This window comes from Panicum virgatum, chromosome 6K (genome assembly GCF_016808335.1).
Source record: "Panicum virgatum strain AP13 chromosome 6K, P.virgatum_v5, whole genome shotgun sequence".
Taxonomy (NCBI): domain Eukaryota; kingdom Viridiplantae; phylum Streptophyta; class Magnoliopsida; order Poales; family Poaceae; genus Panicum; species Panicum virgatum.
In genome coordinates this window covers 44,569,326-44,679,646 of record NC_053141.1, presented here as the reverse complement: position 1 = coordinate 44,679,646, position 110,321 = coordinate 44,569,326, and the positions used below count along the sequence as shown (strand labels likewise).

At 49.3% G+C, this 110,321-nt stretch overlaps 8 protein-coding genes and 1 pseudogene across 9 annotated transcripts in view; 4 read left to right on the top strand and 5 right to left on the bottom strand.

The window, feature by feature from the left end:
- Positions 1–7,412: 7,412 nt before the first annotated feature.
- LOC120712918 (60S ribosomal protein L32-1-like) lies at positions 7,413–9,641 on the bottom strand. The gene is made up of 4 exons (XM_039998847.1): positions 9,505–9,641; positions 9,307–9,398; positions 7,953–8,134; positions 7,413–7,808 (listed from the first exon to the last, which is right to left on the bottom strand). Exons 2-4 carry the CDS (start codon positions 9,394–9,396, stop codon positions 7,679–7,681), a joined length of 402 nt encoding a protein of 133 aa, XP_039854781.1. The 5' UTR covers positions 9,397–9,398; positions 9,505–9,641; the 3' UTR covers positions 7,413–7,678.
- Positions 9,642–12,084: 2,443 nt separating this feature from the next.
- On the bottom strand, positions 12,085–13,244 carry LOC120712917 (auxin-induced in root cultures protein 12-like). The gene has a single exon (XM_039998846.1). The coding sequence runs from the start codon at positions 13,152–13,154 to the stop codon at positions 12,384–12,386; it is 771 nt and encodes a 256-aa protein (XP_039854780.1). The 5' UTR covers positions 13,155–13,244; the 3' UTR covers positions 12,085–12,383.
- A 22,857-nt stretch (positions 13,245–36,101) lies between these two features.
- LOC120712916 (cytochrome b561 and DOMON domain-containing protein At3g25290-like) lies at positions 36,102–38,730 on the top strand. Its single transcript, XM_039998845.1, has 3 exons — positions 36,102–36,898; positions 37,887–38,141; positions 38,237–38,730. Exons 1-3 carry the CDS (start codon positions 36,278–36,280, stop codon positions 38,534–38,536), a joined length of 1,176 nt encoding a protein of 391 aa, XP_039854779.1. The 5' UTR covers positions 36,102–36,277; the 3' UTR covers positions 38,537–38,730.
- Positions 38,731–41,907: 3,177 nt separating this feature from the next.
- On the bottom strand, positions 41,908–54,370 carry LOC120712915 (type II inositol polyphosphate 5-phosphatase 15-like). Of its 2 annotated transcripts, XM_039998844.1 has the most exons (12): positions 53,379–53,455; positions 52,920–52,977; positions 52,469–52,721; positions 51,582–52,386; positions 45,590–45,714; positions 45,388–45,472; positions 44,775–44,928; positions 44,641–44,678; positions 44,283–44,550; positions 43,995–44,118; positions 43,500–43,863; positions 41,908–42,718 (listed from the first exon to the last, which is right to left on the bottom strand). In XM_039998844.1, the coding sequence occupies exons 2-12, from the start codon at positions 52,969–52,971 to the stop codon at positions 42,344–42,346; spliced, it is 2,643 nt and encodes an 880-aa protein (XP_039854778.1). In that variant the 5' UTR covers positions 52,972–52,977; positions 53,379–53,455; the 3' UTR covers positions 41,908–42,343. The 2 variants fall into 2 exon arrangements, with proteins under 2 accessions (XP_039854778.1, XP_039854777.1); XM_039998843.1 differs by lacking the exon at positions 52,920–52,977 and having other exon boundaries at positions 53,379–54,370.
- Positions 54,371–61,229: 6,859 nt separating this feature from the next.
- Positions 61,230–64,928, top strand: LOC120713547 (annotated as a pseudogene).
- A 3,181-nt stretch (positions 64,929–68,109) lies between these two features.
- LOC120713546 (BTB/POZ and MATH domain-containing protein 2-like) lies at positions 68,110–69,259 on the top strand. The gene has a single exon (XM_039999483.1). It carries the CDS (start codon positions 68,273–68,275, stop codon positions 69,257–69,259), a length of 987 nt encoding a protein of 328 aa, XP_039855417.1. The 5' UTR covers positions 68,110–68,272.
- Positions 69,260–71,763: 2,504 nt separating this feature from the next.
- LOC120713545 (BTB/POZ and MATH domain-containing protein 2-like) lies at positions 71,764–72,959 on the top strand. The gene is made up of 2 exons (XM_039999482.1): positions 71,764–72,192; positions 72,372–72,959. The coding sequence occupies exons 1-2, from the start codon at positions 71,764–71,766 to the stop codon at positions 72,957–72,959; spliced, it is 1,017 nt and encodes a 338-aa protein (XP_039855416.1).
- A 25,295-nt stretch (positions 72,960–98,254) lies between these two features.
- Positions 98,255–100,059, bottom strand: LOC120712914 (berberine bridge enzyme-like Cyn d 4). The gene has a single exon (XM_039998842.1). It carries the CDS (start codon positions 100,026–100,028, stop codon positions 98,451–98,453), a length of 1,578 nt encoding a protein of 525 aa, XP_039854776.1. The 5' UTR covers positions 100,029–100,059; the 3' UTR covers positions 98,255–98,450.
- Positions 100,060–109,689: 9,630 nt separating this feature from the next.
- The window catches only part of LOC120712913 (berberine bridge enzyme-like Cyn d 4), a 2,038-nt gene continuing 1,406 nt past the window's right edge, over positions 109,690–110,321 (bottom strand). The window contains exon 1 of the mRNA XM_039998841.1: positions 109,690–110,321. This exon is cut by the window's right edge and continues 1,406 nt beyond it. Coding sequence (XP_039854775.1) covers positions 109,886–110,321 — 436 coding nt within the window. The 3' untranslated portion in view covers positions 109,690–109,885.

Below are 110,321 nucleotides of genomic sequence, written 5' to 3'. Positions count from 1 at the left end.
CAAACGTAGGCATTATAATTGACAGTGTCATCATGAATTTTCAGGGATTAAGAAATTTGACTTTTTTTAGCCACTACATCTTGCAACAGTTATACGATTTGAATTGGTATCTTTGGAGCGCGACTTTCATTGACGCCAATGATACTAGGAATTTTTCATTTGCGGCGGGATAGCCACCAGTGCTTCTCATAGGATACCGATGGATGATGAGGTGATAATTGTGACCAAGAGAGCAGGTGAAAAAAGAGGAAGTTTTGTAGTGTGAAGCTGACAAGACAATTCACCAAATCTCAATTTTGATTGATACATGGAGCCCATTTGTCGAATTCTTGTGGGTTCCATCCGTGCTTTGCTAGCCCTAGGGAGGCTTGCTTGCACCTTATCCTACTTAGGTCAAGCTCATTCATATGTGGCTTTGTGCTGTACTAGGTGAAAAGGATGCCCCCATCTATTATCTTATTATTTAGCCAACAAACGGAGCCTTCACGTTCGCTCTTAAAGCCTAGAAATTTCCACATTAATCGGAGAAAAATAGAGAAATAAAAATTACCCACCACTGACATTACAATAAAAATTAGCCTAAAATACCTCTGTGCCTGATTAAAAATCACCCACCAATGCCATTATAAAAAATTAAATGTAAAATACCATTTAGCTATGTATCAGTTACAAATATATACTATTAATAAAAACTAAAGCTAACAACAATCAATCAAAATAAAATAAAAATAAGAATAATTATCCGTATAATATTATTAAAGCTCAACAAATCAAATTGTTATTATAGGTAGATCATAGTTGAATTTTTTTTAATCAACAATAAGACATAATTTATGATAATGAACATGATGATGTATGGTAAAAAAATAGTATAACCTTTAAGTAAGGATACAACGACATGTACATTTTTGAATTTTTAATACTAGCCGCGCAAATGCGCGGGCTATACGTCTAGTTTTAAGTAATTCGAGTTCTTTAACAAATGCCCTGTGCCCTTACATGCCTCTTATGCACATTCACAAAAGGAGTGCCCATTGAAAACCCTTGTGCCTAAATCCATAGCTCTAACCAAACCTCTTCTTTCCTTTTGCTTTATGACTCGCCGTTCCAAATTTTCAAATGAAAGTAGCAATCATACGCAAGATTATGTGGACGCATACCGGTAGGCAATAGGGCAACAAGCATTGATGCGCGCTACTCGGAGACCCTAGGCAAATACTAGTCCCTTCTCAAGGATAAGGATTGTTCACTTGAGAAATTGGATGAGCTCTTGGATGCCTAGTGCCTAATTGCTTACCCAAAAACGGCAATGGCGATTACTTCTTCGCGGAGCTGGGCGCGTGGGCCCACGTCCTCTAGAAGATTATCCTCGTGGGATAATCCGAGCTGCCTAACACTTCATCGCCATTTCTGGCTGCTCCTTCTTGCAGAAGAGATCGACGCTCCTGTACTTGCATGGTGTTCAGATTCAGAGAGCCGGCGAGATCACTTCCACAACTGGAACGAGGCAAAGCCGGGGGCCCATGCTTGCTCGGTCGATGCCACTGCTGCCACCACTTCCTTGAGCTCGCAAGCTGAATTCATCCATGGAGCTTCAATGCAAGCTAGCCGGATTTGCAGAGACAGGATGCTGCATTACCAACTTGCCATGAATGCACTTCATCGCTGAAAATGGTGACAGTGTTCCTTCGGCTTCAAAGGTAACTCGTATGAATTGTAATTGACAGACCTGCAAAATATTGTAGATTTGAAGTGAGGTCGTTTGGGATCTTCCTTTTTAAAATTGGCAGAACTGCGCGTTCAAACCAAGTTTAGCTGTAGGTATTTCATACGCGAAACTAGCAGGAATTTGACAACTCACAAGTGGCGTGCATTTGAATATTTGTCCCTCGAGGCATCACATACACATTCCCTTCTTCGTCAACGGGCGCAATGAAGAGGAGCCGGAATAAACATATGGTCTGACAAGTAGAATAATCTGGCTGCCAAGCCAATCAACGGTTTTCTCCAATCAGACCTCGCATTATTCTAGCTAATCCCTGGCCGTATCCCTAAACAATCTCCCCGTTATCTATTCTAATCGTCTCGGGATCGCTGCGACGCTCACATGCACCACGCCGTTAAACAACTCTCGACTCTAGCAGTGTTCTCATCTGCCGCTAGTATTCCGTCAGAAATTCACAAAATGTTTGTGACCGTCAGCATCAAAGAAAAAAAAAACAGGAATGGTCGGCGTCGAACTAGAATTTTTCAGTTTTTTTCAAGGAAAACCCAAAACTCACTACTAATCGATTCTGCAAGATCAGCAATCAATTATGCTAGGCCATTCAGATCTTGAACCTGAAATATTTTTGTAATGCCATCGGCAGATTCATGGAAGCATTATGGCCGGTCCGTGTTTGTACACAACCGTGTGTGGCAAAATTTATACCACCAGCTCATCAGCTTGCAGCAGCCTTGCACCGCCAGCTACTGCACTGCCAAGACCAGAGACTACTTGTGCCTGGCTGCCGACTGCCTTCGCAGCAACTACCCGTCGAAAAAGCTGGACGAGTAGGTGATGAAGTGAATTAGCCTGAATGCGCACACGGTTCTTGACCATAACTCTGGCTCAACGGAGGGGACTTGATGATCTCGCTCATCGTAATCGCCTCTCCGGGACAGTATATTAACCACCATCAAGGCGTACGAATGGACAGATCTTCTAGGAATATAGGGCAATAAAAGAGTAGATTAGGTGGTGGCGACAGTACTCCTACGACATCTAATAAGGGTTACTTTATTACAAGCCGGAAGTACTTGTTTATTCAAGGAGCTATGGGGAGAAACTAAAGGTTGGCCCCTTAGGGGTTTTAAAACTCGTCTTCTTCGTCAGGCTCAATCATTTGGGAAGGAAAGGGGAATCCATGGGCGTCCATCCAAGAAGTGTCTCCGAATTCATTTTTTTTTACAAGCGAGCTACGCAACCCAGCAATGGCGACACAGCATGGTTCCTTCCTACGTGGCAGGCGACGTGTAGACCTTGTCAGTGACTGGAGGGAGGGCCACGCTGGCGCCACGTCGGATGAGCCTGCTTGGGTGTCTCCAGGGGCCGGGTTGCTTTAGGAAGGGTGATTGTTTTGTATAGTTGTTGGATCTGAACTTACAGCATAAGTTTGGTGGATCTGAGCGTATAGAATACAATCAAGGGCTTGTTGCCTCTGCTGCCTCGTAGAGATATTCCCTCGGCTTCCTGGGGTCAATCATTGCTGCTATTTCTAACCTTCCCCGGCGCTTACTTTCCGGTTCTTCTGTCGGGCTCATGAACTGGCCATCATTTCTGCACACACACTGTACACCGTGCTGTTAATTAATCTCGACACATTCCTGTCATCTTCACTCATAACAATCGTCTAAAAATTCTCTACTCGCATAACAAACGCTTCCGGACACCAGTTCTCTCCCAACCCATTTACTCCGTGACACCAATTCTTTCCATGAAAACTTTTTTTTCCTTGAAAACTTCTTGTTGTTGGACCTTGACGCCTCTGCCTTCCAACCACACCTTGCACAGTGATGCTAACTGCGTGCTCTCGCTGTCACAAACCTATTGGTCAATTGTACACAGAATCGGAAGCAAGCACCAGCATCGATCGATCACGAGGCAACACACTTGAACGACGCTACGCTCTGCTCCAGCAGTTAAGCTGCTGCCTTGCCTTGTTCGTCCCCGGCACGACGGCGTGAATGCGCGCGTGCCAGTGCGACGACGACCGGCGGCGATTTTAGGGCGGCGGCTAGGACTAGGAGAAGGAGAAGATGCCGTGGCACGGGGCCGGGGACCCGGCGGTTAGATTCTGATCGATGGCCGGGCTTGACTTTGGCCGCCGAGTCCGTGCGCCGGCCGCGCGCGGATCGTCAGATTCAGATCACCGCCGAGCCGAGACGAATGGCGAGAAGGATTCGTCGCCGCAGACGTCCACTTCGTTCCGGGTCCGGGAAAAGCTCGAGGACGGCCGGCTGGCCCGGCCGGCGTGGGGTAAAGCCGAGGAGCAAAGTTCCCCTGCCTACGTGCTAGAAAGTTACTGCTAGGGAGAAATCGTGCCTCGCCATTCCTTTTCTTTTGGAGGCACACGGGAAGTTACATGTGCGCTGTGACACGACAGGTAAATGCAGCTTTGTTTTTTTTTCTCTCCCTACAACTGCTTAACCGGTTAGCCAAAAGCTGCAAGCTTACGAAAAAGTTAAGGAGAGACGATCAGTTCATTAATACTCTTAATCAGACCACGAGAGCAAGGTTGCCAAGAAAATGTAGCTCTAGCTACTTGCACTGTGAAGGAAAAAAAAAAAGGAGCGAAGGTACTGGTAAATTCAGGTACTAAACGGCAGTGTATTTTTAGCTGGGATGATCGAGCAGTGCTCTGCTACACTTTAAATAACAACTTTACAGGTGAATTCTGCACTTGGTCTCTGTGCAGAATCACAAGTGTGGTTGAGGTGCTCCATGCATGGCCGGACCGAGCTTTGAAGGCGAGAAGCCGGGCCCCAGGAACAGTGCGGAGACTTTGTCGGGGGGATCACAAAGTTAAAGCGGCGGCGATCGAACAAAGGGGGGGAGAGGTAGCTTCGAGTGCTGATCGGGCAGGCACTGTGCGAGACGGGAGCAAAGGATCGGCCGCTTTGTACGAGCGGCGCTGTAGTGTGCGTGGCGGCTTTACAAGTGTACGCTGCGGCGGCCGCGGAAGGCGTCCGATTGGTGGGGGGTGGGGGAAAGGCTCGCCGACCTAACCTGCAACCGACGAGGGGGTCCTTGCCGCGGAACAGTAGCCGGCTGGCGGCGGCCCGGCCGGCGATGTGAGACCCCGGAGGGCGTGGCGGTGTCAGGCCTAGGCCGGTGGGCGGGACACGGAGAGAGAGGGGGGGGGGGGGTGGCGGTGGAGAAGAAGGACGCGGAAGTGTGGAAGCCCATTCCACCCACGCACACCCAGCCCCCGGCACCGGGGAAGAAGGGTCGTGGCCTCGTCATGGCTCATGGCAACCATGGCACGCCGGCGGCGACTCCATCCATCCGAGATCGGCGACTAATCCAAGAGGCCCAGTATGCCGGCCCATAAAACTCAGCTGAGCTTTCAAAAAAAAAACTCAGCTCATGCTTGCAAGTGCTGGGCCGTGAAAAGCACAAACAAAAGTGGCCGGTGATAAAATGACGGAAAGGTAACATATTAGAAATGTTTGTCATTTTTTTTCCTGTAATGGGGCGCTGCTGGGCTCACCCGTGTGACCCCAGTAGACTTGTCACACTAAACCCCCTTCACTCCAGATTTTATGTTTTGGGCATAAATTAGTCAAGCAAATTGGCTTACATGTGTAATCCAGTCCAATTTATTTTGAAATAATTTTTTTTTGTTCCACAAAAACTGTGTATGATGCTCTTACGAAAGAAAGTAATGGTGAGAGTTTCAAACACATATGGAAGGCGAGGATTCCCTATAAAATTAAGATATTCCTGTGGCTAGTAGAGAATAATGCCGTCCTAACGAAGGATAATCTCATCAGAAAACATTGGCTGGGGTCTCCCTCATGCTATTTCTGTCATGTGGATGAATCAATAGATTATCTCTTTTTCCAGTGCCCCATAGCCAAATCAATTTGGGGGATTGTTGGGTTGTGCCTTGGTGCAAGGGACATACCTAGAAATATTAGACAATATAGAAGCTGGATCTCGAAATGGCTCCCAGGAGGGAATGCTTTCTATACCTGTGGCTGTGCAGCTATATGCTGGGCCATTTGGAAGAGCCGGAATAAAGCATGCTTTGACAAGAAAGTAATCAAGAGTCCGGTTGACATCATAATGCATATTGGCTCTTTTTTGAAATATTGGGCAGGGGAGGATCCTTGAGGGGGTGCAAGCACTGCTGGCCTGCGCTCACAAAGTGATGGCACGTCAACCACCAACCTCGACGACCATCAGGATGCTTCCCGCAGCAGAAGACACAACTCCGGAGGATGACGAGTGAAAAAGCTGAAGCAATGGTTCGACAAAGGCGCTAGTGGCGCCTCTGGGGACTTTGAAGAAGGAGATGACCGTTTAGTTTCCTTGTTAGCGCTCGAACGCTTGGGAGGTTATTTCTGTATGCCTGGGAACCCTGGATTAACTACTGTAAGGCTAACCTGAATCAGGCTAGCTGTTACTCTTTTCCCTTCCACTTTCCCTCCTTTCTCCCCTACTCATACTTCTTTGTTCGTCGGTTCTTTTGCCGTTCGGAACTTCTGTATTTCCGTTTGGTTGAATGGAAATGGGGGAATCCTCGTATCGAATTTTTTTTTTAATTGTTCCTTGAATACAAAAATTTATTTCGGAACAAAAAATTATTTCGAAACAAAAGATAGTTATTGGACCTTGTGTGATGATTTGACTTCCAGTCACACGTGCGACTCTTAATATTTGCGTTGTAATGGCCCCATGTGATGGCCCCCTGATTTCCAAATCTGAGCTGTTATGTTAATCTATTTTTTTACTGTGTTCTTCTATTTGAGATGAGATATATTCTTAATTTTGCACTCATAAATCTCTTGAACTGATGCTGGGCAGGTTATTCTTTTCTAATATTAGTTATCATGGATGCCAGGTAGTCTTAGCCCCTGGTTTTTGTCTAATCAATTCAATGAAGTATAAAATATTCACAATTTTCTAGCAGAATGGAGCAAATTAAGCACTCCAGCAGGCAGCACTAGGATGAAAGGGTGCCTTGGTAGGATATGTATGATCCAAATTACGAAGGTAGCAATGAAAACTGCTTGCTGAAACAACTTTCCTTGCCTTAAAACAGGAACATATCCGAATTAGGGGTTAGCTTTAAATAATATTTACTTATTACCCCCTAATTTGGATTGCAATTAATAATTGTGATCCGAAAATTTATATGAAACCCCCTGTTAGGATCTGAAATTTGCCAAAATAGTTCACTGCACCTGGCATCGTCCCCGCTCTCTTCCCCCGTCCGGCGACGTCAAGGGCTGTCTCGCCATCGTGGATAGGCTTGTCCTCTTCCTTGTGGTGAGAAGCAGTGCGGCACAACGCACACGGGAGACGAAGGAGTCATTCCGGAAGATGGCAGTGAGCAGCCTGGCTGGAGGAGGCGCTTACGGTTACGGGTTACTGCGGCTCTAGTATAGTATGCCTCGCCTTCTCGCCACCACCTTTGCCAACATCTGAACTGTACCTCTCAACCTGTCGCATGCCTTGGAACTGTCATAACAATGACATTGTGCTGTCATAAGTAGAGCTGTCTATGCTAGCCGCTTTCTTTACTTGCATATTTTGGAGCATACTGCATACAGATCATATTTTCCGAATTCATGTTATCAAACCTGTCGCTATGTTTCCATGGAAAGCTGGTTCCACTGCAAAAATGTAACCAAACGAGCTCATATTCCTCACGTAAACTGTCATAAGTCAGGATCTTGATAACAGATAGTGCATCGACAGAAACTGCATGCGAAAGACAGGTTTGCAACAACATGCAAATAATTCAGATAGGCATACGGTAACAGCAGAATTTGACAGATTAGAGTCGCTATTGATAGCAAAAAGGTCGGCATAGCAGGTATCCTCGGTAGCAACACGACACGAAACAGAGTAGTTTTCCTACAGCCAAGAAAGGCAAGACCCAACAGTTGTCCTGACGAGCAACCCAGCCTACTCATCCTCCTGGCTGCGGAGCCTGGCGAGCTTGTTGGTGACCACAATATCGAGCTGAGCAGCACGCTCAACAATCTCCTTGCGCTTCTTTGTTGAGACGTTGTGGGCGATCTCGGCGCAGTATGTCCTGTGTGAGAAAAAGAGCATTGCATCAGTAAATGTTGCTGCAAACAGCATAGGATTATATTTCGCAAAAAAAAAAACAGCATAGGATTATACAGGCAAATAGGTCGCAATGAAATCACAACAGTCCTCTTTGGGAAATTCATACCTGTTGTGCATCATGAGCACCTCCAGCTCAGAGACATTGTGCACCACAAACTTCTTGAACTTGTTGGGAAGGTAGTGCCTGGTTGACTTGTCAGAGCCGTACCCAATGTTAGGCATCAAGGTGCATCCCTTGAACTTCCTCCTGACACGGGAGTCAATACCCTTTGGCCTGCGCCAGCTTGGCTGCACAAAAAACAATGACGGGATATTAGTCCTTGCAAACAGGATATGTAGCATAAAGTAAGATCAACAGGGAACGACAAATATAACGACATGGGGTAAATAAATTACACTCAAGAGATATCTTCAAGTAAAATTCAGATGCAGTGACACCGATTACCTAACTATTGGGTGGAGTACTAAGCACATAATGCAGGCAGTAAGACAGTAAGAAACCCAACTTCAAAAGGGCAATAATAATGTTTTTCAAATAGCATAAAGTATCATTTGAGCTGTAGTTAGGAAGGTCAATATACTCTGGTCCATGCAATGATCAAAATTTCCAAAGATTTAAATAGGTCAGAACATCAACCCACTATTTCAATGACATTTAAAATGCAAAATAAGAAATGAGCTAACTGGACAGAACAAATTGTTTATCCAGGACCAATTAAAGGGTTCCCTATTTTTCAGTCTCCAACATGACAACAGTACTCTTGTATTCAATGAAAGATCAATGTTGTTATCTCTAGAGAACTCAATGAAAACAATAAGATATAGTAATTCAGCATTCACAGAAAGCTGTACCTAATGAAGCATTCAAAAGATAACACTTTTGAAGGCTCAAAATGACCAGGAAACAATGGCTTCCCAGTAAGTATCCAGAGGTAAAAAAAACAAATTACGTATCTATGTCAACCCAAAAACGCAAGTAATACTATTCTAGCGCACAGTATCAAACCAATAGGTAAAATTTATCGCAAAAAGGGAAAAACCACTGTCCAGCTCAGACCAATATCGTGCTGCTAGATGAATAGCCGTGGGAGCCCCAAACAGGCAAGTACACTTTGTCAACCAAACAAACAGAACATGCCAGTTTCAAACTTTCCGCACGTTCAATGCTTCTGTTAAGAGCACAGTAGCACTGATTTCTAAACCTAACTAGGAATCTAGAACAAGTATCACCCCTTATTACGCGCTACTTAAATATCAGCAAGGTGGATCTAGGGAGAATCAAACGAGCGCATGTATTCACACGGCAACACATCTATGGGACAAGGAACACATCCATCCATCAGATGCTAAACGAACCGGTAATCTGCTGCCGAGGCAACCCGACCAGGCCGCCAGGAACGCAGCACAGGCTAGAGGGCTCCATTTCAGAGATCAACCAGAAGAGGCTAAAAGCTTCGCACCTTGAGGCACTTGTAGCGGTCGAGGTGGGGCCTCTTGAACTGCTTGACCCGCTTCTTCACGATCTTCTTCGTCAGCAGCGGCACCGCCATCTCTGCTCAAGCAAGCATCAAACAAACATGATATAGCGTGAGGCGAGATCAACGATCGAAGGAACAGGGAAACCAGCGGGGGGATTTTTCGCCGGCGAGGCGCCGCACCTTCGGGTCGGGGAGCGCAGCCGCCAGGTGGGGAAGGAAGGAAGTGAGAGGGCGGCGGAGGCGGGGTTGGGGAGGCGGCGAGGGCGCTCTTATACGGGCTAAAACCCTAGCGCGGAGAGAGTGGTCGGATGGACGGCTGGGATGCGGTCACCCGCAGGCGGACGGTGGGATCGGGTTGGATGGGCTCGTATGGTGTTGGGCTACGGTTTGGTGAAAAATGTCACGGCCCAAATTTGCTATCCTGGTTTTCTGAGTTACTGGGCTGGATCTGCTTTATATTATTGAGCTCCAGCTCCCCTTCGGTTTTGCACGACGCGTAATTAGGCTGGATCCGCACGAAATGGGGGTAGTCACGGCCTTCTATAGGCCCAATTGCAGCCCGCTAGCAGCCCAGTCTGGGTAGATGCAAATCATGCAACCAGGTTTGTTTGTTTTATCCTTTTGCTCCCCCCCCCCCTCTTTTTTTCATATTCCTTCCGGATTTGTTATTTATTTCAAAAAAATATTTCCCTGCCAGTTCATAGCTGAAACCCAGGCTATTTGTTTTCTCTTATTATTTTAGTTTTGATTTTCTTTCCTTTCTCCTTGGGTCACTCTCAGCCACGTTTCAGGACTGTTTAAGATGACTCTGATCCCCGCGTCTCAATTGGCAACAATGTGTTCATGCCACCTTCGTCCTGGGTCCCTCGGGCCCCGGTCCTGTATCCGGATTGACGTCGGCCACGAATGCCACCTGTCAAAACCGCCGCACCGGCCAGACCAAGGCTCGTGCGAGGCTGCAGGCGCAAGGCTGGCGCGCACGTCGCCGCGCGGGCATCCGGACAGTGAGACACAGACGAAGACCGACGACGAACGGACGAAGACGACGCCGGCGCCGACACGCGCGGCGGCGGCATGTGCGCCCCATACCTACGCTGCACGCGCAGCACAGGCGCGGTGTTGTCCTGGGACACTACGGGGCTGTTTGGTTCTCTTCCCAGGCGAGCCTGGCTCGCACCAACTAGCCAGGCTGCCGAGGGTCAGGCTGGGCGCATACAAGGGGTCCATGTGTTGGTTACTTGGATGTGCGTAGCCTGGATGAGTTGAAATGACGTTTGTTTACTTGTACGAGTACACGTAACACAAAAGTGCCAAAATTAATACTAAAATAATAAATATTTTATAATATTATATTATAATAACATTTACTTTATCTTACCAATCCTTAATCTTCTTTGAAACAATTTAACATAATTGATATGCATTAAACATGTGCTAATAATACCATTAGTTTAGCTAATGCCCGCATGGCGTGAGCCTGCATCCCCAGGAACGACCGATTCTCTCGTTTCCCCAGAGCCAAGCTCAGCGGTGCTTTTTGCATCTGGGCAGCCAGGCTCTGACGCGAGGACAGGCAACCAAACAAGTGAATGTTGCATGCGGGGAGCCTGGTCAGCCTTGATGCAGGCTACCAAACAGCCCCTACAGCTTCATCGAACGAGCACGGCGATTTCCGCCGCGCCGGCGGGGACCGACCGGCCGCCGCTCGGCGCGGTCGCGGAGACATTGTTGCTAATCACCGTGTTCGGCAGGCTGGAGCTGGAGTAGTATGAGAGAAAAATACTATTACCTGGTTGGTGGCTAGAGGTTAGAGTTGGAGTAATGTGAGAGAGTTACTTTAATGCTGGAGGCTCAGTCCACCAGCCGAATAGGGTGATTTCCGCCTCCGGCAACTGTGCCAGCCATGTGCCCTGGGGCACCGGGGTTCGGTCTGCCAAGCTAGCTGTAGCAGCTAGGAGCGACGCACCAATGGGTTGCCGCTGGCTGCTGCTCTGCAGGCTCCGCTCGTGAGTCGTGACCCATCTGGGGCAGGGCTCGGCTCCGGCTCCAGCGGAAAAGAGCCCAATCATCTCGGACCTCTCGGTCGACCGCCACCTACCGCGCGGAGCCCCCTGCCGCCGCCCGAGTAGCTGGCTGCCGCCTTTTTCCGCGGGTCGCCCTGCGATTGGCGTCGCCTGTAATCAAGACCACTGGTTTTTCTGCCACTTTGCTTCTTGCTTCCCTTCCATGATTTGGTTTTGTTTGGCTTGGATAACAGATTAACGGAGGGTTGTTCTTCGCATCATACATGGTCTTTATTAGAGTATCAGGGAATATGATGAGCAGAGCAGAGCTGGGAGCTCATCGATTGAGGCAGTGCAGGCAATCATCTTGCGGGAAAACGGGACGGGAGCAGAGTGATCGATCACTCCAACAAAAAAACGCTGACGGATGACGTCTCCGTCCATGGATTCGGTTGACGCATCTACGCTTGCGCTCCACAAGATCGATCTACCGTTCTCCTGAACCACCGGTGAAGTGCTCGCGCCGCCAGCTCAAGGATCCTTGAGTTTGCTGCGAAGCTACCTCCTTTGATCAGATCAGAGGCAAAGCTGCTTGCTGGCCAGAGGTCGCCGTCGACGGTCGACGCACTCTTCTCCCGGGCCGGGCCCCTTAAACACCGCGGGAGATCATGCGCGCGCGCCACGGTTATGAGAAGTTCAGGGCTTCAGGCAAGGCGATTTTTTTACAGAAAAAAAAAAGATCAGGCAAGGCATCGTCCCACCAGAGAGAGATTCAGAAACAGAGGCACAGAGCGCAGTGGCAAGAACTACGTCCATGTGACCGGATGAATGACATGTCTCCACTACAGTAAATCGCTATGATACCTAACAACACCTCAACAACACAAGTACAGCAACCATTTTTATTGCACGGCCAAAAAGAAAGAAAAATAACCCAACAAAAGTAGCGCAGCATTTCCTCTCCCGCCGGAGCCGCCGCCGCCGCCGCCTTCACCCACTGAGGGAGGAGTGATGGCAGGCAGCGTCCACCATCCGGCGTTCCAGCTACCGCCATCATCATACCGTCGCCAAGAGCCCCACCAGCGTCAGCGCGAGGAGCGCCGGCGCTGACACGCGGGCCGTGGACACGGCAGCGTTCGGGGACTTCCCGCCGGACGGCGCCATGGACGACGCCGCGCCGCTGTCGCTGCCGCCGGACGCGGCCGGGCCGCCGGCCTCGGGCGCGGCGGCGGGGGCGCCCGCGGCGGCCTTGCTGCCGGCTAGGACGAGCTTGCCCTTGGCGGCGAGGTTCTCGGCCCCGAAGGCGTGCTTGTCGGGGGCGCCGCCGGTGGCGGAGGACCCGACCTGCCACACCTGGTTCACGGCCTTCATCCCCTTGCGCAGCTGCAGCTTGCCGTACACCCGGATCTTGCCGCCGCTGCCGCCGGCGTCCGCGGCGAGTTCGGTGGCCGGGAACTCGAGCGGGGACGGGGCGCCCAGCGCGTACCCGGAGATGTTGTACGTCTTCACGGTGGGCGCCGCGGACCCGGACCCCTTGAGCGCCACCAGCGCCTGCGCGCCGGCCATGCCCTCGCCGGCCGGGTTAAGCCCCCACGCCACCCACCCGCCGGGCGCGGCGGGCGCCGCCACGAACGCCACGGAGAGCGACGACTTGGACGCGTCGTAGGTCCAGTGCAGCGACGCGCCCAGCTTGGGGAGGTCCTCGCAGGTGGCGTACGTCCGCCCCGCCGGGAACTTCTCGCTCGCGCAGGCGGCGGACGCCAGGCGCGTGGCCGCCGGCGACGCCAGCAGGAGGACCAGGAGCAGCGGCATTGCGGAGGCGGCCATGTGGGGGTTGGGTTGGAGCTCGCTGCCTCGGAGCGCGGGTTGGCCTTGCTGTTCTGAGTGGAGTGGAGCTGTGTGGGAGTGTGAGCTGGGGGAGGATTTATAAAGGGTGGAGTGGGCTTGATTAATAATTATAAAAGTGATCAGGGGGGTTTCAGCATTTGGAGCGTTTCATTTTCATCACGCTAAAAAAATGCTGATGCTTTTGTTGCGTGTGGTAGCCACGAGTTAGAATTTGGAACTGTGCTGACGAAACTAGGATATGGTTTTCAGGTTTTGGTCTGAAAGTAGTATGAATCACTTGTTGTTGGCCCCTTTTGACCGTTTCAAGAATCGAATTGATTTGCGAGATTCGCCCATTACAAACAAGCCCTTCTTTTTTTACCTGCAAGAGCGTGTATTCTAGTAGTGATTTCAAAATATAGGGGTTGTTTGGTTTCGGGGGCTAAATTTTAGTGTATGCCACATCAAATTTTTTTTAATATTTAGAAGTATTAAATAAAAGTTAATTATAAAACTAACTGCATAACCCTATGGCTAAACTGCGAGACGAATCTAATGAGGTATACTAATCTATAATTAGCGGATGGTTACTGTAGTATCACTGTAGCAAATTATGGATTAATTAGGCTTATTAGACTCGTCTCGCAAATTAGCACTCAGCTGTCAAAAAAATTTATAAACAGATTTTATTTAATACTCCAAAATAGTAAGATTCCTTTTGATGTGACATGGACTTAAAAAAAATCCAGGAATCAAACAACACCATAATCGAGTAGATATATATGAAATGGACGCGCATTTTACGAATTTTCGTGATGTGGGTTGGAAGTTGGAACATACTCTAACTTCTATACAGCGTGGAGGGGGAGCCCTGGGAGCACACCGCTGCTCGTGGAGCGACATGTGCTCTGTTCCGCAGGGAGGGATGCCAGACGCGGCCCATGGATTTGCTCCACCGACCTCCCACGGACGCGCCGCCTCGCCTCCGTCTCAGGCACAGGGCCCGCAGAGAGATGCTCGACGTGGCTTGTGGATTTGCCGCGCCCACGTGCCTCGGTCCGCGCCCCGCCGGCGCCTCCGTGCTTCGCGACCACCAGTCGCCGACCGCCTCCGTTCCCTACGCCCGGCCATCCGCCGCCCTTGCCTATGCCTCGCCGCCGTAAAAGTTTACCCTGCTGCTCTGGCGATGCGAACCCGGATCCTCGCCAGGCACGTCGGTCCCTCCCTCTCTCCATCGCCCGGCTGCGCCCCTCTCTCCCTCCCCGCCCAGCCACAGCGATCCGCGCCGCCCTCCGACCCTCGTCGTCTGCTCCTCCTCGCCGCAGGCGGGGGATCTGACCGGCGGCATCCTGGTGGCGGATCTGGTCCGCTCCGCCTCACCGCCGGCGGGGGATCCGACCGGCGGCATCCTGGTGGCAGATCTAGCCCGCTCCGCCCTCCGGCGCCGTCGTCCGCCGAGGTCCCCGCCCCCTTCCCCCTCCTGCTCCATCCTCGTCGCCAGGCCTCCGCCATGGCGGATCCCTGCCGCCCCTTCCCGGGCTCTGTGGAGGAGCATCCCGCGACGTGGGGGACGAGGCGTGGAGGCACGGCGGAGGAGCCACTGGACCGCGGCCCGGCTACGCTAACCCTGGGCACAAAATACCGAGAACAGAATACCGAACCGAAATTACCGAGAACCTAACCGAAATTACCGAAACCGAAATATTCGGTTCCTAGTTTTCAGGAACCGAATTACCGAGGTAAATACCGAAACCAAACCGAGTTTACCGAACTTACATGAAATGTGATAAGTTTCAGTGTTGTTATATTAGTGATTGTACTATTATAGACTACTATATTACGTATTTTGGCACTCACATTTATAGTCATGTGGACTTTTATAAGTATTTATATTTTGCACTATTGTTATCTATGAAATGATGTTAAAATTAGTCTTTGAACCTACTATTACATCCTCTCTATGATCAGTTCGGTAAATACCGAAACCGAACCGAATTTATCGATACCGAATTTTCTCGGTACCAAGTTTTTTTAGGAACCGATCGGTACCAATTTCTGAGGAACAGAATTTGCAATGGTACCGAAGAACCGAACCGATCGGTTCGGTATTTACCGAATGCCCAGGGTGAGGCTGCGCAGGGGAGGGATGGCGGCAGCGGCACAAGGGTGAGAAGGCAGACCGCAACGGAGGGACGGCTGCGACGGCGGGTCTTGCGGATGTTGGGGATTGGACCTTCGGGTCAAGCCCTCACCCTCGGAAATGCTCCCTAACCTGTTTGCAGGGCCACAACGAAATGGAGCTAAGCGCACCCGAAAGTATCGGATGAACGCTGAGAAGCGCAAGCTCGAAGACCATGACCTTCGGTCCGAAGGATATCACCTTCCGAATGCCGAAGGTAACAGATGGCTGCCCTGAAGCGCAAGCGCAAACTCCAGGACCTTCGGCCCGAAGGATTTGGCCTCCACCGCGCCGGAGGTGACGAACGGCTACCTGGAAGCGAAAACTCGAAGATCAAGACCTTCGGGAGAAGAGCCTGCGACCAGGAATGGTTACGACTGGCCGATCGTTGATGGAACCTTCATGACCCAAGCTCCCGAAGGTACCCGAAGGTTATGGTGACCTTCGTCGACCGAAGGCACGTGAGTAAAACGTGAGTATGTAAGAAGGTCGGAGTTGTACACCCTCCAAATGCGTGAGAAGGTCGGATTTGTAAACCTCTCACGTTGTAATTTTACCCCGGAACCGGCCGAGAGTGAGCTGTAAATGAGTTGGGAGGGGGCAATTTAGGAAAACCCGGCCGAGGGCTAGGGGTATAAATAGCCCCCTCTCTCCACAGTGTAAAGGGTTGAATTTTCTGACTACTGTTGGAGAGTTCGACATTTACTTTCATTGCCACCTTTCCTTCTGTTCATGCTCCTTGTTTGGGCATCTACAAAGCAAAGATCCCAACAGCGGCGCCCACCGTTCCAGCACGTAAAACAACCCTCGATGGCCCCAGCGAAGAAGAAAGCCACCGCCGGCACCACAAGCATCTCCACTGAGCCTGGCCGCAACCTCGATGGCCCCCAACCGCAACACGAAGGAGTCAACTCACAAATGGAAGACATCAACAACGAAGCTCCCCCTCACGGAGACCAGTTTGATAACACTGAAAACTCCGAAGCTCATCAACTCACAGAAACTGCACTCAAGCTCAAAGCCCTCGAAATGAAGAAAAAGAATATCGAAGCCCAGCTTGCAACCAAAAAGAGGGCAATGGACCAAGCAAACAAGTTAGCCGAGGCAAGGCACAGGCTAGCAGAGATGGAGGCAGAAGTTGAGAGCTTGCAGAGGGCATACCAAGAAATGCCCGAAGGCTCCTCCCAACAAGAAAACCGCGTCATCCTACAGACAGCCTTCGTTCATAATGAGAACCAAAGGCCACCGCCGGTCAACCTCCCATTTGACCCGACCTCGCCACTCTCAATCGCTCTGCAGCGAACTTCATGGCCGCTCGGCTACAAGCCAACTCAACTTCCCAAGTACAACGCCACAACAGATCCAACTCAGTTCCTCATTGGTCTGCGGCTTGGCCTTTTTCTCGGCCTCCATTCTGTCAAGTGTTTTCTTCTTCTCCGGGCATTGGTTTGTTCTGTGGTCGGAGTCAGATCCATGGAAGTGACAGAAGAATTTTATTGTTGTTGGATCAAATACACTACATGGCCACTACATGGCCACAGACCCAACAACCTTCGTTCGTTGGATCAACAACCATACACTACATGGCCACAGACCCAACAACCTCAACAAATACAGTACACACAGCCTTCGTTCGTTCCACCTCAACCATTCACACAAGCATATCGCCCACCAATGTTTAGCTACAACTACAATCAAAGCTGGCAGCCGCAGCCAAACCCTACAACGCAAAACATCCAACCCACAACCCAAGCTCAACCAACTCAGGAACAGCTACCGCCACCCCCAGCTCTGCCACAAAAACAAGAAAGCCAAACTACAAATAGTCAACCCGCGGCACTGCCATCCTTCGGCATGATCATGCCAATCTCCGGAGGTTCTACCCTGGACTTCGAGAACAAAAGGCAACGCAGGGACTACTTCAGGCAAGTCCATTGCATCGTCTCCGAAGGCCCAACAAAGAGAACTCAGTGGTCACACTCTCCGATCACATTCTCTGAGGAAGATGTCAACCTCATCAGCTACCCACACACAGATGCTCTTGTCATCGAGGCAAACATTCAGGGCTGGAGGATTGGCAAGATACTAGTTGACACTGGCAGTTCTGCAGACATCATCTTCTCCGACACCTTCGATAAGATGGGGATTGACCGAAGCCTGCTTCAACCTTTAGAAATCCCTTTAATGGGATTCGGAGGAAAGAGAGTGAACGCAATCGGCAAACTGTCACTCCCCGTGTCCTTCGGAGACACGGCCAATGCAAGAACAGAGCACATCACCTTCGATGTGGTAGAAATGACGTACCCATACCGCGCAATTTTAGGAAGAGGAACAATCAACAAGTTCGAAGCTGTCGTCCATCAACTATACTTGTGCATGAAAATGCCAGCTCCCGCAGGGGTCATCACTGTTCGCGGAGACCAGCAACTTGCACGGGTCATTGAACGGGGATACACCCCAGGACAGAAAAATGTGCACAACCTTCGGACTGAATCCAAGCCAGTTACAGTCGAAAAGCACCAAGGGGACAGCGAGAAAACAACCTTCGAAGAAGACTGTGAAGTCAAGAAGGTCCCCCTCGATGAACACCTCCCTGACAAAATGGTTACTATCAATGCAACACTAGAGCCTCAAGAGGAGAAAGAACTTCTAGAGTTTCTACGCAAGAACCAAGATGTTTTTGCATGGTCCGCCAACGACCTTCGGGGAGTCAGCAGAGACATCATCGAGCATCGCCTGGACACCAACCCAAACATCAAGCCGAAGAAGCAAAAACTTCGCAAAATGGCAGATGAAAAAGTCACAGCAGTCAAGGCCGAAGTCCAGAGACTGCTAGATGCAAATGTAATTAGAGAGGTCAAGTACCCAACATGGCTGGCAAATACTGTGCCATTCAAAAAGAAGAATGGCAAATGGCGCATGTGCATTGACTTCACAGACATCAATAAAGCCTGTCCGAAGGATGATTTCCCATTGCCAAGGATTGACAGAGTCGTCGATGATGCGGCAAACAGTCAACTCATGTCCCTACTGGACTGTTTCTCCGGATACCATCAGATCTGGATGAGGAAAGAGGACGAAGAAAAAACAAGTTTCATAACTCCCTTCGGCACCTACTGCTTCGTAAGAATGCCCGAAGGACTAAAGAATGCAGGACAATCTTTTTCAAGGATGTCTTCTGTGGTCTTGGAGCATCAACTCAGAGGGAATGTCTTGGCTTACGTTGATGACATTGTTGTAACTAGTTCAGTAAGAAGCAACCATGTGGTAGACCTGGCTGAAACCTTCGCAAGCTTAAGAAAAGCAGGACTGTCCTTGAACCCCAACAAGTGCATTTTTGGAGTGCACAAAGGAAAGGTGCTAGGATGCCTTGTGTCCACCAAAGGCATTGAAGCAAACCCTGACAAAGTAAAAGCTCTGTGGAACGTGGAGGAGCCAAGGTCCATCAGGGACGTACAGAAACTTACTGGGCGGATTGCAGCCCTAAATAGATTCATCCCACGCTCTGCAGACCGAAGCCTACCTTTCTTCAAGGTTCTTTGCAACGCAAACAAATTTGAGTGGGGCCCTGAGCAAAGCAAAGCGCTCAAAAACCACCTGCAGAGCATGGTCAAAATGACCTCACCTGACCCGAAGGATGTGTTGCTCCTATACATCGCAGCATCCTACTCTGCCGTCAGCGCAGCGCTCGTACTCGAGAGAGAGAGCGAAGGAAAAAAGAAGCAACTGCCTGTTTATTTCGTATTCGAAGCTCTCGCGGGCTCGAAGCTCATGTACTCAGAGCTAGAAAAAATCGCATATGCAGTAGTCATGTCTGCCCGGAAGCTTCGACACTATTTCGAAGCTCACAAGATAATCGTGGTAACAGATCAACCCTTGCATGACTTGTTCAAAAACAGAGAGGCCTCAGTCAGAATTGCAAAATAGGCTTCGGAGCTATCAGAGTTCTATATAGACTTCGAAAGAAGAACAGCCATTAAATCACAAGTATTAGCAGATTTCATTGCCGATTGGACATCCCCAACATTCATGGAGGACCCTTCGACTGAAACTTGGATCGTACACTGCAATGGGGCCTGGTGTAACGACGGAGCGGGCATCGCTGCAATCATCGAGTCTCCTTCGGGAGCAAAAACAAGATACGCAGCAGGACTCAACTTTGGCAAATTAGAATCATCAACCAACAACACAACCGAGTACGAAGCCCTGCTCCTGGGACTTCGTAAAATGAAAGCCCTTGGCCACCAAAACTTCATAGTCAAAACAGACTCGAAGGTTGTCAGAGATCACATCGAAAAGGACTCAGAGGCAAGAAAACCAGAGCTTATTGAGTACCTTGATGCAGTTAGATCCATGGAGAAATATTTCAAAGGCTTCGACATCGTTCATATCCCGAGGCACATGAACGACGAGGCAGACAAACTGGCAAAGGCAGCATCAAGAAAAGAATAGTTACCACCAGATGTATTCTTCGAAGAAATCAAAGAACCTTCAGTCAAACCGAAGAAAGAAAAACAAATCTCAGCCATCTCAGCCGAAGATTGGAGAGCACCCATAATGGAGTACCTTCGGGGAAACATTGAGTTGCCAAACGAGAAAGAAGAAAAGAAAATGTTCCAAAGAGCAAGGGGCTACGTCATATCCGAAGGAGAATTATTCAAGTCAGGTGTAACCAACCCATGGTTAAAATGCATCTCAACGACCGAAGGAATCGAGCTCCTCAAGGAAATACACTCCGGGTCTTGCGGATCTCATATTGGCTTCAGACAACTTGTATCCAAAGCCTTCAGGCAAGGATTCTTTTGGCCAACAGCCCTGAAGGATGCTCAGCACATAGTGAAAACATGCCAAGCATGCCAAATGATGGGCCCGAAGTCCACAAAACCTTCGGAACCAATTCAGCTAATACCCCCAACATGGCCTCTTCAAAGATGGGGAATTGATCTAGTGGCCCCCCTACCCACAGCTCAGGGCAATTACAAGTACGCAGCAGTTGCTGTTGAGTACTTTACAAAAAGGATCGAAGCCAAGCCACTAATCAACATCACATCGGAAACAATCAGAAAATTCTTTTGGCAGAACATCGTCTGCAGATTCGGGGTCCCAAGGGAGATCACCGTCGATAACGGAAAACAGTTTGACTCGCAGCTCTTCAGAGAATTTTGTTACAGTCTGGGCACAAAGGTAATCTTTGCTTCGGTGTACCACCCACAATCAAACGGGGCTGTCGAAAGGGCCAACGGAATCATCTTCGGCAGCATCAAGAAGTGTCTGTTTGATCAGAAAAAGGGTAAATGGGCAAATGAACTCCCGAAGGTGATCTGGTCCCACAACACCTCAGAATCAAGAACCACCAAGTTCACCCCATTCAGGCTACTATATGGTGCCGAAGCAATGACACCAGAAGAGCTTAAGAATCGAAGCCTAAGGGTAACTCATCAAATCGAGGGCACACCCTCGGAGGAGAAAGACCTCATAGAGCTAGACATCCTGCAAGCTTCGGAAAATCTAGAAAAACATCAACAAGAAACAACGAAGTGGAGAGACAAGAAAATAGTGAAAAAGGACATCACAGTCGGAGACTGGGTCCTAAAAAGGAAGCCAAATGCCGAAACCTCCGGCAAACTACAACCCAAGTGGGAAGGACCATTCCTTATAATAAAGAGCAACAGGCCAGGATCATTTCACTTGTCCGACGCCGAAGGAAATGAGCTGCAGCATCCGTGGAATGCCGATAGCCTCAAAAAATACTACATTTAAGTTTGTAAAAAGGACGCATCGCGAACCTATAAGCGACTGCGGACCTTCGCATTTAATTTCAGTTATTTCATACAATGCAAACGGGCCGTACTCTTTTCCTCACAAGGGAAAACTCCTCACAGGAGGTGAGGTTTTTGACGAGGCGGACCCAGTGTAAACTATCTAAATACAATGAATTTTCCCCAAACAGTGTCTCTCGCCTAAGCAGCCAAAATGGCAAGCTTCGGCAAGCATCTGCATGCTAAACAAAAAAGTAAGTTAGCAAAGTATGCAAAACCCGCAAACTTTGCATACTTATCAACGCAAACGCACAATAAGTGCAAAAACGACAAGGGGCTTCGACCTATCAAAAGGTCCGAACCAAAAAATCTTCGTCAAAAACACACAATAAGTGCAAAAACGACAAGGGGCTTCGACCTATCAAAAGGTCCGAACCAAAAAACCTTCGTCAAAAACGCACAATAAGTGCAAAAACGCCAAGGGGCTTCGACCTTTCAAAAGGTCCGAACAAAAAAAAACTTCGGCAAAAAAGCACAATAAGTGAAAAAACGCCAAGGGGCTTCGACCTTTCAAAAGGTCCGAACCAAAAAACCTTCGGCAAAAACGCACAATAAGCGCAAAAATGCCAAGGGGCTTCGACCTTTCAAAAGGTCCGAACCAAAAAACCTTCGGCAAAAACGCATAATACCAAAAAACCTTCGGCAAAAACGCATAATAAGTGCAAAAACGACAAGGGGCTTCGACCATTCAAAAGGTCCGAACCAAAAACCTTCGGCAAAAACACAAAATAAGTGCAAAAACAACAAGGGGCTTCGACCTTTCAAGTGGTCTGCAACCAAAAACCTTCGGCACAAGAACACAATAAGCGCAAAAAAAAAACAAAGGGGTTTCGACCTTACAAATGGTCCGAACCAAAAAAACCTTCGGCAAAAAAGCGACTCGAAAGCATCGAAAGAAGGATGCCAGAAAGGGGGGAGACGTTTTCTCTTTCTGAACCCTCGGCATCCATCATTCGACAAACCAGTGAGACAACGCCGCGCAAGAAAGGGGGGAGACGTTTTTCAAAGAACAAAATTTGCGCGCATTGCCTCTTATGGCAGCAACTTATTACCCGAACGAATCACGACCACCAAAAGCACAAACCCCAAACCTACGGAATGGGAACACCAATGAACCAAGTGCGAGAAAGGGGGGAGACGTTTTTCTTAAAAAAAATTCCTCGCACTTAACTCCTCGGGTCCCAACACCACTAACGAAGCCAAAGAATACAGGAAGCATTTTAACCAAGTGTAACAAAGCACCTCGAAGGATGCACACACAAAACCACCTCGAAGGATGCATACAACAAAGCATCTCGAAGGATGCACTTAGCAAAGCACCTCGAAGGATGCACACACGAAAGCATCTCGAAGGATGCACACACAAAAGCATCTCGAAGGATGCACACACCAAAGCATCTCGAAGGATGCACCCACCAAAGCATCTCGAAGGATGCACACAACAAAGCATCTCGAAGGATGCACTTAGCAAAGTAACTCCAAGGATGCACACACAAAAGCATCTCGAAGGATGCATACAACAAAGCATCTCGAAGGATGCACTTATCAAAACACCCCGAAGGATGCGAACGAAGCATCTCAAAGGATGCGCACATCAAAGCATCTCAAAGGATGCGCAGATCAGAGCACCTCGAAGGATACGCAATTCTGAACATCTCGAAGGATGCGCAGATCAAAGCATCTCGAAGGATGCGCAATTCAGAGCACCTCGAAGGATGAGAAATAATCTCGAAGGTTGCATCCAGAAGGACAAATCGAAGGATATGCATAGAAAAGCAACCCGAAAGGCGCAATAATAAGCCTAGAAAGAATATTGTACACTTTGAAAATCTTTGGGAAGGTAGCGTTTAGACAACAAAACGAAAATTACAACGAATCACGACCAGACCAGCATAAGTACTCCGCAACGCTGCATCCAGGATGAGCAAGGCTGAAGGCCACCCAACTCATCATTACCCTAGCATTGTTCGCGTCCTGCATTATGGAAATATTTACAACAAATTCCAAGTCCTCGAAACAAATCCCCACAAGCTAATCTTTAGACCTGTGCCCCGGAAGAACCAGCGGCACCATTCCCCGAAGGAGATCTCCGATCCTTGGACATTCGATTATCCTCCGAAGGATGATCAGGAGACGCCTCCTGCACCAAATAGACAAAACCAATCAAAAAACAAACAAAAGACAGAAAAATTGCTGAAAACAACCCTACCTCAGCAGCTGCGGCCGCCAGGGTCCGAACAGCAACCTTGCCAGAAGTTTCCCAGAAACGCTCAAAAAAAGCAGCCTTCAACTCTTGAATTTTCAACACCTCCACTGCCAAACCTTCGTACGGTACATACTGAAAACCATCCAGTCGGGCAAGATCAACTGCGCCGACACGAAGAAGGTTTCCAACAAGCCCCTCGAAGGAAACAGAGGCCGCGTTGTCATTTGCCACGCTCATCACCTCGCCAAGGCCCTCGAATTCCGACTTCAACCAGTCCAGAAGCAGAAAGAAAACTTGAAGACCTTCGACTGGCTTAGGCAAGGGCAAAGGCTCAGCTCCAAGGGCACAAAGAGCCGTCTTGTACTCTTGGTACACACCTTCGGCCCGTCTGGCAACCTCGGGTATGACCCGCTCGAGTTCCGCCATTCTAGTCTGAACCCATTCCAACTCTGTGATCCTACTCTTAAGGGCAGATTTCTCATTTGCATCCACCTCAACGGTCCTCCGAAGGCTCTCTAGAACCTTCTCGTTATCCAAAGCGGTAGACTCCAGCTTCGAGCACTTAACCTTCAGTTGCTGGTTCTCCTCTCTCAGAGAGAGAACCTCCGCCTCAGCCCGCCACAGTTTATCAGCCAGACTCAATCTCTCGCTGGCGCTTTTCTCCCGAAGATCCGCATCTGCCTTAGCCTTTTGCATTAGCATCCGATTGGCATAGGTAAGCTTCTTACTTAACTCACCAACGATGAAAGCAGCGTCAGAGGTGGACGCTTCAGCCACCGCCGCATTAAATCCTGAATTAAAAACAAAATCACCTTCGGGAACTCTAGAAATTGATAAAGAGACAAAAATAAAACAAGACCACAAACCTTTCTCGGGAGGGGGAGTCCCAGTCGCGCCAGGCCCATGCATCACGGCCAACAGCTGTTGCATCGACGCCGATACAGCTGCAGAAAGCAAAAGTAAAAACCCCTTCGGACGCGGCGAACAAGCTAGGAAGTCAGTGAAGGTCAAGTAGGTGAAACTTACCAGACTCGTCGAAGGCCATCCCCTCCAAAGCCTCCACCTCCTTGTCCGAAGGTGGAGCAGAGGAAACTCCACGAGCCTCCCCACCTCTGAGCGCCACCAGTGTCTCACCCACCAAGACCTCCCCCTCCTCGATGTCCAACGCAAAAAACAGGCTGCGTGACCTTCGGGGCCGGAGCCGAGTCCTTTAGGACATCGGCCGTCGAGGCAGCACCCTTCGGCACGGGCGGCTTCGGAAGATCCGCGGGCTTGGTCCCAGTCTTGACGAGGCTCTGAATCCTCCGGCGTTTCGTCGTACCTTCGGATGAACAATGAAGATTAATCAACGCTTTCGCCACCTCAACCCGACGACCGGAACCGAAAAGCATGGTCCCGTACTCATCGCTAAGATCAAAACGGGATCTAAAAAGCCTCCCTTCGGGAACTACAATCTCCCCGCCCACCGTCCCCATGAGCTCTTCCATAAATGAGGGCGTACCGCTGTCGCCCGAAGAAACCTCCTCATCTTGCGCCTTTCTCTTAGCGCTCTCTGCCCGCACAACCGAAACCTTCGAGCTCGAAGGTTTCCGACCGCGACCGCGCCCCCGCGTACCGGCAGACCCGGAGCTCCCCGCCACCTCCACCTTAACCTTTCCTTTGAACTTCGCCTCAGGAACCTCCGAACCTACGTTCCCAGGCGGCGTCATCCTTGGAATGGCGTTAGCCGGGACCGGCCGAGGCTCGTAATCGACGCCCATCTCAGCTAAGCAATGGTTCAACCGAAGGTTCCCTCCGCACACCTCAACCAAAGAACGGTACTCCTTTTTGTTCCACAGCCCCAAAATCTCCGCAGCCCGACGCTCTAGCTCGTCAACAATAATTTCATCGCTGGCACCTTCGGGCCTTCGAAGCCCAAAAAACGGAGAAGTCACTTCGTACTTCAAACCAACAAAGCGCTTGCGCTCGAACCTCACCGGAGACCAGCCAGTGGCCAAACCTTCGCAGCCAGAAACTCCTCGACAGCATCCCGACCGCCACAAACTTGGCAAGCTGTCATGAAAGCTTCTAGGCACGACTTGAAACCTGGCCCTCGTTTGTTGAAGGCGGGCTGATAAACGTGATCGAACATCTCAATGTCCGAAGCAAGAAGGTACTTCTCCTCGTTAGAACCTTCGGGATCGGGGAAGCCAATCTTCGCGTAAAACCAGTATTCCAACCAGTTCCCTTCCCACTTGTTCTTGTAAGCTGTCGAGAGCATAACCTTCAACAGGCCAGTCCTTTTGTTCGGTTTGCGAGGAACGAAGGTGCAGCAACCGTTCTGAACCTCGCTAAGCTCATCATCGTCATCTACATAGACCTTCCGAGGCTGGCAGTGTAGCTGAAAGAGCCTGCAAAACGCATCCACAGACACCTCCCCTCCGAAGCTACGCACTACCCACAGAAACTTGGACAGTGTAACAATCCCGTTTGGAGTGAAATGGTGTAGCTTCGCATTGAATGGCTCCAAAAGCTTCGGCACAATTGGATCCATCGGAAGTCTAAGTCCCGCTGTAAAAAAATCCTTAAAGACTACAACCTCGCCGGTCTCCGGTACAGGAATCAATTCTGCCCCCGGAGGTCGGCAAACCCCCTCCGCGAAGTAGCCTTTCGTAACGTAGAAGTCTATCATGCTCTGAGATACGACAGATGGCTCGAAAAGCAGAGTCTTACGTTTCTCCGGAGCCATCAGATCCGACATGTCCGCAGAAACAGCCGAAAGGCTTTCGCTGGACTGCTGCTGCTGAGAAGGATGCGAACCACCCGCCTCTCCTTCGGAAGCTGCACCAGAATCTGTACGGAGAACCGCCCTCTTAATAAATGCCATAACTACAAAAGTAAACAAAAAAACAAAGTCAAATTACAAACAAAAACTCAAGCGAACCTTCGATCAACCTCGCTGTCTGTTTAGTACGAGCCATGAGCCGCAGTTACTTACACCGAGGAAAACAAGTAGCTTCGCCACGCACTAGAACCTTCGGACAAAACGCTTTATAGCAAAAAACGACGAAGGATAGCAAAGCTCGAAAGGGCACAGGTTTTACCCCCCCTCCTCCGCTTATATAGACGGTGAAAAGGAACAGTTCCAGTGGTAAAACCGAGGAGACGCCAGCCCAAGCGGCGCAATCAGGCAACGACACGTACACAACAAAAACCAACCGTTGCAGCCGACGGTTCGGGAGACGTTTTTCCTCGGGAGCTTCCCGAAGGTTACGCGCAATCTTCTTCATTAACAAGGGTTCGGACCGTCGGCTTCGGACCTTGCCCTTGAGGGGCTACTGTTGGGGATTGGACCTTCGGGTCAAGCCCTCACCCTCGGAAATGCTCCCTAACCTGTTTGCAGGGCCACAACGAAATGGAGCTAAGCGCACCCGAAAGTATCAGATGAACGCTGAGAAGCGCAAGCTCGAAGACCATGACCTTCGGTCCGAAGGATATCACCTTCCGAATGCCGAAGGTAACGGATGGTTGCCCTGAAGCGCAAGCGCAAACTCCAGGACCTTCGGCCCGAAGGATTTGGCCTCCACCGCGCCGGAGGTGACGAACGGCTACCTGGAAGCGTAAACTCGAAGATCAAGACCTTCGGGAGAAGAGCCTGCGACCAGGAATGGTTACGACTGGCCGATCGTTGATGGAACCTTCATGACCCAAGCTCCCGGAGGTACCCGAAGGTTATGGTGACCTTCGTCGACCGAAGGCACGTGAGTAAAACGTGAGTATGTAAGAAGGTCGGAGTTGTACACCCTCCAAATGCGTGAGAAGGTCGGATTTGTAAACCTCTCACGTTGTAATTTTACCCCGGAACCGGCTGAAAGTGAGCTGTAAATGAGTTGGGAGGGGGCAATTTAGGAAAACCCGGCCGAGGGCTAGGGGTATAAATAGCCCCCTCTCTCGACAGTGTAAAGGGTTGAATTTTCTGACTACTGTTGGAGAGTTCGACATTACTTTCATTGCCACCTTTCCTTCTGTTCATGCTTCCTGTTTGGGCATCTACAAAGCAAAGATCCCAACAGCGGAGACGGGGAGCAGGACTTCGGGGCAGCGGCGGATCCGCAGGGCAATGCGTGGGGGAGGGAGAGAGCGGCGCGAATAACAAAGAGAGAGTTTTTTTTAACTATTTTGTAATGTGGGTGCGGCGTAGCGCGCTACTGTCCTATGTCCTAGTTATTCTACTTTGGTACGTATGCATTGCTCTTGGCAAACTCTTGATTTTTCGTAAAACCAAGATGATTTCGCGTCAAAATTGTGGAGCTGCTCCTTGCCATCAACCGTAGACGACGGATTTCTGAAAATGAAAAATGATGCTAAATGAGCCGCATTTTTTTACTGCTAACAGTATGCCTTAATCCAGAACGTGCCGATGAGGCACACCCGGCCGGGCCACCGCCGCACACGACACGGCGCGACGAGACCAGCGGGAAGAGAGACCCGTGGCGCTAGTCCCGCGGCCGACGAGAACGAGCGCTGGAAAGGCACGGCCGCGCGGCCCCCCGCCCCCCCCCCCCCCCCCCCCCCCCCCCCCCCCCCCCCGCGGCGCGTTAGGAGCGTTGCCAACCCACTGCGACCGGGCGGCCATCCCGGTCAGAAAGTCAGGCTGCTGCTTACTTTGAAGCTCCAGTCCGGAGTCAATTCAACGGCGGATGCTCCAAGCACCATCTTTGGGAGGGACCTGACCAAACTGAACTTCCTTCCCATGGCAAGCTCTCTTGGCGGTCCATGCGTGTCTGTCCGTGTGGTGGACGTCGACGAGTGGAGTGATCCCGACGGCAATGGCGAGAGGAGACGAGCAGAGCTGCCTGCAACTTCTCCACCGGGCTCAGACTTCAGAGAGTTCAGACACAGCGAGGTGTGGACACTGACGACGACGAGCTAAACGCTGAAGTGTCCGCTACTCCATTGATCTTCGGCTTCAATTCCCTGCAACTTCTACAGGTTCGGAGTTCAGACAGGTCACCGGTCCGGCGGGGTGCGAACAGCCGAACACCGACGACGCGCTCAAGGCTGAAGTGTCCGTCACTCCATTAATGTTCAGCTTCGTCAGAGCTGACCGTGGAAGAGATTAGTACTCCGTAGATAGCATTAGCAAATCACCCCCTCCTGCCTTTCCTTTCACTTTTTCGCGAGACGGGTGTTGGATTTCTCATCTCACATGCGTTGCCATTAAACTAGTCCTAGTGCTGGTACTGCTGACAGGTAATGTAACAACGGTTATTGCCTGCCTAATTGGTCCAAGTACATGGCGTCGCCGCTGTTGACTGAAGCCGGGTCGTTTTGGTGTCAGGCAGGCGCCGCACATCCACGCATGTCGATGCTGGGCGCCGTGCGCATTAGATGCGGCGCATGGCGACTGGGCGATGGGCGTTGAAGATTGACCCCCCGTGAATCGCGACGGGATTGGCAGGTGACGAAGGGGGTGACCGTCTGATGATGCAACCTTGGCCCTAGGGCAGCATCATCCGTATGCGAACAAGAAAAATCTAATCTAGGTTTCTTCTGAGTTGGATGAACAGGTCCAGTAGGGCAGTAAGCACCTGCATGTTCAATGTATGATTAAGCTCACATGTTCCGGAATGGAGTAGTAGCGTGGATGCAGGAGATTGGGTCGATTGGAAACATATGCATGTGGGAGCAGATTAATGGCGATGTGCGTGTTCTTTTCCAGTCTGAATGGATCTTGAGAAGATCCAGAAATCAGTTAAAAAAAGCACGCCCTCGACTTCGACCTATCTTTAGTGTTTACCATATACACGAACGCAGCCACACAGCCACACAGGAGTATCCGGACACCGCCATCGGCCTATGGCAGCTCTGAATCTTTCAGCCCGTTTTCATTTGCCCCAAAGACTGAAACCCACACAATCACTCGACACTCCTGTGAGTCGCTTCACTTTGTGGACCTGCAGTGTCGTCCCTTACAAAACACATATAATCCCGAGGTACCCATCTACTCTCTGCAAATTGCACCGGCCGGATGCATTTACAAACATGCAAACGGGCAAGAGAACAAGCTCTCGTTTTGGCAGCAACTGCGCCTCGCTCCGGGCACCATACATCCTGACCTCGAGAAGGGCTAGCACCCCGTGATCGCTGGTGCCACCACCCCCACGCGCTGCCAAATGTTCAGCTCGGCAGTCAGATCAAAGCACCGATAAAAAAATTCCCAGGCGACGCATGCATTGGATGGGGAGGTGTGGCATCAGGCTGCATTTGGATTTGATTATCGCGTGCAAGCATGGTTAGCAGGTTTGCGCAGGCTAAGGGCGAGAGGAAGAGCCAAGCAAAACGGGGCAGGATTGGGCCTGCAGTTAAACAGGCAAAAAGTTCAGAGGTCCCTGTCCTAGTGTCATTGCGGCACTAGTATGTGGTTTAGTGGTGCGAGGACGTTGTGTGCAAGCAACTCGATGATCGAGGTATAGATTATAGTAGCAATTGGGGAATCATGTGATGATGGTCATCTAATCTGAACGCTTTTGGCCATGGCCGTGCCGGCGGGGCAACGCCTTTAGATTTTAGTCTATCCCTGCTCGGCCTTGACAGGGTGTGTAGCTAGAGCGAGTGACCACATCTCCCAATTGGATGTTAGAACAAGTTCTTAGATACAGTGTGGAGCTTATTAGAGTATGTTCGGATTAGGTAACGGCTATGCATACACGCCTAGTGTTATCTTCATGGTTTTGTCTAGCATGTACCAACTCTAGACGCTAGTGGACCGGAGTGATAAGACCCCTGAACTTTACTGTACAAAAATACAAAAATCATGCTCCTGAAAAGAAAGAGGCAGATGAAAAGCACTGCTGCACGGACGGTGCTTTCAGGTGCAAAGCGGCTCATGAGTTATTTTTCCAGATCGTAGGATTCCCATCTTGTTGGGTGGTTGGGTTTCACGTCAGTTGAAGTTCACACCCCTTTTTTGATTCGCCAGCCCGGTGTGATCCCCAGCTTTTAGGCTCCATCAGCATTCAGCAGACACTGAAAATATTAGAGCATGTATTATAGGTGGCGGGGAACGGGTTGAGAGCCTATGTGGCTGAGGAGAGAGAAAGAGGTGGGCGTCTGCCCACGCGCTCGCTCAAGCCGACGAAAAGAGCTTGCTCTTGCTGCTATTGGCTCAGATTGTAGGACCCGCCACTATCATCACATGCATCTCAGCCGGCAGTCGGTGAAATCATAAAACTTGCTCTTATGGTGTTTGCGGTTTGGTAGGACCGCTCTGAAAGCCTAAAGAGGTACTACGCCTCGTTTTTTGTCCAGGTTTCATGGGGTAATGCCTGAAATTATGTTTGGACTTTCCACGATTTGGTAAGCACATTGCACCACGCGTGCAAACCTTCTGAATTCGTAATCAAGTTGTCTGCTTGAATTGAGTATGGTTTTTGTCCTAATCGACTCATCAGAAGACAAGATCAGAAATGGTAGTCGACCAAGTCCATTAGCCGGCTAGCCATATGCATCGCCACTTTATTTTCAGCCGAACAGAAACAGTGAGCGTGGTTGAAGGGCAGTCCAAAAGCTGAATTCCTGTATACTGTTTCCCGGCACCAACCATGACTATCTTCTTCAGGCACGGACACGAAGTCAACAACTGATATATGCACGGAGCATTAAATTTAGTTGAAAAAAAACTAATTACACAGTCCAACTGATTAGCACGAGATGAATCTTTTAAATCTAATTAGTTCATAATTAAACATTAATTGCTAAATAACAATAAAAGTGCTACCGTCTCAAAATCCAAAAAATTTCGCGAACTAAACAAAGCTGACACTTAACCTCACCCCCTAGATTCCATGGACCGAATTGTGAAGTGCCCTTTTCCAACCTGTCCTGGAACGTACGCTGTGCTTGTGCAGTCCGCCCCGTGCGGAATGTGAAACCGGGACCGGAGAGGCCGGCCCTGCCTACTTGCATGACACGAGCGTATCCACCGTTCAACCGTTTTGCCGTTTCAAGCCTGGCTGGTTTGACGAAGGCCCCGTTTGGGAGGGCTTCACGAGCGGCTTCAGGTGAAGTCCTCCCAAATGTTTGTTTTGGGACCGGCTTCACGTGTGAAGCCGATTTTGAAGCCATCAGCGGCTTACACAGGCAAGGTGAAGCCATGAAATCGTGGCTTCACGCGGTTTACACATCAATCTAACAAGTGAAGCTGTTTTGCCAAATATTTTCTAAAACGACTCCAACTCCACCAGAAAAGCCGCTCCATCTGAAGAGTCGGAGCCGGAGCTGTTTTCGAAAAAGCAGCCCTGCCAAACACACCCGAAGTAGGGGCCGTGCTTCAACGCCACCGACGTACACTCCGATTCGCCCGATCAGCGGCGTCGCCGTCGGCCTTGGGAAAAAAAAAGCAAAATTGGGCCTCCATTTCCATGCTGAGAAATCTGGTCAGGTAGGGGCAGAGCATAAAAGGTGGTGCTACAGTAGACTGCGTACGACACGGGTACCGTGTTAAATTAGCGTGGAAACTGAGAATCGGAAAAGGAAAGCACACGAGGCTTCAAGAGGCGGCGGCGGCGGCGGCTCGCCGGAACCACCGGGCCCGTCGTCAAGAGAACTCTGAAGATTTTTAGTAGGAGTACATACTAGAGCTTGACTGCTCGGCCGCGACGCGACACGGGAAGTGAAGTAGCTTGCTTGTCCGTGGACTGCACGATGCGAACGGGAAGGTTCAGCACAGGAAGATCCAGCATCAGGAACGCTTCCCTGTCCGAAATGGGGCCGGACCATGACCGAGCAGAGCGCCGAGTCCCGAGATCCCGACACGAGCGACGCCCACTGGCGATCTGCGCGTAGGCTGGAGTTTCTGAACGTTGATGCCAGTAGCCAATTCTCGGCAAGAGGTCGTTATTTGGGAAATTGGACTTGTATTGCACGCACGGCAGTGACAGTTTTCAGGTTCGGGCAGTTGGTGTCAACGGCGGTTACGTCGGGCTCTCGCGCCTGCTGATCGCCGTAGTAGTAAGTAGTAACCTGATCGATAAGGCGTTGATAGATCGCACGTGGTTTTTCTCGCCCTCATAAACTTTTATCTGCTTCTTATTTTAATAAAAAGATGCGCAATTTTTCTACGTATTAGAGTATTAGGGAAAAAAAACTTTTGTCTGCTGACAACAAGTGTCCTGAACTTGTGTTGCAGACATCACGAGCACCTCTTCTAGTGCATGTGCCTTACTCCTATAACTAACCGGCGGTAATTGTTAAAAAAAAAACTCTAACCGGTGGCTATTTCTGCGGCTTTCTCAAAGCTGATCCAGCCAGTGCCACACAAAAGTACAGCCGCCATCTCCCCGTGGCCCCCGTGCCATGCCACCCTGCTGCACGCGCGGCGCGGCGTGGCCTCGGTTTCGAGCCTCCGGCCGTGCAAGCCAAGCCCGACCCGAGGCACGTCACGCGGCCGTCACGGTGGCGTCAGGGCCAGGGTGGGGGTGCCCCCGCCGTCGCTGTCCGGCGTAGGACCAGTGGTACAGCGTACACGCACCATCCAAGCCACCAGCCGTCGTCCTGCTCCCGGGTCTCGGTCGCATTGCATTCGCATGGAACCGCGCGGCGTCGCCACGCGCCAGCCCCAAGCCCCGGGTCCCGCCCGCCCCGTCGCTTTCCCCTCCTCCGGGCGAGCCCCCTCTCGCGCCATGGCCGCGGCGCGCCAACGGAGCAGCCGGCCGGCCGTCTCGTCGTCGGCCCGGGGGCGACATGGACGCGCCCGCTGCGGACGAGCTCCTGCTCCAGATCGACGCGGAGCCAACGTCACAGCTTAAAAAAAAGGGGGGGCTTGCGATGTGAACTGGTTGGTTCAGTCCGTGCCCGGCGCTGGTCTGAACGGCCGGGCGCCGTGGCGGCGACGCCCGTGCGGCGGCGGCAGCTACCAACCAGCCGGACAGACGGACGCGACAGGTGCGTGCCGGTTCTGTCGCCGCCCCGCACCCGATCTAGCGGTCTGGCTGCGCGGCTCGATGAGCTCAGCCCGAGACCGACTGGTGCTTCGCCGTGCCGGAGTTGTAATTGTAACCGGTTCAGCCACGATCCGTCGTCTATCTGCTCCTGCCTTTTCACGAAATCTGGTGGCGCACGCCCGGAACCCGCCTCCTCCGTCGTGTCCATGCTCCGTGACGCCACGGGAGCCTGGTGGTGGTAGGCGCAGACGCGCGCGAGCGGTGGACTCTGCCATCCGGTTGGTTTCGCTTCGTCTTCACGGGAGGACGCGCGCTGGTGGCTAGCCTGCCGCCGGTGCGTGGCGAACGCTCGTCTCGATCGCACGCGTCATCTCCGATCCCCTTTCAAGCGACCTCCGGCGTGCGGCGAAGCCGACGGGTCAGTCGCGGTCATTACGCCGGTAACCTACGCGACGGCGACCGGCGGGGGGCGGGCGGGCGGGACGGACGAACAACCGCCGTCGCTCCGAGCCAGAGCAGCAGCCGGTCGGCGCCGGCCAGCCGGCGGCTATTTCGACGCCCCGACGTGCGCTCCGGGCCGTTGAATCGTACGCTGGCGCGTACGGCGCGCTCGCCGTCGCTGGCAGCGCGAACGGGAGACTACCAGAGAGCAGAGACTGGGAACGGTGGAGCCGAGCGGCCGGTCCAAGCCAAGAGCCACCCACGCACCAACCCCCCATGTCGCGAGTCAACTCCTGCAGGTCGGTCGGTCAGTGTCCCGTTGCCCCGGCGGTGCCCCCCGCCCGCGGGTCAGCGGAGACGCGCCGATCGGTGATCCCCCAGCGCGGCGCGTCGGAACGCGCCCGGCCGGCGAGCCCCGTGAGGTCTCGAGAGGACTTCGTCCAGGAACTCGACAGTGGCTGCTGCCAACAGCCGCCGAGGACGCGGCCGCGGCCGCGGCAGCCGCCCGGGAAATGCATGCGGTCGCCGCGGCGGCCGCGGCATGGTAGTAACTGGTGCCTGCGGGTGAGGGAGGCCGCGCACGGGTACGAGTGGACTGGCCGCGCCCAACCGCCAAGCGATCCCAGGCGACCACGAGCTCCGTGGCATGTGCTCAGATTCCGCGGGTGGGGATGAGTCTGCTCGAGCTCGACTGCTCCGGCGGCCACCTTCTCTGGTTGCTCCCCCCCAAGACGGGGCACCGCAGCTTATGCACGCGCTGACCGGCCTGGTCCAGGAAGCATGGCGTTGTTCTGGAAGGATTTTTTTTCTTCCTTTTTCCATTTGGGCTGCATGGCACCGATTCCGGAGTCGTGCGTGGGACAGATCATGAGAGGAGGAGAGATCGGTTGGCCACGGGTCGACATGTGCAATGGCGCAATGCAAGCCAGAGCTGCGGCGTGTCTCGGCGGAATTAAGGTCAGTGGCGCCGCCGGCCGGCCGGTGTCATGCGTGACGTGGACGCCGGGGCGGCGGGGCCTTGGGGGGGGGGGGGGGGGGGGTTTAGCGAGACGGAGGCCGTGTGATTAGTGATTGCGGGAGGGTGACGATGACAGCGACGCCCGCCCTGGGTTTGGAACTTTGGATGCTAGCTGTTGTTGTTGCGGTCTCGTGGTTGCAATGGCAAGGCCACGTTGCTCCTGCGAGCTAGGAGTGCCCGGGGGATTGCTGCGGATGAACGAAAAAGATGTTCGAAACGGAGCGGGCGCTGCAGGTGGCGGCAGGGCGGCACACGCCCCCGTTACATCTGGGGGCTTGGGCTGCCTGGTTGGAAGCTCTGGGCCCCATTTGGTTGGGTAGTACAAAACATTGTAGTTCATTTTGACCAATAATTAGATGTACTAAATAAAAATATTTTACAAAACTAACTCCACAATCCCTGTGCTATTTCGCGAGACGAATCTAATGAGGCTTTTGACCGCACGATTAGAGAATAGTTACTGTAGCCAATTATGGATTAATTACTATTATTAGATTCGTCGCAAAAAAAATACACACATTTGTGAATTTTTTTTACAAATAAGCTTTATTTAGTGGCTCATGCATTGAAGATTCTTTTCCTAACATGTTTTGTGCTATGCATCCAAACGGGCCCCTGATCACATGACAACGGCCTTTCGGGAGTGGAACTGGAAGCACCAGTCCAGTCTAGTCTAGCTAACAACTCACCTCCTTCCGCTCAAAAAAAAAAAAAACCCTCACCTCCTTATCTCCGAACTAGGGGTGTTTTTTCTATAAAAAAGATTATACTTTCCTTTGTGTTTCGTATTTTACAAAACCATTACACCTGTCATATATTTTTATTTAAGTGTTCTCGACCAAGAATCTAAGTCGAATGCGACCTGAGCAACGGTAGCACGTAGCTGTGGCATCCGTGGAGTGACTATTTGAGTAGCAGTTTCAGCAACTAGACCAGCAAGTTCGGTCATCGCAAGTGGGGAAGGAGAAATATCCAACATATCGAATACAATGGTGCATTTCCTGATCCTCTCTCCAAAATTCTACACATTGATGGGATGAATCATCAGTTTAGCATGCTGCATTCACTTCGGATCCTCCAGTAAGTTACTAGTATTACGGATTAAAGAGGAAACCCTTTTTTTTAATCGATTAAAGGGGAAACCTGAAACGCTCAATGCATGCCAACGGCTTGCTGCCTACAACTGTCCTTGCCAGATAACCGCTTTAAAAAAAAAAAGAGGAACGTGTAGTAAAACCTGCCAAAGCGAGTCACCGGCCAGCTGACCGCGTCAACCCTGGCCCAACCGCAGGCCCCCACGTGTCCACCGTCCCCTCCGCTGCGCCTTTATTAACCGCGCCCCTCCCCTCCCCCCTGCCGCCCCACCACCAGTCCACCACCACCCGGCGGCCGCTGCATCCAAGCTCCAAGCCCGCACCCAAAATCCGCAGCCTTTCTGCGTTTCCCCACCAGAGATCCCCCTTCCTTGGAGCCTAGTGCGCGCGCGCGCCCCCTGCACACGCAAGGACACCCCTCCGCAGCCGCGGGGACGCTCGCCATGTCCTTCCCGCGGCTCCTCGTCCTCTTCCTCCTGGCGGCGGCGGTGGCCGCGCCGCCGCGCCGCGCGGCCGCGGCCGCCGCCTGCGCGGCGGAGAGGTTCTCGGGCAACCGCGTCTTCGCGACGTGCGTCGACCTGCCCCACCTGAGCGCGTCCCTGCACTGGACCTACGACACCGCGGCGTCGTCCCTGTCCGTCGCGTTCCTCGCGGCCCCGCCCTCCAGCGGCTGGGTCGCCTGGGGGCTCAACCCCACCGCCGAGAGCATGAGCGGCACGCAGGCGCTCATCGCCGTCCCCAAGGGCGGCGGCGCCTACGAGGTGCAGACGTACGGCATCTCCGGGTACTCGCTGGGCTCCCCTGGGCCACTCTCCTACCCGACGTCCGACCTCGCCGCCGAGCTCGGCGGCGACGGCCGCGTCCGGATTTTCGGCACCCTCAAGCTCCAGAACGGGACCGGGGAGGTGAACCAGGTCTGGCAGGTGGGCCCATTCTCCGGCGGGGCCATCGGTACCCACTCGACGACTAATGCCGAGAACCTGAACTCCAAGGGGAAGCTGAACCTCCTCACCGGGGCCAGCACCGCCGCCAGCGGGGGGAGCAGCGTCCTCAGGAAGAGAAATGTGAGTTACTCAATTTCAGGCCTCAAGGATTTGATTTTGCACTTACCTGTTCGTATTGAATGCCTTGTGCTTGTTTCTTGAATTCTTTTGCGCTTGCACCGGTTCAAATTCACTCGAAAAAACCATAGAACTCTACTATTGGAATCCTGTCAATTTTTTTGTAAAGAAAATCCCCCCCCCCCCCCCCCCCCCCCCACCCAACATAAAGTTCTTCTATTTGGCCTTCTGCTGCAAATGAGTTCATGTCTGTATGTGTAGCGTTACTGCTACGTGGAAGATGATTTCTCCCACTAAACAGAAAGCAAAGGGATTAACCGCAGAAATTAAGTTTTTTGCATGATGATGTAGTGGTAAGAACGTCGGATCTATTAATTTTAATTTCAGGCTTAGAATGTATATGTATGTAGGTGAAAAAAAAACTCTTGGCAATTGTCCTAACTAATTTGCCCTGCTCCGTTGAATCGACTAAATCAACTGTACCTGTCCTGTACGGCGGACGGCATTTGTTGACTCTATGTTCATGGGTGACATACAACTAGCAAGTTCCTCTCTTATTATCCGTACACTTTGAATTTTGATGCATTGGGGCCGCTATTTTCAAGTCCAGTCAGTTTTTATCCTTCCTTGGTGGGACAGTTCAGCTTGGATTAGTCTAACTGTTGGTGACTAGATGCACATGTTCTTAAGCATTCAAAGTAACGAAGACATGTGCTGCTAACATGCGGCAATTCTATACAATCGAGATGACCGTTGACATATTAATTTCACAATAGTATAATTCTAGCTGTAACTGTAGTGCATAGGTTGGTGCCTTGTGAGTTGTGACAACAGAAGTCTTCAATAGGAAAGTAGTGTTTCCATTTCCATAAAAAACATCATTACTGTCATTTAGCACCGAACAACTGTTACCTTCTGAGTTTGCTTTACCATCCAGTACTGCTGGTTTTATTAAAACATTCTCATGTCTCCAATTTTTTTTTTTATGTAGACCCATGGAGTCCTGAATGCTGTGAGCTGGGGCCTTCTGCTGCCTATGGGAGCCATTTTTGCGAGATACCTCAAGACATTCAAATCGGCTGATCCCGCATGGTTTTACCTCCATGTCGCGTGCCAGCTGATTGGATATGGTGTCGGAGTGTCTGGCTGGGCAACTGGGATTCATCTTGGAAACATGTCCAAGGGGATCACCTATTCAGTTCACAGGAACATTGGGATCGCAGTATTTGCTCTTGGTACTCTGCAGGTACATACACCATGTTCTTCTCATGACACTTGTTACCTGCTTAAATTTGAATCCTCTGCTAACAGTTTTTATGTACATTTACTTCTCCCGTTCAGATCTTTGCGCTCTTCTTGAGGCCGAAGAAGGATCACAAGTACCGGTTCTACTGGAACATTTACCATCACTCCATCGGTTACACCATCATCATACTGGGAGTCATCAACATCTTCAAGGGAATGTCCATCCTGAGTGTCGACCAGAAGTGGAAGACGGCCTACATCATTGCCATCTGCATCCTGGGCGCCATTGCCTTGATCCTGGAAGTCGTTACATGGGGCATTGTCTTGAAGCGGAGGAAAGAGGACAGCAAGACCTACAATGGCAATGGGAACGGCCACTTGCCGGTATCTATGTAATGACTCCATAGTCAGGTCCCCTTTGGCCTGTAGTTATCTTCAGCGGTGTGTTGGTGTGCAGATGTAGGCGGTAGCTCCTGTGATCATAGTGTCTAATCTCTTTTTTGTATGATAGATGTGTGTATACTGCACAATTATACTGGAGATGAGTCATGACTCATGAGTGATACTAGTGGCATTGGTCATTGCCTGCTTTTTGTTCTGTTGTGAGTGCTGAGCTGATCATGCACTTGTGTTCTGGGGCAATGCTATTTGCACCTTTTGCAGAAAGGATGACAAGGTGTACCCAGTGGTTGGTGAAGCTGAGAAGAAGAGAGATACACGTATAAACCCCACTAGTGGAAGCATGATTCTTCTAGAAAAGCGAAACAGCTAGAAAACGTCGAGTGTACTGCTTGCTAAAATGTTTTATATTTTTCTGATCTTCAATCGTGGTTAAAAGGTCACGCAAGAGAGAGAGAGAGAGATCACTGTCATTCAGTGTGACGGTTGTTGGTTTTTTACAACGGCATCAAGCATTCATGCTTCTAGAATGCAGAAACTGCAAGTGTCAACCTCCCCGTGCAATCTGCCGATCTTTTGTTGCTCCAGTTTAGATGTTCATGGCTGCCGCGTTTCCCCCCTATCACCTTAGCTTTTACACGAATATTTGGATGCGTGAGTGTGACTCTCCGGGAAGAACAGCAGCGTGTGCGTTCACTCCAGGAACGAGAACTGGAGAAAAGTTTGTGGCTCTCAATCCAGTGCGAGTCGGTCGCCAAACTTTTTCCTTCGTGGAGGAAAAAAGGCGCGGCGATCCACACGAAAAACGCCCGGAAAGCAGCCTGTTTCCGACGAGAAAAATCCACGAAGCGTGCGACCAGCGCAAAGGCGTCGCAGCAGCAGAGGCCATCAGCCCCACGCCTCGTGCAGATTCGCCAGCCGGCCTCGCGCAGAGGACGCGACGCCGACGCAGCAACGCACGCCGCGGCGGCCGGCGGCAGGCGCGCCCTCCGGCCGGGGGCTGCGGCTGTGGGGGACACGCGCTGCTCGCTCGCGTTGGCACTGGCACAAGCGTGTCGCGCCGCCGCAGGCACCACCGGGAAAAAAAAAAGGATTCCGTGTTGCTGGAAGGGGGAAAGATAGCATGGACCACGCCAAGACGAAGCAATCACGTTTCGGCTTCCCGTCGGGTCGGTGTTGTTGTGCGGCCGTACAAGCTAAGATACCTCGCCGGAGTTTGCATGTTCCAGCATAGCATACATCTCGCAGAAATCATCTTTGCAGCTACCAACTGCAACAATGATACTACCCTTTTCCATGTTGATGGCGTGATGATGATACTAGATAGGATTGGGTGGCTCACGCACGGAGGCAGCACTTGGACATCCAATGCCAGAGGCAGAAACGAAAGTGGCCCTGCCAATCTGGAGCTCTGTCCTGAACATTGCGAGCAGTTGCAACGGGTGCAATCAACACTAGTTGTACTTGTGCCTCCACTCCACTTGATAGTTCTGCTTTCGTCATTCGCCAATATTTTTGTGAGCACCTTTCATTAATAAACATGGTGAGGTAGCTCATATATTTTGCAGTTATCTTTTGCAAAAAAAAAGATGATGATATGTTTTGCAGACATTACTCTTTTTTTTCAAATGGAAAAAGCTTCTGCAGATTTAACTGAACTTTTAGGTTAGATATAGACAAGTTCCACAAGCCTCACTTTCCAGATGGTAGGAGCCTCCCTTGACCCTTGTAATCACCTGCCAACTCAAACCTTTTTCAAATTCCAAAAGTTTTCAGCGGTAGTAGATCCACAACCTAAATGACTACGCATTGCAGCCGAGTTCAGTGAGCTTTGGCCAAACCCAACTACTAGTACCTCAAATGAGAAGCAGCTGTACTGACTGGTGTACACCAAATTCTGACCAAACCATCACTGAGCATGGACTGATCAGTCTAAAGATTTGACCTAACCTAACTGCTCACGAGGATCCCTCCTATTCTATTTTAATTGACATCATCTGTCAACTTGTCAAGTTCAAGCTTCAAACGAAAGCTGTTCGGTTGTCAAGACTGCTGAATAATATGGTTATGTAAGTATGACCCATCATTCAATAGGGAGTTGCAAAGTTTTTTTGGCTTGCACTTGGCTCAACTTCTATCTACCTCAAACATACAAAACATTCAAGTGGCACCTTCAGTTGGCGTGTTGGTGGGTAGAAGGATTTGAGAACTAAGTTTTCAGACCAACTCTGAAGCAATTTGCAGGTCAAACGGGGAGGTGAGCTGTATTGCCTGACAAGGTCGGTTGAAGTGACTACCAAGCATCAAATCTCTAAAAGACGAAAGCCGATCCTGCAAAATGGCCAAAATCGAGCGCTCGCTCGGCCACGTCACTACTATTTCTCTTCCGTACGATTTTGATCTGACGGTCCTAACAGGTAATCGCGAAGTTTCTCAATCTCTCGTGACCCGTCGCCCAACCTCCGCTCTAGCGATGCGGCTACTCAATACTCATTCGGCTCCCTACTCAAAATACTCACGGGCTCCAAGTCCAAGAGGGTCGAGACGCATCTACGTCTACCCACCTGCCAGGAACGAGCTGGTGGCCAGGGAGCTCGTGAGCGCGGAGCTCCTCTGCCCGCGTCTGATGCCTCTGCTTCGAGGGAGATGCAGTGACGCAGCGCTGCTTGGCCGTCGCCCAACCGGCGGCACGGCTGCAAAGAAGATGTACGCTGCCGATCTGCGACCACCCCTACTCCACCCGCCCAGCTGCAGACTTCGGATGAGAGTGCCTGCTTGTGGATCGTGGCACCTACACACCATGCGCGTGCTCTGCCTCCACAGCTGTTCCATCTAGCTGACCTCTCCCATCGATGATGCTGGAGGGCATTCGGGAGTGCCGAATATGCAGGAAGTTGAACATTTCGAGCTCCTTGTAGAACATGCGTTACGGTCGGATGACTCTACAAATCTTAGAGACACACAACATATCCATTACAGTATTGTGTGCTTGCTATTTTCCTACCGTAGAAACACCAGCTAAACCAAACGGAGGTTTCTAGTGACTCATGATGAGTGCGATGGAGAGAAGTCTGTGGCTCTGTTATAGGAGCAGCTCAGCAGCTGCAGTTCTCGCTGAGCTGTAACGCAAGTGTGCGTGTGTGCAGTAGCAGCAAAGCATCAGCTCACTCGATGCAACTCGACAGCAACATCAGACAGCTTGGATGCTGCTTTCAGGTTCCCAACAATTCTGAACCGAAAGCCCAGTATCAGTTGAGATTGAGCTGTAACTGGGCTGTGGAATTGAGGGGGGGACGAACATTTCTGGTATAGGTTCTGCACCCAAAAAAAAAAGAAAAAGAAAAGAAATCCCATTGACCAATGACACATGTTCTGAAAAAGTGTAGAAACCACGCTACGGTGATGCAGTAAGTATGTATACAGACTATTGACCAATCAGAGCTCAAATTTCCTTTTTACAATTATACTCACTCTCTAACAACATAATTTGCTATTTCAATTCCACATGTACTACTTCAAAATAAAAACGGAAACCCAAACTTAACTACAGGTAATTGCTATTTGCTAGTAACTATGCATCTCTTCTTTCTTCAAAAAAAAAACTAAGCATATCTTCTTTCTTTTTTTGTCCCTTTTTTTTTGCTACACAAAGAATGGTGAGAGATCAGGAGGGCATATGTACACAACAGGATGACAAGCAGAGCCATTTCTGCCCCAACTTAGGCAAGAAAAATCTGAGCTCCACCGGGCTAAACACTTGGACAGAAGAACTACAGCATCAAAAGAAAGAAACTGGACTCAATTTTACATGTTCCGTTTTGGCACATCGCACAAGTCATGCACCTCTGAGCTGCCAAAATTTGCAAAGTCAGAACGTTGTAAGTGATTCGATTGGTTATTCTTGGAACCTGACACAGCATCACTGGGTGCGTTTGTAACAGGTGGGGTAGCTGAGGGCACTGGACAACAATGCCGGACATTGATCCTGTGTGTGATGGTCTCAGTCGAGGCGCTGCCTGTGACATTAACCAAAAGAACAGCTCCCATATCTCTAGTGGCTTCGCACCACCAGTTTTGCTGTACACCGTCAAAACATTTTTCTTTTGTGAAGAAGTCTTCGTGATGGACTGCAACTTCCATCGTTTCCCCTGGTTCAATGAGACCGACTGACGGTTGAACCTATTTAACATTACAGGGTCAGATAAGAATTTATCATTATTCTAAAAGCCAGAGAAGGTATAATAAGATGGAATAACAGTAGGAAAAAAAGAGAAAAATTCTTTTTAAATATACATTGCTGTATTTGCATAGTGGTTTGGTTCAATGGTATAACTTTGCAAAACAACTATTCAAATAAAATGGTAAAAGCGAACCAAACATGAACATCTCTGTAACTGTTTTGGTACAAGTTGATACAATTTGTATTAGATCAGATTTTGCTTCTCTTAGAATGAGAAAAAACACGAATTGTTCCCAAGAGAGCTTCAGTTAGCAGAATGTGCCACATATAAGAGTAACACATGGTCCTGGTTCTACAAATTTTCTGTTTATAGAATTATAATACATCCCCTATAACTACAAATGGCCTTCAGGACTGAATGACTAATAGGCACAATAATTTCCTACTAGCAAAAGAATGATCAACGATCTGGGTGGAAACAGAACACATTGAATAGAGGTGGTGCACTGTTCTTCTGTAAGAGCTATGGACCTAACTTTCTTTATATATTTTTTCTTAATGAATACAGGCTAAGTCTCACAGGTACCCTGCAGACTAAATGTTGTGTGAATCTAACTTTATAATTTAAAAAGGCCATTCAGCTGAAGCTATGGTATATGATGTCTTGAGTAGCAAGTGCGGTGTGGCACAAGGATGTTTGTAGGACCAATCATTTCTTTAAAAAACAAACATCAACGACTCAATGTAGACACAGAGTAAAAGTAAATGGATCAGTTCTACCTCGAGCCAAAGTGGAAAGCCAAAGGAAGCCCTTGGAGGAAGCTCAGATTTAGTTCCATCGTGCTTTGTGATTGATTGGCCTTCACAAAGGATTTCAAAAGCAGCCTTACTTGTTTCACAATTATTACTTATTCTAAGGATAACATCTTCTTGATTTTCCAATATAATGTTGTTTGTGCTGACGATAGTATCTGGAACAATATGTGACTTCCGAAGCAAAGAGCACACTTTTTCATCATTGGATTCGATTATTTTTCCAAACTCTTGTCTTCTTACCAGCTCATCTACTCTTGCAATATCAACGCTAAATGTACACCGCACTGGCTTATGATCACTATCTGTGACATCCATGCAAGCTTCGTACCTACCAAAGGAGCAAAAACAGTATATCAAGTCTGGCCGAATATACTACAAAAGGATCAAATAAGCCCTGTAATTCTCTCCCTCAAAACAAAAATTAAAAAAATTCAAAGGCTAGATTCTGCATAATCTTACGCTGTAACTGCAGCAACAACAGGACAGTCTAATGAGCATTCAGCTATTGATACAGGACGACTATCTCGATACAGTATCCTATCACACCAAGCAGGTATTCTCTTCTTCTCGCCTGAATCATAACCTACATGGAGTTGGTGGAATAAGTTCAACTCTGAAGTACTCTGTATAAATCAACTGGGACGCACACAAAAAAAAAAGAGAAAAGAAAAGAAAAGAAAAGGACATCCCATGTAAGAAAAATAGATTTTTCTAACTGGCAAGTACTTAAAGAATAAAAGAGAATACCTGAGAGACCCGGTTGGTTTCTTTGGAACTTGTAAGTTGGAGGAAATCTGATAGGACCTTCACGCATTCCTTGGAACACATTTCCCGCCTTCATTTCTGCTCGAAGTTGATCCCTTTCTCTAAGCCAGTCAAAGCTCCTCTGAGAGACCATATCCCTTGCTTCATCATAAGTGATGCCATCAAGTCGGTAGTTGAAATCACCAAGAAAGACAACCATGTCAGCTTCTGCCAGCTCAGGTATATCTTCATCAGCTTGATTTCCGTTTGCCTGCCATTATGACAATATGCACTCATAAATACACATAATTTCCATAAGAAAACCTAGCCAGTTCGGTAACAAAGTTTCAAGATCACATACACTTGCTGCTTTATGCAACTGAACTGATGTCGCAGAAGCTGTAGTAGAACAATAGAGAAAATGTGTTACAAATGCCATGTGTCGTAATGTAATAAACAACAATACTTTCAAGAGGGAATTTGACAACAAAATACCTGTAGAGCCATGAGGTTTGTTAAAAGACATTGTCCGATAAACGTGGTCGAAGTCAGCATTACGACGGCTAACATTTTCTTGATGTGCAGCAAAATGATTACTCACGAAACATATCCTGCGATCATAGACTCTTATTCTTAATCCCACACCACCCTGCAAGAAGTATCACCTGTTATTTATACATTGCCAAATGCAGATGAAATTTGGAGCACAACTTAGTCAGATGTGAATATAATAAGAAACTACTGGTTTCCAATATATTATTAGCTTGACAGGGTTTTTTTTTTCCTGCCAATTGCTGAGGTTCCAACCTTCCATATTAAGTGTTACTAGTTGAATTCTTTCATCCTAACACATGCAGAAAAAAAACTCCATTGTAGAAGTATAAAAGAAGGAGCACATTTTGATTCTTTTAACTGAAAACATATTCCATCACTCAAATAAATGTGTGTGGACACTTGCTGCTTCCCCTTTTCCAGCAGAAACATTTGTTATTTGATATTACACAGAACGAAGAGCCTAGGGGCTGGTGAATGCTACTACATACATGAAAAAAAATGGTAACTGTTACCTTCAAGACAAAAAAGTGAAGATGCCTCAACAATCACTTACCTTGTTGCCAATAGCTCGTCCAAAGCCACATGGCACTGCAGCAGCATCAACATCACCAACATGTGGCTTAAGGTCATTCCTTGCCCTTCAGATAGTCATAATGTAAAATTTGTAAAGATCATATGAGACAAGTCCGAAAGTACAAATGTCTAATAATCATGTGATCAAATTATTAAGAAATGATTTCATAAATAGTAAGTACCATGCAGCAATAAGTAATCCTGCCAGCTGCCTCGAACCAACTCGGTGGAAGGATATCCCCTCATCAAGTGTCTTGCCAATATTGTCTATCCACCACTGTCCATTGGCACTGCCCTCAAGCCCTACCTAAGGCCATAAACAAGATATTTTGAATCTAATATTTACCTTAGATAATTTATACCAAAAGAGCAGTAAACAGTACTACAGTAAAAGGTGGTAACTGATAATGTTCACACATCTGAATTGGACTGAAAGCAGCAGGAAAAACATAAAACATATAGTAAAATGATAATGCATAGGGAAATTGTACACCTAGTCATTTTTCCTTTCAGTTCTCGGAGGTAGAATCACACATCAACAATCCAAGTGCATAGTAAAAGAGAAGTCAATGAACTAGAGTTTAGTGATGAAACCCAACATTCCTTCCTATTGACAACATCAAGAAGAGTGCAAAAAAAAAGGTATTATTGAATTGTGGTACAAACAAATACAGATAAATCATTGGATGCTGAGTATTGGAGAGAATAATTGTCTTGTATTACTTCAAACCCTAGATGGGTGGGTATATATAGACCTATACATGGGCCTCCTAATGAGCCACTATACATGGGCTCAATATACTCCAACACCCCCCCGCAGTCTGAACTACCGGCGCAGCGGTGTTCAAGTCTGGACAACAAGAAAGCCAACACCCTCCCGCAGTCTGAACTACCGGCGCAGCGGTGTTCAAGACTAGACAAGAAGAGAGTACAAATAGAGTACAAAGGACAAATACCCCCCGCAGCCACAACTAGCCACCGGCTACGTTGAGGATGGAGCGAAACTCCGAGAAGATCGAGGAGGGCAGTCCTTTGGTGAAGATGTTAGCAAACTGGGAGGTAGTCGGTACATGGAGTACCCGAACATCGCCGATGGCGACTCTGTCGCGCACGAAGTGTAGGTCGATCTCCACATGCTTCGTCCGCTGATGCTGGACGGGGTTGGTGGAGAGATACACGCCTCCGCCACGCCGTTAGCGACAGCCCGGTACTCCGCCTCGGCACTGGAGCGGGAGACAACCGGCTGCCGCTTGGACGACCAGGAGACCAGGTTGCCGCCCAGGAAGATGGCGTAGCCGGAAGTGGAGCGACGAGTGTCCGGGCAGCCAGCCCAGTCAGCGTCGGTGTAGACCACCAGCTCAGCAGAGGACGAGCGGTGAAGTACCAGGCCGAGGTCCACAGTGCCACGGACGTACCGGAGGAGATGCTTCAGCGCAGCAAGGTGTGACTCCCGAGGATCATGTATATGGAGACAGACCTGCTGAACAGCGTAGGTGAGGACCGGTCTAGTGAAGGTGAGGTACTGCAAAGCGCCGGCCAGACTCCGGTAGGCAGTAGGATCAGCCACCGGATCACCTAGATCAGCAGACAGCTTCGCCTGAGTGTCGACAGGAGTGGAGCAGGGCTTGCAATCAGTCATCCCAGCCCGCTCCAGGATATCGAGGGCGTACTGCCGCTGGTAAAGGAGAAGACCAGACGGGTGAGGCTCAACAGTGACGCCCAAGAAGTGGTGGAGCTGACCAAAATCCTTCATAGCGAACTCTTACTGTAGAGAGGAGATGCCACTCTGAAGTAACTGCTGACTGGAGGTTGTGAGCACAATGTCGTCGACATATAGCAGCAGATAGGCAGTCTCATCCCCACGGCGGTAGACAAAGAGAGACGTGTCAGACTTGGCCTCGGTGAACCCCAATGTCAGCAAGAACGTGGCGAACCGAGAGTACCAAGCCTGAGGAGCCTGCTTCAGTCCATAGAGAGACTTGTTGAGCCAGCAGACCATATCCGGACGACTCGAGTCCACAAATCCCGCTGGCTGAGAGCAGTATACAGTCTCTGACAAGGTGCCGTGAAGAAACGCATTTTTCACGTCCAGCTGGTGCACAGGCCAAGTGCGCGAGATCGCAAGCGAGAGGACCGTGCGCACCGTAGCGGGCTTCACGACCGGGCTGAAGGTCTCATCATAGTCCACACCAGGCCGCTGAGTGAACCCCCGGAGAACCCAGCGAGCCTTGTAGCGCTCCAGTGTGCCATCAGCTCGACGCTTATGCGTCCAGATCCACTTGCCAGTCACCACATTGCAACCAGACGGACGCGGCACGAGGTCCCACGTCTAGTTGGCAAGAAGAGCCGCGTACTCCTCTTCCATCGCGCGACGCCAGTGAGGATCCGCCAAGGCGTCGCGGACAGAGGAGGGTACTGGAGAGACCCACGGCTCTCCCTCGGTGGCAGAGAGAGTCGCGGCCTGGGACGCCATCCGCCGAGTCACCATGGGATGGATATGCCGAGGATCCCGATGGATGACCGGCGGGTGGTACACCTCCGGCTCGGCTCGAGAGGGAACCGGAGGAGGCGGCGGTGGCATCGCAGGAGCCTCCGGAGTAGGAGGCGGCGCCAGTGTCGGCGCCGAACGACGCCGGTACACCAGCACCGGCTCAGCGTACCGCTGCGGCGCCGGGCTCGTCGTCGAGCGACGCCGGTACACCTGCACCAGCTGAGCGTACCGCTCAGGTGCAGGTGAAGGCACCGGGGCTGCGCGTGGCGCAGCGGGAGACACCGGGTCCGCGCGCGGCACGACCGGAGGTCCGAGGGCCGCGTGTGGCGCGACCGCGGACACCGGGGCCGCACTCGGCGCAGCAGGGATCACCGGAAACGGTGCCGGCGTCCCGGGAAAACCTGCAGGAAAAGGACAGACAGGTAACGGTGGCTGAACCACCGGGTCAGTCGGAAACAGAGACGCCAGCTCGTTGTCAGGAGAAGGTGTAGAGGAGGTAGAGTAGGGGAAATCCGACTCGTCAAAGACGACGTGTCGGGAGATCAGAACGCGGCGAGAGATGAGGTCAAAGCATCGGTACCCCTTGTCGGTGTGGAGACTCTCAGTCCAGAAGCGCGGGGGCCGAGAAGCCTGGATCAGAAGGGTGCGCACAACGTCATTCGTCGTGCGAATCATCCGCTCAGCCTTGCCGTTCTGAGGAGGTATACGGACAAGACATACGTAGCTGAACACCCCGAGACAGGAAGAAGGAACGGGAGGTGGAGTTATCGAACTCCCGCCCGTTGTCACATTGGACGGCCTTAACGGTGAGGCCGAACTGAGTGGACACCCAGGCAAAGAAGTGGAGGAGGGTGGTGAAGGTCTCAGACTTGACGCGCAAAGGAAACGTGCAAGAGTAGTGCGAGAAGTCGTCGACCACCACCAGATAGTACTTATAACCAGAAAGGCTAAGTACAGGAGAGGTCCACAGGTCACAGTGAACAAGGTCAAAGGCATGCGTCGCATGCGAAGAAGATGATGAAAAAGGGAGCCGAACATGACGACCGAGCTGTCACGCATGGCAGAGGGGCTCAGCAGGAGCCATAGTACCAGGAACATCGGTACTACGACTGAGCTTTGCCAGAACGTCGCGGCCAGGGTGACCAAGACGGCGGTGCCAGGTGGTGGGAGACGGCGTCGTGGCAAAAGCGGCAGACCAAGACGGCCAGGGCGAAGAAGAAGACGAGAGTGGTGCAGCGGAAGAAGGAAGGCGAAGGGTGTAAAGGGGCCCCGTGCTGTCACACCGGAGTAGCGGACGCCGGGAGGCCGAATCCTTTACAGTGAGGCCAGAAGAATCAAACTCGATGGAACAAGAATTGTCAGCTATAAACTGACGAATGGAAAGAAGGTTATGAACCATCTGATGAGCAATAAGAACATTGGTAAGACGAAAAGAGCCAGGAGCAGAACCCACGGCGGTGACAGAAAGGTAAGACCCGTCACCAACCATGATGGAAGAAGGACAAGAGGGGTGTGGGGGTCGGACAGAAGAGAGGATACCGGCATGTGGGGTGGGGTGGAAGGAGGCACCCGAGTCGGCGATCCACTCGGTGCTGACCTGCGGCGCTCGCCCCATGGCGCTGAAGGACTGCACAAACAGGGGAGCAGCAGCGGCGAGCATGGCCGCCGGCTGCGGCTGACCCTGAAACGGCCACATCGGGCCAGGAGCAGGAGTGGGAGCCGGAGTCGGGGTCAGAGTGCCCCGACGGCCTCCACCAGTACCACCAGAGGTAGCACCGCCAGCACCACCACCATGTCCGCTCCGACGACGACGCTCGCGGCCTCCCCCACTCCCGGTCTGGCCAGTGATAGGAGCACCAAGGAGGGGGTCGGTCCGGGATCTAGATCCAGAGGGCGGAGTCTGGTGGGTCTTGGTGGCGAGGAGGGCCGCGGCGAGAGCAGCTTCGGCCGTAGCAGCGCCGGCGGCGATCGGCTGCTCGCTGAAGGCGGCGGCGGCGAATGGCGCGTCCGCGGGGGGCATCCCGAACGCAGGCCATGCAGCGGCGAGGGAGGCAGCGGCTCGCGCGGGGTCCCTGGGCGCGACGGCGTGCGCGATGGCAGCCGGCGCGGATGCTCGGCGGCCAGGGCGGCCGCGAGGCGGGCGGCGCCGGCGGCTGGCACGCCCGCGCCCGCAGCCTCCGCGCCGTAGGCGGCGGCGGCGCTGCGTGCGCCCACGGCCGCGGCGCCCGCACCCAGGGCGGCGGCGGTGGCTGCAGCCGAGTTGGCGGCGTGTGCGGCGGCACCCGCGGCGCGCCCGGCGCCCGCGGCGGCTACGGCGTGCGCGGCGGTAGCACCCGGAGCGGCGCCGTGGAAAGCCAATCCGGCCAGAAGGGCGGCGGACGGGGCCTGAGGCGCGGGCGCGGGCACGGGCAGAGGCGCCGTGGGCGCGCTCCTGGACGCGCTGGACACCCGGTCCGACGGCGGCGTGGCGACAGGAGCTGGCGGCGTCGGCACAGCAGTGGCTCGCGCAGCCATGAAGGTGGCAGGGGAGGCGGGACCCGCGCCGAGAGGAAGGACGCCCGTGGCTGGAGCCAGCGGGCGCGGGGCTCCCAGAGCAGAGGCTGCCGGGATCCACGCAGAGGCAGGGACGGCAGCGGCCAGCGCGAGGGCCTGCGGAGGTCGAGCAACACCGGCGCCCAGACTACCCAGAGTAGGGGAGGCGGCGGCCGCTGCACCCGCAAGCAGAGGGGAAGGAGGAGAGGGGAGGGCCGCGGGATCCGCGCGGCGGCCCATCCCAGGCCGCGGATCCGCACCATGGACCCGGGCGGCGGCGCGCGGGCCCTCCACCGGCGGCAGCGCGTCGCAGGCCGCGGGATCCGGGCCCGCGCGCGGGCCAGCCGCGTCGGCGGCGTAAGGGGTGGCGGCGCCCATGTAGGAGGTCACGGCGGCCGGCGCGGGCGCGGCTGCCGCGGTGGAGGCCCGGGCGACGGCGGCGTGGCGCGGCCAAGCAGAGGAGGCGGCGGCGTCCACGGCTTGGATCCAGGCACCCGCGCCTGCAGGAACAGAGGAGTGGACCGGCGCCGGCTTACTGGAAAGGGAAGGGAGGGAGGAGAGGGGAGGGAAGGAGGAGAGAGGCAGCGGCAGCACCAGTGGCCGGCCGGCCATGGCGCCGGCGGCGGCGGCGGCGGCTGGTGGTGCCAGCGGCTAGAGGAAGGGAGGGAGAGGTAGGCTAGATACCATATTGGAGGGAATAATTGTCTTGTATTACTCCAAACCCTAGATGGGTGGGTATATATAGACCTATACATGGGCCTCCTAATGGGCCACTATACATAGGCTCAATATACTCCAACACTGAGGACCATGGACAAGAAAATAGACAAGTAAACAATACCCCGTCCATTTTGTAAAATGGCGCAAACAAAATAAATAGTTTAGTTAATTAATGGTATTAGATGGAAACATTCACCAAATAGTACCTCTATTTTTAAAGAGGCTATATATTTTGGAATAAGGCAAGAGGAAGTATCCTATCTTAATATATCAAACAGATGGAATGCAGAAATTTAAAATTCTTAAAAGCAGAACTTTTTTTTCAGTTTTTTCTTGTAACCATTGCGTATATGAATAATATATTCCTGCTTGATTGAACTAAAATGCATAGCAAGAAATGAGATAACCAAGGTGAGGTAAAGTAATCTTACACTTTCTTTGGCTGCAGCCATGGCAAGAACTCCAGCACCCATCTCGACCTCTTGCAAGCCAACAACCACTAACCCAACATCAGACAAAGCACTACCCAACCATGACCGAAGTGATTCAAAAGAAGCTTTCTCCTGCGCCACATTCCAAGTTCCAACCAGTATTTTAATGTTCTCTATCATTGTATATGACAGCTCCCTGTTAGCCAATTCAGTCCGTAGAATATCGTCAAGAGGGCTTGGGGAAGTTAGAGGCCATCCTCGAATACCACCATGATGTGCCAGAGTAAAGATGTAAGAACCACCAATTGCCATATTTATGACTGGGCAGCTATGTCCAGTCCATCCTGCCAGAAGGTTACCTTCAACATCCATGACTTGAATAGTGCCACTGGCATAACCCACCCACACCCTTTCTCCAAGTGTCCTTATGCATTGAACAGAAGAACTATGATAATGGATGTCTTGCAGTTTATTCCCGTTTCCATCCCACACAATAATAGATCCATTTGTGCAACCTGACCAAATTGTCCCATCCATTGCTTGAGCCACAGCTTCTATTCGCCGGTTATCTTCCACAAATGTCCCTTTTGTTGCAACTCTGCGTACAGCATCGGCCGCCCCCATCAGGGCATTCCTAGATTTCTGGAAAAATGTGAAAGAACCTTGTGGTTTCTCCTTCTTTGTGGGTTTTACTTTGATCTCTTCCTCTATGAATTGTTCTGGCATCACTGGAGCTTCTAGCCGAGCTAGGTCGACTTGGCCATCGATGCCAAATACTTTTAAAAGCTCCCTAGTCCTAGCATCCCTGTAAAAATAATATGAAAGTAAGTATTGGCCAATGAACTTGAGACAACTGTTGAAATATAGCTATATCTATCAGAGCATACCAAAGAGCAAATGTCATGCTTGTTATACTCCAAATTTTCGCTCGGCAATGATCCGCAAGCATGTGTTTCACATCAGCAGCAGGCAACGAGCACATGTTACCGACTGTAGCGTTGTTCCTAAGGTCGATATAAGCTTTTTCAACCAGCAAGGAAGCCATATCTTTTCCTTCTAATGTCAGAGAGAGGGACTTAGCAATAGCGTCCCAAGGCCATGCCTTCATGATACCCCCTTCAGATCCTGACCATATTTCACCTGTTTCCAAGAGATTGGTGAAGCAATTAATTTGGATAACTTTCAGCTCCGATACAGATCATGGAACACATCATTGGAAATCTTAGCAACAAAAGGACTTATTCGGATTATGCAAATTAGTTGTCGACGAATGAGAGTTTGAGATTTCACAGGCTAATTCATTTCAGTGTGATAATACACCACAAAGGCTACTTCTACCTGCCAAAACTGCTCCAGCTAGTAAGGTGCCAAACGCATCAAATCCATGCATATTCACCTACAAAAGACAAGGGAATGACACCATTCGAGAATAACTTGTAGCGCTAGTATTCTATATGTAGATGTCCCCACCTCATACAAAGCTACAAAGCTTGGCCATAAAGTAGTAAAGTACTCGGCACAAGACAACAATTGTACTGTATACCTAAGGTTTAACGGTGGCAACATGGCCGTCTAATTTGTGGTTCGAAATTCTCATTTAGCATCGAGTCAATAACTATTGACTGTCCCCAAACGTCTTCGCTAAGCTACCACCATTCAGTCACGTGAAACCAGCTAAACCTAAACATTTCCAATTACCGGCACACCTTTTGGCACCAAAAAGGTGGGATCGCCTAATTGCTAGAAGCAATCAATACGAGGCGGAATCAAACGAGATGATCAAGCAAAGCTTCTCACCGTACGACGTGACGACGATGGCGAGCACGGGCAAGCGGCTGAAGGCCTGCCACGCGAGGGCCTCCTTGAACAAAGGCGCATCGCCGCCGACTCCAGCGGCCGTGGCGAGGTCCATGCGCCACGCCCTGATCCTGCCGTCCCTGTGCCCCGTCCACACGAGCCGGTTGGCACCGTCCACCGCGGCGCAGAGCGCGGGCGGCGCCGGCACGGACTCCCTGAACGGCGCGCTCCCCTCGTCCCCGCGGCGCCGCGCGGCGTCGCCGGGCCAGCCGTCGAACACCTCGTCGAGGCCCCACACCCGGACCCCGCACTCGGCGCCCGCCCACAGCTGGCGCCGCCGCGGGTCGCACGCGAGCGTCCGCAGGAACGCGCCCACCTGCGTCTCCCGCAGCGGGTGGGGCCGCACCTCGAGCGGCGGCGGGCGGCCCGGGTGCACCGCGGCGCGGAGCGGCACGCGGAAGATGCCCTCGCCCCCGCCCGCGCCGACGAACTCCGGCAGCGCCGCCCCGCCGACGCCCGCGCCGCCGCCGTAGTCGGACAAGGCCGGCTCCAGCCCGCCGCCGACCCAGGTCGCCGGGGCGTGCGCCGGCTCGCCGTGGCGCTGGGGGAACGTCGCGCAGCGCGCGGGGTCGTGACGCTGCGCCGGGGCCGGGGAGGCGGCGGGCCCGTCGCCGAAGCTGTGCACGCGCGGCGCGACGCGGAGGGCGCACGCGGGCGCGGACTCCGTGGCGCGCGGGAGCGACTGGCCGTACGAGCCGGCGCCCTTCCGCTGCGCCCCCGCCGCGGCCGCGTCGTCGTCCGGTTCCATGCCGGGCGGGGCGGAGACTGGGGCTCGAATTCGGGTTTGGGAGCGAGGCGGGGACGGCGAAGGGGGCAGGAGCGGGAGGCGAGCGCCGGAGAGGGAGGAGGTGGGGCGTCGCCGGGTCGGAACGGAGGCCACCCGTTGCGGGAGCGGAGGGGGCAGGGGCGGGGCCGTGCAGCGTGCAGGGGAGGGCACTGTGAGGGCGTGGACTGGACGCGCGGGTTTATATGGGTGGATGCCTCGTGGACCGGGACCACGGCCAATGGGCAGTGGGCACGGCAGGGTCCCCGCCCGGCTGGGGCGCGGCGGTGGCATGGCAGAGGTTTTGAGCACGCAATTCATATGCTCTGTCCTTCGCCGTAACGACGGAATGGAAGGTGCGGGAGTGCAGGAGTGCGGCCGGCAACACACGTGTTTGAATAATTATGTTGCGATCAAAAATTGTATGGAAACAAAATAGCATATTACTGAAATTTCTCATTATTTGAAAAAATTACAAACGTTTATCTTCCATAGATTAAGCTATTTTCCCCCTTAAAATCACAAGCTTTGAAAACTGTTTCTCATGGTTACTATTGTACACTATGCTTTTTTATCCGGGATGGAGCACGAGAGACATTTCAATCGCTCCCTCCTTACTTCAAATTCAATCTCACTTTTTCTGATACACCAGTTGTACTGTTTAATTTTTTTTAAAAAAATGAGAAATTACTATTGTTGAAAATAAGATTTTATTTAATACCAAATCCACACAACAGAAGTCTCTACACACTTGGGTTGCTAAAACCCTATAGATTCTACCAATATTTTCATCATCACTTGCATTGCGCAACTTTATTTCCAGGATAACGATAAGTCGGTAATCCCATCACACCAAGATAGCCTAGTGACATAGGCTCGACAAAAGAATCCCAATACGCATTTGTTATCTACTACTAAAAACCCTAGTCTCTCCAAATCTCCCCAAACCTAACCGCGCCGAGCTCTTTGTTCCCAATCCTTTTCCAAGCACCTGATGCTGGCTACTAGCTCCAAGCACCTGACAATGGCTTTGCCATCTCCCCGGTCCGTCGTCCACGTCGCTTCTAACAGGCTCTAGACCAGGTCCACCGAGATTCCGCAGCAGCGAGCCCGGCGCCCCCACTTGCGTGATTTCCACATCGGCGGCGGCCCGGCGCCGGCGATCGATCTCACCTTTCCGCCTCCCGGCCGGCCTCTCGCTTTCGGTAATCCGGTTGCCATTCGGGTAAACGAACCTGATCCTGACAGTTGGCTTTGGCCGATTCACCCCCTCCGTGGTCGGTCTTCTCCTGGCGCTCTGAATTTATCTGGGAGCCGGGCTGCTGTCAGGTCAGCCTCGCCGGGAAAAAATGGAAACTGTGCAGGTGCCGACCGACCACCATTAAGGCGGACGCAGCCACGAGCCCAGGACCCCTTCTCGTCTCCCTTTCAAGTGACGGATCCCCCCCCCCCCCCGGCATCGGTTGTTGCCGCCTCCCTCCACGACCGACTCCGATGTGACCGGGCGGCGGCGGATCCTCCTCGCGCTGCGCACCGGCCGGCGGCTTTGGGGGCGCCGATGGCCGCTCGAAGTCTCCACTCGTGGCTGTCAGCCATCGGTGAGTGGTGGTAAAAAGTCTTTGGGAATATCGTGGGGCTGCGGACCTCGGGGGCCGGGGCGCTTTTGATCTTTTTTCCGATCTGGCCGTGACGTTGCCTTGGCATAAGGATGATGCTGCAAGCGCAGATGGCCGAGTGAGGGGCCCTGCTGATAATTGGGAGATGATTTGTGCGCACAGTCCTGTCTTCAGATCAATCATGGAGGAAATGCTGTTATCTTACAGAATTATTGCCGCCTCTCTTCAATTTTTTGATGCTGGAACGGTGACAGAATTCTCTTGTTTATTGGCGCATGTTCAGATAACTAATTCTGGCCGTACAAACAATGGCATGAGTGAGTGATGACATGACTACTGTACGACGATTCCACGTGAGGATCGGACTGAGGCTGTGTTTAGTTCGGTATGGTGTAAACGCAAAAACATTTTGCGTTTTGAATCTTCTCCATTTGAAGCACTAAATGAAGTCTATTTACAAAACTTTTTGCACAGATGATTTGTAAATCGCGAGACGAATCTAATGATGCTAATTAATTCATGATTAATCAATAATTAGCAGATGGTACTGTAGCATCACTGTTGCAAATCATGGATTAAGTAGGCTCATTAGATTCGTCTCGCGATTTACAGCTCATCCATGTAAAAAAATTATAAATAGACTTCATTTAATACTTCAAATTAGCAAGATTTCTTTTCACTTTAATGCATTTACGGTTTTTTTGCATTTACGAGATAGAACTAAACACACCCTGCATTTACGGCTTTTCAGCTGGAAGCAACCTTCTCCTCCTACGGCTACATACCTGTGTGCCCAAAAAGAAAGCGAAAAGGACGAGCTAGACCAGCCGAGCTGTGCGGCTCGCTAGCTAGCTAGAAGTCGGGTACCGACCACTCGATCACCCAGCACCCAGCACTACTACTTTGTTCCAGACTTTTTTTTTTTTTGTCCCGGCTCCCGTTGGACCCGGGACCAAATGGGGTTTTTTGTCCCGGGTCCAACGGCTAGCCCGGCAGGAGGAGAGTCAGGGGCATTTTGTTCCGATTGGAGCCACCAACCGGGACAAAAAAATATCTTTTCATCCCGGTTGGTGGCTCCAACCGGGACTTGGGCCTTTTGTCCCGGTTGGAACCACCAACCGGGACAAAAAAAAGTGCATCTATCCCGGGTGTAGCCAAGGACCGGGATACAACACTCTTGTCCATATGTTTTATCTCTCCCCTCCCTGCCGAAACACCATCCATTAATTCCCTGCCTTATCTTCTTCTTCCCTCCCCTCTCCTCTCCCTCTCCTCGCTCTCGTTTCTTCCTCTGGCTTGGGGATGAGGTCGATCTGTGCCTGCGGGACAAGGCGACGGCGAGAGCCGCGGCGCAAGGCGGCGGCGAGCTGTGCCCGCGGCGGCGCGGGGCCGCGGCGGAGCAGCGCACGGCGGCGGCGGCGGCGCGGGGCCGCGGCGGAGCAGCGCCCGCGGGCCCGTGGCAGCGCGGGGGCGGCGGCGGCTGCGGCGGAGCATTGGCCGTGGCGCTGGGACCACACAGCGGCGCGGGATCCGGCGAGCAGTGCCCGGCGGCCATGGTGCGGGGCCGCGACGAGCTGAGGCTGCGGCGAGTGGAGGCGGCACTGGGCTACGACGTTCCTTTTTTTTCTTTTTTTTCTTCAATGATTCTGGGATTGAAATTGAAATTATGTGAATGATTTGGTATGGATTAATACGCATGATTTGTTTGTGGATTTCGATTGTGATTGGGTTCTTGAATGATTTTGTCACTGAGAATAAAAGATTTGGAAAAGTGGGAGCCTGCATGTGGGCGAACCGCAGGCGAGGTCGGGCCTGCGAGAATTTTTTTATTTTGCAAAAATATCATTTGTCCCGGGTCGTGAGCTGCCGGGACAAATGGACAAGGACATTTATCCCGGATGCTCAATCCCGGTTGAAAAACCGGGATAAAAGCCTATTGGCAATCGGGACTGAAGCCCTATTCTGTACTAGTGCAGCTGGCCAGCTTTGCATAGCGAGGAACAGCCTTCACTCACACTCTACTACTGGCAGTAAAAAAAAAGTGAGAGGAGGAAGAAGCAGCAGCAGCAGCTTTGGTTATCTCGGCTAGTGAACACTCCGAAAATGAACCCACAGGTGTAGTGGTAGGCCGAAAGCCGGGCCGGGCGCCAGCGTCGCCACCCTACCCGTATCCTAATGGCTGGCACCGCCCGCGTAGCCGAAACTAGACCCCCCACGTTGCAGAGGGGAACAAGGGTGGTGGCCGCGCAGGTCAACCGAGCACGCCGGGAGCCACACGGACGTGTCGCCGCGCGCGCGACGCCCTCGAGCGGGCGCGTACGGCAGCGCCGCGGCGGCCGGCCGTGGCTGGGTGCCTGGCGCGGAGGGGCGGCGGGCGTGCGCGTCGCTGTCTCGCTCGCGCGGCCGAGGCAGGGCCGCAGGAGACGCGGCCGGCGTGGGACGACGGGGCCGGGGATGGGCAATTGGGCATGGCCGCTGCCGCCTGCCGGTGCCGGGTAGGTGGAGCGGCCCCCAACTACCAGCGCCACCTGGCTCGCCACGGGCCAATCGCCCGCGCCGGTGGGGTCCGGCTAGCTAGCCGCGGGCATGGGCAACGCCGCGAACGGGGGGGCAACGGCTCGGGGCGTCTCGTCGCGTCGCGTGCGGCGTTGGCGCGCCTCGGGTAAGGTCAGTGGGTGTGGCGTCCGTCCTTGTCCGCTGCGGACCGAGCCGCAGGGGTGCCGGGCGCACCACGGTGATCTCAGCGCGAGAACGCCGGGGAAGCCGACGTGCCGCGCGCAGGGTGGTGCTCCGTGCGCCTCCACGCCGGCCGCCGGATTTAGTTTTATCGAGCGCGCGCCCGCCTCGTCCCCTGGCCGGCGGCCGGGCCTGCGCCTGTCCCCGTCCGTGACGCATGCGGATCCAGGGACGCTCCCCGCGCCACGAGTGCGCCTCGGCGTTGACACCTGATGCGTCCGTGTCCGGGGCCACGTGTTGCCTTTCTACGGGTGCATACGCCATGGAGCGAGACCAAGCGTCCGAGTTGGCACACGGGCAGGTCGTCTCTCCTGGTTTTCTACTAGCTCTTCTTTTGCTAAAGGCCGTGTTTGGTTGGGGGTGTAAAATTTTTTATGGAAACTTTTTACTCTTTTGACCACTAATTAGGGGTAGTAAATGAAGTCTAATTACAAAACCACCTCGACAACCCCCCCGTATAAATCGCGAGACGAATCTAATGAGGCCTTTGACCGCGTGATTAGAGGACGGTACTGTAGCATCACTGTAGCAAATCATTAATCAATTACCGTCATTAGATTAGTCTCGAAAAGTTACACCCATCCCTAAAAAGATTTTGCAAATAGACTTCATTTAGTACTCCATACATGCGAGATTCTCTTTTCGAGAAACGTGCGCGAAAAAAACCCTGTAGTAACTAAACACGGCCAAAGAAAAAGGAGAGAGGCAAATGCGAAACGAAAGGGAGCTCAAGGTAGAGGCGGCACGAGTTGACCAGATCGCCGGTGTATCCCCTTTCAAAAAAAAAAAGAAAGCTGACGCGGAAGGAGACGATTCCGTGCACAACTCAACGTGGCCCTCGCTGATTAGCTCCTGCAAAAATGGCATCTGCGGAGTCAATGCCAAGACTTGGTCGTGGGCTGAGGAACCCACAAGCTAGAAGAAAGATTGGATCAGATGACAATATATATTTTCCGATCTGGGGAGCTCGCCTGATGCTGCACGTATCGCGTTGTCTCGAGCTTAACCTGCCCGAATAAGCTAATGAGAACCTGCCATGATTGGTTAACCGAGGACGGCGACGACGACGACGTGATGACCACAGCAACGCAACGCAGATAAACAAAGCCTTCTCAAGCTACTACTACTAGTAGTAGTAACCACCATATTATTATTCAGGCCCTGAATTTCAGGGTGCCGATCCAAAATGAGATGATGAGCGGTTCTGCTGCGTGCTCGATCGACCAACAAGCGGTGCAGATGTTGCTACGGAATGATGCTTTGCTCATCCCGTCATCCGTGGCGGTGGTTGTTGGATCTATTTGCGTGCAGGCATTTCGTCATGTCAACCTGCTTATCGATCTCCTGCCATCGTGACATCATTGGGCGCGGACAGACTGAGTAAATGGGTAGCAATTCTCTACTGACTACACTGCTGCTAACAAACGGGCAGTGCAGCAACTCTGACCAGCCCGTTGACGATGATGCTGTGTCCTCGACGTGTGGGTTCGCGGTTTTATGGAACACAAAGATCCACCGTGTAGCGCCCTAGCCGCACCATCGTCAAGCCACGCGCCCACGCACGTGATGCGACGCGAACCGGAAAAGGGTTGTATAAGGTCTAGGCACGGCGACGACGCCAAAGGGCATGCGTGCGGGTCGCGGCTGATTTATTTTACGATTGATTTCTTAATATGGATTTTATTATGTTTTTACGTTCTCATCATGATCGAGTCCGTTTAGGTTACGATATAGTCTTGGTGTTCGATTCTTACTGTATAATTTGGATCCAACCATCAATAATACATGTTGGATCTAGTTTTTAGTGGAAAAGACTAAAGGAGCGATGATATAGTGCCAACGACAACGTAGAGCATTTCCAGCAGTTCTCTAATAAGCATCTCCAAGAGTTTCTAAAAAATACTCACAAAATTTTGTTGTTTGCCAACTCCCAAAATAGATACGGGGAGGCAAAAAAATATATCTCCAATAGTTTCTTATTTTTAGTCCTAAAAATGAGAAGTTTGTGGCCCCACAAGAAAAATTCCGCGAGAAACGTCGTGAGGGAGGGCGATTGGGAGCCGCGAGGGGTGCGTATTTTTACGCACAAGGGAGCCCAATTTACTAATTGTTAGGAGATGGGAAACCATTGGAGAGTGTGTTTTTTTGCCTTTTTCTAAAAAATAAGGATGGAGAAGATAAATAAAGAACTCTTGTAGATGCTCTAAAGATAGTATTGCAATGTCCCAATACCACTTTCATATATTACTGAGAGAGATGCTTTTACAGTTCTCAGATAACCTTCTCCCAATACAACTAATATATTAGCAGAGCCAAAATTCACCTTTTATTAGAGGAGAGTTGGGATGAAATATTAGGACAACCCAATAAATTATTGGAAAAAGTGTTAGATTTTGGGAAACTACCAGAGAGAGGGAGACTGGTGAAGATGCTCACGCCATCCAGCCAACTCAACAACTCGCAACTTCTCCTTCCATATCTCTGAACTCTGAACCCACTAGAAAAGCCTTTCAGATCCTAGACTTCCATGCTCCGTTTTCGGCCAAGACTACTTGAGTCCGGCGGGCCACAAGCACTACTAGCCTGCCCACTAAATATATAGAGGCGTCCAATTTTGACGGTGCCCGATTTCACCACTTCACCCTACAAACGCGCAGGTGCCCTGTTCGTGTCAAGATGTCGTCGGAGTCTGGCTCTGTCGTCGAGTTCAAACTCGACTATTCGGGAACCAAGAACCTCGCCATCGGCGAGGCTGTCTACTCCAAGAACTTCTCCGCCGGAGGGCACCTCTGGAGGATCAACTCAGGAAAGAGGACAATAGCGAGTACTTATCAATTTACCTTGAGCTCATGAGCAAATCCAAAAACGTCAAAGCCATCTTTAGTGTCTTCGTGATGGGAAGAGACGGCACTCCATCTACATCCGACGCAAAGAGGACCCTGGACGTTTTTCCACCCGAGGCTTACTGTAACACCTCTGGTGTTAATTACCTATATTTAAATTTAATCACGGCTATTTGTTTTAAACTTACGCAATAAACCACAAGATGAAATTTTTCTGTCAGCTCGGGCCGGATCGGTCCGATCGGTGTGAGTAACCGGTCAGACTGGTCGAACCTGTATGACCTAATTGACCCCACAATCATTAAAACAGGAATCTCATTCTCTCTCCCCCCTCACAGCTCACTCTCCCTCTCTCCCTCGCGTTCACTCTCTCCCTCTCCTTCCCTCACGAGCTCTCCCTATCCCTCATGAGCTCCCTCTCTCTCTCTAATGCCCTGGAGTCCAAATCCTCCATCCCAAATCGATCTCAAGGCCAAGGAGGCTTCAAGATAGCGCGGAGCACCTTCTCCTCCACATGCTCCTCCCCCGAGGTGCTTTTGATTTCAAGTTCTTCGTGCAAGAAAAAGCTAGTTCTAGGTATACAAACTTGCCGACCCGATCTATCTTCCTGGGAGGTTCTAAGTGATTTCTCTTGGTCAATCGTCTCTATATGCATCCCTTAGCTAGAATCTAAAAGGGTTTCGATTTTGGTTGGTTAGTTTTTCCCCAAGAAGGATTTTTATTATTGGCGATTTCTGTTTTTGGCTGAAAACGTGCTTGTCGAAACTTCCTACACTTTTGTCGGAACTTCCTACGAATTAATTTGGGTAAACTGAGGACCTTTTGTCGGAACTTACCCAAAACTTCCGACGATTGTCAGAATTTCCTTCAACTGGGTCGGAACTTCCTATCAACACTGAGCAGCAGTGCTTGTAAAATGCATAAAAAATTACAGAAAAATCAGAAAAATACAAATCAATTTTGTTAGCTCCGTATCTTCATGCTCTACATGATAGAACAATGAAATGTGCTGTTTGACAATTTTTATATACAGTTTTATTTATGTTTAATAAAATACTTTTCTAACTTGTTAAATGCATAATTGGAGTTAGGAGCATGCTAAAAACATAGAACCAGTTGGATTAGCTTTTGTTTTGACATGTAGTACTTAGGGAAGTTAAGGCATAGCGATTGTTTTTGGATATCGGGTGTTCAAAAATTGAAAAATCATATTTGCATTCACTCATATCATATACATACGTGTAGCAGCTGCAGCGGAGGAGGTTGTATATGAGGTGATTGCGGAGCCCCGGGATCGGCAGGAGCAAGCCCAAAAGGAGGTTCACAAGGACTCGGCCCAAGGCCCAGTTGACCCTAGCTTTGAGCAGCAGCTCGAGGGTAAGCCCCGGTGCATTATCCAATAATTTAAATTTATGACATCTATATATGTATCTATTATTTGTGCATTACATTTTTAAAAATTATTTGGAACTCTAGTTGCATGATCCTTAGGTTCCCTTGAGTCCATACTAGTATGTGTAGGTCGATACCCTTGCCATGCTAAATAGGACTCGGTAGGACTCGAGTAATTTCCTGTTACTCGCGAGATATAGTATGTCTTTATATTTTATATATGAGCTACTGAAGTCAAGAATGGAAGGAGATGAAATTGGAGACCGGGCGGGGAATGTTAGCCGTCTGTGTCAATTAAGAACCGTACCGTTGTTGGCAGTGCTGATCGGGGATTGAACTGTACTAACCGCATGCCGGAAGTAGGAAGTAGTCGAAACCGGTAAGCCTAGTACTGCCTTATTTCGAAGGTACAGAACTTCACCACCACCCCTTAGGGCGAGTCGAGTAGTCGCGGAGAATTGGAGATGCATGTATTTACTTTTGGTGGTCTCTCGTTGAGCTCGGCTGACTATATGTAGTGGGGCGGTTCTGTAGTTCGAGGCAGGGAGGGGAATGGTTAGTGCATGTGGTCCGACGGGACATATGCGTACCGTGTTGGTTATGTCCATCTTGTAAGGTTAAATCGAATCGATTTGCCGTATCTCGCGGATATGAGAGCCTTGATCTCTTTGTCACATCGTAGTAATGAGATGTGGAATATGTATTACATATGATGATGCTTACTCTGATTTGTTATTCAATAACCTGCCATGTTTGCTCTATGTAGAAAAATGCTAGTGATGGTTATGCTATACAAAATCTTGAAAATAAGGATCCACTTTTAATGTTTTTAAGCAAAACAAACTCACCAGCCAAAAGTCTTGCATGTCTAGATATTGAGCTAAGTATACCCATAGTCGGGTAAGTCTTGCTGAGTATTAGTTGCTCAGAGTTTGTTGCCACAATTATTTCAGACCATGCAAGCGTAGATTTCTACCCTTGCTGCGCCAAGTTTATCCGCCTTGAAGCGGACGGTTGGGAGGTTGCCGGTCCAGATGCTTAGACTGACTACCGATTGCAAAAGTGTGTGGTCTCTTACCGTAGTGTCGGGTTTTATGTTTACCTAGACCCTTGTTTACTTTACAGTTGGACTTGTAAATTAATTATGTGATTGACCCCGTTTGCAAATTATTTCAGGACTAAATTCTGAGTTGTAAAACTTAATGTTTCATAGTATGTATTGTATTTTCAAGTATTGTCGTACTTGTACCATCTACGCTCACCTTCGTGTGGGACTAATGGTGTTGTTTCGATCGTGCGTGGGTTGAGAAAGAACTGTCAAATTAAACCATTAAGCTAATGCGTCTGATGTGTTTAAATGACAGTCATTACACTTAATTTAGAGTTTTAATTTGGTGCTTCTGTAACACTTGGCACCGCTTCGTGAAGTGAAGCGATCTCGAGTTACTCTACGGCACCAACGGCCGGGCGACGATCATGTGCGTGGTCATCGTCTTGCGAGACGGCGGCCCCCTGGACGTCCCGCCCTCCGACATACGCAGCGACCTTGGCGTCCTGTTGGATTCCGAGGACGGTTCCGACGTTTCATTCATCGTCAACGGCGAGGAGTTCCCCGCTCACCGATCTTCAAGGCGCAACTACTGGGATCCATGGCGGACGCCAAGATGGCATCCATCACCTTGCATGACATCGCGCCCGCGATGTTCAAGGTCATGCTTCGGTTCAGGTACACTGACGATCTGCTTCAAGATGAAGACGAAGATGACGACGACAATGATGCAGATTCAGATGAAGACGACGATGATGATCATGATGATGATGAGCTTGGACTTAGAGGCCATGCAACAAAGAAGCTTCAAGATCTGCTCGCCGCGGCCGACCGCTACGCACTGGACCATCTGAAGCTTCTATGTGCTAGCAAGCTGTGGGATAACATCTCTGTGGATACAGTTGCTAGTACTCTGGCTTGTGCTGAAATGTACAACTGCCCGGAGCTGCAGAAGAGATGCATCGATTTCTTTGCGGATGAGAAGAACTTCAAGAAGGCTGTGCTGACCGACGATTTTGCTCAGTTGGTGCTGAAATTCCCGTCGATCCTTGCTGAGCTGAGGATGAAGGTCAGGGTGTAGGGACATGCATATGCGGCGCATGTAGTTCTATTTTGAGACTCATCAGTAGTAGTTGGATCTGTACCTGATGAAGTCTTTTTTTTTTGAAAGATTTGTACCTGATGAAGTCCTTCGTAGTTTCAGACTACAATTATATGTCCTCTAATCGTTTGAACTTAGCTCAATGATGAAGTTGCCATGCATCTGATGATTCTCTTTGTGACACTACCATACTGAATCTTCATAGCTTTTGATCGTATTATACTTCTGTGTCTGCTTTCTCATGAATTTGTTTGCATGTGATTCTTCTGTTTTTGCTTGCAGGCTCGCAGTCTGTGTGAAAAAAAGGAGAAAAGTCCAATTTTTACCCGCGAACTATCGCAAAAAGTCTGATTTTCAACCTTCATCACAACTACTAAACCGGACAATATAGGTCATCCAACTGTCAAAACCAGGCAAATTTGGCCCTTGGGTGGTTTTGAAGGTGGTTTTGCATTTTCTAAAAAAAAATTAAATAAATCTAATTAGATCTAAAAAATCAAAACTAATTTACTTTAAATCAGAAAAATATGAAACTAGTACTAAAATATTTCTAAAAATGTAACATATATATTATTGCTCCATTTGAATCTTAGTTATTAAAAATAATAGGCATAACTACAAGCAACTAAATATTATGAACATAAAAAAATTAGATCTGAATAGCTCACAAGTCATGTGATAATAGATAGGTTATATTTTTACAAAACTTTTGATACCCATTTCATAATTTTTTGACTTAAAATGAATTACTTATAAATTTTTAGTGTAAAATTGAAATTTTTTAATTTTCACAAAATGAAAAATCAGCTTCAAAACCACTCCATGGCCAAATTTATCCAGTTTTGACAGTTGGATGGCCTATATTGTCTGGTTTCGTAGTTAAAGATTGAAAATTGATTTTTGTGATAGTTGAAGGGTGTAAACCAAACTTTTTTTTAAAAAAAAATCAAACTGGAATAGACAGACGTAGCAAGCCGAGACCTTATGCGACTTTACCAGATTTTCTTGGACCTCAAACGCCTGGACAAAGCTGGTATGGCGTCCGTCTCGCGCGCGTCCTTCTCCGCTGCGGACCGAGCCGCAGGGGTGCTGGGGCGCCACGGTGATCTCAGCGTGAGGACGCCGGGGAACCGACGTGCTGCGCGCCGGGTGGTGCTCTGCTTCGCGCGCCTCCACGCCGTGGCGCCGACCCCGCCGGCTTAGTTTTATCGAGAGAGCGCCGCCTCGTCGTCCCCTAGCTGGCGGCCGGGGGCCTGTCCCCGGCCGTGACGCATGCGGATCCAGGACGCCGCTACCCGCGGGCTACGAGTCCGCCGGCGTTGACACCTTGATGCGTTCGTGTCTGGGAGCTCAAGGTATAGAGGCGGCACGAGCTGACCGGATCGCCGGTGTATCCCCAGCTGACGAGGAAGGGGCAGACGATTCCGTGCACAACTCAACGTGATCCTCGCTGATTAGCTCCTGCAAAAAATGGCATCTGCCGAGTCAATGCCAAGATTTGGTCCCTGGCTGAGGAACCCACAAGAAGATCTTTTTTTTTTTCAGGGGACGCAAGAAGAAAGATTAGGATCAGATTACAATATATACGCCGATCTGGGGAGCTTGCCTGCTGCACGTATCGCGTTGTCTTGAGCTTGACCTGCCCGAATAAGCTAATGAGAACCTGCCATGATTTGTTAACAAAGGACGGCGACGACGACGTGACCACAGCATGCAAGAGAGATACGGCAGAGATGGTTCAGGATCTGCGCGCGGCAGCCGACCGCTACGCGGTGGACCGCCTGAAGCGCCTGTGTGCTAGGAGGCTGTGGAACGATGTGTCCGCTGAGGCGCTGACACGATTGGTGCTACTCTGGCAGTCTGGCCTGTGCCCCCGATCTGCAGCCGCCGGCCTGGAGCTCGCCCTCGCCGCCGCCCGTAATCGGCACCGAGCGTGAGCGCGGTGGTGCGCGCCCACCAGCTGTCACGCGGCTGGAGGCAGTGGCGGACGTAGACCTCAGCTCCGCGGATGACGGGGTGGAGCTCCCGTAGCGCGTTCTTCAGCGGCTTCCGCTTGCCCAGGCAGTCGCGGAAGATGAGGCGGGTGCGCACCTCGGCAGGGACAGCGGCGAACGCGAGCACGCAGGCGTCGGCGAGGAGGCGACCCAGCGCGGGGCTCGCCGCCGGCCTCGTGCGCCGCCGCCTCGGGGCTCCCGATGCCGCCCTCGCGTGCCGCCGCCTCCACGGAGCTCCTCACTGGCCTCCAACCCCCCGCGCACGTCACCTTGCTCCCAGCTTGCCGCCGCCGCCGCCGCCGGCTGATGCGCCGCGCCGCGCGGGGCTCGCCGAGGAAAGCTGGACACGGAGGGGCAGCGCTAGAGAGCTGGGCTTCGGTGACAGCTTTCACGTGGGGATAGGATGAGCGGTCGTAGGATTAGATTATTATTTTTTAACGGAGAAGCCACCAGAAGGTGCATGTAGACTCGCGTTCGATTTTTTATTGGTGCTAGACGTCCTAGTCGAAGCATTTCCATAAAAAGTATTAGAATTTAGGTGAAAAAGATTGATGAAACCAATTTTTTTCTCTCTTTCATCAAACACTACAACACATATCACCTTCTGCGATGAATACCTCGTGACATCGGACCTTTTCATCATTATGGCAGTGTGTTTTTGTGACGTTTTGCATTGGGCATTATGGTTTAGTGACAAAAAGAAAATATTTGTCATTAAGGCCAACAAAAAATCATCATAAACTAGTCTAGTGCTATATTTTGATGAAACGTTGATTCGTCATAAAAGTCAATCAGTAAACGTCACGAAGTTTAAGATAAATATTGATTCATCATATATATATGTTTTCCAAAAACAAAGCGAAAAAATATATAAGGCAGCATTACTCAAATATATAATCTTATGAGACAACAAACTTACCGTCAAATACCGTATGTTTAGGGGAAAAATGAAATCAGAAAAATACAGAAAAATCCGTCAAAACGGGACGGAATCAGATGGGGAATTTCTGACAGAATTTACAAATCCCGTATTTTATCCCCTAAAATCAGGTCGGTATTACGCCCCCCAATCAGGTCGGTATTACGCCCCCCCCCCCCCCCCCCTTCCACAAATTGAGAATTGGATCCGCGCGGCGTGCTCGCCCTCCACCCCTTCCCTAATCCAGTAATCCACTACGCCCCGAAGCGCCGCCGCCGGCTCCTGCTCCTCATCCGCGCAGCACGCTCACCCTCCACCCCCGCCCGCGCCGCGCTCTCCCCGCGCTGAGGCTCGGCCTCAGCGACCGCGCTGGGCGCCGCAGCACCGTCGTCGTCGGCGCAAGTTCCCTGTCCGTGTCAAGATGTCGTCGGACTCTGGCTCCTTCGAGTTCAATCTCGACTACTCGGGAACCAAGAACCTCGTCATCGGCGAGTATGTCTGCTCCAAGAACTTCTCCGCCGGAGGGCACCGCTGGAGGATCATCTGCTACCCGCGCGGGTACAGCAAAGAGGATAATGGCGAGTACCTAGGCATTTATCTTCAGCTCATGAGCGAATCCAAAAACGTCAGAGCTATCTTCGACGCCTCCATGAAGGGAAGAGACGGCGAGCCATCTTCGTCCCACGAGAGCTGCGTGAAGGTTTTCCCACCCGAGGGTTACGACTCGTGGGGACACCCCCAGTTCGTGAAGCGAAGCGATCTCGAGTCTCGCTACGTCACCGACGGCCGGGCGACGATCGTGTGCGTGGTCACCGTCGACCCCGTGGACGTCCCGCCATCCGACATCGGGCGCCACCTCGGCCGCCTGCTGGATTCCGCGGACGGCTCCGACGTGTCGTTCCTCGTCGGCGGCGAGGAGTTCCCTGCCCATCGGGTGGTGCTCGCCGCCCGCTCGCCGGTCTTTAAGGCGCTGCTCCTCGGATCCATGGCGGATGCCAGGATGGCATCCATCACCTTGCACGACATCGCGCCCGCGACGTTCAAGGTCATGCTTCGGTTCATCTACACTGACGATCTGCATGACCATGAAGACAAATATGATAACGAGCTTGGAGGCCCTACGGCAGAGATGGTTCAGGATCTACTCGCGGCAGCCGACCGCTACGCGCTGGACCGCTTGAAGCTACTGTGTGCCAGGAAGCTATGGGACAATGTGTCCGTTGACAGGATTGGTGTTACTCTGGCCTGTGCCGAGATGTACAACTGCCCGGAGCTGAAGAAGAAGTGCATCGACTTTTTTGCGAACGAGAAGAACTTCAAGAAAGTCGTGCTGACAGATGGTTTTGTTCAGCTGGTGTACGAGTTCCCGTCGGTTCTTGCTGAGCTCAGGGAGAAGGTCGGGGCGTAGAGACATATGCACGCATGGCAACCTACATGTAGCTAGTTCTCTTGAAAAACAACAATTTTGAATATCAAGGATTCTACAACTTTTTCGTCCTACCTTTTTGCCATATTTTTTTTTACTATTGACGAGTTAATATAACAGTCGTTGTTACATCTGATTCTTTTTGTCACTACCATGGCGCATCTCCATAGACCATAGTCTTCCTATACTTCTCATTATTATGTGAGGTGCAACCATTTTATTTACAAAGCCTCTTGCTGTACTCTAATCCATTATTTTGTTCGTTTTTTATACTAAAGTAGAGATGGCGCACGTTTAATTTCCCTTCTACCAAGCAACTATTATGCATGAATGTCATTTATTTTCCTTCCAAAAACAATACACGTCTTATTTATTCTTTCATGAAACAATGATATCAATTATTATCCTTACAATTAAAATAATAACGCGAATTATGTGTCATTCCATAAAATAATGATGTCAATTATTATCCTTTCAAAACAAATAATGACATAAATTATGGTAAATACATGTGAAAAAGAAAGTAAAATGTGTGCCAAAAGAAAGTAAAATGCATTGGAGGTGGGTAGATGAATGCTCATGGTGTAAAAAGAATTAGAATTTTAGTGGAAATATTTTCCTTCAATTAATTTCGTGGGTCCATATCCCCTTTCGTCAAATCTTTGACCTGACAAGTGGAACCTCCGTGAGGGGTACTATGCTTAATCTTGATGAAAAAAGAATTATTTCAACTTTTATAGTATAATAAATATAGATTATTTATTCAGATTTCAGTCAAGTGCGCGCTCTGGCTTGTTGTGGGTTTGTCGTCACGTTTGCTTTTTTTTTAGAAAACCGGGATTTCATTCTTTAATATTCGGTGATTACAGCCCAAAGTGCAAAGACATCCTTAAAAGAAAAAGTAAGTACATTCCAGTCCTTGAGCACTCCCGGTCGTTCTCGCCGCCGGCGGCCTGAGCTCCCAGCTTGATGCCGACCACCTCCCTGGCGAAGAACAAGTTTTTTTGGCGCCGTCTTGAGTGGCATGTCAGGAACAACATGCTGTTGAAACGCTGAACGAGCCGGCAAACAATCGACAGGCAACGAGGGATCCGACGCATCAAGGACCTCCAGGAATCCCACGTCGCCGGGCGACGAAGAACCCAAAAGGGTAACTGAACCACCGAAGGTGGGAACAAGCAACCAACCCGAATCCAATTCGAGCTGGGACATAAAGCTCCTCCGATGAACCAAGGAGTAGCAGCAAAATATTCCGATGAACACATCACCAGCAAAAGCACCGAAACTCCACCAAGCAGCAGGCCTGATGTAGAAAACAGATTTTGCGCCGCCAAAGACATGGGAAGCACAAGCAACCCAAGAAAGAACACAGAGGATTTGAAAATCGGCGCAGAGGAAAGGAACAAAAAGAAGCTCGCCAAAGTCAAAGCCCCTGCATATGAATATGTTGCTATGCAACCCACGCTCATGGAACAACACAGAAACCCATTTCCCAACAGCAAACCCCATGCAAGAGAAGCTCGTAAGAGATTGGAACCCTAACCCTAACCTTGAACTGTCACAGAAAACGGAGACAGGGAAACCGAGAACAGCAAAGAAGCTCCCATCAAAGACCAAATGGAAGACATCCTCACCACCTCGTCGTCGTCCGTCGGAGCAGCACAAGCACCGGTACACAGGTCCTCTCCACAGCACCGGAAAAGGAAGAAACAACCCTAATCTACTAAAAACACTCCTAATAGATACGGGTATGTAGACCGCACGGCGAAATCGAGGTCCCCCCAACCTCCAGAGCCAACGAGGCCCCCGGAGGCAAGGGGGAACCAGCGAAATCGCCGCCGGAATCAAGTTCACTCTCGGTTCGCCCTTTTCTACTGTAGATGAGGAAGAATCGAGAGGAACGACGGTGTGTCCCCCCGCTGTCGTCACGTTTGCTTTGTTAGCCGCTTCTTGTTTTGGGCCGGGCAGCTTGCTTTCTTTGCTGCTCCGCTGGCCGCCTGAACATACCACCACCGGCACCGAAGGACTTCTTCCAGTTGGGAATCATGAGAGGTGAGGTCGACAGTTCGTTGAAACGGAGCAGCGGCCTGGCGGCTGTGCCACTGCGGACGTACGGGGCCCACGGACTGAAGCTAGGAGCGCACACAGTCGACACGAGCTCCAGTCATCTTCCCGCACGTGTTAATGTGCTATTCATCAATGGCAACACATTAGAGAGCATGTTTGGTTTACTCGTGTGAAAAGGAACACGAGGCGACCATCTCTCCTCGATCCCTTTATTTCGATCATTACTACGTCGTCGTTTCTTGTTCCGAGATCGACGACCTCTCCTTCCGCGGCTCGGATCTCCAATGGCCAGGCTCCTTGCATTGTGTACACACTGAGATCATGAGATGTATATGTAGAAGGAGCAAGTACTACTCCCAGGTCGTAGCGCACCCAATCTCATTCATTCTGCAATCCAATCCCGTCCAACTACTGCAAAGATGAGCACCAACATGATCGACTCCTGTAGCTTCACGCATCAGTTCAAGCTCAACTTCGAGGAGACGAAGCACGTCGCCATCGACCACGTCGTCTGCTCCGGCGACATCTCCGCTGGGGGGCACCTCTGGAGGATCGAATGCTTCCCCCGCGGGCGACGGAAGAAGAAAGACGAGGCCGAGCACCTCTCTCTCTTTCTCAATCATCTGAGCGAAGCCGACGACGCCCTAGCTGTCTTCGAGGCCTTCGTCATGGTGGACGACCGAGACGGCGCTTCATCATCCTCGTCCCATAGAAAAAGGTGCGCTCACATCTACACACCAAAGGGCTCCTCCAAGAGTGATCGGGGTTGGCCGCTGTTCGTGGAGCGAAGCGTCCTCGGGTCGCTCTGCCTCACTGACGGATCCTTCGTCATCACGTGCGTGGTCAAGGTTGTGACCGACGTCCCTTAGGCCAATTTCAGTGGAAGTGTCATAAAAGTGTCATGACATTAAATTTGTTAACTCCTACCAATAGTATGAGGAGAGAGAAGAGAGGAGTGTCATGAAATATGAAAGTAGGGTCATGATGATGACACTCTACTAGCACAGTTCTTAAAATTTCAATCTAGATACTGAGACTGGCCTTAGACGACGTCCCGCCCTCCGACATACGGAGCCAACTCGGCGCCCTGCTGGATTCCGCGGACGGCTCCGACGTGTCGTTCGCCGTCGGCGGCGAGGAGTTCCCCGCTCACCGGGCGGTGCTCGCCGCCCGCTCTCCGGTGTTCAAGGCGCAGCTCCTGGGATCCATGGCGGACGCCAAGATGGCATCCATCGTCTTGCACGACATCGCGCCCGCGACGTTCAAGCTCATGCTTCGATTCATCTACACCGACACATTTCCGGCAGATGGCTTGCTCACAACTGCGACCGAGAACCTTCGAGACCTGCTCGCCGCGGCCGACCGCTACGCACTGGACCGCCTGAAGCTCCTGTGTGCCAGGAAGCTGTGGGATGTTGTGTCCACTGAAACGATTGCTACTATTTTGGCCTGTGCCGAGACGTACAACTGCCCGGAGCTGAGGAAGAAGTGCGTCAACTTCTTTGCGGACGAGAAGAACTTCAAGAAAGCCGTGCTGACCGATGGTTTTGTTCAGTTGGTGCAGAAGTTCCCGTCGGTTCTCGGCGAGCTCAGGGTGAAGGTCGTCGGGGCATAGGGACATTCATTCATACGAGGTGCATGCAATGCAATTCTAGTTTGAGACTCATCAGCAGTTCTATCTGTACCTGCTCGTATTTTCAGTTTCAGACTACAATTGTACTACCGTACTTTTTACTATCCATCCAGCTGTTGACAATTTGATTAACGATGAAGTCGTTATGCATCTATTCTCTTTGTGCCACTACCATGCTATGTCTGTTCTCTGAAGAAGTTATTTGTATGAGTGAAACCTGCTTGCAGACTCACGCACGCTCAGAGTCTGAACAAATTGCAAACTCACGGTCAGACGTAGCAGGCCAGGACTTCCAGGTTTTCTTGGGCCTGAAGTGCCCTGATAGAGAAGCTGGGCTGCAGCCCGTTTTCCGAGGCCCATGCAAGCGAGGCCGAGCGGGCGAGACCCGCGGCCCGTGTCTTTGCAGCTACGACATGCAAACATGGCACCCCACAACTACAACTATTTCGACGAAGTGGTTGTATCTGTTTCAATCAAACTCTATAATTGTATATATCGTTCTACCTTTTTTTTCATTTGTACCATTTTTTTTCTTCTCAAGTTTGAGCACTCATCTTATTCAAAAATTTGTGCAAATATCACTTTTGCTATCGGCTTGCTTTAGTAATAAAAATTCTTCAAAAATGCCTTAAATTTGACTATTTTGCACAAATTTTTTGAATAATAAGAGTGATCAAACTTACTAGGGTTTGAAAAATTATAATTTTGAACTGAGGGAGTACGAGTTAACAATTCGCTTATGAAGTCATTGTTACATCTGATTCTTTGTGTAACTACCACGGTGAACTCCATAGTCTTCATTCGTATACTTCTCTGTCTGTTTTCTCACGGTCCCCAGCCGGTAGGGTCCGTTGATCACGCATCGTCCCCTATCACCTCGTCATGGGCAAGAGGGAGGTTGAAAACCCGCCATGGGCCATGGTTGACTAGTGAAGGTCGGCGATCAATGTGATCGCAGCAGGTGAGATGTGGAAGTAAACAAATTAGCCTTTCTCCCCATACGTACCACTGATCAAGTGGTAGCCGTCGGGATTCAGGGTGCCGATTCGATGTCAGAATGAGTGGTGTGCTGCATGCATGGCCAACAAGCTCAAGCTCCCGTGTTGTCGTTCCATTCTTCCAGGCTTGTTTGGGGGCGGATTCTGATTTAGCAGGAACGGTGCTCGTTTCGTGCTCAACCAGGGCGATGGCTGGAACTTTATTGCGGGCACTTTCTTTGTGAACCGTGATGTCATTCTTCCTATCCTCCTGTAATCAGGGGCGGATCTAAGGGGGGCTACGGGGCTCCGGCCCCCCTACTGACCAAAACGCCATGAAGCCTCCCCCCCCCAATTTTGGAGGCATTGATGACGGAGGGGGGGGGGGGGGGGGGATGAGCAAGGAAGAAGGAGGTCACCAGCCCCTCCCCCTCTGCCTTCCCATCTTGGCTTCGCCCCTGCCTATAATGCTATTGCTTCGACTGTTAGGTGCAACCATTTTTATTACAAAGCTTCTTGCGACACTCTGACACATAGTTTCTTAGTGTGTTTTTTAAAAGAAGAAAACATGACGGTCGAGATTATTTATTCAGTACGTTCTAGTAAAATGAATGGGGTCTGTGGTTTGGGGGCGGATTCTTGTTTTGGGCCGGGCAGCTTGCTTTGTATCGTTTGCTGCTCCGTTGGGTTGAACTGTATATATCTGCTCTTCGAGCTGCATATACTCGCAACATTCTATGCTGGATTTTCTTGTTGACCATTCCAGCTGGTGCGGGAGCTTGTGGAAATAAAGGATATTAAAGTCACGAGGAATAGAAAAAAAAAGCAGAAACACGGGAGGCTGCCGCACCTGATCGTGAAATTGACAGGATTGTTCAGTCGACCCTTGATCGGCGACGGAGACATGGAATCAGAGATGGATGCGAATCGTGATCAATATTCAGAGTTTCAGACAGACATGAACTCATGGACAGTCGCGTGGTGGCGTCCCGGCGGCCGGCGTGATGCGGTCGTCGCGGAGGTCGGACGTCCACTGTCACCGGCGGCCCGTCGCGTCTCTCCCTTCCTCGGGCTCCAAACGAACGATGCGAGTGAAAATATGGGAGCTGTTATATATCTAGCCAATTTTCGGTATATTTTAATTCTAAATATTAATATCAATTTCATGATATAGATGAGTGATAATGTGTGTACAAGATATGTGCATGTATTCACGTTATTCTCACTAATAAGCATGAACAAAGAATTAAACCAGAGTAGGTTTAGTAAGTACCCCAAGGTGGGACCAGTGCCGGAGGCACCGGTTGCGCCGTTACCAGCTGGAATAGACATGCTATTCGACTAGTCTTGCTCGAAGTAACCGAACTATGTCGATGCAGGAAGATGTTCGCAGTGCAGTCCCACGAACGGTTACGCCGGGAAGTAGTCGAAGTAGTCGTTCGCACGAGCGGTTACGCCGGGAAGTAGACGAAGGAGTCGTTCAGGGAGCGAGCAGTCGCGTCAAGACGCTCCCCAAAAACCTAATTGCTCGCGTTCCGTGCATGACCTTCAGCGAGCAGAGGTTCCGGAGGCCCTGCTCTCGCTAGACCTGTGCGCGCAGTACTAGCGGTGGGGAAGGCAGAAAGCAGCTGAGGGAGAAGGGAGAGGTCTCCTGAAGAGGAGTACCTGGATGAGTGCTTGAGATGAGTGAGGATGAGAGGAGAGGGTGCTGATTTATATAGGCACGATATGTCTCAGGTTCAACGAACCTGGACGTCATGAATGGCTTTGATGAGCGGCAGTTAATGTGCCTCAGGTTCAACGAACCTGGACGTCGTAAAGAGCCTTCAATGTCCGGTCATTAGTGACGACATTAACCCTCTGTTTTAAAACTCTTTACTGCAAAACATCATTCTCATCTCAGCACATCACGTCGCACCGCACCGCACCTGCACGTCACGTCCGGCCGCGCACGCGCATGCGCACGCGCACCGCACCGCCCGTCCGGCCGGCCGCGCCGCGCCGCGCCTCGTCTCGGCCTTGGCCACGGCCCGGCTCGGCGAGGTGAGCGAGCGCGCGCGCGTGTGGTTCACCGTCCTCCTCTTACCGGCTTCACAAGTGGTGTACACGAAGTCCACCTTTTAAGTCGGTTGAGATCCTCCTCAATTCCCGGTACGGAATTAAGCATTGATTCCCTAGCATTAATAGTGGGCTTTAAATTCTTTTAATGCTTTAGAAGTAATGGGCCAAGCCCATTACTCCAACAATCCCCACCAAGAAATTCAAGCCACACTAGAAATACCCTCATTCCCTCATTGATATACCAGTATTCGACAGAGACTGTTAAGTTGAACTTCCATCTAGGACAAAGTCTACACTTATTCACAACTGTGCAATGGACTATGTCTTGAATTGCCAGTTTTGTGCAAACAAGTTTGACCAGAGCCCTACACTGGTACTAGGCTGCAAAAGCATCCCCGCTGTTTGGAGCTTATAAGTAATACTCCAGGCCCTTCATGAGTTTCTAGAGAATACCCAATTCTCATAGACCATGACCAGTGGTCAAACTCATATAGGTGTGTTCCTTTCAGATGTTCTGTAGGACAACATCTTTGTTTCAAGAAAACAACTCATTTGTTTAAAAGAAACCACCTGACACACATTAAGGTATAGACCAACCTGCCATACAGATTAGAAGAGAAATGCACCTTATACACGGAATGAGCCCTTTTCACAAAAGTTCTCTTCTCACAGTCAGACTTTAGTTTGTTTCACCATCCTAATTCACGGGATCTCCGATCACATAGGACAGGTTTCCACTATAGAATGACTCACGTGGGTCTCAAGCCCAATTCCATAGATGCATTGTCTATCACATTTCGTGAAAGACCCTTTGTAAACTGATCTGCCAGATTTTTAGCCGTCTGAACATAGTCCAGGGCTATAACTCCGGAGTTTCTCAATTTTCTGACAGATTTCAACCGCCTTTTCACATGTCTAGATGACTTCATGTTATCCTTTGAACTATTCACCTTGACAATTACCGTTTGATTGTCACAGTTCATTAGGATTGCCGGTAACGGTTTTTCAACTATCGGCAAGTCCATAAGGAGCTCACGAAGCCACTCAGCCTCTACAGTGGCGGTATCTAATGCTGTGAGTTTTGCTTCCATAGTTGACCTCGTTAAGATGGTCTGCTTGCAAGACTTCCAGAAAACAGCTCCACCACCAAGTGTAAACACATATCCACTTGTGGCCTTTATCTCATCAGCATCAGAAATCCAATTTGAATCACTATACCCTTCTAGTACCCTTGGGTACCCGGTGTAGTGAATTCCATAGTTCATTGTCCCCTTCAGATAGCGCATTACTCTTTCAAGAGCCTTCCAATGATCATCTCCCGGGTTTGAAACAAACCGGCTCAGTTTGCTTACAGCAAACGAGATGTCAGGTCTTGTAGCGCTCGCTAAATACATTAATGAACCAATGATCTGAGAATATCTCAGCTGATCTCGCATTATCCTTTTGTTCTTTCTAAGAATTAAACAGCATCATATGGTGTTGAGACAGATTTATAGTCGCTATAACCAAAGCGACTTAACCACATAGTGCGACTGTGTAAGAATCACCCCACCATTGATCTCTTTTACCAGTTTTATATTAAGGATAACATCAGCTTCTCCCAGATCCTTCATCTCAAAATTTTGAGATAAAAACTCTTTGACTTCCTTAATCACATTAAGGCTAGTGCCAAAGATCAGTATGTCATCCACATACAAGCACAAAATCACTCCTTCAGCCCCACCATAGCGATAGTACACACATCTGTCAGCTTCGTTCACAACAAAGCCGGCAGAGGTCAAAGTTCTATCAAACTTTTCATGCCACTGCTTAGGCGCTTGCTTGAGACCATATAAAGATTTTAACAACTTACAAACCATTCCTTCTTGACCCTTTGATAGAAACCCATCCGGCTGATCCATATAGATCTCCTCTTCTAACTCTCCATTGAGGAAAGCCGTCTTAACGTCCATCTGATGAACGAGAAGACCATAAGAGGCTGCTAGGGAAAGTAACACTCGAATTGTGGTCAATCGGGCAACTGGTGAATAAGTGTCAAAGAAATCTTCACCTTCTTTTTGGGTATAACCCTTGGCCACAAGCCTAGCCTTGTACTTTTCAATAGTACCATCTGGCCTAAGCTTTTTCTTGAACACCCACTTGCATCCAACCGGTTTACATCCATAAGGACGTTCAACGACCTCCCAGGTTCCATTAGACATAATAGAATCCATCTCACTCCTTACTGCTTCCTTCCAATAGTCAGCATCGGGAGATGAATATGCCTCTTCAATGGTTCTGGGTGTATCATCTATGAGGTATACAATGAAATCATCAACAAAAGATTTTACAGTCCTTTGTCTCTTGCTCTTTCTCGGAGCATCATTGTTATCCTCCTCAGGATTTTCTATAAGTGTATGTTCATTGTGTTCTATCGGCTCAGCAGAGCCATCATCCTCGATGAACTTTTGCCTAGATGAACTTGTTTCATCTCTCATGGGAAAAATGTTTTCAAAAAATGTTGCATCTCTGGACTCCATTATAGTACCAACATACATGTCAGGTACTCCAGATTTCACTATTAAAAATCTATATCCAACGTTGTGAATAGCATAACCTAGAAAGATACAATCCACAGTTTTAGGTCCAAACTTACGTTTCTTGGTTATTGGCACACTCACTTTTGCCAAACAACCCCATGTACGTAAGTATGACAGTGTTGGCCTTTTCTTCTCCCATTCCTCGAATGTAGTTATCTCTTTATTCTTTGTAGGAACACGGTTTAGGACTTGACATGCAGTCAATATAGCCTCACCCCACCATTCCTTGGAAAGTCCCGCTGTATCTAACATGGCGTTAACCAAATCCGTTAGAGTGCGGTTCTTTCTTTCGGCAACCCCATTTGACTGAGGTGAATAGGGAGGCGTCCTCTCATGAATAATACCATGTTCCTCGCAGAATAAAGTAAATAAATTTGAGAAATACTCGCCACCACGATCTGACCTAACTCTTTTGATCTTTCTCTCAAGTTGGTTTTCTACTTCAGCTTTATAGATTTTAAAGTAGTGTAAAGCTTCATTTTTTGACTTCAACAAATAGATGTAACAAAATCTAGTACTATCATCAATCAAAGTCATGAAATATTTTTTACCACCTTTTGTCAACACTCCATTCATTTCGCACAAATCCGAATGAATTAATTCTAAGGGTGCCAAGCTCCTTGCCTCCGCGGTCTTATGAGGCTTACGAGTTTGTTTTGATTCAACACATACATGACACTTAGAATTTTTGACAAAAGTGAACTTTGGAATTAAGCTCAAATTAGCTAAGCGCATCATACAACCAAAATTAACGTGACAAAGCCTCGAATGCCAAACATTTGTTTCATCAACGTTAATAACATTGTATGCAATTTTATTACAAACATCTGACAAAGAAAGACGGAACAAGCCTCCGCTTTCATAACCTTTTCCAACAAAAGTACCAAACTTAGACAAGATACATTTATTGGACTCAAAGACTAATTTGAAACCATCTCTACATAGTAGAGAGCCACTGACTAAATTCTTCTTGATGGTGGGGACATGCTGCACGTTCTTCAGCTGCACGGTCTTCCCCGAAGTAAACTTCAGATTTACCGTATCAACACCAAGAACACGCGCATGTGATCCGTTCCCCATCAGCAAGGAGGAAGTCCCGCCGGTCTGGTAAGAAGAGAACAAAGAAGCATCAGCACAAACATGAATATTAGCACCAGTATCAACCCACCACTCGGGTGAACCAAAGATTGGAAGAACAGTAGGTAATAAATTACCGTACCCCGAAGTTCCTCCAGGCTCGCTAATAACCATGTTGGCGGAGTCGTTGCCTTTGCGGTTCGGACAATTTGCAGCAAAGTGATCCGTACTAGAGCACACATAGCAAGCTCCCGTCTTCTTCTTCTTCTTAAAAGTGGTTGTCTTCTTAGTCTTTGGTTGGTTCTGCGGTGGCTTTTTCTTGTTCTTGTGGGAGTTGTTCTTCTGAACAAGATTGGCACTTGAAGCACCAACAACTCCTTTCCCACGTATGTCTTTTGCTCTCGCCTTCTCCTCAACATCAAGAGTCCCTATGAGTCCATCTATTGTGAACTCCTGTCTCTTGTGTTTTAGAGAAGTAGCAAAGTCCCTCCAAGAAGGTGGCAGCTTAGAGATTATACCTCCGGCCACAAACTTATTGGGTAACACACATGGGGACTCTTTGCTGCAATTTTTGAGATCTTTTGCCAGAGTATGTATTTCATGAGCCTGTTCCACTACAGAACGGTCTTCGACCATCCTGTACTCAAGGAACTGCTCCATGATATACAACTCACTCCCGACGTCAGATACTCCATATTGAGCCTCAAGAGCATCCCACAATGCTTTTCCAGTTGGCAGCCGGATATAAGAATCCACCAGGTTATCACCGAGAACACTAATGATCAAGCCTCGAAAGAGGATATCAGCCTCATCGAACGCACTCCCTTCCTCTGGAGAGAATTGTTCAGGCTTACCCTCTTTCACATGGATCACTCTCGATAGTGTTAACCACAGTATAAGCCGCTCTTGGCAACGTTTGTAATTTGAACCATCAAAAGGTGGTGGTTTGATTGATGCAGCAAAGCTAGATACCGAAAGCCTATTAACACAATTAGGTTTTTGGATTGTTAGATATCTAGGCAATTTTCGGTATATTTTAATTCCAAATATTAATATCAATTTCATGATATAGATGAGTGATAATGTGTGTACAAGATATGTGCATGTGTTCACGTTATTCTCACTAATAAGCATGAACAAAGAATTAAACCAGAGTAGGTTTAGTAAGTACCCCAAGGCGGGACCAGTGCCGGAGGCACCGGTTGCGCCGTTACCAGCTGGAATAGACATGCTATTCGACTGGTCTTGCTCGAAGTAGCCGAACTATGTCGATGCAGGAAGATGTTCGCAGTGCAGTCCCACGAACGGTTACGCCGGGAAGTAGTCGAAGTAGTCGTTCGCACGAACGGTTACGCCGGGAAGTAGACGAAGGAGTCGTTCAGGGAGCGAGCAGTCGCGTCAAGACGCTCCCCAAAAACCTAATTGCCCGCGTCCCGTGCAGGACCTTCAGCGAGCAGAGGTTCCGGAGGCCCTGCTCTCGCTAGACCTGTGTGCGCAGTGCTAGCGGTGGGGAAGGCAGAAAGTAGCTGAGGGAGAAGGGCGTGTCCCGTGCAGGACCTTCAGCGAGCAGAGGTTCCGGAGGCCCTGCTCTCGCTAGACCTGTGTGCGCAGTGCTAGCGGTGGGGAAGGCAGAAAGCAGCTGAGGGAGAAGAGAGAGGTCTCCTGAAGAGGAGTACCTGGATGAGTGCTTGAGATGAGTGAGGAGTGGTCTCCTGAGGTTCTGGAGGCCCTGCTCTCGCTAGACCTGTGTGCGCAGTGCTAGCGGTGGGGAAGGCAGAAAGCAGCTGAGGGAGAAGAGAGTGGTCTCCTGAAGAGGAGTACCTGGATGAGTGCTTGAGATGACTGAGGAGAGGTCTCCTGAAGAGGAGTACCTGGATGAGTGCTTGAGATGAGTGAGGATGAGAGGAGAGGGTGCTGGTTTATATAGGCACGATATGCCTCAGGTTCAACGAACCTGGACGTCATGAATGGCTTTGATGAGCGGCAGTTAATGTGCCTCAGGTTCAACGAACCTGGACGTCGTAAATAGCCTTCAATGTCCGGTCATTAGTGACGACATTAACCCTCTGTTTTAATACTCTTTACTGCAAAACATCCTTCTCATCTCAGCACATCGCGTCGCACCTGCACGTCACGTCCGGCCGCGCACCGCCCGTCCGGCCGCGCCTCGTCTCGGCCACGACATTAACCCTCTGTTTTAATACTCTTTACTGCAAAACATCCTTCTCATCTCAGCACATCGCGTCGCACCGCACGTCACGTCACGTCCGGCCGCGCACCGCACCTCACCGCCCGTCCGGCCGCGCCTCGGCCCGGCCCGGCGAGCGAGCGCGCGCGCGTGTGGTTCACCGTCCTCCTCTTACCGGCTTCACAAGTGGTGTACACGAAGTCCACCTTTTAAGTCGGTTGAGATCCTCCTCAATTCCCGGTACGGAATTAAGCATTGATTCCCTAGCATTAATAGTGGGCTTTAAATTCTTTTAATGTTTTAGAAGTAATGGGCCAAGCCCATTACTCCAACAGGAGCGAGGAGGAGTCGCTCGCGATATATACGCTTCCTGTATATGACTGGCCCGTCTGGGTGGGGCGCTCCTCGTCGTCACGCAGCGCGCAGGTTCGCGAGGCACACACACTCCGGAGCGTCGACCTCCACACGCGTCGCGCCCGAATGGCTTGACCGCGGCGAGGGGTGGGGCTCGGCGGCAATGAAGCTGGGTCTGGCGAGCTGTTTGCCGGAGCAGCAGCGTAGAGACAGTTGAAGTAGTGCTAGCCGCCCTACCAGACTACCGGAGGAGAGGTGCCTGGCCGGCTGGCCCCAAGCAAGCGGTCATGAATAGGCACCACACCTTCCTGCCTAGGCGGTCATGAATGGGGGGCGTCTATCTATCGCATTAAGCGAGTTCGGACGATTGCGTCGCAGAAGAAAGGAGCGGACGCGCACGCGCTTGGACACGGAAGCTGAGGCCCATTAAGCTAATTGCGAACGGACACAGTAGCTGAAGCCCATTAATAATTGGAGGCGCAAATGTTAATTGCAGGTTTGCCATTTGCTGCTGCCAATTTTTCAACCAAAATATCTGTAAACACTTTAAAAAGTTTAATATGTTTACACTTTATAAAGTTCTAAAAACTACTCAACAAATAATTCAGATTATTTATAATGTTTCAAACATTCCAGATATATTTGGAAATAATTCAAAGTGTTCCGAAGAAAAGTTCCCAAAAAAATGTTTTTCACTTTCTAAGTTCATAAGGTTTGAAACATTTCAGTTTTGTTTGAAAGCATTTCAGACTATTCTGAAGAAATTTATACCAAAAAAGCTCTAAAAATGTCCATAAAACTATTAAGATTGTTTGAGAACAAATCAAAGTGTTCCGAAGAAATGGTAACCAAAGTTTTCCCAAAACATGTTTTGCGCTTTTTAACATTTTAGAATGTTCATAAAGTTTGAAACATTTCAGTTTTGTTTGAAAATAGTTTAGAGTGTTCCCAAGAAATCTGCACCCAAAAAGTTCCAAAAATTCTTCTAGAACATTCAAATCCTCGAAAATAATATTGAATGTTCATAATCTTGAATATTTCAAATTTGTTATGAAAACATTTTCAAAAATTTGTTCCGGAATATTATGACATTTTTCAAAAATGTTCCGAAACATTCTGACTTGTTTAGTAGATTGTCCTATTTTCATAATGTTTCGAAACTTTCGGTTTATTCCGAAACATTCAGATTTGTTTTGGGAACATTTCAAAAATGGTCTGGAAAATTTTCATGATTGTTCAGAAATATTCAGATTTGTTTTCGGGACATTTCAAAACTGTTCTGGAACATCAAGATGTTTTCAAAAGTGTTCCGAAACATTCTGACTTGTTCAGTAGATTAACTTTCAGTTTATCACAAAACATTCAGATTTGTTTCCAAAACATTTCAAAAGTGTTTCGAAACATTAAGATGTATTCAAAAGTGTTCCGAAACATTCTGACTTGTTTAGTAGATTGTCCTTTTTCGGAATGTTCTGAAACTTTCAGTTTATATGGAACATTCAGATTTGTTTTGAGAACATTTCAAAAATATTCTGGAAAATTTTCTAGATTGTTCCAAAACATTTAGATTTGTTTTCAGGACATTTCAAAAGTCTTCCGGAACACTAAGACGTTTTCAAAATTGTTTCGAAACATTCTGACTTGTTTAGTAGATTGTCCTATTTTCAAAATGTTCTGAAACTTTTAGTTTATTTCGAAACATTCAGATTTGTTTTGGAAACATTTTAAAAGTGTTTCGGAACATTAAGACGTTTTCAGAAGTGTTACGAAACACTCTGACTTGTTTATTAGATTGTCTTGTTTTCATAATGTTCCGAAACTTTTTGTTCATACCAAAATATTTAGTTTTGTTTAGGAAAAATTTCAAAAAGTTTTCCCGAACATTCAGATGTTTTCAAAAAAAGCTGTTCTCGGAACATTCTGACTTGTTTAGTAGATTGTTTTCTTTTCAGAGTGTTCTAAAACTTTCATTATTGTTCTGAAATATTCAGATTTGTTTAGAAACATTTCAGATTATTCCAAAAATGTTTCAAATCCTCCAAAACATTGAAATGAGTATTGTAACTTAAATTATTCCAGAACAATTTAGAATGTGAACATGTCAATTTTTTTCATAGATAGATTTGTTTCAAAACAATCAGATATGTTTTGCAAACATTTAATTGTTCGGAAAACATTTCGACTTGTTTGGCAACATGTCCAGACTATTCTGTTTTCCAAAGTGTTCCGAAACTTTTAGTTTGTTTATAAACATTCCAGAGTGTTCTGGAATATTTAAAATTTGTTTTGAAAAAAATTTCAAATATTTGTTTTCGTAACATTTCAAAATTGTTCTGGAACAATAAGACATTTTTCAAAAGTGTTCCGAAACATTCTGATTTGTTTAGTAGATTGTCCTATTTTCAAAATGTTTCGAAAATTTCAGTTTATACAGAAACATTCAGATTTGTTTTGGAAATATTTAAAAAAGTATTCCCGAACATTCAGATATTTTTTTAAAAAAAAGTGTTCCTGAAACATTATAACTTGTTTAGTGGATTGTTTTGTTATCAGAATGTTCCGAAACATTCAGATTTGTTTGGTAACATTCCAGATTATTTCGAAAATATTTCAAATCCTCCAAAACATTCAAATGAGTGTCGTCATTCAAATTATTCCGGAACAATTTGGAATGTGATCATGTCAAATTTCATCATATATAGATTGTTTTCAAAACAAATTTGAAGGGAAATGAAATCTGATAAACATAAAACAAATTTGTTTCAAAACAATTTTGGATTAACCCTTGAAGGCCTGCAGAAAATAAAAAGAAAGAGAATATGATAAACATAAAAGAAATTTGAAGGGAAATGAAATCTGAATGAAAGGTATACCTTTGCAATTCATTTTAGATGGATCGATAGATGATTCATAATAATGTCCCATTTGATTACTGCATGTTGGGTGTGCTTGGACAATACATATCATCAATATGGGCTGCTTGAATAATGGAGCAAGAATTTTGACAAGGCTGCTCAAATGGACTAGCAAAAACTCTTCCTTCATTAGGAGAATCAGTGAGATTATCAAGTAGCTGTTGTATCAAATATGTGATCAATATCATTAGTGTTTTTATCATTTTAAATGGAAGCATTCTCACTGACCACAACATTTTCACTCTGACAAAGGAATAGAAGAAGGACCTGATTCCTTACAAACTCGAGCATTTATCTCAGATTCTGAGCAAACCTTCAGAGACTCATTGTGGGAAACAATCTCAACAGAAAAGCAGGGACAAGCAATTCGTAAAAACAGGACCAAAGTGATTAGCAAAGTTTAAATAAACTCTTTGACCTTTGTCAATAATACCAGCAGAAACATCATTCTTCAGGGAATTTCAATGCTTCTCTATCAATCCTTGAATACTGGGAATGATCTAGAAAAAGTTTGGAGAAATTGAACTCAACTAAACAATAAAACTCGTGGAGGGTGGGGGACTATATAAATCAGACAAAATATCTTCCATACTACAGATCTAAATTAGACTGAACAAAAAGACATTAGCACAGAATATCTAAAACAAGGTACAAAAGAATTAACCAAAGTAGAGCACTAGATTTGATACACTGAAAATCAATGAAAAGGAATGTAATGAATTCAAACATGGACAATTGAAAATTGACGAGGTAATGGATGTGGAATTCCATTAGCGGCAAAAATAAAAATGAATCCCAATTGACAAGGGCGGAAAAGGAAAAAAAACAAAATCTAAACATAGATGAAGGGATCCAGATGAAGTAGACTGCGAGGATATGGGCAAGCTAATAACTAAATGACTTCGATACTACAGTCTGAATGAAATGAAATAAAATCACTAGACTGCGTGGAAATGAAGAAGGGGGAACGCAGATACAAATCAGAGCTCAACTACAAGAAGAAGGATGAAACCTGCTAAGATGCTGCAAAGAGATCAACTACCAGCATGACAGAGAGGAAGAGATCCAAAATTGCCTGACGAGAAACCCTAGCAGGGGAAACGTGGAATTGAAATAGAGGACAGAGGAAGATGACGATTGGATTAAAATGGGCCGACCACGTTAATGGGCTGAGGCGGACGTGAAACGGAGGCACCTTCAGCGATGGAAGCGCGTGCAGTAGCGCGCGCGATAAATAGACGCCGCGCATGAATGCTGCCCGTCCTAGACCCCAGCCGAGCCAGGGCCGCGAGGCGCAGTAGAGACCTGACCTGAGCTTTTCTTGGGACTCAAAGACGTGGGCAGCGTTTTGTTGGGACTTGAAGAACTTTGTGACAGGATACAGCTCGGTATAAAACGAATACCGACTTGTTTGGTTCCGGGGATTTTTTTTAAGTCTTTGGAATTTTTTTAGTATTTAGAAGTATTAAATAAAAATTAATTATAAAACTAACTGCAGAACTCTGGGCTAAAAAATGCATCACTGTAGCAAATTATGAATTAATTAGGCTCATTAGATTCGTCTCGCGAATTAGCACTCAGCTGTCAAAAAACATTTATAAACAGATTTTATTTAATACTATAAAATAGTAAGATTCCTTTTGATGTGATAGGGACTTATGAAAAAAGTCCTGGAACCAAACAGGCCTACAAGTATTAGGCCGTGTTTAGATGTTTTGTAAAAAAAATTTGCGATGGAATCTTACTAATTTGAAGTACTAAATGAAGTCTATTTACAAAACTTTTTGCACAGATGGGTTGTAAATCGTGAGACGAATCTAATGATGCTAATTAATCCATGATTAATTAATAATTAGCGAATGGTTACTGTAGCATCACTGTTGCAAATTATGGATTAAATAGGCTCATTAGATTCGTGTCGCGATTTACAGCCCATCTATATAAAAAGTTTTGTAAATAAACTTCATTTAGTACTCTATGTATGTGTCGAAACATTTGATGTGATATTTTTTTGTGTTTATGGGATTTATGAGGTGGGAAGTAAACATAGCCTTATACGAGACACTGGCATCATCACATAGGCCCCATTTAGTTCCAAAAATTTTCACCCAAAAATTTTCATCTCTCCTTTGAACACATGTATGAAGCACTAAATGTAATTAAATAACAAAACTAATTACATAGTTTGGATGTACACGACGAGACGAATCTTTTGAGCCTAATTAGTGCATGATTAGCCATAAATGCTACAGTAACTCACATGTGCTAATGATGCGGTCAAATGTCTCAAAAGATTCGTGTCGCGGTTTCCAAGTGAGTTCTGAAATTAATTTTTTAATTAGTGTTCGAAAAATCCTCCCGACATCCGATCAAATATTGACATGACACCTAAAAATTTTCACCAAATGGAACTAAACGCCCCCATAGCTTGTGTACAGGAAACGTGTGACCAGGATAGAGCCAGTCCAAGCTCTGAGTAAAATCCGTTTTTCGTGCCGGACTGGTGTAGTAATGGAAGATCAGAGCCTCATCCATGGAAACCAGCGGTGCGGTAGGGTTGAAAACGGACGGAAATATTTCCGTTCCGAGTCGTTTTGTTTTTTATTTTTGTTCGTCTATTTCTGTATTTGTAGGATACTATTTCCGTATTTACGGAAGTAGAAACGAGGTTTCTCCGTTCGTTTCCGAGAAATTCCGTTTTTACTTGAAATTGATCCGTATTTATTCTATTTTTCAAACCATTTTTAATCTACATAAAATATTTCTAAAAATTGATATGTTCAAAAACATACCAATCACTAAATATGCATGTTAATATGTTAACACATGACATACTAGTGAATATTGGACTAATAACTTCGTACGTGTATATTATTTTGTGACTTTGTTAATGTATACTCGAGAATATTTGATCGCGTTATTTTTTCCGGCTCAACGTCCGTCTTGGTTCGTTTCTGTACTTCTGCGTAATCCGATCCCGTTTTCGTACCCGTATTTTCCGAACCCGATTCCGTTTCCGTCAAAAAATATAAAAACAAAAATAGAAATGAGGTTTTTCCGTTCGTTTCCGTCCGTTTTCACTAGGTGCGGGGCTGTGGCCGCTGCCGGCGGGGTCACCGGTCGCCTGTTCATGGTTCGGGTTTAGCGGTTATTTTGAACCAACCCACTCAGCCCGCAACGAAGCAAGTTGAGCGGTTTGAGACCCACGGGTTCTCGACGGGTTTCGACGGATCGCCATGCATGTTTGCCGCAGTTCCGAAGCGCTTGGGTAGCGTAGCGAGTAAGCATCCTCAAATTTCGACTTGACAGAAAACTATCGTAGTGGTCACCGTCGAGGAAAGGAGCAGAACTTCTTCCAATATGCCACGGGGGAGTGGACGGGTGGACCTCAGCCTCCGCGGCGGCGCCGCTGGCGGGGCGACGCTTGGCCGCCGCTGCGGGCACGGCCATCGCGGCGTCGCCGAGCGGCAGCTAGGTGGAGTAGAGGCGCCGAGTTCGGCGCCGCGGGCGGAGCGGAGGCGACTTGCCACTGCGAGAGGGCGGGCGGGAGCGCTCGGCGAGCGGCGCAGGGCTCAGTGGTCGCCGCCGCCGTGGGCGGAGCGGAGGCGCCGCACCACCATGAGCGGCCGGGACGGCGACAGGAGGGCGCCGTGGAGTGCCGGGAGCGGAGGCGACTTGCCGGTGCCGCTGCGAGCGAGAGGGCGGGAGCACTCAGTGAGCGACACAGATATGCCGGGCTCGGTGGCTGCCGCCGCCGAGGGCGGAGGGGAGGCGCCGCACCACCATGAGTGGCAGGGCCGGCGAGTGGAGGACGCTGTGGAGTGCCAGCAAGGTGGACGCAACTAGCGACGCAAGGCAGGCCATCCAGGAGGACTCGGTCGAGTGAGCTAGTGGGCAAGGCAGGTCGTCGAGGAGCACTCGCTGCGGGGAGATCGCCGTGAGTGAGCTAGTGAGAGGCGGCCACAGCCTGCAAGACATCACACACGAGCACGAGGATGACTTCGAATTCGGGATGCAGAACGGCAGAGAGACAGAGGTTAAAGATAACATATCTATCACCGGGTTAAACGGTAGAACCCGAGCTAAATCCAACCCATAGTGAGTATGCAAAAACGATTTGATATGGGCCGGTTCCACAAATTTGGTGGGTTGGAACTTGGAACCGGACCATGTACAGGGCCACCCTTCACACACGTACCAGCAGTGAGACACCACTAGGGAGTCATCCTACAAGTACTCCAGGCAGCCCACTCGATCTGCAATCCCGTCATCATAGATCAGTTGGTTTGGTCGCGTGCCCTTTGTTTGTGGCCCATTGAAGAGAGGCCGAGCGGGGCGGTTTTTTTATTTTTATATTTTTATTTCTGTTTTTTATAAAAATATATTTTCGATTTGGAAATTTACAGGAATATACCCCGGCCGCCCCGCTGCCGGGCGGCCGGGACCTGGCCGCCCGGCTGCCGGGCGGCAGAGACTTGAACGCAAAAAAAAAGAAAAAATATTGCAGACAGGTCCTTGGGCCTGGCCGCCCGGCAGCTGGGCGGCCGGCTCTAGCACCCCTATATAAGGGTTGGCTGGTCTCCCCACCCCTCATTTGCATCACTACAATTCCAGAAACAAAGAAAAAAGAGAGAGGGAGGGAGAGAGGCTTTACTTGAGGTAACCAAAATTCTTCTACGCTTTACAAATAGCATGATTGTGTGTCCAGATATGTCGAGTAATTATTTTTGTTGTAATTATTTTTGTTAAAACAGTAGATTAGCAATCAATTTAATATTATGATTCTGTGTCCAGATATGTCGAGCAAGCTTTGTTTTCAAGTTCATTATGGTGACGGATATATTTCTCATGAAGCGTATGGAGTAGATCTATCAGCTTTTGAATGAAGAGAGTGCGGAATAGATAAACCCTTAGAGAGGAGTTTTGGTTCCATACGCAAATGGTTTCACGAGATATTCAATGTGAATCCAAAGACTCATTTACTAACCGTTCAGACTGTGACAAATTGGGGAACTGAAGGGGATTTCTGGGAGTTGATGCTTATAGCAAACACCGAAGAATGGAGGACTTACATGCAAGCAGCTCTTGACCGCGTGTGGCCTTTTGCAATGCTAATTCAGATTCACCAGAAGGCAGGCCATTTCAGTGAAGGATCAACAAGTACATCATCTCATATGAACCAAGCAGTGGAACAAGAAAATGAAGATCAGAACATGCATGTCACAGAACCTGAGCCGCAAGGTATAGCTGATCAGGTAGGAGAAAAAGAAGATCAGAACGTGCATGCCATTCAACCTGAGCCGCAAGGTTTAGCTGATGAGGGTGAGCGGATACCTGGAATTGTGGAAGCTGTACAGAATGAAGACCAAGAGATTCGAATGATGGAAGAATGTGGGGACTCATCAGACGATGAGGACTACCCGTTGCTAGGTGAATGGAGAGGCAAGGGTTTTGGAAATCCAGTGATACAGGATATTAGGAGTAATGAGTACGAATACAGAGAGAATGAGGTCGTGCAGGGGGCAAAGTATCCTAGCACTGAAGCTGTGAAAGATGCTGTGAAGCTTTGGGCTATATCGTTGAGGAAGGAATTCAGAGTTGTCAAGTCTAGCAGCAAAGAATATGAGGTGAAGTGTGTCAATGGCGATTGTACATGGCGAGTACATGCCTACAAGGACAAGTACAAGACACACTGGGAGTGTTCAATTGTTACACCACATATATGTAGATTAACTGCTGTTGCTCAAACTCACCGTAACATCACATCTACTTTTGTTGCCAAGAAGATGTATGGGGTGATTCTGGACAAAATTGATTATGAGCCAAAATTGATAATGAGGGACATCGACGACCGTTTTCAATACAAAATCAGCTATGCAAAGGCTTGGCGGGCAAAACAAAAGGTGTTTGAGATAAGATTTGGCACATATGAGACATCATATGATAACTTGCCTCACATGCTGTCAGCAATTGTGCAGAGAAATCCTAGAAGCGCGGCTGATACCTACATTGTACCGAGTTTAGATGGGGGACCTGGGTTTCTGCTTCGTGCTTTCTTCTGCCTTGATGCATGTGTGAGGGCATTCATGTATTGTCTTCCTGTTCTATGTATTGACGGCACATTCTTGACAGGAAGATATAAGGGGACAATACTGACAGCAATTGGAGTTGATTGCAACAAGCAGGTGGTTCCCATCGCCTTTGCTTTTGTTGAGAATGAGAACACAGAGAGCTGGTACTGGTTCCTTGAACGTGTGACGATTCACGTTGTTGCTGGAAGGCCTGATGTTTGCCTCATCAGTGACAGACATGCTGGTCTTCTAGTAGCAATAAGGCAACTACATGAAGAAAGTCGAGGACAGCCTCCTCTATGTCCAGATGTTGTGAGTAGGTGGTGCATAAGGCATATGGGTGCAAATTTTTTTGAGCGCTTCAAGAATAAGGAACTTATGAATTTGTTCAAGAGATTGTGCACTCAGAATCAGCAGCAGAAGTTTGATGCATTGTGGCAGGTGCTAGATAACATGTGCGCCGAGCTGCTAAAGGAACAGACCTCAACCTCCAGCCGGAGACGTTCCGGCGGCGGACCTTTCACACAGTGGATTAAGGATGCACCTAAGAAGAAGTGGTCAATTCTATACGACACTGGTGGTCGTCGATATGGGATCGAGACAACCAACCACGCAGAGTGTTACAATATGGTAATGCGTCATGTTCGTGGATTTCCTCTTGTTGGCATAGTTGAATTCATCATATACGGATGCACAAGGTACTTCAGAGAGCGGTACCAGGCAGCTGCTGTCTTACTTAATGATCCAGGTGTGACTTTTTGTAATAGGGTCACTAACTACATGAAAGAAAAGATTGAAAAGGCTCAATATCACAGAGTGGTCTCTATGGGCACAAAGGATCAAAGGTTTGAGGTTTCATGCAAGGACAGGATAGGGCAGGGTGTCCGCAGACAAAGGGTCGTTCAGGATTGCTTGATAACGCCAGAAGGCAAGTTTTTTTGCAGATGCAAGAAGCCACAACTTCTTCACTTACCATGTTCCCATGTCATTGAGGCATGTTCAGAATCTGGGTTGGATCCTGGGGTTTTGTTTCACAATATTACAGAAAAGAAACCGTTGTGCACACTTGGGGCCATGAGATATATGGCATAGGCAGTCTGGGATCATTCACTACACCAAATATCTCTCCAATGTACATTCCCAATCCAGATGCTAGGAGAGGGGTAGGTCGACGGCAGACACTTCGTATCCGTAACGGAATGGATGAGTCTGAGGCAGGAAAGAAGAAAAAATGATGCAACCTGTGTGGAGCAGATGGTCACACTTTACAAGAAGTGCCCTAAAATGCAAGAAGATAATGCTGATGCTGAAGTTGGACCTTCTGGAAATCCCACCGATGGATTGCCTCCGGAGTTTGGAGCCCATCGCATCTAGATTTCGTTATGTGTGCATATGTATTTGCACCAGATTGTAGCATGTAATATTACGAAGGTATTGTTCTGTGTTTGAATTGTTCTGTGTTTTGCTTGATTTGAATTGTTCTGTGTTTTGCTTTATTTGAATTGTTATGTGTTTTGTTTTATTTGAGTTGTTCTGTACTTTTCAACACTCCTTGACGAATTACGAATTATTTGAGCTTGTTTTGCTCCCTAATTATATATATATGATGGTTGGAAGAACAATCCAAGAACACAGAAGAGAGTGGTAACTCAAAATTCATAAATAGAAGGGTAGTTACGAATCATAAATTTTCGGTTTGCAATACAGTTTTGTAAACAATGCTACGATTACAAAGCAGAGGCCTAAGACGTTCGTACTACTAGATACTTGAACAATGAAAACCATGGCATGTGCAACACGATAACCGTTTGTTGTGAGTAAACCTAACCTGCCTTAGGAAATGTAAAATGCCGGGATTATATGGTGGTACTTTACTGAGTGCACCGGGGATATTTTCCCTTCCTAATAGCTTCAGACCCTGCTTCCTTAGCACGGCAGGCCCTCTCTCGCTTCCTCTCCCTGTCAGCTTCACGTTCCTCTGCCTTCTGACGTTCCACTTCTGCAATCCTCTTCTGAATGTTTTCCTGATTTTTCTTGCGCTTCTCCTCCATATGTTCTTCATGCAGCATTCGTTGCCACCTTTGTGCAGCCCACCTTACTTGACGCTCCACGTGGTCCTTATCCTGCTGAGATTGCTCGGTGTCTAACCACTGCACGAAATCACATAGAGGCGGTGGAGTCTTTCCCCAAATCATGTTAGAAGTCATTACTAGATCAGAAAGTGACAAACTCTGATAGTGTTTTGTAGTACCTTTGCTCGGTCCTTGCCGTAATGCTTGGGCGGGTCGTACTCGTAATTCTCGCACATGAAGAATCTCTTGCCAAAGTCGTCCCCCAAAACCCTTGATTTCATTAGTTTGCACAAGGATCCGCAAAAACACATAGGCACCTGGACTCCTTGGGGGACTGTTTCCGTCACCTTATTCCATGGAATGTACGTGGATCCTTAGGGTGCCATGGTGTTGAGCCCTGACAATCACAAGTGAGCAATCAGATTGCTAATATACTATATCAACGCTAATCAGTATCAGTAACTACACCTAAATGTACCACTAATCACTCCTAATAATAATTAATCTGATTGCTAAACTATTTTCTAACATTTTCTAAAAATGTTTCTAACATGTTCTATAATTTTCTACAATTTTCTAACATTTTCTACAATTTTCTAATATTATCTTGCATTTTTTTATTTTCTAATACTTCTCTAACAATTTTCTAGTATTTTCTAATACTAAATCTAACACTAAATGTACTATATCAACGCTAATCACTATAAGTAACTGCATCTAAATGTACCACTAATCACTCCTAACAATAATTGAACTGATTGCTAATCTACTGTTTCAAAAAAATTTACAACATAATCTACTTATAAAATATAGAAAATTTTAGTTACCTAAAGTCGCCGCCTTGAAAATCCAACAGGACTTCGCCGCTTTGCCTCTCCCTCACCCTTCCTCTCCCTCCCTCCCTCTCTCTTCTTTTTTTCTGGATTTTTAGTAAGCCAAATGGGGGTGACGGAGCAAACACCTTATATAGGGCTGGGCCAGCTGCTTGGGGCCGGCCGCCCCGCTGCCGGGCGGCCAGGGGGGCCTGTCTGTAATATTTTTTCTTTTTTTTTTGCGTTCAAGTACCTGCCGCCAGGCAGCCGGGCGGCCAGGTCCCGGCCGCCCGGCAGCGGGGCAGCCGGAGTATATTCCTGTAAATTTCCAAATCGAAAATATATTTTTGTAAAAAACAAAAATATAAAATATAAAAATATAAAAACCGCCCGAGCGGGCGACACCTGCGGGCCCGTGTCCGGCCGCGGCTGCCACGAACATTTCAACATCCTGAATTCCTGATACAGAACACGTCGAGGAAAAGGGATCGCGCGTTACTCTCATTTTCCCCAGGTCAGACGACGCACACGCCAGCGATGAGAGGGGCATGGCGCCGGCGGGGGTAGGTAGGTGGTGCCCCGGCGACGGGCCCCACGCCGCCGGCCACTTCGTCGCCGTGCTAAGGGCTCGTCGTCGACGCTGGCTCGGCCTGTCGCGTCGGCGTGACCGGCTGGGCGGCGGCGATCCGCCCGGCGTGAGGTAGCCGCCGGAGCCGACGTGGATGCGAGTGGCCGTGAGTGCAGAAACTAGTGTGCAACGCCAACGAGTTGAACGCGACGACGCTGGCACGGCGTGCGCGCGCGTGTGTAGACTTATCCGTCCAGAGAGCCGGCGGCCACGTGTGCAGATTGTTACGCGCTGATGTGCGTCCAAACCGGTGTAGCCGGCGCGAAGGGATCGAGCTAGCTCGACGACGAGAGGCCGCGCGCGCAGCAGCCAGCAGGTACCACGAGTTTATTATTTTTTTGAGAGCGAAATAATAATAATAACGGCAAAGACGACGACGACGAGTTTTTTTTTTGAGAGAGAGGAAGGCGAGTACCAGGAGTTGACCGGATCATCGGCGTAGCTAGCGTATCCTCTCCGGCTGACGTGCAAGACGGCGACGGGGGCATAGCTAATTCGCGCGCGCCCCCAAGCAGAACAACTAGCAAACGATCGGACAACCTAGTATATTTCATTTTGGACATCCTGTTAATTCCCTTTCTCTTTTTAGATCTTCCGCAGCAAATGCCGCCCACATTGATTTTCCTTCCCTTTTCACTGCGCAGGTCCTTTCCTTGTTGGGCCATGGGCACAATTCTCTTTCAGGGCGCATAATTTTTTTTTTGAGAATGTGGGAAAGAGGGAGTAGTACAGGTGGGGGAAGTGAAATAAAAGTTAGATTGAAACCAAAAAATTATTTTTAGAAAAATGAGAAAAACAATAATTTTAGTAAAAATATTAATTTCTATTTATCTAGGATGCACTAGAAAAAAGTTACATATATAAGTTATAGGAAAAGTTGTGTAGACAAATTTTTATATAAATCGTTCACTGTTCTGCGTATGTAGCATAAGTTATATATCTAAATATGTTCGAACAAAAAAGATATATACATAATTTTCTATACTGGCAAAGTTAATATGGGTTATAAGAAAAAGTTGTGTATACAAATTTTTATATCAATCGTTCACTGTTCTGTGTATGAGTTATATATCTAAATATGTTCGAGTAAAAGTTATATACATAATTTTCTATTTTTTTTTGATGCACTACAAAGTTAATATGGGTTATAAGAAAAAGTTGTGTATACAAATTTTTATATCAATCGTTCACTGTTCTGCGTATGTAGCATAAGTTATATATCTAAATATGTTCGAGTAAAAGTTATATACATAATTTTCTATTTTTTTGATGCACTACAAAGTTAATATGGGTTATAAGAAAAAGTTGTGTATACAAATTTTTATATCAATCATTCACTGTTCTGCGTATGTAGTATAAAGTAATATATCTAAATATGTTCAAGTAAAAGTTATATACATAAATTTTTTTAGTGGATAAGTTATTACATCCTTTTTGCATAAGTTTAATATATAGAACGATAACACAACGTGCTGGCTGACGTAAAATAGTATCATATATAAGTACGTAGAGAAAAACCAAAACAGGTGATAATTTTTCACACATATTATCATATACATGAACTCTCCGTTGACAGAAAAAAAACCTTTTATTTGGAGCAAGTTTGGCAGTAGCTCTCCCGGCCTTTCATCCATATAATAATCTTCCCTGCTCATGCTGATGCTGCTTCCATGTCTAGTAGTATACTGTTATTTGACCATGCATGTATGCATGCGTTCAGCGACGATCTAATACATGTATGTATGCATGCACGCGTCCGATCATAAGAACGCGCGCCCCGTTGACAAAACCTTTCCACCGCCGTAGAATCGAAGAAATTAAGACGACGCCGTATCACATACGCGTATAGCAGAACATGCATGTATATTGTGAAGTAGAATTAGAGGCGTCGGCACTAATAATAAACGAATTAATCGAACGCGACGACGGCGTACGTTCGCACGTACATGCGCGTGTAGACTTATCCGTCCAGAGAGCCGGGCACGTTTCCCGCGCTGCGACGGCCAAACCGGTGCCGCCGGCGCGCGCGAAGGGATGCAAATGTCTCTGCACGTGCAGGGTCAACTCTGAACACTCCAACTAGGGGTGCAAAGAGGTGACTCTTAGTGAACGTTCAATTCTATTTAGTTTAAAATTTTATACTAATTCTTCAAAATAATATTACATTTTGGAAAACTAGTATAATATTTTAAACTAAAAAAAATTGGAGGTACACTAAAGGATATTAAATTGCACCCCTAACTCCAACGACGATCGCTACTAGGTCGTGGCCTCTGAATGAAGGGTCCACAAAAAGGAAAGTCAAAGGAGACTAGTAGTGTACAATATTGTTGCCATAATCTGGTGCACACGCGTATCGTCATCGATCATCACGCTGTCGATGGAGCTGATTGGTCAACGAGACCTGCCCGAACAGGAAACTGAGAGCCTGATGAGAAGCTGATCATTGACTAGTGGCCGGTTGATTAGTTAGATCGAGAAGCTCGGCGACGTGATCGCGGCGGCAAGTTGATTTGATTATACTACGTACTAATTGGCAGGCATGGCGCGGCGCTTAGCTTCTTGGTGGTGGTTGGTCTTGGACTTTATGTGTCTCTCTCCCCTGTCGTGTCCTTGTTGGGAACTACTAGTACTAACAATATTGTACATCTCTGGACGAATGGTCCTTGTTTGGATGGCGAGGCTCATCCAAACAGATTTTTATTTTGCTGCTCCAATGCGTCGCAGTAATATAATGCTTGCTGTTATTACGCGATAGCGTGACGAAAGACTGCCTGCTGACAAAATACTGCTATGAAACGATGCGTTGGACGAAGAGACGTGCATGTCTTTCTCTGACTTTTGTCCAGGGAGAAGCTGTTGACCAGCTGATAATGACCCCAGAACATTTCCCGTTTAATTGTTTCTTTAATCTCTAGCAAATCTGTGCATCGATTTTTTCTGTACAAACATGCAGTTGTATTATATTATTGTTAGCATGCATGCATGCACGATCTGTTTTCAGGAGAGATCCCGGTTGGGGTGTGCGGTGTGCCGTGCTACGTCATTGGTATGATCAGCGACACAAGGACAGGGGAAAGCTATAGCGACGAGACGATTATATAGCATTGTTAGTCCATGATGAGATTAGACTAAACACTACTCTCTAGTCTCTAGTCTCTAGCTATACGTACAGTAGATGAGATTGTACTAGTCCACAATGCTGAACCAGTCTAGCTATAGCTAGCTATCTACTACCTCTTCTCTTTTGTTTTATTTGCTGCGCCGTGCGTCATGTCATGCGGCATGATGCTGACCTTCCAATCGCATTGCATGGTTCTGGATGATGACCATGGGTCCATGGTAGAAAATTTTGATCAGGCATTCAGGATGCATGCAGAGTCACCTACTACCAGCTGAGCTATCTCACACAATGGAAACGAATGGGACTCTCCAAGCGCGTTAGCAGCGTGCGTGCCAACGTCCCGAGAAGGTTCCCGTCGACGTTACACACCATGCAACGCAACTGGAAGCAAATAGACGATAGTATTTTCATAGAGATCAATCAAGTGAACAGATTAGGTACACGTTACTTCATCACATAATAAACAAATTTTTATTCCAACCCACACTAAATAAATGGGAAAACGATACATCCAATAGTACTCTAGGCACCGCTAATTAAGAAAGAATTGAAGCCACATACACACACATGCACGGATGATGATAGATCAAACGCATGGATCTATCGGAGCTCTCTCTACCGTTTCGCAGCAGGAAGAGGAGGGATGCTCTGCTCGTTCCGGAAGAAGTCGTCAGGATCCACCATGCTCTTCACCGCCGCCAACCTCTTGAAGTTGCCCTTGAAGTACTTCTCCCCCCAAACCCTAGCCTTGGCGTAGCTGGTCACGTTCCCCTCCAGCTCGTTGGTCCCGATGTCCAGGTCCCTGTAGTTCACGTACACAGCCCTGGGGTTCTTGGACACGTACGGCGTCAGGTCCTCGTACACCCCCCTCACCCAGCTCAGCCGCCGCTCCAGCGCCGCCGTCCCGTTCTCGAACCAGAAGGAGAAGAACTGGAACTGGTAGAGGTAGTCCCGGTGCGGGAATGGCGTCGCCGACGGCGGGATGCTGCGCATCCGGCCGCCGTAGGGGTCAAGCATGATCAGCGCCGCCTCCGGCTTCTCCAGCCACTTGGTCCAGATGCTCTCCAGCGCCTCCCCCGGGATGGGCTCCGCGACGTGGTCGGACTTCACCTTGAGGTAGTAGTTGGCGTTGCGCCGGTCCAGGAGCACCTCGGCCGGCCTGTCGGCGGTGTTGTAGAAGAAGAAGACGGTGGACTTGACCCAGCTCATCTCCTGGCAGTCCTGCTCCGTCATCCCGAGCTCCGGGAAGCGGGCTCGCATGGTGTCGACGAGGCCGCCGCACCGGCCGAGGAACAGGGCGATGAAGTTGGCCTGCTGGTTCTGCACCAGCACGCGGAGGTAGAGGTCCCGGGGGAGCGCCGGCGAGATCGCCTGCCACTTGGTGATGAGGTCGACGGCGGACTCGTTCCGCAGCCGGCGGATGCTGAACACGGTGACGGTCTCCGGCACGGCCACCAGCCGGACCTTCCAGGACAGGACGACGCCGAAGCTCTCGCCGCCGCCGCCGCGGATGGCCCAGAAGAGGTCCTTCCCCATGGTGCTTCGGTTCAGCAGCCTCCCCTCGGCGTCCACCACCACCGCGTCGATGACTTGGTCGGCGGAGAGGCCGTACTTGCGTGACAGCGCGCCGAACCCGCCGCCGCTCAGGTGGCCGCCGACGCCGACGGTGGGGCAGTTGCCGGCGGGGAACCCGAACGTCTGGTTAGCGGCGGCGGCGGCGTAGTAGAGCTCCCCGAGCGTCGCGCCTGACCCGACCCAGGCCTCGGATCTAGAGGCGTCGATGCTGATCGCGCGGAGCTCGCCGAGGTCGAGCACGGCGAAGTGCTGGTCGGGGTCGACGGAGGCGTAGGAGAGGCCCTCGTAGTCGTGGCCGCCGCTGCGCGTGCGGATGCGGACGCTGTGGCGGCGGCCGCAGACCACGGTGGCCTGCACATGGGCGGGCTCGGTGACCGCGACGATCAGGAGCGGCCTCGTGGTGCCCGGCAAGACGTAGCGGAGGTTCCGGACGGAGGCCAGCAGGAGCGAAGAGTAGGAGTTGGTCGCTGGGGTGTGGATGAGGGAAGGCGGAATGGCCGCGGAGAGGCAGCCGATGAATCCGTCCACATCGCTGGGAGCTGAAGAGGATGTTCTTACGCTGGAGAGGATGCAAAGGGCGACGAGAAGGTGCAAGGCGATCATGGGTGTTCGTGCCATGATTGATGCGTAAATGGCTGCTGTGTGTTGGAAGCTTGGAGCGCAAGAGAGGTATTTATAGACACACGGGCATGCAGTTGGGTTCGTTGAACGTTTTCGTTTGTGGCTAGCTCTCTTCATTTCAAAATATAATAGTTTTTCTTCTTCTTCTAGACTTCTACGAAGTTACATAGTCCATCCCTTCCAAATTACTGGTCACCTCGATCAGTTTTATCCCAAGTCAAATCTCTCTAATTTTGACCAAGTTTATATAGAAAAGTATGTTAATTCTCAAATACCAAATAAATAGCAATACACACATTTGTTATGAATTTAACAAAACTAAATTGATGTTGTAGGTATGGGTATCTTTTGTGATAAACTTAATCAAAGTTAGATATGTTTAACTTCTGACAAAACCACAGTGATCATAGCAATTGGAGTGAAGGGAATAATGTACATATTGAAATGGTATTGACTTCAAATCAAAGTTATGATGGAATCATCAAATATTTTGATGTGCTAATCTAGTGCTAAAGTTTAACACTTTCACACATTAGTATTTGGATCCAAACAGAACCTCAAATGAGATTTGTCATACCCTTAGCTTGCACAATATATGATGTGCCCATACCTTCTCCAAAGATTTATTACGCCTCTAACGTTGAAAAATATAACATTGAAAGGAGGTACACGATAAGCTAGCCTTCTAGTAGTAATCTTGTTCTATGATGATGAAGATACGAAATTATTATATTATACTATTCTAACTTTCAGCACATGGAGGATAAATGTCAACAAGCTGCCGTTTTGTACAAGAAACATAAAGGGTCAAAAAAAGTTTGATTATTATTGGTTGAGACGAGATTTCCGTGACTCTAACCGCGTGGACACATTTGGTCCCGGGGTTCCCCGATATAAAAACTCGTCATGTTGAAAGAGCCATGTTTGTCACGATTATTCTTGTGCTATGGTCATGCCTTCCCATGTTGAGGCCACAAAGATCAAGCGAAAAGCCAACAACCGAAGTCAACAACACATGATCTTGTTTAAGACTTGTAATAAAGGGCTAATTAGGGTCTCTCAAGAGGATTATGATAGATAAGTTTATAGCACTAGATTCTTATATAGAGAGCAAAAGTTCGATAGTCCTAGAGGGTCGTCGACTCGAGTTGCGAGATCACTCGTATTCTTTTAAAGTTGTTCTTAAATAATTTACGGCCAGCTTCATCATTGGGCATTTTCCAGCGTCGCCGCGGTGGTGTCGTTGGATGCGACCGTGCTATGGCTCACCAGCAGCACCGTGGTGGTGGGCCGAGGCTGGTGGCACCGGGCTGCCGGCCGTCTCTTGCGCTATGGATGATACGGGTGAAAACCCATCTCTCCTTGGGCCGGCCGTCTCTTGCGCCATGGACGATACGGGTAAAAACCCATCTCTCCTTGGGACGAGTCGATGGTGCCACTAGTGTCATTTCTTTTCTGAAGGCGATGACGAGTGTCTCCAGTGCGAACCGGATCTTGGTGGCAGGCGCTCGGCAATGGCTGCAGCGTTTTTCTTTCTTTTCCCTTTTCAAAAAAAGAAAAAAAATGTTGCTCGTGTTGGGGTGGCTCGTGTCGAGGACAATCCGACCTAGCATGGTGTGCAGTAGTGCAGAGGCTCTGGTCGACCATCCAATTCGACAGGGTAGAGTGAGTTGAGGCCTGGGTCGATGTCCCAATCCGACCTGGGCAGTGGTGTGGTCGTGTTGATGCCCCAATCCAACCGACCAGTCTGCGGCGCCGTCGATGTCCCAATCTGATCGGTTTTAGTTGTAGGTGTAGCTGAATGTGTTGTAGTTGTAGTGTTTGATTTTCGGGTCAGATTTATCTATAAACTGGATCAATTCTCTTCTTATTATTAATATACGCCGAGCCGTAACGTTTAGGATTTTTTTAAAAAAATCTTATCCTATTGTCACATGCTTCAATGCCGTCATCTAAAATAGCTTTCAACAGATTTATCCATATATGCTACCCCTAGATATATGGTGCTTGGTGCAAGTTTTCATGTCGTACTTGCAATATGATTTCTAGATCTAGAAGCTAGTACGCATAGTAAAGTCCTTGTATTTGCTGACTACAATCGTGCCGTCCTACCTCTTGATAAAGTCCTTGGAGTACTATCAAATTAATAGTGCAACTTCGATGATGAAGTGTATATATATTTTTTCTTAATACACAAGACAACTTAGACACTCGCAACTCGCGCACGCTCACACCCTTATGAACACATGTACGCAAAATCCTACCCCTACGAGCATCTTCAAAAACTGAGCCGAGAAATCTTCAAGATTGCGAAGTCATCAGGCGCCACACTGCAATGGGAATTGGGAACGTTGCCTACTACTAAACGTCGTATAGTCTTTGGTATCCCTGTTTTCTCATTAATTATTTTTTGGACACCACTTTGATAGGCCACTACCTAACCCGTCATGTGCCTGCCCGGCCGCACGTGTCCCGATAGAGATACTGGGCCGCAGCCCATGCGCTGCACAGTTCTCTGATGGATCCGGCCCACCACACGACAACGACGCGTGTGGGAGAGAATTCTACAGAGCCGGCGGCCACCTTCTCATCCCTGAAGCCGGCCTAAACTGTAAAAACGAGCCCTACGCGACTCGGCGGCGGGCGGCGGCGGCTGCTACGGCGGGAGTCGTAGCCTTGTTGTGGGGGCCACGACGACCTAATTCCATCGCCGGCGAGGCGAGGCCAGAGGCCGCCGGAGCACCAGCTCGTTTGGGACAGTAAGTCTTCATTCTCGCGTGCGTGGTCTTAGGTTTTCTCAAACTTGAAGGTTTCGTTCTTTTTTTTGATGCTACATGATCTGTTTCTGTTAATTTTGGCAAAATTGATGTTAGACTATTGATCTGGAAATCGTGTCAGAGACCATTAGGTTGGGACCCGTCAGAGCTGTACCAGCACGAGGATTTTTTTTCATATGTGATTCCTGTGCCTTCTTTTTATGTTTTTGATGTAGTGCTGGAAAAGATGCTGGACGCTCGTTTCCTCGAGTTGAAGTTCGTGTTCGACAACACGAAGATCAATGACCTCGCCGTGAGCAGATCAGTCATCTCCGATGATATCTCAGCCGGGGGCCAAGTGTGGAGGTTTAACCGCCGCAACCCCCCCCCCCCCCCCCCCCCCCCCCGTGGGATCAGCAGAGAGCTCGCCCCTGAGCACTTGTCTCTCTACATCCAGATGGCAGATGGTGAGCAAATCCGTCGAGGCAAAAGCTATCTTCTTCGAGGCTTTCGTGATGGACAAGAACGGCAGGCCATCGTCTCACCGCGCAGGGAGGCTATCGTCCCGCTTGTTTACCCGCAAGTGTGGGGGTGGCATCAGCTCGTCAAGTAGAGCGATCTCGAGACGCGACGGATGGCCTGGTCACCATGGTGTGCGGGGTCATCGTCGCGCGTGACGACGACGACGACCCTGTCGACGTGCCGCCGTCCGACATGGGAAGCCACCTTGGCCGCCTTCCGGACTGCGCCGACGGCTCCTACGTCGTCGAGGGCGAGATGTTTCCCGCGCACCGCGCGGTGCTCGCCGCCCGCTCGCCGGTCTTCAGGGCGCAGCTCCTCGGCGCCATGGCCGATGCCAAGATGCCGTCCATCACCATGCACGACATATCGGCGGCGACGTTCAAAGCCATTGTCACGCCCTGAAATTTTTGGATTTTAGACTGTGATTAAAATTAAAAAAATAAATAAACAATTTTCTCATAGTTTTAAAATTTTCTCAACATTTACTTTTCTTCAAAGAGAATTTAGTGTAAAAGAAAATAAATATTGGTTGTTTTTCAAATTAAATGATGTTGTTCTTTTGGTGATGCATTCATGTCACATGCATAGTGTTGTTGAGTGTGAAAACCTTTCAAAACGTGTTCTATCATCAAAAGTTCTTCCCGGGAATTTTCCGGATTTTTATGGATTCTTTTCCCATTTTCTCTAGAGCAAACTCTAATTTTTAGAGGCTCTACCAAATCTTCTCATGAGCTCCAAATATTTTATTTGAGTTCGTTAGGTCCCAATATATTTCTAGGATTTTTCCTAGAATTTTCGGGCCATTTGGAATATTTTTCGGACTTTAAATATGAGTTCTAGATTTTTCTAGAATTATTTTAATTTCGAAAATAATTAATTCCGAATTTTAAATGGGCTAAGTCTATCAAAACTACATAAATCTCTAATGGACCTGAAGAGTTCATTCGTGTGTTCCCTAATGGGCTAAAGGCACGAAAAGCCCATTAGCATGGGAGGGAGGTTACCACATTGCTAGTTGATGTGAGATGGTGAGACTTTTCTTCTATATATTAAACCAACCTCTCATGGCAACTCCACACAAAAATATAGACTACCCATAGGAAGCTCTTTGTTTGGGAATCCCTAAAATAATCTTTTCCCCAGAATCCCACCATCCTCCGCATCCGTGCATCTCCGGTGAAATCCGACACCACCCTAGTGCTCAGCTCGTCGTCCTCTTCGTCGTGGTGTCTTCCTTCTCGCGAGTCGTCGCCATTTCGCCGTCGACCCCGTGCCTTCTCCTCGACAAGTTCACCGCCCCAGAGTTTCGCAAGGTAGCAAGGGAGCTCTCCGACCTTTTTTTCCTCTCCCCTTCTCGCTCCTGCGCGCGCGCCCGCCGGCTCTACTCCGCCGCCGCTCGCCACAGAGCCGCCTCCTACCGCGCGCAAAACCCTATCCTCCGCCGCCGCGCCGATTGGAGCTCGGAGCTGCCGCCGCGTGGCCGTTCTGTCGCGCCCCCGCCGTCTTCGAACCATCTCGGAGCTTCGCGTCGAGGTAGAGGAACTCGCCGGCCCGTTTCCCCCTCCCTCGCGCTTGTTTTCGCCCGGTCCTGCTCACCGTCACCGCCGCCCCGCCATGAGCTTTCGGGCCCCGGACGGCCGTTTTCGGCGAAGTTTGGAGACTCTCTACCGTGCGCCGCCGCCGGCGCTCTGCGTCGTCGCCAGCCCACCCCAATCCACTCCCGCCGTCCGATTTAGATCCAGCGGCCCAGATCTAATATGACCCGAGTAAACTAAACCAAATACCGGTCAACCGTGGTCATTTTTGCAAATAAATCCCTCTGTATGAAATTGTATTTAAAAGTGATAGGAATGTTCATGTTATACTTGCCTTCCTCAAACTGCTCCTACTGCTCAAAGTGTCCCGCGGAGGGTGGCTCCTGGTACTCCTCCGACTGCTCAACGTCTACTCACGATCGCAACGCCAAAACAAAGTCCAGCACATACACAAACATGCAAACAAAAACAAAAGCTAAGAAACAGTACAACATTACATAAAAATAGCAAACAAAATAGAGCTAGAACTATTCTACGTGTTACAACGATCGCGTGAGCGCGAAAACCACCTAAAACGGATTTAAAACGACAAAGATAAGGCTAAAACAAGGTTCCAGGGACCTATCTGCAAGAAAACTGAAGTTGCAGGGGCTCAGGAACAAAAACCAGGGACCTATACGTGATTAAACTATAGATCTAGGGTTTAGGCTGCAAAACCACACGCCCAGGGACGGCGGGCTCGATTTTACAGAAGCTCAGGGTCTAAAACGTAAAGAAAAGAGCATAACTATAAATACTTTTGAACTAACGTGGACTGTGGGTTGATTCCCGAAAAGTCCAGGGACTCTTTAGCAAAAAGACCAGAGCGAAGCGGTATCTTCTATTTTGGGCCATCGGATCCAGATCTGGCGGCTTAGATCTAAACGGGGCACGATCTAATCTCGAGCGTCCGTGCGGGATCGGGCGGCCAAGGGCGCTTGGGCGCGCGGGCGGCAGCGGGGCATCGCCGGCGACCAAATCCTGCGGCGGTGCCGCACGGGAACTCGCCGGACTTCCTCGATTCCGGCCTTCCAGGGGTTAAACGGACCGGCGCTTGGGTCTAGGATGGTCTACGCACCATGCGTAATCCACCTGAGGCGTTTGCGGGGCTCGGTAGGGCTCTGGGCGGCGCCGACAGGGACGGCGGCGGCTCTGTGTGGTGGCGCTTCGCCGGCGTGCGGCGTTCGTGCCGTTCTGGGCTCAGGTCTGGGCGCCAAAGGGTGCGTGCGCGTCCGCAAGGCCAACACAAGCCTCGGCAAGGCCGGCGCGAGGCTGTGCAGCGGTGCAGGGCATCCGCCACGGCGGGGTTGCGCTGGGCGTCACCGACGACTGGTGTTCCGGTCCCCGGGGTGACCTATGTGCCACTAGATCTAGTGCAAAAGGACGGGGGAGGTTGTGTGGATGCTTACCGAGGCTCGAAATCGAGCTGCGTAGCCGTGCAGGGAGGCCGGCGTCGATGGCAAGCGGCGGCACATGGGCGGGGCTCGGGGTCCGGCCGATGGAGCGCCCCTCCGGGCTTCCGGATCCCGTACTTCAACTCCTGGTGGACCTGTGCGGGTGCAACGGGGATCAGGGCGGCCCGAGTTTCCACGGCGGCGAGCAATTGCGGCGATACACAGAACTCACCGGCTTTGCGCTCCAGAGCAATTCCCGGCGCTGCAGGGCTTGGATTGGGGACAGCGGGCTTGGTTAGGCTCCTGGAGTCAAGGCGAAGCCACGGCGGTGCTTTGCAGGGGCCGGGAGGCGGTGGCGCAGAGCGTCGGCGACGCGGGGCTGTGGTGCAGGCAGGCGGAGCTTGGGCTCTGGGTGCGCAGGTAGGGGAAGGTGAGGACGCTGGGGTGCGGCTGGGCGTTTAAAGGAGGAAGCCATGATCTTCGGCGTGCGTGCCCGGCGCTGGCGTAGCGCGGAGATCGCGGGCGTGACTGCTCGCGGGGGAAGCAGATCTAGAGCAACAACTCTGCGTGATCCAGGCTCGGTGGGGGAGCTTCTAGAAGGTGAGGGTGCGGTGCGGGCTGACCGGTGGGTCACGGGACCGGGGTGGTCCACGAGACAGCGGCAGGGCGAGCTGGGCGGGGCGGAGCAGAGAGCGCGGCGAGACGGCTCAGCGCGGAGGAAGAAGAAAGGAAAGGGGAGGGGAAGGCGCTGACACGCGGGGCCCACATGTCAGTCGGCGGAGAAACGCACGCGGGCCGCGGCGCTGGGCTGACTGCTGGGCTGGTGCGGTGGGCCGGGAAGCTAGGCCGCGGGGTGGTGTTCTGGGCCAGCCGAAGAAAAGAGAAGGAGGCCGGGTTGGACCGCCAGGGTGTGCTGGGCTGAAAACGTGTTTCCTATTTTTCTGATTTCTATTTCTTTCTTTTTTTCAAACTCAACTCAAACTATTTGAATTTCTATGAAATTTGAATTCAAACCCTAGGTACTCAACCAAATAAAACTTATGCACCAGCATGAATGCACAAACATATTAAGCTAAGAAAAAATTTAATTACTTGTGAAAAAAAATTAAATTAAATGTAAGGATAAGCATATAAAACCTTGGAAAAACAAATGAGGCAAATTAACTTTTTTAATAAAACTGGATTTTTACATTAGGGTGTTACATTTACATATCTATTTCTAAAGCACGAACATTTCTAACTAAATTTTTGATTCGATCCGCTTGTGTCATTTATATGTGTGCCTTAGTCCACTCTGTATGCGAGTCGGACTAGTAGGCATCCGTCCACGACTCGATCACATACAACTATATATCCGATACTTATACCAACTTTGCGTGTTTCAACGCACGAACATATTTACCTAGTATTATAATACTAATATACATGAACTCTCCGTTGACAGAAAAAAAAACCTTTTATTTGGAGCAAGTTTGGCAGTAGCTCTCCCGGCCTTTCATCCATATAATAATCTTCCCTGCTCATGCTGATGCTGCTTCCATGTCTAGTAGTATACTGTTATTTGACCATGCATGTATGCATGCGTTCAGCGACGATCTAATACATGTATGTATGCATGCACGCGTCCGATCATAAGAACGCGCGCCCCGTTGACAAAACCTTTCCACCGCCGTAGAATCGAAGAAATTAAGACGACGCCGTATCACATACGCGTATAGCAGAACATGCATGTATATTGTGAAGTAGAATTAGAGGCGTCGGCACTAATAATAAACGAATTAATCGAACGCGACGACGGCGTACGTTCGCACGTACATGCGCGTGTAGACTTATCCGTCCAGAGAGCCGGGCACGTTTCCCGCGCTGCGACGGCCAAACCGGTGCCGCCGGCGCGCGCGAAGGGATGCAAATGTCTCTGCACGTGCAGGGTCAACTCTGAACACTCCAACTAGGGGTGCAAAGAGGTGACTCTTAGTGAACGTTCAATTCTATTTAGTTTAAAATTTTATACTAATTCTTCAAAATAATATTACATTTTGGAAAACTAGTATAATATTTTAAACTAAAAAAAATTGGAGGTACACTAAAGGATATTAAATTGCACCCCTAACTCCAACGACGATCGCTACTAGGTCGTGGCCTCTGAATGAAGGGTCCACAAAAAGGAAAGTCAAAGGAGACTAGTAGTGTACAATATTGTTGCCATAATCTGGTGCACACGCGTATCGTCATCGATCATCACGCTGTCGATGGAGCTGATTGGTCAACGAGACCTGCCCGAACAGGAAACTGAGAGCCTGATGAGAAGCTGATCATTGACTAGTGGCCGGTTGATTAGTTAGATCGAGAAGCTCGGCGACGTGATCGCGGCGGCAAGTTGATTTGATTATACTACGTACTAATTGGCAGGCATGGCGCGGCGCTTAGCTTCTTGGTGGTGGTTGGTCTTGGACTTTATGTGTCTCTCTCCCCTGTCGTGTCCTTGTTGGGAACTACTAGTACTAACAATATTGTACATCTCTGGACGAATGGTCCTTGTTTGGATGGCGAGGCTCATCCAAACAGATTTTTATTTTGCTGCTCCAATGCGTCGCAGTAATATAATGCTTGCTGTTATTACGCGATAGCGTGACGAAAGACTGCCTGCTGACAAAATACTGCTATGAAACGATGCGTTGGACGAAGAGACGTGCATGTCTTTCTCTGACTTTTGTCCAGGGAGAAGCTGTTGACCAGCTGATAATGACCCCAGAACATTTCCCGTTTAATTGTTTCTTTAATCTCTAGCAAATCTGTGCATCGATTTTTTCTGTACAAACATGCAGTTGTATTATATTATTGTTAGCATGCATGCATGCACGATCTGTTTTCAGGAGAGATCCCGGTTGGGGTGTGCGGTGTGCCGTGCTACGTCATTGGTATGATCAGCGACACAAGGACAGGGGAAAGCTATAGCGACGAGACGATTATATAGCATTGTTAGTCCATGATGAGATTAGACTAAACACTACTCTCTAGTCTCTAGTCTCTAGCTATACGTACAGTAGATGAGATTGTACTAGTCCACAATGCTGAACCAGTCTAGCTATAGCTAGCTATCTACTACCTCTTCTCTTTTGTTTTATTTGCTGCGCCGTGCGTCATGTCATGCGGCATGATGCTGACCTTCCAATCGCATTGCATGGTTCTGGATGATGACCATGGGTCCATGGTAGAAAATTTTGATCAGGCATTCAGGATGCATGCAGAGTCACCTACTACCAGCTGAGCTATCTCACACAATGGAAACGAATGGGACTCTCCAAGCGCGTTAGCAGCGTGCGTGCCAACGTCCCGAGAAGGTTCCCGTCGACGTTACACACCATGCAACGCAACTGGAAGCAAATAGACGATAGTATTTTCATAGAGATCAATCAAGTGAACAGATTAGGTACACGTTACTTCATCACATAATAAACAAATTTTTATTCCAACCCACACTAAATAAATGGGAAAACGATACATCCAATAGTACTCTAGGCACCGCTAATTAAGAAAGAATTGAAGCCACATACACACACATGCACGGATGATGATAGATCAAACGCATGGATCTATCGGAGCTCTCTCTACCGTTTCGCAGCAGGAAGAGGAGGGATGCTCTGCTCGTTCCGGAAGAAGTCGTCAGGATCCACCATGCTCTTCACCGCCGCCAACCTCTTGAAGTTGCCCTTGAAGTACTTCTCCCCCCAAACCCTAGCCTTGGCGTAGCTGGTCACGTTCCCCTCCAGCTCGTTGGTCCCGATGTCCAGGTCCCTGTAGTTCACGTACACAGCCCTGGGGTTCTTGGACACGTACGGCGTCAGGTCCTCGTACACCCCCCTCACCCAGCTCAGCCGCCGCTCCAGCGCCGCCGTCCCGTTCTCGAACCAGAAGGAGAAGAACTGGAACTGGTAGAGGTAGTCCCGGTGCGGGAATGGCGTCGCCGACGGCGGGATGCTGCGCATCCGGCCGCCGTAGGGGTCAAGCATGATCAGCGCCGCCTCCGGCTTCTCCAGCCACTTG

Bases quoted from the DNA above. Each gene is read 5' to 3' on its own strand.
- LOC120712918 (XM_039998847.1), bottom strand. From the start codon at position 9,396: ATGGCGGTGCCGCTGCTGACGAAGAAGATCGTGAAGAAGCGGGTCAAG. The intron at 8,135-9,306 runs GTGCGAAGCTTT...TTTTTTGTGCAG, and splicing joins ACCGCTACAAGTGCCTCAAG to CCAAGCTGGCGCAGGCCAAA. The intron at 7,809-7,952 runs GTATGAATTTCC...TTTCTCACACAG, and splicing joins GTGCTCATGATGCACAACAG to GACATACTGCGCCGAGATCG.
- LOC120712917 (XM_039998846.1), bottom strand. From the start codon at position 13,154: ATGGCCGCCTCCGCAATGCCGCTGCTCCTGGTCCTCCTGCTGGCGTCG.
- LOC120712916 (XM_039998845.1), top strand. From the start codon at position 36,278: ATGTCCTTCCCGCGGCTCCTCGTCCTCTTCCTCCTGGCGGCGGCGGTG. The intron at 36,899-37,886 runs GTGAGTTACTCA...TTTTTTATGTAG, and splicing joins GCGTCCTCAGGAAGAGAAAT to ACCCATGGAGTCCTGAATGC. The intron at 38,142-38,236 runs GTACATACACCA...TCTCCCGTTCAG, and splicing joins TTGCTCTTGGTACTCTGCAG to ATCTTTGCGCTCTTCTTGAG.
- LOC120712915 (XM_039998843.1), bottom strand. From the start codon at position 54,186: ATGGAACCGGACGACGACGCGGCCGCGGCGGGGGCGCAGCGGAAGGGC. The intron at 45,473-45,589 runs GTACTTACTATT...GACTATCTGAAG, and splicing joins GGATTACTTATTGCTGCATG to GGCAAGGAATGACCTTAAGC. The intron at 42,719-43,499 runs GTAGAACTGATC...AATGTTAAATAG, and splicing joins GCTTTCCACTTTGGCTCGAG to GTTCAACCGTCAGTCGGTCT.
- LOC120713546 (XM_039999483.1), top strand. From the start codon at position 68,273: ATGTCGTCGGACTCTGGCTCCTTCGAGTTCAATCTCGACTACTCGGGA.
- LOC120713545 (XM_039999482.1), top strand. From the start codon at position 71,764: ATGAGCACCAACATGATCGACTCCTGTAGCTTCACGCATCAGTTCAAG. The intron at 72,193-72,371 runs GTTGTGACCGAC...ATTTCAATCTAG, and splicing joins TCATCACGTGCGTGGTCAAG to ATACTGAGACTGGCCTTAGA.
- LOC120712914 (XM_039998842.1), bottom strand. From the start codon at position 100,028: ATGGCACGAACACCCATGATCGCCTTGCACCTTCTCGTCGCCCTTTGC.